The sequence below is a fragment of the Strongylocentrotus purpuratus genome, unplaced genomic scaffold, assembly GCF_000002235.5.
Source record: "Strongylocentrotus purpuratus isolate Spur 01 unplaced genomic scaffold, Spur_5.0 spur5_scaffold_2, whole genome shotgun sequence".
Classification (NCBI taxonomy): domain Eukaryota; kingdom Metazoa; phylum Echinodermata; class Echinoidea; order Camarodonta; family Strongylocentrotidae; genus Strongylocentrotus; species Strongylocentrotus purpuratus.
This window is the reverse complement of record NW_022145605.1, coordinates 21,835,989-21,980,167: the sequence shown is the minus strand read 5'-3', so window position 1 is coordinate 21,980,167 and position 144,179 is coordinate 21,835,989. Positions and strand designations below refer to the sequence as shown.

Genomic DNA, 144,179 nt, shown 5'->3' with positions numbered 1-144,179 from the left:
AAAAAATTACCCCAACCCCTTAAAAATTGCAACAAAGGGTTTTTCATCAGTATTTTACCTGACTGTTAAGAAAGCATAAATGCTTGTTAGGAAGCAACCAGACGGCTGACAGCTTTAGGTCCTCTCCGAGGGACCTGGTAATGAGGATTAATGCCTTACCAAAGGGCACTAGCTCATCGACTTGATGACTCTGGGTATTGGTGCTAATGCATTATTTTGTAAACAAATGTCCTAATTTAATTTTGTTTTAAATTCTCTCCTCTAAATTACGTCTTTCTCTACTGCTACTGTTTTCCATCTATATTACTTATTTTTTTCAGGGACCTATATTATACAAGCACTGCTTTGTGATAGGTTCCTCACTTTCTACTTAATCTATGAAATGAATTGAGAATCATTGATATGTGCTCATTTATACTACAATAATATTGTATATTTTTTTTATTTTATATGTATGTTTATATTATATTATCTGTAAAATGTGGAACAAATAAAACTTAAAACTTGAACTTGAACTCGGGTCACCGGATTACGAGACCATTGCTCTACTAACTGAGCTATCGCGCTACCTCATGGAGGCGCGATCGGGGGATCGGGGGAGGGCCGATAGGCCCTTGCCTCCCCCCCCCCCCTCCCAGCAAACCTGAAAGAGAGAGAAGGAAAGGAAGGGAAAGGGAAAGAGGAGAGAAAGGGAAAGAAAAAAAGAGAAAGAAGAAAGGTAGGGAAGATCAGTTGCGATTTTCCCCGCCAACAAGGTGTAGATCGAGGGGGGCACTGGCGTACTGATGGGGTGGGGGTGGCTTATGGGGGCAGTTTTTCCCCAAATGAAATTCAAACGTGGTTTATTTTTAATACGATACCGGTGATTTACAAATGGAGCTAAAGTTACATAATTTTCCGAGATTTTTCCTCATTTTTAAGTAAATTATACTTTTGTATGCGTTTGTTTGATGACACCACTCTTGTTTGCAGCAGCAGAGAAGAGCTGATTGATTTGTTGAATCGCATCAAACAGGCAAGTGAAGAGAAAGATCTTCTTCTAAACACCGAAAAGACAAAAATAATGGTTGTCGATAGAAATAATGATAACACTGACTTCACCGTAGCTGGAAATAAGATTGAAGTAGTAAATCGGTTTGAGTACTTGCAATGGGTTCAAGTATCACTAACAAAGGAGAGAGCACCACATAGATAAAAAGAAGGATGGCAATGGCGAGATCAACAGTACATAATATTCTCACATCTGGAAGAGCCGAGGCCTATCTCTCAGTTTCAAGGTTCGTCTGCTTCAAGAAACTTCTTTCTCTATTGCGACTTACGGAAGTGAGTCATGGGCCATGACAAAGAATGACAGAAAGAGAATTGATGCCTTTGAAATGTGGTGCTACATGAGTCTGTTGCAGGTGTCATGGAAAGATAAAAAAGACAAATGTGTGGGTCCTGGAAAAGATTGGAACAGACTAGACTATCAGAAGGGGAATCATGGAAAGAAACCTAAACTATTTTGGGCACATTGTTAGGAGATCTGAAGGTGTTGAGAAGCAAATAACTGCAAGGAGCAGTCGAAGGGAAACGGGGTAGAGGTCGTCCACCAATATCTTGAACTGATGATATCAAGAAAGTGTCTGGACAAGGAATGAAAGGTGCAACACAAATGGCAGGTGAATGAGTTGCAGGGCGTGCTCTCGTGAAGACCACAGCAGCGCTTTACAGCGCCACCTAAAGTTCATGATGATGCGTTTGTTGGAAAATGACATATTCCTAAATTTATATTCAGGCAAATAATATAATTATTTAGAGGTCTACATTACAAGGGCCGCGGAACAGTGGGGCTCGGGGCCTCGAGCCCCCCCCCCCTCTACTTTAAAAAACAAAATGTACTCAAGAGAAGTAGAAAGAAGGAGAGAAGAAAGAAGATTGACCTGCCAGTGTCACAAAAATAATAAGATATCAAAAAATGCTCTTCTGACCATAATTAAACGCCTAAAACCCCAGAGCTTCCGGGGGCTCTGCCCCCTGCACCCTAACTTGGGCCCTAATGCGGGCTCCTAGATGCTCATCTGCCGGTAATTTAATGCCTAAACCCCTGAGCTTCTGGGGGCTCTGCTCCCTGGACCCCACGTCAATTAGTGTATGGACAGTGTCACATTTAAGGTATCAAAATATCCTCATCTGACCGTAATACACTTCCCAAACACCCTGAGCTTCCGGGACCTTGCCCCTTGACCCCCGCCCGGGCTTTGCCCCTCGATCCCAGGCCAATCTCGCTGCGCATTACCTGATCGGAAAAAACTTTAGCCTTGCATGTTTGTGAAGATTGTAAAAACGTTCATCGGGGCATGCATGTAAGAGTGGGGTGATGCAGATTTTTTTTTGGTCTGCCCCCCCCTCCCCTAATCTTCATGCACATTACGCCACTGCTGGTCACAATTACGTACTAATATTTGGCTCGAATAACTTTAAATTTGGCCCCCCCCCCCTAAAAATTCCTGGTTCCGCGCCTGCGCCACACCGAATAGCACCTCTCTTTTGTTTATTTTGTAAAGAATTGATTGGCATCGTAGAGACGATGAACAAATAAGAATAATAATACAACGTCATTAAGCGTGAGACCGTTCAATTCTATCTCTAACCGAGTGGAATCAACTGTGAAACGAATTTATCATGAGTCCTCGAAAATTTAATTAACTTTTCTTGCCCAAAATGTCAAAATTGCCATGAGATATCAAACTACATAAATCTATGATCGACAAAAAAAAATATTAGAACTAGAATGAATAAAACATAATGCAAATGAATAATGGTAATGCAAATGATATAATAAAGAATCAATAGGACACAAAATCATTTTTAACATGTTATTCATAGAGTCTTTTGCGGCCCCGGAAATAGGAAAATCGCGTCGACCAATACTTCGCTCAGTGAGGAGGGGGGAGGGGGGGGGGGTTAAGGAACATTCAGTTATTTTTTTTCTACTCAGCACACCCCCCCCCCCTTGAGCAAAAAGAAAGAAATAAGGGGGGTTAACCCCAACCCCAACCCCCCCCCCCCCCTCCCCTGCGTACGCGCCTGCACATGCACATTACTTGTACATATTCCGTGTCAAAAAGGAAATAAGTGAGGGAAAGGGAAGGGCAATGACAAAAAAGAGAGACAGAGAAAGAGAAAGCGGGGGATAGCAATATGGCCCGGATTCAAATCCAGTTCTCTTTAATTCATTAGACCCTGTACTGATGAATAGTTATCTACCATTTGATTGCCATGTGTACGCCACACCGAATAGCACCTCATTACAAAAACTGATATACATGTACCCAGTGGATATCTATCATGACCTTGTGTTTAATCTGGTTATTCAAAACAAGATCAAACACATCATCATAATCTACAGAGTGCAACCCAAAAGTCTTTTTTTCAGGAAGCCTTACAATGAAAGCTGTTTTTGATTCAAAGAGTAAATACAACGTTGTTAAGTGTGAGACCATTTAATTCTATCTCTAACCGAGTGGAATCAACTGTGAAACGAATTTATCATGAGTCCTCGAAAAATTGATTAACTTTTCTTGCACAAAATGTCAAAATTGCCATGAGATATCAAACTACATAGATCTTTAATCGACCAAAAAATATTGTCTTGAAAACAGATAGAAAAGATTAGAACTAGAATGAATAAAACATAATGCAAATGAATAAGACTATTTATAGAATCAATAGGACACAACATCATTGTTAACATGTTATTCATAGAGAGGCCCCCGGAAATGGAAAATCGCGTCGTCCAATATTTCGTTCAGTAAGGAGGGGGGGGGGGGGGGGGTTAAGGAGCATTCAGTTGTTTTTGTTCTACTCAGCACCCCCCCCCCCTTGAGCAAAAAGAAAAAATAAGGGGGTTAACCCCCAAAACACCCCCCCCCCCCCCCCCTGCGTATTGGCCTGCTTAATGACCAACTGTGTATTAGCGTTATAGAAATATAGTCCTTGAATTAAATATGATATTTTCATGTTATGAAATGCCAAAACGACTCCTGATAATTTACAAACATTAACCAATCAATATGACTTTCTATAATGTCATGATGTAATTTATGCTCTGCAGTATAATTAGTTGACGAAACAGCAACGGAGTAGTACTTGTGTGCAATACGCCCTCGTGCCGCATGAGGGGTTCAATGCACGTAATCGTTCATATCAAAATTATTGTGACCGTGGATTTACTGTAATACAGTTTTGAGTATTATCCCCGAAAAAGGTGTTCTGTTACATTAGTACCGCATGTGTATGGAATTTTGAAGGTAGCTCTAAAGGTAAGTGTGATCGCTATTTTCGTTACCTTGTACCTATGTTTTCACTACTATGTAACTGAAATTGCACTGTAGATGACAAATATATGGTTGTAATAATGTATTAATTGCAGTTTAAATAGGTCTGAAATATATCACTACGTACATGTCAATGAACCACGCGGCGACCGCTGAAAATATGGGACGTGTCGGAAGGGGTAGGGCATATCAGAGTGAGTGATTTCAAGTTGGGTGTTTAAGCCTGGTGTTAGTGTTTAATAAACACTAACACCAGGCTAAACACCGAAATGGAAATCAGCTGGTGTTAAGGCTTTGACCTCTGAATATCGTCAACTTCCGGTAGCTAGTGTTATCGACTTTGCAAAATTGTCGTCTGCTGAACCGACCTTTGTGGCTGGTGTTAATAGTTTACATACAAATGTCCTATTCACTAACACTAGCCCCTAGGGATTAAGCAAATGTTGATTTCCAGTTCGGTGTTAGTGTTGTACCCGCGCACATTCAACGCACGAACGACGCCAATTTATTGTCTGACGATCAAATAAAAATATGTGAAACACGTAATTCCTATATTCTTTCGTGTAAAATTAGTTTTTTTCTAAGACCAGAGAAATAGGTGTAAATTTATTCTGTACTTTTCATGATATCTTTAGTTTTGATGTACTATTTTTAAATCATCGTCGTAAAATCAAGTATGTGGTGACGTCACGGCTGGTGTTAAGCTATCGATTTTGATATCGGTATCGGGCTCTTAATTTCATCAGCAGATTCTCCGCTCGATTTTAGAGCTCTTGACTGCTCTAAACACTAACACTAACACTAACACCAAACTTGAAATCACTCATTGTCACCGCCACCACGAATAATGATGAATACAGGATACTCGGGTTGAATATAAAGATAATGACATTACAGACCTATGAGTGAGTTTCTAAATTTTCCAGGGATTGTCATAGTATACCGCAGATATTTCTCATGAGTTATCCTTTATTCCTCATATTTTCTTAATTCAATTCTTTGTCTCCAAACCCCCTGGTTACTAACTATTTGATTCTCCTGCTCTACATAATTTTACATCTCAAGGTGGAATCCACTTTCCATACATTAACTGTTGGCATGTATGACAAGCCTCTGGCAATTTTAGAGTTGGTAAAGGAATCCTATCTCTTAAAAGTGAAATTAATGAACCGGTTTAGAGTTTTTTAATCACGTTTATTTATTTTAAGGTTTTTTTTTTTTTTTTTACTTTTAAACCCAAGATCTGTCATGCAAAATCGATTTGGAAATGACTTGAAGCTGGACGAATTCAACCGAAGCTCTCCTTAAGAATCAGCAAGATTTAATGCCAAGAATTCCCCCGAAAGAAGACACCGGTAATCCAACTGTTTAGCATGGATGGTTTGACTGCATTACGGGTTTTTACTATCCTTGTGCTTGTTCATGGTAATTAGTTTTTAATTTATCTATTTTATCTATTTATTTCTTATATTACGCAAGTAAGGTAAGATGAACAAGTGGGTAGTATAAACTGACATGTGTTGCTGTAAAATACACAATAATACTTAAGAGTTCTCTATTATAGTCATAATAGTTTATTATTACACAAGTAACAACATTAAGCGAGCAATAAAAGGTCATAAACTGAATTAAATTTCCTTAGTGCCGTTAGAAGTAGATCGTACATAAACTGCAGTCTCGACAAGCAGTATATAAATAATCATAACTATGCATTAAGAATATTCTCTACGACTTCAAATGCTCAGTGGTTGCACATAAAGATCGTGCAGCAGTTTAAATTCTAAAAATTTAGCAGTTTAAATTCGAAACGTCGTGATCTTTTAGATTCCTTATTGACCACATTGCGAGACAAACGAATATCACTAGCGATATTGTTTTCGATAGTTTAAATTTACTTGTTATTTATTGATAACTACGACGAGCATGTTCGTTCGATTACTTTTGATTTCGTAATGTTTCAAAACTTCTCGTAGAATACACGAGTTCAAGCGATTTCAAACGGTAAAGAAATATATTATAGACATTTCGGAGGAAAAATAGATTAATTCAACGATATTCCAGTTCCGTCACTTTTTAGATACATATTTATACCATATTAGAAGTGTCCTAAGAAGAATTCCCCTGATATTGCAAAGGGAAAGATGATTTGAATTACTCGTGGTTTCAATATGATTATATGTATTATCATTTTTTAAATGGTATATTTAATGAAAATCTGTTTTCACAGGCGTAACGCTGAATTTAAAAAATATCGTTTTACATAATGAAACACCTGTTTTGTTCCATTGCACGCTTGTACTATTCAATCTTTTTTCTTTACATCGTTTAAAACCTCATAAATGTTATAATATACGTTTTTAAATTCTAATTCAAGTGAATTCAGTTTTACAACATTAATATTTTAAGAGAATATTAGCAGTATTATTTGCTTTGTTCCTACAGTGTATATAATAATCATGTAAAGCGCATTGAGATCATAAAAAAGATACTTAATACGGTGCGCTATATAATAATAATAATAATAATAATAATAATAATAATAATAATCATGGGTTCTTGAATAGCGCTCATGTCTGTCAGACTTGACACTCCTGGCGCTCCCGATTATTACCCGTTTATAAGTCGAATATATATGTTTTTCCTTCCCAGCAACCAGCGGTCAAACGGCAACTGTGTCAGGTCCTTCCAGAGCAGCAGCTGCCACTAATGTCACACTCACATGTACTCTGAAATATGGTATAACATCAACGAACATCGAATGGGTAGAAGTCACCGGAAGTAGCTATGAAGATGTTGCAGTTGGAGACAGAATTGTCAATAATTCCCCCAAATTCTCTAACTTTGAGGTGACGTCGTTATCACCAACTGAATCAGTGTTGACTATTAAGAATGCAGAAGTCGAGGATAGTGGGGTGTACAGATGCTATATTCCATTGGCCTCCCTGAAGAGCAATGACCATGATCTGGAGGTAGAAGGTGAGTACAATCCATGCTATGTAGGTATTGTGTGTACAATGAAAATGTATTTTAGATTTAATGTGAGAAGAGAAATCGACTGGGTGAAGATATAGTAAAGCTCTAGTTACTTGAGGCCTCCATCACATTCAAGCTCTAGCTTAAGAAAGCTGGGCAGTCTCCTTGCATTTTTCAATTTTTCAATGATTTATCAACTGTGTGTTTTTTTAAAGATAGTATTATTTAACTGATTTAAATTTTTGCTCTTTTTAAAAACTAATTTAACCCGTATCAAGACAACTACCCCCTGGGCAATAGCCCCCCGGAAAACAAGCCCTAAGAAAACTACCCCCCCCCCCGCCCCGGACAATAACACCCGGAAAATTCCTTCCCCCTCCCCCGCGAAACCAACCCCCAAAGACTTGAAAGGATATCTTCCATCCTCGTTAAGTACCCAAATGGCGATGATGGGGCTGATATTAATTTTTTTAATATAAGTTCATATCTTGATTTTAAGATTTTGACATCGGTGATCTTGTGCATGCAAGTATGGGGGGGGGGGGGGGGTAAGAGCATATATATATATATATATATTTTGTTAACATTAGGATAAGTGGTCAATATAGAGTAATGATTTAAATGAGAGAAACATGATGGGACCTACATGAAAGCAAGCTTGTAAAGCTGTAGGCCCCAGTGAAATAATTTGTGGTAATGAATGGAGGACGGATATAAATAGTGACCAATCCAAATAAATAAAAAAATAACAAAAGTAAGAAACAAATATGCAGTGGTGCTGTTTATATTGTTCCTCCCTTTCTGACAATGTAAACAAAAGTACACGTAATGATTTTACAATGGGTGCTCAGCTGGTAAACGAACATCACAGATAATAATAAGATGATTACATTTGTATATACACTGTTGGTCATAATGGTGGAATAATTATTTTTACACCGATTTATAGAAAGATTTTGACAATGATTTATTCCTAATAGATCTAGATAATAGTATACATTCTCAGATTGTATTGAATAATAATTTGTGAGTGTTTGTTTTGCGTGACTGCTAAAGCATGTGTGTGCTACAATGCTAATCAACTAGGGGACCTACGTCCTTAAGTCATAACTGACATTAATGAGGATTAATTCCTCACAAAAGGGCACCAATATAGCACATTGACACGGTTTTGATCCTGGGGCCTCACAGTAACGAGGCCATTGCTTAGCCACTGAGTCATGACTGTACGCAGCGGGGGCTAGGGTACGGAGCCGTCCCCACAAATACAAAATAAATGCAATGAATTATCAATAATTCATTGCATTTCGCCGCGATCCCAAACAGAAAAAATCCTCTGTGTGGCCATGCCTTGAACCACAAAGCATGGCCATACAGAGGAATTTTTTCCTGTTGGGGCCTGGGGAAAATGCAATGAAAGTAAGGATGTTATATTGTGTGTTTTTCTTTGACTTATTTCCGAAATCGCGACAGCCAAACCCAAAGCGCTTGCACGCAAAAGTCATGCATGGGCATCAAGATATGCTATAAACAGCAGTTCCTTAAGTTTACGTTTGAAAGTATATAAGGAAGGACTTTAGATTAAGTCTAACGGGAGGGCATTCCAGTAACTGGGTCCTGTAAACATAATCGTTTTGGGTGGCAAAAACAGTTCGGGTACGTGGAAGGAGATATGTGTTGCTCTGACGTGTGGGATAAGCATGAAGGGGTCTATTTTCCGAAGCATTTGTAAAAAATATTTCAGGTAGGTTATTAGCAGATAAATTATACAAGAATATACCAAAATTGTAAGACAATAAGCCTGATACTTTTAGAGTTTTGTTTTCATAGAACAGGCTGTCAGTGTGAGAAAGGTTTCCGACATGATTCGCATTTCTAATAGTGCGTTTTTTAATGCGAAAAAGTATATTTACTAAATTTCCACTAGCGTTACACCAGGCGAGAATTCCATAGGTGAGGTATGGAGTCATTATGGCAGAATAAACTGATAATAAGATTAAAGTGGGCAAGAAGTGTTTTTCTCTTATTACCAGTATTTCTTGAAAGGACCTTGCTCAAATTAGTAATGTGGGATTTCCAAGATAAATCACTATCAATATAAAGTCCCAGAAATTTAGTGCAGTCGACCGGTTCTAGTTCGGTATTTGTAAAATTGACATGATTAGGAAATATTTTCAATGTATTACTAAAAAGCATATAGTGAGTTTTGCCTATTTCTTTCTTTTAAAACTTTTATTTATCAAGTAATTCGTACATACATCATGATACCAATAATCATACAATTCACTGCACAATAATAACAAAGTTTTGCCTATATTTAGTGATAAATTTGTTTGCATAAATCCAGGAATGAACAGATACAAGGTCTTTATTAACAGTGTCAACTAGAGTACGAGGGTCACGATGTGTAAAGAATAAATAAGTATCATGACCGGACACACTGACAAACTGTTTTCTATATGTTAGCTGTTAGAAAGTCTATGAACCAATCTAAAGGAACTCCACGAGCACCATAATGATGTAAATTGTAAAGTAAAATATCGTGGTTAATCGTATCGAATGCTTTTGACAAATCTAGAAAGAACCCAATAGTTTGAGAAACGTTATCGATTGCGTGGGTTATTTTTTTATTAAATGGATGTTAAGAGTGAAATCGGACGGTAATTATTGAGGGATTCTTTTGACCTTTTTTGAAAAATCTTCATATTTTGTGGGACTGTGCCCGTGGTTAAAGACAAATTCAAAATAAATATCAGAGGGGAAATTATTTCATCAATAGTATTTTTTTAAAGGAAATTTGTAACCCATCATATCCTGAACCCTTCTTCGTATTTAGATTGGCCATCATTTTTTTTATTTCACCCTCTAGAATTGGTGTGAAAAAAGAGACTGGGGGTTAGAAGCTTTTAGAAAATTCTGAAACTCTAAATTTGACTTTGGGGTAGTATTGGCAAGACGATGTGAGAACGTTACGGTAACGAACGTATTGAGCCTTATTTCGAGCATTCGGATTTGTTCCGTGTTTATAGAAGAGTGTATTATTTGTATTAATTGACTTAAAGGGACTTTGTAACATTGTTCAGATGACAGATAGTGGTGCTAAGATAGTGACTTCAATGCTAGATGTACAATTAAAGATAATCTGAAAATTTGAGTGAAAACGGATCATTATTCATGGTACAAATTGGGAAAAACTGATCTGATCGATTCCTTAATTCTCCCAACTATATTATTCTACTTCTATTCTGCTACTTGTCAAAGCCTGTTCAGCATCAAGACAAGGTAAATTTAATTACATTTTAGGTGAATGTAAATCGTCACAAAGCAATAAAAATGGCTCTACATTCCATTCCAGACAGTTAAGTGTTGACAGATTTTTATAGCCTGTTTTATGTATTTTTCTCATGGGAAAACGGTTGGGAAAATTCAACAATGGTTGGGAGAATTTACTGTTGATCACTGTTAGAGGGTGCCTCACATCGACGCCTTCAAAGAAAACCATAGATATCTTTGTGGTTTGAGAATTTGTTCAGGATTTTTTGCATGTCAGAGGGTTAGTATAGTAGAAGGAATATAGTAAGTAACATTTTATACAAAAATTAAGCAATTTTTTTTCATCAACCTTCAACAATGTTACCGAGTCACTTTAAAGAGAGATTTCGTGATCCAAGCATTTTTTGAAATCTGTTTACGGTTGGAAAAATTTGATTGCTAAAGAGGTATGGTTGAACGTTAGATGTTAATAAATGAATAAAACTTTCATACGAAATGTTTACATCACTTTGATTGTGAACAGGTGACCAATCAACAGATCTCAATCTCTCCCTAAGTCTATTGAGATTTGTTTCTGACATTACACGAATATTAGAAGTATGCGAACGATCAGAATGCTTTGTCGTGAACGAAGATATGAGAGCATAAATGGGAAAATGGTCAGAATCAACAGAAACAGCAGATACAATTATACCAAAAGTGACTAGGCAAGGTAAATTGTTTACAAAAATATTGTCAATAAGTGTAGAAGTAACATCAAACATACGGGTGGGTTTCCTGATAAGTGGAATATAAGATCTAAGGGGAGCCTTCCAAAGTTGCGACTGTGTCGCGACGCGTCGGGGCGCAGAGCAGGATATGAGAACAAAGGAGGCGCCTTTATGCGCCCATTAGCGCCTTTTTGCGTCGGATAGGAGAGGACTTCAGTTGGTTGCCAGCTTATTAAAATCTGGCTATTGTTTGGAGTCTCATTGTTACGAAATTACCCCGCCGGGGCGCGCCCCGGTGAAGCACTTGACATTTGTGAATGGGAGCTTAAACTTTGAATAGCTTTCGCGCCCTTTCGCGCCCGGTCCGGCGCATTAGTTATTCATGTAGTGCCCGCTTGTGTGTCGCTCTCGTCTTGCGAGATTTGACTCTGAAAAGCATTACTTTGGCTACTGATTTGTTTTAATATTATTTTACGTACATGACATTGGTTACAATGTTTGTTCTGATTGTTTATTTTCCTCTCGAAATCGGAGTTCTGTAGGCGTTAACGTTGGCATGATTGTTCATTTTTTCATCTCCTCCTGTTCTGTTCATGATTGTGTTCAATATACTGTATCAATTTTAATACAAATTGATTTGTTCACGAAAAAAACAAATTTATTTTTATACTTACCCCACTCTCTCTGACATTGTTTTCCTGGTGCATGTTTTGACACTTTAATTGTAATTTTATATTTCATTATAGCGATGTTATCGCATGTTTCGATTTTCTTGTTTTTTTTTAAACAATTTTTGTTGCATCTTGTAAACAGTTCTGTCGTATGATCATTATAAATCATATAATTATATCATCAGTCTGTTATTTCAATACATAGATCCTTTGAATCTTCTTAAAATTAGAGAACGTATTTTAAAATCCGTGATGTTGAAAATGATACTTAATCAAGAATGTCATAGTTTCTCCTTGAATTGGATTTAAAAAGCGTTTTATCTGTATTACGATTTTTTCAATGCAAATGATATCCGTATTGTCGGGAACATCATCAATATGTTTCGTTAGAAGGAAGACGCTCATTTTCAGAATGTTCTTTCTTTGCAGAACACTAATGTTACGAAGAAAATTAAATACACTGTACCCGTATCATCGGGGATATCGCAAAACTCCCAGGGAGATTATCAATTGCAAATCAACATAGTAAATTATGCCTAAATCGTAAGAATAGAGCATGCATTAAAAAAAAAGAGAGTTACCAGGAAATGATGTTTGAAATTTCACCCCAAACATATCTCAAGAAGAAATTAGTTTATCATTCTGTGTCAAAGAATTTTATCGAATATTTCTTTGCGACGAAGGGGGGGGGGGGGGGGGGGGGTTACACCCGCGGCCAGTTTTAGATCTAGGTCATTGTTAAGAATAACTAAAATACGTATATAGTGCTGAATAGGGGCCACGTGTTATCGAAAGAGCGTAGTGCGTTCTAGAACATATACAAGCCATGGCAATTCGTTGAATTGCTTCTTTTAACAGAACTGTCTCACTGTCTAAATAAGGATCCATCCGGGGGATCCATCATGCACGTGTTGGTATCAAGTAGTGAACGGAATTAATAATGATTGCGTTGTTTTGGGACATTTTTTTTCGGGGGGGGGGGCAGGGTAGCCCTTATTCTTCTTCTACTGGGTCATCAAGAAACACAAATAGTGTTGAAATTTTCCGCAATCCCTTTAGCGCCGAGGGTAGAAAAGCCTTTAGAAAAGTCAGCTGGACAATAGCAATTTAATGTTGGTCAAACAATCAGCGAGAAATACTGGGCAAACAGATATTAGCCCACGTCTTCAATATAACCAGGGAATCCCGATATAACTAAGCACATGCTCACAATATGAATATCAAATATGGCTATTGTTTGGAGACTCATTGTTACTGTCTGGTAAAGGGGTACTTTTCACGCACCAAAGTCCGGCTCGTCTAGTACACACAAATCCGGCCCGTATTGACTTTACACACCGGACTTAGGGGACTGTTTTCAAAAGGAGGGAAAATGCATATGCGTACCCTACATAACACTCATTCGGGGTGGGGGGGGGGGGGGGGAGGGGTGCGCTTAAAGGCGAAGCGCTTTTTGTGAATTGTGAATTTGTGAATTTGAAAAGCTTTCGCGCCCGTTCCTACGCATTAGTTATTCATGTAATCCCCGCGTGTGTGTCCGCTCTCGTCTTGAAAGATTTGACTCTAAAATTTTCACTTTGGCTACTGATATGTTTTATTATTATTTTACGTACAAGACATTGATTTAGATTGTTGTTCAGATTGTTATTTTCCTCCCAAATATCGAAGTTGTGTAGGCGTTGACGTTGTTATGATTGTTCATTTCTGTTCATTAATGTGTTCACTACTTGTATTATATTAATTTCTTCACGAACAGAACAAAAACGATATGTATAATTGTATTCCTTCTGTATGTTTTGACACATTATTTGTTTCATATTACATTTATTTTGTTCTGTCATCCGATCAAAATAGGTCATATATCTATATCATCACTCTGTTCTTTCTCATGCAAGATCGATTTAAAGAATAGAAACGTAGGTTCTCTAAATCTTCGCAAAATCAGCTATTGTATTTAAATACCCGTGATTTAAAAATGATACTTATAATCAAAGAGATTGAAAGATTCTGCTTGAAATAAGATTATAGGGCGTTTATAAATATGTCATACAAAACAAACAAACATCTGCAAATTAAAGATATTACACAAATGATAGTCGTATTGTCGGGAGCCTGCATCATCAAAACGTTTCGGTAGATTGAACAATTCGAAATCGCCTATTTGTTCCAAACATGAAATTCGATCGAATATTTCTTCGCGAAGAAACTTTATTGGTGGTGTCATTTGTCTTAACAATTTGTTATCTTCAATGTTCGTGACGTTTTGACGTTTCATATTTGTTAGCTAGCGCTAGTAAAGTCTTTTGTTTTAACGTGCACTGTATATAGTTATAAGGCCTGAACACGTCATGTTCACATTGGGTGTTATATAGCATACGGATATTATAGTACATGTAACTTTTAAAAGCACTTTGTTTTTGCAACGCAATGACAAAAGACAGCTCTTTGAGCAGCTAATAGTTGTTGCGCCCATTGTTCCGCTCATAGGCGGCTATTCCCAATTACCGGGCATTATTTGTTATTGTATCATTAGTTAAGTTTATTAATCTATTCATGTTTTCTATTTATTTATTTAGTTTTGGGGAGGGGGGATGTCGTATTACGAATTCATGACCCTTATACATAATGACCATGTTCTCAAATTACGAATAGCGGTCTTCATGAATAGTTGTCCAATGAATTAGCGGTCCTTATAACTAGCGAGCGGAGCCCTCCTGATTGACCTCTGCCATTTTGGTCCGGCCGTTCACTTCGCCGCCCCCCTCTCTCACACACACACATATGTGTAGCTAAACAAGAATCTATAGCAAGTCGGACAATTATAGCGATCAAACAATAGTCGCGTGAAATCCTGCCACGGCATTCTATGTTTTTACCTTTAGAGCGAACTTTTCTTTTGTATTCGCTCCATACAACTCTACTTTATCTTACAGCGAGGTGAAATGAAAAGAGCGTCATCATGAGTAGATCTATTGTTTGATGTTATCCTTCTTCTCCCTAGTTAAGCCAAACCTTCAATTTAGGCCTATCCATAAAAGGTAGCTTCCTGTACCGTTCGCTTTTTTTTTTCCTGACTGCTATATGAAGCATGTGTATGCTCTGAATTAGGCAAACAGGGGACCGGCGGGTTTAAGATCCTCTCCGAACGAAATGTAATGTTGAGTTATGCCTTACAATAGCATATCGACTTGGTTTCTAACCAGGGAGCTCCCGGTTACGAGCTGCTCTGCTCTACCACTGGGCTATAGCGCCTCCCTCCTTTTAAAAAGATCGTTTAAAATTTGCCGTTTTTTTTTTTTTAGAATAAGAATCAAAACATATTTGGTATGTTTTTTGTATCTGTGCATTAAGATTTCAAAATTTCACTTTCGCCACTTAATTATAAAAATCTACGAATAAATGATTCGAATGTTGTGTCGAATGATTAATTATCATCATGAACTGATTAATGTTTTGTATTGCATTTCCAATTGCTGCTCAACTTTATCACCATCAGGCTACACTTTTTTGTTTACATCTTCATGACACACATGTTTTATAATCTCGATATAGTTCCCGGACTCTTTTTTCTATTTATTCCACTTTTAAAAAGAGCTATGGAATTATTATGATTTAAAACGCCTTTTGGACGGGCAATTTTCGAAGGCATATCTCGGGCGTGAAATCCTGCCACGGCATTTTATGTTTTTTTTTCCCTGAGGCCACTTAACAAAATAAACATGTTTAGCGTCCCCGCCTGCTTCCTTTTTGGGGGCCGCCTCCTATTTTTTATTTTTGGGGAAATAATATGAAAAACAATACTAAAATGGATCTATTACTGATTTTTTTTAAAAGTTAAAAGATGTCGGCGGCCATTTTGAAAAATAGCCCGACTGTCAGGGAAAATGTACCGAGCGGCCATTTTGAGCGGCCATTTTGAAAGAAAAAGAAAAGAAAAGAGAGGGCCTCCTCCTTCCTAGTTTTCGAAAAAACAGGACACTAATAAAAAAACACTTTTATTTGGCCTTAGAGCGAACTTTTCTTTTGTATTCGCTCCGTAAAACTCTACTTTATCAAACAGCGAGGTGAAATGAAAAGAGCGTCATCTTGAGTAAATCGTTTGTTTGATATTATCCTTCTTATCCCTAATAAGCAAACCTTCAATTTATTAGAACCAAGTCATGGGAGGAGAAAAAAAAAGGATTAGACTGACAAAATATAAATTCTTCCAAGCTCAGGCTGTGGCGATGTGCAACGCGTAGCGTGAATATGAATGACGAGAGAGAAAGATAATTCCTTTGTCCATTATACGACGCTAGAATCATATCGCGATGTGGGAATTATACAAATATGTTGATAATCATTCAAATTACAAACATACACAAGCGACCCAAACAGTAATCAATTTGCCGACTATAACCGCATACATGTAGTCATTCACATCATTCGTCTTTTATTTTTTGTTGTTGGGGACAATTAAGCTCGCAATTAAACAACCATTAATCGTACATAGTCATCTTTATTTCACATTTCATACAGTCGTCACAAAAATTAAAATGAGGCGTATTAAACCCAACAAAAATAAATCATAATGTATTCTGATCAAGATGAACGAGTGTGTTGATTGCCCCCCAAAACAAAGACGATCCCACCAGAGAAGTTCATGCTGTGCTGTAGTAATGTACATCGCAAAGCTTCGCCACAATGATTGGAAAGGTAATACACCGCCCGTTACGACGCAAAACGGCGCGAGAAGAATAGATCGCGACGCGAGAAGAATACATCATTTTTTTTTTTACAAACAATGGAAAGTTTATCAGAACGAAAACCGGAGGAGGGGAAGACAGGCTTTGGCCGACAAATACTTTCTGTATATCAAGTTTAAGCTGTACCGCGCATCACGAGCGAGAACAATGACGGGAGAGATAATCTTCCATCGCCTGGTGGGGCGCAAAAGGGCGCAAGAAGAATAGAGCGGGTTTATACTAACAATAGACGGTTTCTTTTCATATGCAAGAATCAGGTGAGGGTGACTATTGCGCCCCTTCGCGCCCCTTTGCGCCTCAATGCGTCTCTTGGGACGCCACTGTTCTATTCATCGCGCCCCGACGCGTCCGGGCACAGTCGCAACTTTGGAAGGCTCCCCTAAACAACATCAAATTGAGAAAATCACGGCAGTTGTGGTTATCTCGATATTTTGAAATATTGAGGTTAACGTCGCACATAATAATACATATCTTGTTTTCAAAATATTTCTCTGATAAAGGGCGTGGAGTGATTCAATAAAAACAATAGGGTTCGAGTTCGGCGGCCTATATACTTCTCCAACAATTAAATTACCTTTGTTTAGAACTTTGATTTCAATAAAAATATTTTCGATGGCTTCTGACATACGAATAACTTCAACTTACACCTCACAATTCAAGGTTTTGGTGACATAAAAACCAACTCCACCTCCCCTTTTATTGTCCTGTTACAGGTTATAAGTCTGTTATATCAAATAGAGAAGAAGGTGACGTTACATTGATCCAGGTTTCACAAACAGCTATGACTCCGTGATTATATTTTGAATCGTTAATGAGTAACTGGAACTCATGACCATCTGTGCTAATACTCCTAATATTAAAATGTGAGGCAAAGAGTTGGTTAGGATTTGAAGGGGGTAATAACATAAGCTCATTTTCTTAAAGGTAACCAGTAAACAAATGCTGAGGAAAAACGTCATTAGAATCGATTTCAAGCTGCAATTCACGAGTTGTTGAATTTAGAAATGTTGCTATGTCCGAGTCGTCACCCTCTTCTCTATTCGTAAAGTTAACATTTGTTGTGGCATCTTGAGTGTTATTCATGTTAATTACATCATTCATCATATAGAACAGGGATATTCCGGCGAAGGGAGTAGTTGTTGAGGAGTTTGTTTACCTCTAGGCAATGAATAAAGAAGAAAAAAAAGCAAGTGACAGGCGAATACATGACAGAAGAATAAGCACAGAAGTAAATCTGGCTTCTCCGAATAAAATGTCGTACATAAGACTACACACATAAAGTTGTCTAGTTCGTATGACAAAAATACCAGCTGAGCTATTATTACTTATCAACCTCAAAAATTTGACATTTAGCACATTAAAATACAAATTGTATACACAACTTCAGGTGTGCGTATAGCATAACTGGTAAAACAAAAAGGGAATCAAAGAACACCTTTATCAATGCTTTTGACCACGGCATACAAAGAAAAAGACTTAAAATAAAACATAAAATGTTCCCATACTTTGCGAACATACTTTGATGAGCAAAAAATATGTTCAAGCTCTTGATTTGCCTTCGGCCACCCCCCCCCCCCCCCCCCTCCCCATTTGCAGACATGGATTTTACATGTGCAATGCGACGTTCAGGTGACAACCATGAAAATGCATGGGTTTAAACAGAGTGTTAAAATCAACAACAACCAAAAAAAATCCTTCCTTTTTTCTTCAAATACTGTCATTTCCCTCCATTTTTAAATACACGATACCGTATGGTTGTGGTAGTACTACTTTAAGGGTAGAATAACTCAATATGCTTCGTTACAACAAGATGTAAAGAATTATTTGGAAACGTTTGCTTGGATTTGTCTCATAAAAGAAGTTGACCACAAACTGGGTTCATTGGGCAGGTAGTTCCATTTTTTATCATGAGAGGGTTTATGTGAAAGGGTAAATTGAGGGGAGAGGCACTTTACATGTACAATAAGGACACAAGTTGTTTTTGTTGTGCAAAACATAGTATTTCTTTGATTTACTTGAATGAAACTATAAAAACAAGATGAAATTGGAGTACATCGACCAATAGAATGTGAATGTATTGCTTTAACACCACAAATACCTGGGAAGGAAGCATCCTTACATTTGAATACATTTAGTAGATAAACGACTCCGCATATGAACGTTTAGTGGAGCAGCGGAAAGCAGTGGATTCTTTAAAAACAACACGAACTCATTTAGCAGAATGTCGGTGAATAAATGAAATTTGGCGCGGTTAGAAAATGCATCTTTCCACTCTGCGACTTTAATGTTACAATCAAGTAAATCAAAACAGTAAAATGGCTGTTATTTAAAAATTACTCATTCAACAAAACTCAAAACTTCAGTGGTATCAGAAAAAATGATATTATATTTTATTAATAATTAAACATTGTGAAAGTGTAGCATTCTACGATACACGACATTATATCCTGTTTATTTGCACGTGCATCCGCGAATACAGACGCTGAAGGTTATTTGTCAAGCTTTTATGTTTCCTTTATTCCGACAAAAATATACAATAAATCAAAACAAGTTTAATACCAGAAGTAATTTTAACGATTAGTATATTTGTCCCGTTGGAAAACGCAAACAGCGGTTTTATCAAAATATCCTTTTTCCTTTATTAACTAGGAACTAAATAAAGCGAATTATAGCGTGTACTTGTGGCACAGAGAGAGAGAGAGAGAGGGAGAGAGAGATAGAGGGAGAGAGAGAGAGCGAGAGAGAGCGAGAGCGAATGTGCCATCGGTGGATGTAATTAGCATTGAATGGGTTGTCACGGGTAACTGTTTGAAAAGGTTGAGGCTACCATTGAAAGGAAACTGGAATGGCAATACACCTGTTATAGACAGGAAGTTCTTTTGTAGATGACTGTATATAATGTACTGGAGTAACAGTGGCTAGGGGCCACACCCAATGAAGTTGTCTTGGTGTACGTAGCAGCTTGCTTAAGCAATATAGCTAGAGGCTTGTCCACACATTGAAGATTACGACCCGAATTCACAAAGGAGGTTTGTCGACAAACCTCCTTTTGTTTCGACAAACCTCCTTTTGTTATTTACAAACCAGGTTTGTAGAAAACGCGTCAAAACGCGTCATATGACGTACATTAACCTCGGTTTGTCGACAAACCTTCTTTGTGAATTCGGGCGATTAGGTTGAGAAAGATTCAACCAGTTCCATGCTATTCAACAGACTAACTTCAAAGATACGCATTTGATTGCAGTCACCGAAACTTGGTTTTCAGATGTGAATCCTGCTTCAGCATGCCAGTTGCCGTTGTATCATCTTTTCCACAAGGACCGTAAAGGGCAGAAGGGAGGGGGTGTTGCACTCTACGTGCGAGATGATATGAACCCTACGGAGGTCTTCAGCGACACGGTCCCCCCCCCCCCCCCCCCCCCCACATATTGAAGCCCTCTGGGTCCGCCTGAAATCCTCTGCTGCAGTGCATCTCCCAAAGGACTCTCCCCCGCGGTCTTCGCATCGAGCTGAAATGATTGAGCACATTATCAATATAGTTGACCGTGCTCGTCTTCATCCCACCAACGCTTCATTAATTATCATGGGAGATTTCAATGACCTAGAAACTGATGAGATTGAAAGACATACCTCGTTGTCTCAGATAGTCAAGGATCCTACTCGTAAGTCGGCTATCCTGGACAAGATTCTGACTGGCCTTAATGAGGACTACAGTGTTCCTCAGATTTCGTCGCCAATTGCTTCTAGCGATCACAATGTTGTTACCGTCCTGCCTTGTCCCCTGCCGCCTCCCAGGAAATCTACCAGAACATCTTATCGCCCCTTTCGTGACACTGCTTTGTCAGCCTGCTTGACACCATCCACAGAGAGCTTGACAAGGGTGGCACTCTCGCTAACCTTTGCGTCGTAGATTTTTCTAAGGCTTTTTACCATGTCAACCACACCATTGTTATGAACAAGTTGATTGAGTTAGGTGTTGGTAACTCTATCATCCCTACTATCTGCAGCTTCCTTTCCAACAGAGCGCAGACTGTCCGCTACCATGGGAAATCATCTCAAGATCAAGCCATCACCTGTCAGGTACTCGCCTCGGACCGGTCCTGTTTCTGGTCCTTATCAACGATGCAGCTGTTGAAAGTGATAACCGATGGAAATATGTGGATGACATGACAATCGTGGAGGTCTTGAAGAAATCGCATCCATCTGAGTTGCAGTCGCATCTAGACTCCTTGACCCAATGGTGCAAAGACAACGACGTTGTCCCAAATGCTGCTAAGTGTAAAGGTATGCAGATTTCATTTCTTCGCCAACCCCCGCCACCGATCGTTCTTGACATCAACTCTAACACACTGGAAACTGTCTCATCCCTTAAGCTCCTAGGGGTCTTCCTTCAGGATGATCTCAAATGAGATGGGCAGGTCAGCCGCTTGATATCTAACGCTTCCAGAAGACTCTATCTCCTGACTAAGCTTCGGAGGAATGGTGTTACCACCAAGGATCTTGCTACCATCTACATGTTGTACATCAGGCCAGTACTAGAATTTGCAGCACCTGTTTGGACATCAGGGATCACAAACAACCACTCTGTTAGCATCGAGCGAGTTCAGAGGAGAGCTCTCATGATCATTACCTACCCTGACTCTAGAACTTATGATGAACTGCAATCTCATCTTGGCGTCTCCTCTCTTAAAGAGAGACGCACATCCCTTTATTTAAGATTTGCAGAATCACTCCTCCATTCTAAGGTTCATCGACATCTCCTGCCTGAGAGCAGAGTCAATGACTCTAGCCGTACTCTGCGAAATGCACTTGATTTGTCCTTGCCTGAGATGAGAACTTAGAGGTACCGAAATTCTCCCATCCCATCTTCTTAAGTAATTATCAGTATGTTATATATCATGTATGTCAGCAATATAATCATGTGCAATATCATCTGTCATGATGATTGGCACACCAGGTTCTCACATTCATTCATATTTTGATATTGCATGTACTTTTATCCTTCCTCTCACTCTCTCTTCCCTTTTTTCTATTTGAACTTGTTACTTTTCATATGTCTTTTTCTCTTCTTCAGTTCTGGTCTTTCCTCTCTATTTCTATTTCACTCCCATCCCCTCTCTCTCATCTGTCTGTCTGTCTCTCTCTCTCTCTCTGCTCTGCTCTCTCTGCCTCTTTGTCTTTCTCCCGTCGTCTCTCCTTCCTCTTCTCTGTTTCTCTCTCTCACTTTCTGTCTCTCCCTCCTCCTCTCCACCTCTTTCTCTTCTGATGATGTTTCACAGTACAACATTCTTTAATTATCTGCCATTGTTACTGTCACCATTAATAATATCTAAGGATTTCCCAAAAAAATTCATGTGCAATATGCTATACTTGTACTTTACTCATGTCACACTTTTAATTACCACACTGCCAGTACTCCATTGTTAATACTTTTTAATACTTTTTAATATTTATTACACCATCTAAATGAAATTTGTATTGCACTTTATCGCAATTTGTCCTACGTTCAAGTTAATTGAATTCCCGTATCTGTACAAACTTTATTTTATTTGTTTTGATTTAAACATTTACACAATTTCGCTAGCAATATTTGATATCGTGTAATTAATTTTTTTTTTATACCGCTTTGATGTTTTGATGTAAACATTTATTCAATTTTATATATATATATTTTTTTTCTTCTCCCATTTGCTATGTTTTCTTTAAATGTATAATTATATGTTGTTGTTGTTTTTTTTAATTTTTTTTTATATGATTGTATGTTTGATGTAAACTTGCATTTTTAGTCGTTGGACTTGTTGACAAGTTGTGAATAAAACCTTATTTGAATCTTGAATCTTGAATCTTGATGTGACTTCTTGCTTTATAAGCTTGTAGCACTTTCGTTAACTGACGTCATTTTTAATGAATATTCATGTTTTGATTAAGAGGTGCTAATATTTGTTTAAGTATAATATTTCTGTTTACAAGTACACATTTTTGATACAGAGTATTATCACCAAAATTATACTCTGAATCATCATTTATTAGAATATACTATGTTACGGTATTATTGAGTATTTGATTAATGTTCTTGTTTATTTTCCAATTAGTATTGATAGTGCGTATAGAATGTAAACAATAACCACGTTTTTAGATTCAATGCGTTTTTGTGCATGTTTTTGACACCGTCCATCTCTCGCCTAAAGTTGAGAGCCCTAATGTTTTGTGCTCTTGGTCATACTTGATTACTTTTGATGACTTTTTCAACTTATCAGTGCCCAAATTTCAGTTTACTACTTCAGTGAGGTGCATAGCAACTCTTGCTTGGGCCTGATACGAGATTTATTCAGTTGGACATTTGATCTTCGTGTTTTTCAACGCAACTTTTCGTCATAACAATTTCAACCAAGATCTGACCTCGCCTTCGCATAGCCTATGGGTTATAGCATCTTTTCAGTTATGTGAGATGGTTCCCGTTCAACAGTCACTTTGTGTGTAGACTGCATTGTAGCTACATACGTGAACTTCATCCTGGGAAGTTTCCCATTCAACAATTAGTTTGTGCAGATTGCAGCTAGATCTACGTGAACTTCATGGAACCTCCACTTTCAACGACCAGAGTAAAGATCAACTAGTGTCTTTCTTCATCGGATTTTCTTCATCGGATTTTCTTCCAGTGTAGCGTTCGCCCAGAGAGCTTGAATAGACTTCACGTTCACTACGCTAGCAGCAACTCGTGGGACTACTCGCGATCGACACGTCTTTACAGTATTTTACTTAGCGAGAACAATCAAGCCAGCCAGGTTTCTTCGTCTTCGACCACAGTTTGCTGGTTAGTATTCAAACACATAACATTGAGTGATTCACAGACTCCTACCAGATCTACAGCTACCTGTTAAGTAGTTACCATGGTTACACAGTGAAGCATTGCAGTTGACAACTGTTAATCTAACCTGGGTCTATTTTGTATAGACTACCATTGATTTTGTTCTTGTGCATGTTTTTATACCAACAATCACATTGAATTCAAGTTTAGAACATCTAGATCATTTTATGTAATAATCACCATCATTCATGTCAAGAAGAACTTATCTCGTACCTTTGTAAATGTACGTTCACTGTGTGAATCTTGGCATGACAACTAGAGGTCTTGATTCTTTCTAGATCTAGATCTAGTATAGTTCACAATTCGTTTGTGTCCATTATTATTTTAAGGCATTAACATTCGGCCATTATTATAGGCTGGTATCAGACTCAACCAAGGTTGATTTTGTTATTTAACGCTTCCAAGTACTAATTTTGTGTTATAGTACATTAGCATTGTCCTAGACAGTATACCTTGTATGTTTGCATCTTTTCTTTTACCAACCTGATACCATTAATATTTTCTAGCATTAAGAAAGTGCAGCATCAAGGTAATAGTAGTCACTGACTATTGTATTTATATACAGCCATATTTTAAAGGACAGTTTTAGCTTTTTACTTTCAGGTAAATAGAATATTTGGTTTTTTTTCCTTTTTAGCGACAAGTTGTTTGATTGTCGTTGATTTTATACCACAGCCCAACAGGAAGTGTGTCCTGTTATTTTCAAGTTGATGTTTTAGTACACAGATTTTGTGTCTATTGATTAAATATCAGTTATAAATTTCAGTGAAACTTTACATTTTTGTATTCTTTTGTAGTTTAATGAAAGACTATCTTGTATGGTTGAATTTGACTTAATTAGTATAACTTGAGATTGAGAGGTGATAAATGCAGCTTTCTAAATTCTAGTGAATGTTCAAAGATTGATTAGAGTGAGAAATTGGTGTATGTTTACCGATATATTAATAATCATTACCCTGAAATTAGATAGATCCCCTCAACGCTCGTTTTACTAAATTGGTGACCCCGATTTAAGGTGAACTGTAGAATTTTTCTCACATGCTCTAAGTTCATGTATCGTTATCGTATTTCTATTTCATATACAGTACATTGTTAGTAGTGTAATATATTGTGTTGCTAAGTTGTACACGACTTGGTTCTCTTGATACTACCTTGCATTGTACAGCCAAGGTGCCTTGTGTAGTTTTTTGTCCAATTTGCTCAGGTTTATTATTTTGTTGGGTGATTTGCATTTCATGTTATATTGCACTTTCCCCTCAGCCTGAAGCTTGCACAAATTTGTTATACCTTGTGACACCATATTTGTAATCATGCCTACAGATACTCCTGTAGAAGGTGCTTCTACCTCATCCACTCCCCCACCCACCCCACTCCCCACCCCTTCTGTTGGGGCAGTCAGCTTGAAGCTTCCTCCATTTTGGAGGAATGACCCAGAAGTGTGGTTTGCCCAGGTGGAGGCCCAATTTTTCACTAAAGGGATATCCTCAGAAAACACCAAGTTTAGTCACACAATTTCCATGCTCCAACCGGAGATAGCGCAAGAGGTTAGAGACATTTTGATCAACCCACCTAAAGCGACTCCATACACAACGTTGAAGGCTGAGTTGGTGAAACGGACGACAGCATCAGAAGAGCGCCGCTTACAGATGCTCCTCACTGAAGAGGAGTTGGGCGATCGAAAACCCACACAACTACTCCGACGCATGCGGGCACTCTTAGGGGAACGTCAGTAAGAAGGAGGCATTTTACGTCAACTGTTCATAAAACGTCTCCCAATAGCAGCACAGACAATCTTGGCTTCGGCTAATCCTCAAACATCATTAGAGGAGTTGGCTGAACTGGCTGACCGCATTTTGGAAGTGCAGCAACCCACGATATCAGCTGTCGCACAACCACCTGCCCTCGACTCAGTTCTGTCGGAGCAGCTTGCTCTTCTGAATACACAGCTCAATGACTTGCGGACAGAATTGAATACATTCAAGAAGCAGGTTCGCGCCCGTTCTGCAAGCAGGACGCACCGGGGACGTTCTAAAGATCGCTCTGGGACATCTCAACATTCCCAATCCCCTGGACCCAATCAGGCTTCTACAGAACTTTGTTGGTATCATGCCAAGTATGGTAGCCAGGCGCACAAGTGTGTATCCCCATGTTCTTTTACAAGTGATTTGGAACAGGGAAATGCTACCCCCAGAGAGTAGGTTCGGCGCTGCTCACTGGGCACCCTTCTAGCCGTTTGTTGTACGTGGAGGATAGACCCACCAAGAGGAGATTCTTGATAGACACTGGCTCAGTTGTTAGCGTGCTCCCACCCACCACCCAGCAGAGACGTAATCCTAAGTCGTTGTATCTACAGGCTGCCAATCGTACTTTGATTGCCACATATGGGCAGTGTTCTGTCACCCTGGATTTGGGGTTGCGACGTACTTTTCGCTGGATCTTTGTTATTGCGGAGGTGGCGTCCCCTATTATTGGGGATGATTTTCTCCGCCAATTTGGACTTTTGGTCGACCTCCGTGGACGCAGACTCATTGATTCCACTACACAGTTGTCCGTCTTTAGCAACATTTCATCGGCCAGCCCTCTCGGGCTTTCTTTCAGCACATCACATGTCAATGGGCCTTATGGGAAGGTTCTCGCTGATTTCCCAGAGCTTATGCGCCCATTGTACAAGGATGCTCCTGTCAAACATGATGTCGTTCATCACATTGTTACAACAGGACCGCCTGTTACAGCCCGCCCTCGACGTCTTGCCAAGGATAAGCTCAAGGTTGCTCAAGATGAGTTTAATCACCTATTGGAACTCGGTATCATCGAGACTTCCAAGAGCTCCTGGTCTTCGCCCTTACATCTTGTACCAAAGAAGTCAGGTGACTGGCGACCCTGTGGAGACTATAGGTCTCTCAACAGAGTGACTGTCCCAGATAGGTATCCTATACCGCACCTGCAGGACTTTGCCATCCATCTAGTTGGTAAGCGGATCTTCTCCAAAGTGGACCTAGTGCGTGCCTATCACCAGATCCCTGTCCATGCTTCTGATGTCGCCAAGACTGCCGTTACCACACCGTTCGGTTTGTTCAATTTTCTGAAGATGCCCTTCGGACTCCGAAATGCGGCTCAAACCTTTCAGAGATTTATGGACCAAGTCACACGTGACCTCCCTTGCATCTATGTGTATATAGATGATGTTCTTGTTGCCAGTGACTCGCCCTCCCAACACGAGGAGGATTTGCGGCTCCTTTTCTCCAGATTCGCTGCATATGGAGTAGTCATTAACCCAGACAAATGCCAGTTTGGTGTGCCAGCTTTAGACTTCTTGGGGCACCACATCAATGAACATGGCATACGTCCTCTTGACGAGAAAGTGTCCGCCATCAGGATTTTTCCGCAACCGACTACCCTCCGTCAACTGCGACGTTTTCTAGGTCTCCTCAATTTCTACAGGAGGTTTATTCCAAAGTGTGCAGAACTCCTCGCACCCCTCACCAATCTCCTGCGAGCACAACCCAAGCGTTCTCGCAAACCCCTTCAATGGTCGGCTGAGTGCGAGACCGCTTTCACCCAAGCGAAGACTGCCTTAGCTGAGGCTGCCTTGTTGGTTCATCCGTCTCCGGATCTTTCTACCAGCCTCATGGTAGATGCATCTGACACAGCAGTCGGGGGTGTACTCCAACAGATGCGTGATGACATTTGGCATCCCATTGCTTTCTTTTCGCAACGACTCAAACCGGCAGAGACACGATACAGTACATTTGGCAGGGAATTGCTTGCCATATACCTAGGTATACGTCACTTCCGGCATTTCCTGGAGGGTCGAGCTTTCTGCATCTTCACTGACCACAAGCCCCTGATTCATGCATTGCATTCTAGGCCAGATAGGCATTCCCCCAGGGAGATCAGGCACTTGGACTATCTGTCACAGTTCACAACAGATATTCGCCATGTCCATGGTGTCGACAATGTGGTAGCTGATGCTTTATCTCGCACTCACATACATGCACTTCACACATCTTCCTCCATCGACCTAGCCCGCATAGCAGCTGATCAGTCGACGGATGGTGAACTACAGGATCTTCTCAAAGATACTTCTTCACTGGTTCTCCACAGAACGTTGCTCACCCCGGGAGACGCGAGTATCTGGTGTGATACCACTACTGGTAAACCCCGTCCCTACGTCCCTCTTCAGCATCGTCTTGGCGTGTTTCATGCACTACACGGCCTTTCGCATCCTGGAATTAATTCCACACTCAAGTTGGTTGCCTCCCGTTTCGTCTGGCCAGGAATGAACAAGGATGTTCGCGACTGGGCAAGGGATTGCATACCTTGTCAAAGGGCCATGATACAGCGACACGTAAAGGCACCTCTAGGAACCTTTGCTTTTCCCGATGCGAGGTTTGCGCACATCCACATAGATCTCGTTGGGCCATTGCCTTCATCTCAGGGTTACTGCTACATGTTGACTTGTGTGGATAGGTTTACCAGGTGGCCCGAAGCGTTTCCCATCATTGATGCAACAGCCGAGACGGTCGCTACTACTCTTGTTAGCCAGTGGATTGCTCGTTTTGGCTCGCCAAGCACCATTACTCACGACCAAGGCCGTCAGTTCGAGTCTCGTCTTTTTGCATCGCTTGCTAACCTACTCGGTACCAAGTCTGTACACACTACAGCGTACCATCCTCAGGCCAATGGTATGGTCGAGAGATTCCATCGTCAACTGAAAGCATCCATCAAGTCCCAACCCGACCCGCAACGCTGGTCTGAGTGCCTTCCACTCGTCCTTCTTGGGATCCGCTCCACTATTAAAGTGGACATCGGTTGTACACCAGCGGAACTGGTGTATGGCACCACCCTTCGCCTGCCTGGTGAGATGGTTTACCCAGATAAGCCCTGCCTCGCTACAGGTATGGTCGACTATGTTTCCCGCCTTAAACAGCATATGGCTAGCCTATCTCCTACTGGCACACGTCCTTCTCGGGGCCGGACCCATGTCCCCGACGATCTCATGCAGTGCAGTCACGTTTTCGTCCGTCAAGATATGGTGCGAAAACCACTCCAACCTCCGTACAGCGGTCCTTTCAAGGTTCTGAGCCGCAACCCGAAGTACTTTGTGCTTGATTCCCATGGGAAGAAGATCTCAGTCAGCATTGACCGTCTCAAGAGGGCCTTCATCGAGGAAAACCACACTAGGGATCCCCTGACCCCCAGGGCCTCCCAAGCTGATCCTCCTGCTCTTAATCCGCAGGTTTCATCTCCCTCCCAACCTGTCCCTCCCACCCCCACCCCCACCCCCACCAGCCCTGACACGGCTACCCCCAAATCACCTATCAGAACCACACGCTCTGGTCGTCATGTACATTGGCCACGACGCTTTATTTCCTTTATGGGTTAATTTTCTTTCAAACATCAATTTATTCGCCCTTCAGGTGCTTTCAGCAGCTTCAGATCTGAGGGGGGACTTATGTATTGTATTTGTATTGCACTTTATCGCAATTTGTCCTACGTTCAAGTTAATTGAATTCCCGTATCTGTACAAACTTTATTTTATTTGTTTTGATTTAAACATTTACACAATTTCGCTAGCAATATTTGATATCGTGTAATTATTTATTTTTTTATACCGCTTTGATGTTTTGATGTAAACATTTATTCAATTTTATATATATGTTTTTTTTTTCTTCTCCCATTTGCTATGTTTTCTTTAAATGTATAATTATATGTTGTTGTTGTTTTTTTTTTTTTTTTTTTATATGATTGTATGTTTGATGTAAACTTGCATTTTTAGTCGTTGGACTTGTTGACAAGTTGTGAATAAAACCTTATTTGAATCTTGAATCTTGAATCTTGATGTGACTTCTTGCTTTATAAGTTTGTAGCACTTTCGTTAACTGACGTCATTTTTAATGAATATTCATGTTTTGATTAAGAGGTGCTAATATTTGTTTAAGTATAATATTTCTGTTTACAAGTACACATTTTTGATACAGAGTATTATCACCAAAATTATACTCTGAATCATCATTTATTAGAATATACTATGTTACGGTATTATTGAGTATTTGATTAATGTTCTTGTTTATTTTCCAATTAGTATTGATAGTGCGTATAGAATGTAAACAATAACCACGTTTTTAGATTCAATGCGTTTTTGTGCATGTTTTTGACACCGTCCATCTCTCGCCTAAAGTTGAGAGCCCTAATGTTTTGTGCTCTTGGTCATACTTGATTACTTTTGATGACTTTTTCAACTTATCAGTGCCCAAATTTCAGTTTACTACTTCAGTGAGGTGCATAGCAACTCTTGCTTGGGCCTGATACGAGATTTATTCAGTTGGACATTTGATCTTCGTGTTTTTCAACGCAACTTTTCGTCATAACAATTTCAACCAAGATCTGACCTCGCCTTCGCATAGCCTATGGGTTATAGCATCTTTTCAGTTATGTGAGATGGTTCCCGTTCAACAGTCACTTTGTGTGTAGACTGCATTGTAGCTACATACGTGAACTTCATCCTGGGAAGTTTCCCATTCAACAATTAGTTTGTGCAGATTGCAGCTAGATCTACGTGAACTTCATGGAACCTCCACTTTCAACGACCAGAGTAAAGATCAACTAGTGTCTTTCTTCATCGGATTTTCTTCATCGGATTTTCTTCCAGTGTAGCGTTCGCCCAGAGAGCTTGAATAGACTTCACTACGCTAGCAGCAACTCGTGGGACTACTCGCGATCGACACGTCTTTACAGTATTTTACTTAGCGAGAACAATCAAGCCAGCCAGGTTTCTCCGTCTTCGACCACAGTTTGCTGGTTAGTATTCAAACACATAACATTGAGTGATTCACAGACTCCTACCAGATCTACAGCTACCTGTTAAGTAGTTACCATGGTTACACAGTGAAGCATTGCAGTTGACAACTGTTAATCTAACCTGGGTCTATTTTGTATAGACTACCATTGATTTTGTTCTTGTGCATGTTTTTATACCAACAATCACATTGAATTCAAGTTTAGAACATCTAGATCATTTTATGTAATAATCACCATCATTCATGTCAAGAAGAACTTATCTCGTACCTTTGTAAATGTACGTTCACTGTGTGAATCTTGGCATGACAACTAGAGGTCTTGATTCTTTCTAGATCTAGATCTAGTATAGTTCACAATTCGTTTGTGTCCATTATTATTTTAAGGCATTAACATTCGGCCATTATTATAGGCTGGTATCAGACTCAACCAAGGTTGATTTTGTTATTTAACGCTTCCAAGTACTAATTTTGTGTTATAGTACATTAGCATTGTCCTAGACAGTATACCTTGTATGTTTGCATCTTTTCTTTTACCAACCTGATACCATTAATATTTTCTAGCATTAAGAAAGTGCAGCATCAAGGTAATAGTAGTCACTGACTATTGTATTTATAATTATACAGCCATATTTTAAAGGACAGTTTTAGCTTTTTACTTTCAGGTAAATAGAATATTTGGGTTTTTTTCCTTTTTAGCGACAAGTTGTTTGATTGTCGTTGATTTTATACCACAGCCCAACAGGAAGTGTGTCCTGTTATTTTCAAGTTGATGTTTTAGTACACAGATTTTGTGTCTATTGATTAAATATCAGTTATAAATTTCAGTGAAACTTTACATTTTTGTATTCTTTTGTAGTTTAATGAAAGACTATCTTGTATGGTTGAATTTGACTTAATTAGTATAACTTGAGATTGAGAGGTGATAAATGCAGCTTTCTAAATTCTAGTGAATGTTCAAAGATTGATTAGAGTGAGAAATTGGTGTATGTTTACCGATATATTAATAATCATTACCCTGAAATTAGATAGATCCCCTCAACGCTCGTTTTACTAAAAGTTTTTCTACATTTTGCAGCTTTTAGTAGAACCGATGCTTTTCCATCGAGGGGCTTGGGAGATAAGCTGAGATTTCTACGAGATTTGATGCGAGACGGGACATTCGGACACGTTGCCGACAGCCGCACCAAGAACACGGCGTCTCCAGAAGAAAACACAAAATGAACATTATGGTGAGCGGTAATGGTGCCGAGAATGTTGACAGACTATTATGGAACTTGTTGAGATAAAAAGTTCGATGAACTTGAAAGTCATATCTGAAGAGAAGTCAAAGGCTTAACAGAGCCATTATGAACTATTTCGAGTTTGAGTGTGTATTGTCGATGCATGCATTGTATAGAAACGGCTTTGAAAGATGTAGTCAAGGGTGAAGTTAGCGGACAATACAGGTCTGGAGTTAACTGTTCACGTGACAAGAAGTCAGTTGTTGATTTTTTTGAGAAGAGAACATGGTTGTTTAAAGGTATAATTTGTAGAGTTGATAACTAAACAAACGACAATACTGGTCTGTTTATTGATATGTTAAGATAATGTTTCTCAAGAACGAGAAGTGTATGAGATAATTGAAGCTACAGATGTGTTATATATTTAGACAAGTCAGGTCTGTTTGTATATAACATTGTTGGTGTAGACTTCATGTATAACAAATTATAGAAAGATTTGATACATGTTACAAAGGTGTTGATCTTTTATATTTGATTGACAAGGTTGGTTTTATTATGCTGGGACCGAGTGTTTTGGAAAGATATTGTAAGGGGATATTTATTTCGTTCGTACCATTCTCTTTTTTGTCGGAGACTGGTACTCTTCTTTGCTTTACAATAAAGCTTGATTATAGATACGAGTATCGTAAATGACATATGTTTAGGTTTCTTTATTTTGAGTATACCATGTGACATTAGCCGCTCACCCCAAAACCGCCTGACCACTGTGGAACGAGTGAGAGCTTGCGAGAGCGGCCAAAGTGTGATTGAAACTAGCTACTTTGCTCTTCTCCAATGCAAAAAGAGATGACATATTGTGCTGGATTTGTATGTTTTTTTCCTACAAAATTACAGAGAAATTGCGTATTATTTTTGTATTTCGTACTTTTTGAAAGGTTGCCCAGGTTCCTCCCGGGTACCCCAATATTGGAAAGAAACGCAATTTTTAGAAAACTTCACTTTTTCATGCAAAAATGCTTATTTGTTCTATGCACCTAAGTCAGATTGAGCGGATGATACAACGTTTCCATATTGTCAGTTCAATGTTTATACTTGAACGAGAATTCTAAATGAAATTGTAAACCACGACTTGGGGTTCGAGATATCTAGGTTTGATATCGTTGAACATCGAAAATAACATGAAATTTAGAAAATGTTTAGAGTTACATTTACTGAAGAATTTTTGTTGCATGTTTATTGATTCACATAAAAAAGCATAAATTTAGGTTCAAAGGTTAGACATTGTCATTTTATACAAAATATGTTAGGTTGAAGTAGTGCCACTTTAAAGGTAGAATAACTTAGATATGCTAGGCTACTGCAAGTTGTAAAGAATTGTCAGTTCAATTAACATAACAATGCATGTGGCAGTTTAAACATGAACAAAAGATCAAAATTAAATTGTAAGCCGCATCTTAGGCTTCGAGATATCTTGTACGTTGTTGTAGGTGACATTGTACTTTGTGCAGAGAATGAAGCAGAGTTACAACAGGCAGGCGCGGATCCAGGATTTCTTAGGGGGGGGGGCCCAAATTTGAAATTATGCGAGCCAAATATTGGTACGTAATGGTGACCAGCAGTGACGTAATGCAGGGGGATGTAGGGAGGGGTGAGTTTCCCCCCTCCCTCCTCTGCAAAGCGCGGAAGCTATATATGACGTTTCATTAAAGTATTAGAGAAAGAAGACAAGTCGTTGTACGGTTCTCGACTCTTAATCCTTCTCTTAATTCACCCCCCCCCCCTCCGCGCAGCGCGGAAGCTTTGACGTTTCATTAAACTATTATTGAAAGAAGACGATTCGTTATAGCGTTCTCGAAAATTATCCTCGTTTGAATGCAATTTTCCCCTCCCGCGTGAAGCGCGGAAACTTTTACGTTTCATTAAATCATTGACGAAAGAAAACGATTCGTTGTACAGTTCTCGACTCTTAATCCTTGTCTTAATTCAGCCTCCCTCCCCCCCCCCCCCCCCCGTCTCGCGCGAAGCGCGGAAGCTTTTACGTTTCATTAAATCATTGGAGAAAGAAAGCGATTCGTTGAATCGTTCTCGACTCTTAATCCTTGTCTTAATTCAACCCCCCCCCTCCGCGAAGCGCGGAAGCTTTGACGTTTCATTAAATTATTAAAGATAGAAGACGATTCGTTGTACCGTTCTCTATACTCTTAATCCTTGTCTTAATTCAGTCCACCCCCCCCCCCCCTCCGCGAAGCGCGGACGCTTTGACGATTCATTAAAGTATTAGAGATAGAAGACGAATCGTTGTACCGTTCTCTATACTCTTAATTCTTGTCTGAATTTCAAAGATGTTTTTTGTCTGCTACTTTTTCTCCCTACGTCCTCTTCCTTTCCTCTCCTCTCTATTTTTTTCTACCCCTCCCCCCCCCCCCCCTGGCTACGCGCCTGCGGTCAGATAAACAAATTTTGATACCTTGTCCGACCCGAGAAGCTCAGGGGTTTTAGGCATTTGATTACGGTCAGATGAACATATTTTTATACCTTATTTGTGACACTGGCAGGACACTAATTGGCGTGAGGTCCAGCGGGCGAAGCCCCCAGAAAACAGGGGTTTTAGGCATTACATTTCCGTCAGATTAGCATCCAGGGGAGTCTAGGGCCCTTGGCGGGGTGCACGGGACGGAACCCCGGAAGCTCAGGTGTTTTTAGGCGTTTAATTTCGGTCAGATGAGCAGCTAGTTAACTATTCTTTCTCTCTTTATTTCTATTTCTCTTTACTATACCTTTTCAAAAAAAAGTGGAGGGGAGGGGGGGGGGGGGGGGAGCTCGAGGCTTGCGATTCCAGCCGATCCCCGGGCCCTAACTTTTCTCAAGAATCATATTTCTTGCCTGGCTGTAAATTTAGGAACTTGTCATTTTCCAACAAACGCATACAAAAGTATAATTTACTAAAAACTGAGGAAAAATCTCGGAAAGAATTCAGCATTATTTGTAAGCCACCGTTATCGAATTAGAAATTAACCACGTTTGAATTTGAATTCCCCCAAGCCCCCCCCCCCCCCTATCAGTACGCCAGTGCCCCCTTTTCTTCTTTCTCTTTTTTATTCTTTCCCTTTCTCTCCTCCTTAAGGTTTGCCGAGGGGGGGGGGGGGGGGGGGGGCAAGGGCCTTTCGGTCCCCACCCCGATCCACACGTTGTTGGCGGGATTAACCGGAACTGATCTCACGTTCTTTTCACCCTTTTCTTTTCTTCTTCCTCTTTTTTGTTCCCTTTTAGCTCTCCTCTTTCCCTTTTTCTTCTTTCTCTCTTTGTTATAGCGGGGGCGGGGGAGGTAAGGGCCTTTTGCCCCTCCTCGATCCACCGGCGGGAAAATTGCAAATGATATCCCCTTTCTTTTCTTTTCTTCTTTTTCCTTCCCTTTATCTCCTCTTACCCTTTCCCTTTCCTTCCTTTTCTCTTTTTTTTTTATTAGAGGGGGGGGGGGGTGCAACAGCCTGGAAGGCAAGGCCCTTTCGCCCCCCCCCCCCCGATCTCCTTCTTCACCCGTTTCTTTTCTTCTTGAGCTCGAGGCTTGCGATTCCAGCCGATCCCCGGGCCCTAACTTTTCTCAAGAATCATATTTCTTGCCTGGCTGTAAATTTAGGAACTTGTCATTTTCCAACAAACGCATACAAAAGTATAATTTACTAAAAACTGAGGAAAAATCTCGGAAAGAATTCAGCATTATTTGTAAGCCACCGTTATCGAATTAGAAATTAACCACGTTTGAATTTGAATTCCCCCAAGCCCCCCCCCCCTATCAGTACGCCAGTGCCCCCTTTTCTTCTTTCTCTTTTTTATTCTTTCCCTTTCTCTCCTCCTTAAGGTTTGCCGAGGGGGGGGGGGGGGTGGGGGGGGGGGCAAGGGCCTTTCGGTCCCCACCCCGATCCACACGTTGTTGGCGGGATTAACCGGAACTGATCTCACGTTCTTTTCACCCTTTTCTTTTCTTCTTCCTCTTTTTTGTTCCCTTTTAGCTCTCCTCTTTCCCTTTTTCTTCTTTCTCTCTTTGTTATAGCGGGGGCGGGGGAGGTAAGGGCCTTTTGCCCCTCCTCGATCCACCGGCGGGAAAATTGCAAATGATATCCCCTTTCTTTTCTTTTCTTCTTTTTCCTTCCCTTTATCTCCTCTTACCCTTTCCCTTTCCTTCCTTTTCTCTTTTTTTTTATTAGAGGGGGGGGGGGGTGCAACAGCCTGGAAGGCAAGGCCCTTTCGCCCCCCCCCCCCGATCTCCTTCTTCACCCGTTTCTTTTCTTCTTCCTCTTCTTTCTTCTGGCGCTACACCTCTTACAAAAACAAAATGCAAAAATATCCAAAAAGAGAGGACTGCAATGGGGAACTTTGATTTAAGCTACGCGACCATTATTCTCTCAATTCCTTTCACATTGTATCTCATAACCATGAGAATTGCCAAGCTATTGTATACGTTATTTCGTTACACGAACACACACAAACACACGCACGCACACACACACACGCACACACACACACACACACAAGATCATAACCTGCACGAGTCTACAAGGTGTGAGAAAACTCTGATTCAGGAAAGAATGCAAGGGTGAAAGAAAAAGCGAAAAAAGTGGACACTCTCACATGGCTTCCATGGATGCCGTCTTTGTTCTCTTTTTGCCTTCTTCTTACTCCTTGACCGTTCGCGCATATTTTTTTTTACAAAACTGTTTAGCCATATATAGTTCATGTGCAAGCACGTATACCCAGGGAAGAGAAGGTAATAGAAAAGGGAAAACAAAAAAATACATAAGGAGAGTGCAGAGGATATGGAGAAAGAAAGACAAAGAAATACATAAGAAATACATAACGGAAGGGCTTTTAGGCACCAAATTACGCATCTAGGGATCCGGACCCGCCTTAGGTCCCTTGGTTGGGTCCAAAGGGCAGAGCCCCCGAAAGCTCAAGGACTTTAGGCATTTAATTACGGCCAGATGAGCAAACAGGGCCCGCCTTAGGGCCCTTGGTGGGTTCCAGGGGTAGAGCCCCGGGAGCTCATGGAAAAATACTGCCATTTTAGCAATACTTGTAAATCACTGGTATCAAATTAAAAATAACCCATGTTTAAATTGTATTGGGGGGGGGGGGGGGTTACTGCCCCCCCCCCCCCCATCAGTACGCCAGTGAAAGAGGCGGAGGTGACGGAAGGGACTACCCCCATAAAGCTGTATGATAAGTCTTATATGTAAACCCCTCACAGGTTTTTGAAGTTTTGTTGTGTTACAAAATTACATTCTTTAGCAAAACTACAGCATAAAAACAAGCAATATACTTTTTTCACGCTTCACTTTTACTTTGCCGATATCTAGTGTGCAGTCCGAAGGGTTGTAAATATTTACTAGGTAAATTTTAGTTTGACTGAGCAGGAAGGGACTTCTTAAAAGAGCAAGCTTAATATTCATTTTTGGAACACTGATCTATTTCTATAACTTTTAATCTTGTTAACATACAGTGTAATTTGTACATACGTGATACCAACAGAATACATATTTTCTTCAATATTTACTTGTATATTTTTAGGATATTATGCGAAGGAGCGTAGCGACCGAGCGAGAAGATTTTAGCATTTCTATTAGTCTAAACGCTGTACTCTTGGGCCCACCAGAGCCTTAAAGCGTGTTGCAGTCTTTAGTCAGTATTTGCTATACATTTTGTTGGTGTGCACTTTTTCAAATTATCCATGGGGGACGATCCCCCTCAGAAAATTGAAGAAAGACGTGTACCCCGTCCTTCCACCTATTTTGTGTTTTGCTCAAAAAACTATCCACAAAAAAGGACTATGTATGCCCCTTTTGTGAAGCGACCTATCAATATTAATGTTCACATATCAGTCCCTTTTTGGATTGCCCTCCTCCCGCCCCCCCCCCCCAGAAAAAAATATTATCACATTGTTACATGTGTGCACAATATATATTGATGTGTCAACCTTACGAAAGTGGTGTTTTCGTAATGATTATTGACCTCCTTTAAATTTATATTTATATGGAAGACTTAAGAAGACAACTGTTTACAGTCCAACTAAGGGTGTAGAGCATATCGTGTAGACTAAAATGTGCAATGTTGTTCAATTTCTGAATTCTTTGTTTAAAAAACTTGCTTGCTGCCAATAGTGTATACATTTTTTATACGTTTCAAATGTCTAGTCTGGTTAAAAATAGCACGTAATGATTTATTATTTGACACGTACTTCACATTGATTTATCTTATCGATAAGCGAAACGATTTGCTTTAGTATCATATAACAAATATAACAGTAATGACAAGTATGGTTTTCCTGAAAATTGCATCATACAATGTATATTCATCGTTATGGAAAATGTTGTATAATATACAACAATGGGCATTAACATTTTCCAGACCATTGATTTAATAACGTTTAATATTGAAGCTGTTGCCCTTTGTATATACATGAACTTGAAATAATAAGTAGCCTTGAAAGTGTCGCAATAAATCATGTGTGAGTGAGCTTGAAGTTTAATGGTGTAGGTTTGTTATGCCTCCGCCACCGAAGGTGGTGCCGGAGGCATCATGTTTTCGGGTTGTCCGTCCGTACGTCCGTCCGTACGTCCGTACGTCCGTCCGTACGTCCGTCCGTCCGTCCGTACGTCCGTCCGTCCGTCCCGTTTGACCGTTATCACAATATCTCAAGAACCATTTAAGATTTAAACTTAAGACTCAGGAATAGTATTTATCACCATAGGAAGACGATCTGATTAGATTTTGGAGTACGTAGGTCAAAGGTCACAGGTCACAGAGGTCAACTTATGAAATTCCTTGTATTGAGTTTGTTAGCGCGATATCTCAAGAACCATTTGAGATTTAAACTTCAAACTTAAGGATAGTATGTATCACCATAGGAAGACGATCTGATTAGATTTTGGAGCACGTATGTCAAAGGTCAAGGGTCACAGAGGTCAACTTATGAAATTCCATACATTGAGATTGTTATCATGATATCTCAAGAACCACTGGAGATTTAAACTTCAAACTTAGTGATAGTGTGTATCACTATAGGAAAACAATCTGATTAGATTTTGGAGCACGTATGTCAAAGGTCAAGGGTCACAGAGGTCAACTTATGAAATTCCATACATTGAGATTGTTATCATGATATCTCAAGAACCACTGGAGATTTAAACTTCAAACTTAGTGATAGTGTGTATCACTATAGGAAAATAATCTGATTAGATTTTGGAGCACGTAGGTCAAAGGTCAAGGGTCACAGAGGTCAACTTATGAAATTCCATACATTGAGATTGTTATCATAATATCTCAAGAACCACTAGAGATTTAAACTTCAAACTTAATGATAGTGTGTATCACCATAGGAAGACAATCTGATTAGATTTTGGAGCACGTAGGTCAAAGGTCAAGGGTCACAGAGGTCAACTTATGAAATTCCATACATTGAGATTGTTATCATGATATCTCAAGAACCACTGGAGATTTAAACTCCAAACTTGTTTAAATTGCTCTATTGCGGAGGCATCATTTTCGACTGCGCGCAGTCAAAATTCCATCTAGTTTGAAACTGTAAAGCCTTTACTCTGTTTTTAATGAGATATATCTCCAATCAAATCAAATCAAACTGAGTGATGTTATCGTACAACTAAACAATATCAATCTTCTGTTCTCCTAAATAGGCCTGGGAAACTTGAAAATTGCATTACAATGTGAATTCATTGTCAGTGAAAATGTAATACAATACACAACAATGGGCAAATAATTGTTTCCAGACCAATGATTTAAGTAAGAAGAACTTACATTTTATATTAAAACTGTTGCCGCTGTATATATACATCAGGCGCGGATCCAGGATTTCTTAGGGGGGGGGGGCAAAATTTGAAATTATGCGAGCCAAATATTGGTTCGTAATGGTGACCAGCAGTGACGTAATTGGGGGTGGGTGGGTGGGTGCAGGGAGGGGCGATTTCCCCTCCCTCCTCCGCGAAACGCGGAAGCTTTGACATTTCAATAAATTATTAGAGAAAGAAGACGATTTGCTGTACCGTTCCCAAAAAATAATCCTCGTCTGAATTGAGTTTTCTTCCTCCCGCGCTAAGCGGAAGCTTACGTTTCATTAAATCATTAGAGAAAGAAGACGATTTGTTGTGTGGTTATCCCCTTTTTTTTCTTTTCTTCTTCCTCTTTTTTCCTTTCTTGTATCTCCTCTTTTCCTTTTTTTCTTTCCCTTTCCTTGCTTCTCTTTTATTTTTTGATTGGGGGGGGGGGGGCAACAGCCTGGGAGGCAAGTCCTTTTGCCCCCCCCCCCCGATCTACTTCTTCCCTCTTTTCTTTTCTTCTTCCTCTTCTTTTTTCCCTTTCTCTCCTCTTTCCCTTTCACTTCTTTCCTTCTCTCTCTCTCTTTTTTTTTTTTTTTTTTTTTTTTGCGGGGGGGGGGGGGGCCAAGGCCCGCTCGGCCCCCCCCCCCTGGATCCGCGCCTGACAACAGGTATTGGATATTGTAAAGGTCAAAGGTGAACAGTTTGGTCTAAGCATGAATGTCAAGAAAACTAAGTCAATGATTTTTAGTAGAACAGAGAATAAGCCTAGAATATGTTTGAAACTCGATCGATGGACGTATCATTGAGCAAGTGATGCGAAGCAGAAATAAAAAGAAGAAACGAAATTGCTCGGAATACATTTCTGGCAACGACAGGATTATTCACAAATAGATCGATGAAATTTGCGCTTAGGTTGAGACTAGTAAACTGTTATGTATGGTCTGTCCTATTGTATGGAGCAGAAACATAGACAATAAACAAGGCCATGGAAAATAGAATAACATCTTTTGAAATGTGGATCTACAGAAGAATGATGAAAATATCCTGGAAACGAATGAAAACCAACAAAGAGATATTGCACATGGCAGGGCGTAAACAAATTGCACTAGTATGATTAGTTAAGGAGAGAAAAAATAAATACTTTGGTCATGTTAAAAGGCACCAAAGCCTCTTAAAGGATGTATTGGAAGGAAGAGTGGAAGGAAGTAGACCTAGAGGGAGACCCAGAATCAACTGGGAAGAGAATGTCAAGAACTGGAGTGGACTAAAACTGCAAGAGTGCACCAGAATGGCAGAAGATGTGAAATGGAGAGATGTTGCAATCAACCTCCGAACCGGGAGAAGATACTCAGATAGATAGATAGATTGTAGGTTATTGGACACAATCAAACCCCCACAAAATTGTATCTGCCCTAAATTAGTGGGTTGTTTCGTGTCTCGTGGACACGTCCGTTAGCTTTAAATGATCTGCCAAATCAGAGACTTCTGTGTTAAATTCATAACCAAACTAAAAATGCCGTAAAGTTTGCCGACCATAACAAGCTATTGTGTATATTCTATAACGAAAATATTTAATTTATACCCTTACTTAACCTCAGGAATTCAATAGCGTAGAATGGGGTCTGCCGGTGTGACGGCAGATCTTGTTACCTTGGCGGATCGTGTTCTCGGAACAAAATCTGCCTAGCAGATATCGTGATCAGCAGCGGATATCGTACCCGCTACAACCAAATCTGCCGTTAATGAACACGGCGGATAATGTGCATTGGCGGATTTTGTTCCTATATAGCTACAGGCAGTGGCGAACCTGGCATACCGCGTCAGGGGGGGGGGGGGGTGGGGGGGGAGGGTGTTTTTTTTTTTGGGGGGGGGAGGGTTTTCCCCCCTCCCACGGTATTTTGATGTTTGCGATCGCGCGATTTCATGCATACCCGTACCTTACTTATGTTTTGTTGATTTGAAAAGTCTTCATAATTCGAAAAAGATTGTTTTATTGGGAGGGGGGGGGGGGGGTAGGGTTAGGGGTGTGACACCCAAATTTGCTGCCAACTTTTAAGGGTTCGACGTCATCCAAATTTGCCGATTAACAAATGCATAGCATCTACCACCCTCCTTCCCTATCCTAAATGTGAATTATTCCATGGTTTAATTAGGCTCTTATCAAATTAAAAAACCTTTTGAAGTAATCATTACCCCCTATAATATTGAAACATGCAACTAATTTGTTTCTACATCGTGATCGACCTGAAAACAAATACAAAAAAGTAATTAGCCGCCTTTTTGTATCTGAATCCACATATCAGTGATAAAAAATAATCATGCGAGCGCGAGGCATTACGAACTGATTTTTCCCTCAACAGTGACAGGAACTGGGCTTATGAAGCCCTTCAAAATTTCTGTCGGCAAATGCGTCACTCTTTTCCTCTTTCCTTCCCTACTTCTTTCATTTTTTTTTTCTCTCTCTCTCTCCTTTTTTCTTTCTCTTTTTCTTTCCTTTCTTTCCCTTTTTTCTTCTTTTCTTTCTTTTTCTTTTTCTTTCCTTTCTTTTCCCTTTTCTCTTTTCTTCTTTTCTTTCTCTTTCTTTTTCGTCGGGGGGGGGGGGAGGGGCAATCCGGCCCCTTCCCCCCCCCCATAGGTACGCTAGTGGCTACAGGACATGGTCTGATAATTCTATCGTGAATAACATGGCGGATTGCTAGACTTAAATTGTCTGATTTGTTCGTATTGGACATCGAATCTGTAGGCTATTCCGAAAAGCATCCCCCTTTATTGCATTGACGCCCACAGGCGACAAAGCCTTGTTGTCTCTCTTTCTTCTTGTCCATTCTTCTTGTCCATCGTTCTAATTTTATGTTAAAACCAGCATAATTGACATTTTGGCATTTTTGTTTTATTTATGCCCGAGTGGGTCTAATGGCCTCTAGAGGCCTATACATAAGACCTCCTCCCCAACTGCTGTTTTAACAGAAATAAATCATAATTTAATTACGTATTTATTTCATTTCATTAAACATTTTTCCTGTGATCCAGTCTCTGTGCTTCTTCATTTTCTTTCTTTTCATTTATAACTAAAATGAAGGCAGATATGGGAAGGGTCATGATTGGTCAGAGCAAATTGACGTGTTTGTTTGGAATCTTTCAAACTTTTGTATTACTGCATTTGTTAGCCAAGAAAACCTTTTAGAATAAAACAACCTGACTCCCATAGTAGCGTTTTAAACATTGGTAAGCCCCCCCCCCCCCCCCCAAAAAAAAAAAAAAACAAAAACAAAACAAAACAAACAGATTCCTTTGATTTTATATGATAAATTGCAAGAAATAGAAATTATCAACGGCTTCGATCATTTCTTTAAAAATAGATTTATAAGCTAATAAAACAATATAGACCTAATAAACTTAAATTTGTTTTACCCCTATTTTCAAACTATTCTCGAATCCTTACAGAGTATAATTCAGGTTATTTTGCCACCTTTAGAAGTTGTCCGCATCCAATAGACGAAAAGGATTATATTGTATTTCTTTATCAATTTAAAATTTGCCATTACTGTGCATCCCTTACAGATTTATAACATTTTTTTTTTATTCGGTTGTACTGATTACGAAACTTGAATTGTGGGGCCGGGGGGGGGGGGGTGATCGAGGCTCTTTGCATCATCCCATATCCTCCCTTCATTTTTTTTTTGGGGGGGGGGGGGAGTGAACTCTAAGGTCACTCTACATGATAGAAAAAAACAGATTTTAAATATCATAAACTATTTTCTTAATTGTAATGGGTTTCATCAGTATAGTTATTGTTCAATACTGTAAAGACAGTGTAGGACACGGGCGAGCTGATGTGGATAGCGAATTTTTGGAATCATTGGAATTTTTATTTCAAAATAATTATAGCGCAAATTCCCTCACAGTCATCGTCCTTTCATTAAAACTAATGGTGTAGCGTTTTGGGAAAATAAACCTTGAATTTCTGGTACACCTGCCCTCGCTTTCTATCAGCACAAATAGTGAAGATATAGCAATTCTGATACAGAAAGAGAAAAAGATTTGCGAGCGAGCGAGCAAGCCAAAATAATGAAGTTTTTTTCACAGAAATGTTTTTTCTTCTTTTTCATCCAGCATAATGTCAAGGAGGGGTGTACAAATTGGCGATTATGGAGGAGGATTATTGTTTACTTTCCTTCATAAGACACAAAGTGTAATATACATGTTGGTCGCCTTTCTATCACAATGGATTACCATCTTTATCAGAAAGGAACTTGGATTATGATAATAATCGAGAACATACTTTGTGAGCAAGCGAGTGATCTGGATTTTTTTTTTAAACTTCGTCATAGAACGCTTGTTTTTATATCCAGAGATATTTTTTATTCATATATAGATTGACTTTTTGAAATAGTGATAAAAAATATCATCATTGTCTGGAATATACTGTTACAATGAAGATCCTGGTGATAAATACAATGAAAATAAATAGTGCTTGAATGAAATAAGTATAACTAGAGATGATATATTCCTTTCCCTTAACTAAGATATTACCTTTAAATAAACTGATTTGAAGTACGGTGTTAAACCTAGTGTTGGTGCTTAATTTCCCGTACAACACCTCTTTCCTAAAACTTGAAGTCACACATTCTTTCACTACACAAGTCCACAACAAACGGGTGCAAACACACTTAAACACATGCCTGTTGTGGAAGGTTATTAATACTACTCGATCAATGGTCGAAGGGGTCCTCCAAGCAATTTTACACAACAATTCCTCTTTTAATTCCTCTTTTAAGAGAAAACTCTTAATAAGAGCGGCCTCTTGCTCGAACTCGTACTCGCACTCAGCATCCATGGTGGTATACAGTATAGTACTACCAGGGACGTGATAGAGAAGGACTGGAATCAAGCCGCTCTCCTTTGACCCCATGCTCCAAGCCGCCGAAAAGCTATGCGCTAATCTGCAACTGTTGAACAGGTGGTGAGATAAAAGAGCGCATGAAATTTCAGGATTTAGAATTCCTACATCAGAAAATGGTATCACAGCAACTGTTCGCTGTCCCTTCCAATGATTTCTCATCCATTGTTGAATGTGTAAAGAGTAGAACAAGCGAACACAAACTTGTGTAATTTCATCCTTTTTTAAACTTGAGAAATACAAAAAACACGCGAAAACACGCATTAGCAAACTTATTGTTATTGAAGATTGTAAATCATGGATCAAATAACGGGACTTTAAAGCATGCACAAATTAGCGCATCATCCTAAAATATTGACTTTTTTAAAGGATGTAATTTTTCTTTTACCAACTCTGGCACACAAATTAAAGGAAGGACGGAGTTCTAAATTTGAAAAAATTGTTTGATGCACTATTCCCTATAAAATCCCCGTTTAAAGTTTTTGATTTACACTGAAATTTTGCCGGTAATTTAATATTTTGTAATAAATGTAAAACTGGTGCCTGGCTTCCGAAAGTCCCCGCAGTGAAAGCGCGGTTCGGAGCATGGAACTTCAAAGCCAAGTGGAATGTTACACATCCCATTGTTACGCTTTAGAACTCAAGAATGCGTTTGAATAAATTACAAGAGTTTCGCCTCCTTTTCTTTCACCTCCCTGAGTACTACGGTACACATGCAATTGCAATCGCACGCAGCCTAGCCAGCATGCATGCATGCAGCAAGCGGAGACCGTATATACCACTCATAAAAACGATACCTTCAGAATGGAACGATAGCTGCAAAACGGAACACTATCTGCCAGCCACTCTGCGTGGTGGGTTACAATATCTGCCGGCAGATTTTGTGACGGGAACAATATCTGCCGGCGGATTTTGTTCCGCGAACACGATCCGCCAGTCACACTAAACGCCGTCACACCGGCTATTCATATATGAATGCTATTCATTTTGACCCGGGTTATGGACAGCGGTCCTTGTGAATAATTCATTGTGCATAGCGGTCCTTATAAATAGCGAACTTGACCCAATTTATCTATCATGCGATTGCTATATAACACTACATCGAAAGCACCTCATTGTTGTAAATAACTTATTGGCTTGCACCCATAGATTATGATCACGTGTCCGATCTTGTTATTGAAAGTCAGACAAAAACCTTGGCGCGGTCTACTGGGTGTTATCAAAACATTTCTTAACACCAATTGAAACTTCTTCCAGGAAGCCTAACCATACAGCTGTTCTTTAATCAAATACGATATAATATAAGCAACGAATTGGGAGTTGTGGTAGACAGCGTATAGATGTATACAGCAACCAATCATGGGCACACGATTGCAATGAGGATCAGAATGATACTTCTCCTACTATAGGCCCTTAGTACATGACTATACTTCACTACTGCCCTTTATGATTATGCTATGATACTGGTGATAACAATGATATAATCATTATACTTATCATTATCATTATTATGTTCCTATAAAAGACCAGTTGGAGAGCTTTGATTGAACTAATAAGTTGTATAGCTTTATTGAGGCTCTATGTCAGTCAGACATCTTTGTAGTCATCTCCTGTACAAGTACTCATTGTTTCATAACATGACCTGGCATGAGTCATGGGTTGCAGGTCATTCTATATTTAGTTATACATGCTAGTCTGTATTTGCAGACTCTGTTAAACTACATGTAGCTATCACTACATCTCCCTTCTTTAAAAGAGGTTTACATATATATAAAAAACTTCTTAAACTGTACAGAGTGACATGGTGGACTATCTGTACACTCTCGACTGTACTAGGGCATTATTCTGGGCTTTCATCGAAAGGGTGCGGTGCGGTGCGGCGCGGTGTGGTGTGCTCAACGCACCCATTCGATAAAAGAGGGGGGGGGGGGCTTTTCTCGAAAGGGTGCGTCGACTAGTCTTTCGCATCAGTCGTTTAAAATGAGGATCTGGGACAGAAGGTAATAGTTGCCAATTTAAGTATATCAAAAATGTATTTAATAAAATGGAATGGTTGTTGTTGTTGTTGTTTTAGTTTTAAGGGCGTGTGTCATTCAATTATGAATATTTACGCCGTCTTGATTACAGAGTGGTCTCTTTCGTTATGACTATGTTGATGGGGGAGACAGAGAAGGAAAAAAGGGAAAGGGAAAGGGAAGATAAAAGGAAAGAAAGAAGAATAAGAAGAAAAGAGGGAAACGGGGGGGGGGCGAAGGGCTCTTGCCTCCTCCTCACCCCCACCCCCCGCCAAAAAAATAGAATAAGAGGGAGAGAGAAGGGAAAGGGAAAGGGAAAGAAAATATAAAAGGAAAGAAAGAAGAGGAAGAAAGAAAGAGGGAAACGGGGGAAAGGCGAAATGCTCTTACCCCCCCCGCCAAAAAAATAAATAAGAGAGAGAGAAGGGAAAGGGAACGAAAGAAGAGGAATAAGATGGAAAGAGGGAAATGGGGGAAGGGCGAAGGGCTCTTGCCTACCCCCCCCCCCCCCCTCCCGCCAAAAAAAAAATAAGAGAGAGAAGGGAGAGGGAAAGAAATCTAAAAGGAAAGAAAGAAGAGGGAAAAGAATAAGAAGAAAAGAGGGAAATGGGGGCGAAGGGCTCTTGCCCTCCCCCCCCCCCTCGTTTCCCTCTTTTCTTCTTATTCTTCTTTCTTTCCTTTTTTCTTCTTTTATACTTAAATTGGCAACTATTACCTTCTGTCCCAGATACTCATTTTAAACGACTGATGCGAAAGACTAGTCGACGCACCCTTTCGAGAAAAGCCCCCCCCCCCCCCGCTTTTATCGAAAGGGTGTGTTAAAACGGTACTCCGCTCTCAATGCACCCTTTCGAGAACAGCCCCCCCCCCCTCTTTTATCGAATGGGTGGTTGAGCACACCACACCGCGCCGCACCGCACCCTTTCGATGAAAGCCTTATTCTGTCCCTTAAAGCTGGAGTCTGTCGCTTTCAAATATATAACTTATTACGCGACAGTCCATATCTTTCAAGGTTGCGATTCGCGAAACTGGAAATCTCCGTTGAGGATGAGTGATATCTGTTGATTTTTGTAATCAAAGTGACTAATTAAATCCGTTTATATTTTTAAACTATAACATGCACATATATATGTCATGCTCATGCAATCCTGCAGTTATGTTTTAAAGTCCAAGTTGAACTCTAGCTGTAACTATATAAAAACGCGAAAGTCTTTCTCTGTAGTTCGATTTCATTTATTTACAAGTTCAAGCGATCTGGCGGTTTAATAACTCGTCCGCTTCTGGTTCTGGTTGATGACGTAGTTAAGCTTTCTTCAGATCATGCTGGTTGCTCGGTAGCTTCTGCAGTGTCATCTAGCTCGAAGTCATCTTGAGTTGGTATAGACTCGGCTTGTTGTTGACGTGGGACTGGCCTGAGGTGACGTCGATCTGTTCCTGCGACGTAGCTCTCCTGTTTCTGTCTCGATCTGGTATGATCTGTTTCGATCCTGGACAGACCTGACAATACCACGTTTCGACCAGGTATCGGTTTTCACGTCTTGGAGTATGACATATTCTCCAGGCTTTAGCTTTGACACGTCTCGAGCATATGTTTGTCGAATCGCTCTTTTTGCTTCACCTTATGATCCTCCTTTCTTTCCCTCACTGATCGAGTATTGACCTGTTGGTTGTCGAGTTATGAACTGCGATAGAGTTGTAGAGCTCTGTGGATATCCTGTCCACTGTGCTGTGACTTCAATATGAGTTTTTTTACAATCTTCACAGCATTCTCTGCGAGGCCATTGGATTGCGGATAATATGGACTCGATGTAGTATGGTGAAAATCCCATTCTTTTGCAAAGCTCTGGAACTCTTGGCTTGCGAGTTGAGGACCATATTATCCGACATCAGTTCACATGGCGTTCCATGGCGAGCAAATACTGCTTTCAAATGGTTGATCACGGCCTTGCTACTAGTAGAAGTCATAGTACATACTTCAATGAATTGTGAATAGTAGTCGACGATGACCATGTACTCTCTATCGTTCAGCGTGAACAAATCAACAGCAACTTTTTCCCACGGGCGGTTCGGCACGTCATGAGGATGTAGACTTTCAGCTTGCTGTTTTGGTCTGTACATTAGGCATGAAGTACAACTTTGGACCATTTCAGTGATGTCTGTGTTGATTCTGGGCCAATAGATGACTTCTCTAGCACGTTTCTTACACTTCTCGATGCCTAAGTGTCCTACATGGATTTTGTTTAGCATGAACCTTCTCATCGTAGTGGGAACCACTATTTTGCTGCCTTTGAAGATGATGCCATCTGCTTCAGAGAGTTCACTCCTGATGTTCTAGTATTCCCTGATTCGAACTGGACATTGCTGCTTCGTTTCCGGCCAACCATCTCTGATGATGCCTAGCAGCTTTTGCAGTTGATCATCTTTCTTTGTCTCTACGACAATCTGATTTCGTTTATTCGATGTAACTGGCATGCTCTTGACAATAGCATCTACGTAGACTCTGATATCTTCCTCAGTTTCAGCATTCAACTCAGCCTTTGGATCTACTGCTCTGGACAATGTATCAGCAGTATACATGTACTTTCCAGGCGTGTACGAGACCTTGAGATCATATCTCTGTACCCTGATTAGTAACCTTTGAATGCGTAGGGGACAGTCACCCAGTGACTTTACAAACAGTGGAATAAGTGGCTTGTGATCAGTCTCCACTTCTACTTGTTGACCATAGATGTTTTGATGGAATCTTTCACATGCGTATGTGATTGCCAGCAATTCTTTCTCGATCTGTGCATATCTAGTCTCTGCATCAGTCATTGATCTAGATGCATATGCGATCGGAACCCAATCTTGATCATATTGCTGTAGTAGCACTGCACCAATATCATCCTTTGATGCGTCTGCTGACAGCTTGGTTGGTTTCTTGTAGTCATAAAAATGTAGGACTGGCTCTTAGCTTGTTTCAGCTGATTCCATGCATCCTCTTGTGCATGATCCCATGTCCATACATTCTTTTTGTCTAGTGGATGTCTCAGCGCTGCTGACTTGGTCGACAGATCTGGAATGAACTTCCCTTGGTAATTGATCATACCTAAGAACCGTTGGACATCTATCCGACATTTCGGTCTCTCAATGTTAGCAGACACTTTCTTTGGATCAGGTTGAACTCCTTGATCACTGATCAAGTCACCAATGAATGTGAGCTTCTTGACATTGAACTCGCATTTGTCTTTGTTCAACTTGAGATTCATTTTTCTCCCAATGCTGAAAACCTCTCTTAACCTGTCACCATGCTCCTGTTGGGTAGTTCCCCATACAATCACATCATCCATCATTGTGTTAACTCCCGGAATGTGTGCAAACAGTTGGTGCTCTATCTTGTGATAGACTTCCAGAGCACTACAAATACCAAAAGGTAGTCTCAAGAACTTGTACCTTCCGTATGGCGTGATAAACGTACAAAGTTTGGAGCTTTCGTCATCTAGTTGGATCTGCCAAAAACCACTAGATGCATCTAACTTGCTGAAGTATCTGGCTCCTGCAAAATGTGCAGTTATTTCAGCTCTTTATAGCAATTGATAGTGTTCTCTTTTAATTGCTCGGTTCAGGTCTCTTGGATCTAGACAGACCCTGAGTTTACCATTCTTTTTCATCACCACCACGAGAGAAGAAAGCCAATCAGTTGGCTCATCAACTCGTGTCAGGATTACGTCCATTCGTTCCATCTTATCTAACTCGTCTTCGAGTTTATCTTGAAGTGGAAATGGAACTTTGCGACATGCATGCTGAACAGGATGTGCGTCCTTTCTCAATGTGATGCCCAGGAAGACAACCTAGACCTACAAAAACATCTCGATAGTCTTGAACTACACTTTTACCCGTTACGTGTTCTGTTTGTTTCTCTACATGATACACCCGTTTCACCAGATACAAGTCTTCACTTGTCCGTAATCCTAACAAAGGCTGACGATTTTCAGGAATGACTAGACACGGCACATTTTTTTTTGGTCACGTAATTTGTAAATCTGACATTTTGATCCGTTGGGGGAGGGGAGGGGGGAGGGGTAAGGTCATCTTTTTAGGTCAGCCATTTGTATATTTTTTTTTTAACGAAAATAATTATTAACAAAAATTGCCGGGGGGGGGGCTACTTCCCCATTTTTCAGCACATTTTGGCGAATTTAGGGCTGATTTTAACATATTTTGGGCGGCCGGGAGGGCACGTGCCCCCTATACCCCCGCCCCTCCTGGATCCGTCCCTGTCCACTGTAAGATTTTAAGATAATAAATTAGGAATTTATGAATTCCTACTACCTGCTCAGACTCAGTTAAATGCCAAGATTATACACTTAGCTGGTTCTGCAGAGATTATTTTACATAAGCATCCTTAGCAGAATCAGATTTCCACCTGCCATGTTTCTTGAAAAGACGATCAGATATACCTATAGCAGCTGCCGCAGAGGCACCGCCTACTTTAAGGCTATGTAGGCCAAAGTATGATAAATCTAACCCTATTGAAGATAAGGCAGCCTTAACAAGATCACGGCATGTTGTATACGACAATTTGCCCCCTCTCAAACATATTTCTTCAAGGATTTCTTGAGCGTCAATGGGCGGAAAAGGTATTCCTCTGAAGAACCTGGAATGATATCACCTAGTAGCATATATTTATTCAACATGTCAACTTGACAGGTAGGTCTGCCTGTTGCAGCAATAATGACCCTTGCACCTTCTTTATATTGGTCAGTTTTACTATGCTGAATGAAACATTCGACATGTAGAGTATGTACAGAAATATCACACTCTCTGAGCTCCACTAGCTCAGCGTCCCTAAAAAAGCCTGCGTAATATTAAGGTAACAGTGTCATATAGAACACAATCTGGCTTCCTTGAAACAATTAGAATAACCATACTTATTAACAAGTTTAATCAGAATTCTGGAGTTATAGGTTCCTTCTTACATTTAGGATGAGCTAGAATTCTTTTCAACCAAGCAAGAAGTAGATGAAAAAATCTTGAATTACAGGGATTTATCTCGGTTACTGGCGAGCAGTCAGGAAACCATTTAATGCCAAAGAGTGCTTCTCAATCCTCGAATAAGTTGCGTCATTATTATACATGCTCATATAATACCTTACGATATCCGCCTTTTGTGCCGGTAACTCACACACACAGTTTGCAGCACACCAGGACTTCCAATCTTCAAAAGCTTTCCTGTATTTCGGTACAGTGCTAGTAGCTCTAGATGCCATCAACACTTCCTGCAATGATTTATGGTCACTTGTTATCCTGCAATTCAATATACAGAGAAGAATTGAAAAATTTGTTCTCATGCGAGAAATTGACTTCATTAAACCTAACGGTTAAATGTATTTGAAAACACTCAAAAATAGTCATCCACATGACCAATCTACTATACAACATGTATAAACGGAGAGAAGACCATCCGGGCTTATTATAACTCTCCTAAATGCAATGCGCTGCACAATCAATCTTGTTATCTCATAACAATACACATTCGTGTATATACCATATAAAGGGGCGGCCGAGCGACTTCCAAAGTGGGGGGCACCAACAAAAAAGGGCACCTACAGTGGGAAATCTCAAAGCGAAAATATACAATTTGTTAGACATTGGTATATATCACTACATTGTGATTACATTATCAGGGATGATTTCAATATTTGTTTCTCTTCATACATCATACAAGATATCGCTTAGGCATCATACTTTACAGTTTGGGTGTGATGTCTGAATATGCATTTACGAGCGAGCGAAGCGAGCGAGAAAAATTTTAAAGATCTGTGAGGTCGCAGTGCGAAAAATTACATCTTATAAAGAGGAAAAAAGCCAATCGTGATGGGGTTATAAGCACATTCTCATAACGGAAGACTGAAAACAACTTTGATAAGTAACATAATTATATCATCTTTAAACGCGAGCGAGCGCAGTGAGCGAACTTTGGGGGAAATTGCTCTTAGTCGCTTTAAATAAGGGGCACGTTTAATGATTACATGAAAAGGGTAACAGCGACGAATTATCGAAAGGGATAAGACACTTATTAGAAAAGAAAAGGAGCACGTGTCAAAGTACAAAGGATAATTATAAGAGGCGAAAATGAGGTATTTTTTCACCTGAAAAGAGGCACTCACCGGTGATGAAAAAGAGGCGTTAACGAAAATGGGAAATAGGCATTTGTTGACAGAAAAGGGGCACCCCTCATATTTTGATAGGGGCATTTATAAGAGGTGAAAAGGGGATAGGTCCCTTACATGTATTAGAAAGGAAAAGGGGCACGTATCATTATTAAAAGGGGAATTTGTTGAATGAAAAGGGAGCACCGTTCAGATGTTTAAAAGGGGCAGTTATGAGAAGGGGAAGGAGCTCTTTCTTTTTAATGGGGGCACTTATCATAAGGAAAAGGGGCACCTATTAGAAAATAAGAGGGGCACATGTTAAAATGAAAGGTGTGCTCATCCGAGTTTAAGAAAGGGGTAGTTATTAAAAGGAGAAGGGGCACTTCTTACAAAGGAAAAAAGGGGAAGTTGTCAAAGTAAAAGGAGCACCTCTCAGTTTTGAATAGGGCAATTATCAGAGGTGAAGGGGGGGGGGGGCACTTATTAAAAGTGAAAAAGGGCACTTCTCGTACCTGAAAGGAGGCACTTACTAGAGATTAAAAAGGGCACTTATTCAAGATAATTTCAAGATTTATGGGAATGGAAAATGGACACTTATTGCAAAGGAAAATGGAAACATGTCGAAGGAAAAGGGGCACGTGTCAACAATAAAAAGGGCATTCGTCAGAGGTGAAAAGGGGGAAAGGGCACTTTTATAAAGTAATAGGGGCACTTGTCAAAGTAAAAGGGGCACCTTTCCTATGTAAAAGGGGCACTTCTTACAAAATAAAAGGGGCACTTTTCCTATGTAAAAAGGGGCACTTTTGGGGTATCTGAAAAAGTGGGGGCACTGTTCCCCCCCCCCCCTGTCCCCCAGGAGGGCCGCCTCTGACAATATATCTCTGTTTCCAGTCTCAAATCACTTTTACCTGCTGAGATTAACTTCAAATATCTGGAACCCTAGTATATTTCTTCCATCCAACCTCAGGCACAAGACCTCACTTGTCATCTTGGAAGTCCCAAAAACAGAATCAGGGTTGCGACCTTGGACAAAGACACGCTTTGGATCAGAAAATCTCATGACATCAACCACCAGGTTTACTGCACTTTTTGATGAAAACAAAAGAGGCCAAAATGGGGCAGACGGCCATGAAGGCCCGACAATATTTAACATGTTTGATCGCCCTTCCCACTAGGGAGATAAGGGGATCAACCCATTCATCTCCTTACTCCAATCACAAGAAAACGCATAGGAGAAGGACACCAGAATTTAGAATTAAATGTAAAGACCAGTATTGGAAACGCCCCAATTTCAAAAAATGAAATGGAAGCTCTTAATTACCAATGTGAAAGAATATGTTTTGACTAATACATGATGATAACAATTTTGCCGAGGAACCGCCTACTAATTGATATATTTGGTAAATTAATTTATCGATTTGTTTATGTGAGAGATAAACGCACGTGTCGCGCACGTGTGCGTATAGTCCCATATACATATTTCTGTGTACAGTGCTTGTAACTTTACGAAGACTGGGTCAAATTTCTTATCATTTTGATGATTCCAGAACCTTGCAGTAAACATCAATAATTGATGATCAACCTTTTCCGATCGATTCCACAATGTTTCTTTCACAATGCAATCGCATATAGCTGGTCTTTATCTTTAAACACCGGTAATTTATGATTGAACTCATCAGCAAATCTATCTACTGTGTGCGGGCCCAATTTAGTATCAATGAACTATAAAAACTCTGCAGTAACACCCCAGTCATCGAAATCTTCTTGTCTACTCAGGATATCTGCCTCTACATTCTCGTCTCTCGGGACCCATTGCACAGAATGACAGAAACTTCTAAGGGAAGACTGTTACAAAACTCAGCGATACGCAATGCTAAATCATGCAGATCGACTTTCATACTGCCTTTTCTCATGTTGACCTCTACACTTGTGTTATCAGTAAACACCTAATTGACTTAATTTCCTTTCAAACTTGGCGAGAATGCTTCTATTGCCAATGAAACTCCTTTGAGTTCTCTTCATGTTGAACTTTTACCAATTTCATCACACTTCCAATTCTGGAAAAATTTCAGTTCTCCACACTGAGCCGTCCAGGCGCAACATCCAATGTTGAGGTGTCGAATACTCAAACAAATGTCTGTTATTTAATCTATTTGGATTTTCTTTCCAAAATAAAACCTTTTTGAACACAAGACTGTCAACGGCTAACTTATAAATCTTGTCCCAATGTAGACGTTTTGTTACCTTCATGGACAGAAATCTAGTTCTCAGTTGCGACACGTTCCCTACAATTGGATATAATGACATATCTTTGCCTGCAAAAAAGTCTAATTCTCTGGCTGAAACCAAGGAAATTTCAAAGACAGCCTATCAATACATTCAAACATATCAGAGATTCGGCTTTCAATCACTCTTATAGCTCCTGCCTCGGAATCCGAAGTCATACCCAACCAATTCAACTTGGTTATGGGGGTCCAGACAGACTTCTCAATATTAGGCACAAATCTTGCGGCTAACAAATCATCTTTGAAGCTATTTGATACTAACTCGCATGAACGTAAATAATCACATCTACACCAACCGTCATCAAGGATAACAATAATAACATATCCTTTCTTCCTCCAATGTCTAACAAGATGTCGGATATATACGGAGCTGTCGATAGACCAAACGGCAAAACTTGGAAAGAAAAGTATTTAACTGCCTTTCCGATCTCCCAACTAAAGCTTAGATATTTGCAATGTTACTTAAAAATATCAAAATTATGGTTACCAGACTTTAGGTCAAAAATGAACATAAAGTCACCTTGTGGAAAAATTCAAGAGCAATATTCCAATCTTCAAACTTAACCTTCTATTTCCACAAGAATTGGTTGACATACCTTAGATCCAAACTAAGTCTTAGCTAACCAGAACTCTGAAATGAAACTGATAAGGGATTCACTACGCAAGGTTTAGTTAGACATTCTACAATAAGGTTCTTAGACAGAAGATCATTCACAGCTTCCAAAACATAATCATTACAGTTAATTGCAGATTTATTGTTCTTGAAACAAGTTGAAGGAAGTGTGTTCACAAAAGGTAATTTGTACCTTTCACTAACGATATTAAAAATCTCTGGTTCCGCACCAATAGCGCACCAAAATTCAACAGATGCTTTGAGCCTTCCTCTTACTAATGGCTCTGAAATTCCTTGTTCATATTTATGACAATTATTATTAAGAAAAAACTCAGGATCGTACCTAACTGGTTGGTTTGTGTCCTTTTTTTAGGCAACGCATTCAATTTGCTTAAATCCGGGGCTACTACTAGTTCCATCATCATCGCGTCTGCATCCGTACTAATTGGATTTGTGGTAGGATAAATGGGAATACCCGAGGCTGATGCACAAGGGCAAGCATGGCTCATCTTACGAAAATCTTGGGGTAATTAGTGAAACCACAACTTTAAATCACCATAATATCGAAAAATCTGTATTAGGTACGAAACGATGAACTCTCAGTCACCATTTTCATCCGACAACGTGAAATTTGCAAAATTCACAATCCTATCTTATAGTGGCTCAGTCTTTCATAAACTACGTACCTATGTATTACATTATATCATCCTAGCTTTTACTCAATTACTAAACGTATGCAATTTTGGTACAATTTTAACTAATTCGTATTACAAGTGAATGTTATACAACCTATTACTTTATTCTGTACCAAATTTATGGTACTAAGAACAATTATGCAAGTCTTTTATTTTATAAAAGAGGTATTATAATACTGCAAATATAGCCAATACTCGGAACCGATAATATTTACCTTTATTCTGCTCTGCAACGTCGGTTACTGGCTATCTTTCGATAGTTTGGGGCTGTAGCTAGGGCAATTCCTTCGCTAATGGCCATTCTCCAACAGGCGAAACAGAAATCGGTTGCCTTGTGTCCTGATTGGTAACTAGGATGGAATGGTCTAGTATATGAGGCATTATGACGGATTGGGCCACGGAAATTATTATTAGGATAGCCATTTATGCTGGATTGGCGGGAGAAGCCACCGGTGTTCTCGCTTGATATGGCTTGGGTTTTTTAACAGATTTGACACCAGACTTTTTCTTTCTGGCTGCCGCTCTGGGTTCGACAGAACGAATTTTCTTATCATCCTCACTATCCTCGGCCAAATCATCAGCCAGATATTCATCAACAGCCATCCAACCCGCTTCAGACTTGTCTGCAAGCTTGACCAACTTGTTCCTTTGCCTTAAATCTTGTTCGGCTTTCTGAAGGATTGGAGTTGCACTACTGCCCAAGGGAAAAGATTTCTTGGCTTCTTGTAATTGATCTAATATGCAACAATTAAAGTTTACTTGCTCCTTGTTCCATTTGAACCTGAACTGTATTTTCTTTGCTTTGAGCTTTTATACGTCTTAAGAAGCGTTTTCGTTGGCTATCTTTTGATATTCAAGTTGATTGTCAACATAACTATGAATTCCCACAATCGCTCAAGTTAAGCTCCTGGTACGGCCACATTAATTGCATTAGTTAAAGCAATCTAATGATACAGGCTCCCCTTTTTGTCCTCTGATAACTGGCTGTTCGATATTGCCTGAAACACCTTCCATTTCAATCCGACTCAAAACCACACAAGGAAACAACTATCTATCACAATTCCTTGCTGGAGCAAACATTGGGTGGTTCGCACTGCCTCGTTATAGATAGCGGTCAATGACCGACGCCCTAACTCTCATATAACTTTCGCGTCACGCGACTCTTGCATACATTATGCAAAGTGGGGTCAAAGCTCCGATGGAAAATGTCAAAGCCGTGCAGCAGAATTTTGGATTCTTTGGATTCGATTCAGTTGATTTTCAGATAGATTGTAGAGAAGAGCATTACAATTATCGATATGACACATTACGACTATGAACTAGTCGTTCTGTAAGTTGTTCATCTAAGTAACACCTAATTTGTCCTATTTTATATAAGAAGGAGGCTGCACGGCGAACTTTACTTACTTGATCAGTCAGTAATAAATGTTTGTCACATATGACACCTAAATTTCGAAGGCTGCAAAACATGGCCTTCAAGCAACACTGCAATTAAGGCACTCAGCTTGGTGAAACCGTGATGAAATATGCACCACTTGTTTTTTTCTCTTCATTATTAAAAGAACAAGGAATTATTGTAAAACCCTGTTTTACATCATTAAGACACTTGTTCAAAGCTGATAGAGAAGATTCAATACATGAATGTTTGAAAAAGCAATAGATCTGCATATCATCGGCATTGATCATTGTTGATGAGCCTTGAGAATTGATTACTTTTTCTAGTGGTTGAGTGTACATTGAAAATGCCAGCGGCCCGAACACGGAACCTTGAGGAACATCTTCACTCAAAAAGGTGGCTGTTGACTCTTGAGAATCTATAATGACGGACTGCGATCTGCGGTGAAATATGAATGCACCCACTTAAAAAGAAGGTTGAGTTCTGGGAAGAGGTAACAAATTATTTGTGAGCGTTATTATTGTTATTATGCAAGGTGGAAGAACAACAGATTAATCATGTTCCCTGAAAAGCATGGCTCTTCAAATGTCTTCATATTCTAAATATGACATGAAACATCGTAAAAATCCGGGGTAGGTTTTTTTCGCCATGTGCTCGTGTAGTCCCATATACATCATTCTGTGTACAGTGCTCGTAACTTTGCCAAGATTTGGCAAAATTTCTTATCATTTTGATGATTCCAGAACCTTGCAATACACACAAATACTTATATACTAGATGATCAACCTTTTCTGATAGATTCCACACCGTTTCTTTCACAATGCAATCACATGACAGGAACTCAACTTTATCTTTAAGTGCACTATTTTCAATGCCATACAGTGCTTGGAAACGCCGAATCAAAAGTGCATGATTGATGGTAACAAATGCAGAAGAATAGTCTAATAACATTAAAATGGCTTCTTCACCTTTGTCTGCAGTTAGAAGCAAATCATTAAAAACACAAACAATTAAGGGCTGTTTCACAATTATGATCAGTGTGATATGCAGATTGAGTCTTTGCATACAGAGAATCGCTAGTTAAGTGATCATCTAGTCGCATTACCATGGCTCTCTCAATCAACTTTCACTAAAACAAAAGGTTTGCTACGGGACGATAGATTTTCAAATCATTGCAATCAAATTTCATGTCTTTAATCTTTGGTGCAATGTATGGATGTTTAAGCTGGACTGAAAAGCAACTCGTTAAATTCAGGATGGCTTTTTTTTTGTTGCAATCATGAGATAAAGATACTGCAAGAAATGGACACGAAACCTAATTGGTATGAGAAAGTTATGGCAATTCTAGATTTTTAGAGGTTCATTTTTGAAGAATTTTAGAGATTTTTGACGGAGTCGGTTTCGGATTTGAATTTCGAGTACGAAGATGGCACATTGAAAACCCAGTTATTCACCGCAGATGAAAGAACATGTCTTAGACTATCTACAGGAATTCGTTAGAAGTCTGTAGGATCTAGGATAGTGGAGATAGGAAGGAACATTTATTGGGCAGAATGTAAACGCGGAAAACAAGGGAATGACGATATCGTCATTGCAGTTAAGTCAGCTTGAAGGCTTGAACAGGATAAACCACGAAAGCTCGGAAGCTTACTTCAAGAGAGGGGTCCCCGAAAAAGTCGTCATCTTCAGCGCTTTTTACGGGCGGAATAACAGCACCATATATGTGCAAGTAGCAACACCGATACCTCCATGCAGCATGTGTTTCGAACATTATGTAACGGACCTCCTGCAAGACCAATGGTGCGACAACAAGCATAGCTGCTGTATATGCTCATGCGCGAAGTTCTTATTATAACGGCCGATGCGATTCGAACCCTGGGGCCTACTTGCAAGTCACGTGGTGCTGGGCAATGTAGTAAGATACTTATGGACCGATTCAGTTTTCCTAGTTTCTGGGAGCACTGTAGTATTTTATCATATAGCTGGGGGCCATCCAAGAGCTTAACAAAATAGGATTCAATGTCTTATGTAATCAGACAGGTGCATGGCCGTCCCTAAACAAAAGCTGGCACACGTACACATATTATTCAGTGTATTTGATGGACCCTAGTAATGATGGTTAACACGAAACACGTGCATGTTTATCTCTCCAAACCGAACGTTAACATTCTCTTTTTAATACCATTATGTACACGACAGAAATTCCTCTATTACGAAATATGGGTCATTTGTAAGGACAGTTTTGTAGACTGAGGTAGCCTATAGTTTCACATTTCACATAATTGACAAAATTAGAACATAATATAAAATATACTAGAAGTGTCACATTATATAATTAATTCCTTGAAAAGACGTCGAAATTAATTGTAATGAATACACTGTCGCTCATAAAGGTGGAATATATTTTTTTTACCCCAATTTATGGAATTGTTTTAAAATTAATTAAAAAATAATAGATCTAAATAATAGTATACATTCTCAGATTTTATTGAATAACAATTTGCCAATCAGCGTTTTGCGTGACAGCTAAAGCATGTGTATGCTACTATGCTTATCAACTAGGGACATATTCCCTTAAGTCATAAATGACAGTAATGAGGATTAATGCCCCACAAAAGGGCACTTATATAACACATCGACACGGTTTTGATCCTGGGGCCTCACAGTTACGAGGCCATTGCTTTGTCACTGAACCATGACTGTACGCAGCGGGGGCTAGGGTAGGGGGCAGTTTCCATAAATAAAAAAAAAACACAGAAAATGCAATAAATTTGCAATAATTTAGTGCATTTTACCCCGGTCTCCATCATCAAAAAAATCCTCTGGACGGCCACGCATTATGGCTCAAGGCACGGGCACACAGAAGATTTGTTCATGTTGGGAACCGGGGTAAAAGCAATAAATTATTGTGAATTTGTTTCATTTTCTGTTGTTTAATTACACGTCTTATGACAATGATCTATGACTGTACCAAAATTAAAAAAAATTGACCTAAGTAACTGATGTTGAGTTATCCTGTGCACAAAAAGTGGAGAAATAAAAATAAATAATAAATAGTGATTTAAATCGTCATGAGGACGAATTAGGTGGTCTGTCTTCAATTCTTATGATCACGCTCATCTTCAATTCAATGATCCAATATAATGATGTTAATGTAGTATTATGTATTAAGATATGGACTGATGAATGAAGTACTGATGAACTGATAGATTGAACTGATTGGACCTGAACTGAAGTGATAACTTAACTGATGAACAAAATATCAAGAAATAATTATGATCAAAATCATGACCATAATGAAATTAACTCCTTGATGATCATGATGATGAATAGATGATGATCATGATAATGATTATAAAGATAATGATCATGATCATGATAATTTTTGTGATGATGATCATGATGATGATGGTCGTGATGGTGATCAATTTTGCCGGAATTATGAACATGTCACGTATGTCCTATCTGCGAAATTTAAACGTATAAGCAGTGTCCGTGTATTGAAATTATGCAAGGGAACCCGTTTACTTTCGAGACCTCGCTTTCAGAATATTGAGTGACGGACTGACTGTTTTTTTCTTTCGGAATAGCATACATGAAATGATTTATTTTCTAATAATTATAATTTCTAAGTTCAGTGTCATATGTAGCTCTAGAATTTATGTAGCAAAGTCATACTAATGTGGTTGTGTCTCTGTTTAACTGGATTGATTATCCTTTGCAATATCTTTCAGCTGACACCACCCCTCTAGATTTTACTTGTCCTTCAAACTTGAATGAGACTGTGCCTCGTGGACAAACACAGGTATTCATTTCATGGCAAATTCCAACAGCAACAGATGAATCCGGCACGACATATCAAATCACTTCTTCTCGCGGACCGGGTGTGTTCTCTCCAGGAACATATGATATTACGTATGTGGCCAAGGATCCAAGTGAAAATGAATGGTCTTGCACGTTCACAATTACTGTATTCGAACGTGAGTATCTTAAAACACCTTACGCACTTAGTGGCATTCCATTCATTCATGGAAATCTTCAATTTTTTTTTTCAATATAGGATTTCCCGGCCAAATTCGCGTGTTTGTCATTCGAATTCATTTACTTTGCATTTAAGTTAGCGCAGATCGGCTTTGCCATGCCAATTATCATTCGATTTTCCAGTTTTTGTATTTAATTTAGGATTTTGGTCGAAGGGTTTCATAGATCTGTCATTCAATTTAGAAACTGCTCAACTAGCATTCAAATTAATATTCACTTGTCGAAGCTTAATTTTTATCATTCAAATTAACACCTGTCATTCATATTCGTAATATTTGTATTCAAGTTAGGAATGTTATGGGGAAGAATTGCAACAAACTTTTACAGTTTTTAAATAATGCAGTTAAAATGCATGATTTGTCATTGGGGTCTAAGCTGTTATTCCATTTATTTATTTTGGATGGATGTAGTCAGACATAAAGTAAAGAAGGGACGAAATCAAGGGATATGGCATTTCTGCACGGACATGTTCATATACACGGGAAAGGTGGGGGTACCCTCAATCGCCCCTTTTTAGTATACTACAGACTCGGAATTTTACAAAAGTAATTCACATCGTCTCTTATACCCAGCACACCCCTCTGTTTTTCTTAAAGATTTTCATAGTTTACTTGCCCGCCAGCAGATCGATGGCTAAAGACATGGCTAAATAATGAATCATGTTCAAATTGTTGACTCTAGATCCTACCCCAGTCACAATATTGTACCCCTCTTCCATAATGAAATTATGATGAAATTATGATAAATTTATGATGAAACATAAGACAAACAACTTCCTTACATGCACATTTACAAATATACTGAGACCATCAGGTCCGTAGATGCAAGTCGTTTTTTTCTTCTTAACAATCAAACTTAAATGCTGATGAATATCAGATAAATCTAATAAGTATAAGTGTATAAATGCAAGAAAATGAAATATGATGAAATACACATGAAAAAACAATCTTGAAAGAAAAAGAATGAGCTATAAAAAGTGTGTAATAAACGAGAAATGTATATTGACCATCAATTAAAGTGCACAAAGTGCTAATTTGAATGCTACAAATGAATTAGAATGCTAGAAGTACACCGTCGCGTTGTCAGAAAATTGTGTTGCGCCAAATCGAATGACCAAATAGCGAAAGAAGCACATTGTTCAATAATTTGAATGAAACATACGTAGATTCTAACGAAAATTCCATAGATTTGAAAACTAGAAAAGGGAATATAAACCCGAGGTATACCTGTCTGCACTAAAACCGTCGAATTTGAACGTAAGACAAATTAATTTGAATGACAAAATCGCGAATTTGGCCGGGAAATCCTATATTATTTGTTTCACATTTCACATATTTGACAAAATTAGAACATAATATAAAATATACTGGAAGTGTCACATGATATAATTAATTCTTTGAAAAGACGTCGAAATTAATTGTAATGAATACACTGTCGCTCATAAAGGTGGAATATTTTTGTTTTACCCCAATTTATGGAATTGTTTTAAAATTAATTAAAAAATAATAGATCTAAATAATAGTATACATTCTCAGATTTTATTGAATAACAATTTACCAATCTGTGTTTTGCGTGACAGCTAAAGCATGTGTATGCTACTATGCTTATCAACTAGGGGACCTATTCCCTTAAGTCATTAATGACAGTAATGAGGATTAATGCCCCACAAAAGGGCACTTATATAGCACATCGACACGGTTTTGATCCTGGGGCCTCACAGTTACGAGGCCATTGCTTTGTCACTGAACCATGACTGTACGCAGCGGGGGCTAGGGTAGGGGGCAGTTTCCAACAATAAAAAAACACAGAAAATGCAATAAATTTGCAATAATTTAGTGCATTTTACCCCGGTCTCCAACATCAAAAAAATCCTCTGGACGGCCATGCATTATGGCTCAAGGCATGGGCACACAGAAGATTTGTTTATGTTGGGAACCGGGGTAAAAGCAATAAATTATTGAAAATTTATTTTATTTTCTGTTGTTTTATGACACGTCTTATGACAATGATCTATGACTGTACCAAAATTAAAATAAATTGACCTAAGTAACTGATGTTGAGTTATCCTGTGCACAAAAAGTGGAGAAATAAAAATAAATAATAACTAGAAATTTAAATCGTCATGAGGACGAATTAGGTGGTCTGTCTTCAATTCTTATGATCATGCTCATCTTCAATTCAATGATCCAATATAATGATGTTAATGTAATATTATATATTAAGATATGGACTGATGAATAAAGTACTGATGAACTGATAGATTGAACTGATTGGACCTGAACTGAAATGATAACTTAACTGATGAACAAAATATCAAGAAATAATTATGATCAAAATCATGACCATAATGAAATTAACTCCTTGATGATCATGATGATGAATAAATGATGATCATGATAATGATTATAAAGATAATGATCATGATCATGATAATTTTGGTGATGATGATGATGATGATGGTCGTGATGGTGATCATGATGATGATGATAATGGTGCTGATGCAAACCATGCTAAAAAAACGGCGTGTTTACTTTTTGTAGGCGCTGCGGGTGGAGATTTTTGAAATGCTTAAAATGATCTGATTCGTACTCTCGTATAATAGTTTTGTGATTTTGAGCATTTTTGAATTTTGACGAGCGCATCGTGACCTTTATGTAACTTTTGATGACATGACCTGTTGACCCTTGACCTAAAGTATATGTGATATGAATATGAATGACCTTTGATGACTCTTCATGAAGATATGATTGATAATGTGATTTCACAAAATGGCGCCTGCATGACATCACGAAAAGAAAAAAAAGGAGGGGCTTGAAAATGTTTAAACTTTTTTCAGGATTGTTTGCACGTTAAATGGTTGGTACAGTAGAAGGAAGATTATAAGTATCATTTCATACAAAAATTACGAAATATTTTAATCAACCTTCAACGATGTTACCGAGTCACTTAAAGGTACTGTGTCCCATTTGCAGCCAACATCAAATTCTGTGTAGAATTTTGCCGGAATTATGAACATGTCACGTATGTCCTATCTGCGAAATTTAAACGTATAAGCAGTGTCCGTGTATTGAAATTATGCAAGGGAACCCGTTTACTTTCTAGACCTCGCTTTCAGAATATTGAGTGACGGACTGACTGTTTTTTCTTTCGGAATAACAAACATGAAATGATTTATTTTCTAATAATTATAATTTCTAAGTTCAGTGTCATATGTAGCTCTAGAATTTATGTAGCAAAGTCATACTAATGTGGTTGTGTCTCTGTTTAACTGGATTGATTATCCTTTGCAATATCTTTCAGCTGACACCACCCCTCTAGATTTTACTTGTCCTTCAAACTTGAATGAGACTGTGCCTCGTGGACAAACACAGGTATTCATTTCATGGCAAATTCCAACAGCAACAGATGAATCCGGCACGACATATCAAATCACTTCTTCTCGCGGACCAGGTGTGTTCTCTCCAGGAACATATGATATTACGTATGTGGCCAAGGATCCAAGTGAAAATGAATGGTCTTGCACGTTCACAATTACTGTATTCGAACGTGAGTATCTTAAAACACCTTTACGCACTTGGTGGCATTCCATTCATTCATGGGAATCTTCAAGTTTTTTTTTTTCAAGTTTTATTTGTATCACATTTCACATAATTGACAAAATTAGAACATAATATAAAATATACTAAAAGTGTCACATGATATAATTAATTCATTGAAAAGACGTCGAAATTAATTGTAATGAATACACTGTCGCTCATAAAGGTGGAATATTTTTTTTTTACCCCAATTTATAAAATTGTTTTAAAATTAATTAAAAAATAATAGGTCTAAATAATAGTATAAATTCTCAGATTTTATTGAATAACAATTTGCCAATCTATGTTTTGCGTGACAGCTAAAGCATGTGTATGCTACTATGCTTATCAACTAGGGGACCTATTCCCTTAAGTCATAAATGACAGTAATGAGGATTAATGCCCCACAAAAGGGCACTTATATAGCACATCGACACGGTTTTGATCCTGGGGCCTCACAGTTACGAGGCCATTGCTTTGTCACTGAACCATGACTGTACGCAGCGGGGGCTAGGGTAGGGGGCAGTTTCCAACAATAAAAAAAAAACAGAAAATGCAATAAATTTGCAATAATTTAGTGCATTTTACCCCGGTCTCCAACATCAAAAAAAATCCTCTGGACGGCCATGCATTATGGCTCAAGGAATGGGCACACAGAAGATTTGTTTATGTTGGGAACCGGGGTAAAAGCAATAAATTATTGAAAATTTATTTTATTTTCTGTTGTTTTATGACACGTCTTATGACAATGATCTATGACTGTACCAAAATTAAAATAAATTGACCTAAGTAACTGATGTTGAGTTATCCTGTGCACAAAAAGTGGAGAAATAAAAATAAATAATAACTAGAAATTTAAATCGTCATGAGGACGAATTAGGTGGTCTGTCTTCAATTCTTATGATCATGCTCATCTTCAATTCAATGATCCAATATAATGATGTTAATGTAATATTATATATTAAGATATGGACTGATGAATGAAGTACTGATGAACTGATAGATTGAACTGATTGGACCTGAACTGAAATGATAACTTAACTGATGAACAAAATATCAAGAAATAATTATGATCAAAATCATGACCATAATGAAATTAACTCCTTGATGATCATGATGATGAATAAATGATGATCATGATAATGATTATAAAGATAATGATCATGATCATGATAATTTTGGTGATGATGATGATGATGATGGTCGTGATGGTGATCATGATGATGATGATAATGGTGCTGATGCAAACCATGCTAAAAAAACGGCGTGTTTACTTTTTGTAGGCGCTGCGGGTGGAGATTTTTGAAATGCTTAAAATGATCTGATTCGTACTCTCGTATAATAGTTTTGTGATTTTGAGCATTTTTGAATTTTGACGAGCGCATCGTGACCTTTATGTAACTTTTGATGACATGACCTGTTGACCCTTGACCTAAAGTATATGTGATATGAATATGAATGACCTTTGATGACTCTTCATGAAGATATGATTGATAATGTGATTTCACAAAATGGCGCCTGCATGACATCACGAAAAGAAAAAAAAGGAGGGGCTTGAAAATGTTTAAACTTTTTTCAGGATTGTTTGCACGTTAAATGGTTGGTACAGTAGAAGGAAGATTATAAGTATCATTTCATACAAAAATTACGAAATATTTTAATCAACCTTCAACGATGTTACCGAGTCACTTAAAGGTACTGTGTCCCATTTGCAGCCAACATCAAATTCTGTGTAGAATTTTGCCGGAATTATGAACATGTCACGTATGTCCTATCTGCGAAATTTAAACGTATAAGCAGTGTCCGTGTATTGAAATTATGCAAGGGAACCCGTTTACTTTCTAGACCTCGCTTTCAGAATATTGAGTGACGGACTGACTGTTTTTTCTTTCGGAATAACAAACATGAAATGATTTATTTTCTAATAATTATAATTTCTAAGTTCAGTGTCATATGTAGCTCTAGAATTTATGTAGCAAAGTCATACTAATGTGGTTGTGTCTCTGTTTAACTGGATTGATTATCCTTTGCAATATCTTTCAGCTGACACCACCCCTCTAGATTTTACTTGTCCTTCAAACTTGAATGAGACTGTGCCTCGTGGACAAACACAGGTATTCATTTCATGGCAAATTCCAACAGCAACAGATGAATCCGGCACGACATATCAAATCACTTCTTCTCGCGGACCAGGTGTGTTCTCTCCAGGAACATATGATGTTACGTATGTGGCCAAGGATCCAAGTGAAAATGAATGGTCTTGCACGTTCACAATTACTGTATTCGAACGTGAGTATCTTAAAACACCTTTACGCACTTGGTGGCATCTATTCATTCATGGGAATCTTCAAGTTTTTTTTTTTCAAGTTTTATTTGTTTCACATTTCACATAATTGACAAAATTAGAACATAATATAAAATATACTAAAAGTGTCACATGATATAATTAATTCATTGAAAAGACGTCGAAATTAATTGTAATGAATACACTGTCGCTCATAAAGGTGGAATATTTTTTTTTTACCCCAATTTATAAAATTGTTTTAAAATTAATTAAAAAATAATAGGTCTAAATAATAGTATAAATTCTCAGATTTTATTGAATAACAATTTGCCAATCTATGTTTTGCGTGACAGCTAAAGCATGTGTATGCTACTATGCTTATCAACTAGGGGACCTATTCCCTTAAGTCATAAATGACAGTAATGAGGATTAATGCCCCACAAAAGGGCACTTATATAGCACATCGACACGGTTTTGATCCTGGGGCCTCACAGTTACGAGGCCATTGCTTTGTCACTGAACCATGACTGTACGCAGCGGGGGCTAGGGTAGGGGGCAGTTTCCAACAATAAAAAAAAAAACAGAAAATGCAATAAATTTGCAATAATTTAGTGCATTTTACCCCGGTCTCCAACATCAAAAAAAATCCTCTGGACGGCCATGCATTATGGCTCAAGGAATGGGCACACAGAAGATTTGTTTATGTTGGGAACCGGGGTAAAAGCAATAAATTATTGACAATTTATTTCATTTTCTGTTGTTTTATGACACGTCTTATGACAATGATCTATGACTGTACCAAAATTAAAATAAATTGACCTAAGTAACTGATGTTGAGTTATCCTGTGCACAAAAAGTGGAGAAATAAAAATAAATAATAACTAGAAATTTAAATCGTCATGAGGACGAATTAGGTGGTCTGTCTTCAATTCTTATGATCATGCTCATCTTCAATTCAATGATCCAATATAATGATGTTAATGTAATATTATATATTAAGATATGGACTGATGAATGAAGTACTGATGAACTGATAGATTGAACTGATTGGACCTGAACTGAAATGATAACTTAACTGATGAACAAAATATCAAGAAATAATTATGATCAAAATCATGACCATAATGAAATTAACTCCTTGATGATCATGATGATGAATAAATGATGATCATGATAATGATTATAAAGATAATGATCATGATCATGATAATTTTGGTGATGATGATGATGATGATGGTCGTGATGGTGATCATGATGATGATGATAATGGTGCTGATGCAAACCATGCTAAAAAACGGCGTGTTTACTTTTTGTAGGCGCTGCGGGTGGAGATTTTTGAAATGCTTAAAATGATCTGATTCGTACTCTCGTATAATAGTTTTGTGATTTTGAGCATTTTTGAATTTTGACGAGCGCATCGTGACCTTTATGTAACTTTTGATGACATGACCTGTTGACCCTTGACCTAAAGTATATGTGATATGAATATGAATGACCTTTGATGACTCTTCATGAAGATATGATTGATAATGTGATTTCACAAAATGGCGCCTGCATGACATCACGAAAAGAAAAAAAAGGAGGGGCTTGAAAATGTTTAAACTTTTTTCAGGATTGTTTGCACGTTAAATGGTTGGTACAGTAGAAGGAAGATTATAAGTATCATTTCATACAAAAATTACGAAATATTTTAATCAACCTTCAACGATGTTACCGAGTCACTTAAAGGTACTGTGTCCCATTTGCAGCCAACATCAAATTCTGTGTAGAATTTTGCCGGAATTATGAACATGTCACGTATGTCCTATCTGCGAAATTTAAACGTATAAGCAGTGTCCGTGTATTGAAATTATGCAAGGGAACCCGTTTACTTTCTAGACCTCGCTTTCAGAATATTGAGTGACGGACTGACTGTTTTTTCTTTCGGAATAACAAACATGAAATGATTTATTTTCTAATAATTATAATTTCTAAGTTCAGTGTCATATGTAGCTCTAGAATTTATGTAGCAAAGTCATACTAATGTGGTTGTGTCTCTGTTTAACTGGATTGATTATCCTTTGCAATATCTTTCAGCTGACACCACCCCTCTAGATTTTACTTGTCCTTCAAACTTGAATGAGACTGTGCCTCGTGGACAAACACAGGTATTCATTTCATGGCAAATTCCAACAGCAACAGATGAATCCGGCACGACATATCAAATCACTTCTTCTCGCGGACCAGGTGTGTTCTCTCCAGGAACATATGATATTACGTATGTGGCCAAGGATCCAAGTGAAAATGAATGGTCTTGCACGTTCACAATTACTGTATTCGAACGTGAGTATCTTAAAACACCTTTACGCACTTGGTGGCATTCCATTCATTCATGGGAATCTTCAAGTTTTTTTTTTCAAGTTTTATTTGTTTCACATTTCACATAATTGACAAAATTAGAACATAATATAAAATATACTAAAAGTGTCACATGATATAATTAATTCATTGAAAAGACGTCGAAATTAATTGTAATGAATACACTGTCGCTCATAAAGGTGGAATATTTTTTTTTTACCCCAATTTATAAAATTGTTTTAAAATTAATTAAAAAATAATAGGTCTAAATAATAGTATAAATTCTCAGATTTTATTGAATAACAATTTGCCAATCTATGTTTTGCGTGACAGCTAAAGCATGTGTATGCTACTATGCTTATCAACTAGGGGACCTATTCCCTTAAGTCATAAATGACAGTAATGAGGATTAATGCCCCACAAAAGGGCACTTATATAGCACATCGACACGGTTTTGATCCTGGGGCCTCACAGTTACGAGGCCATTGCTTTGTCACTGAACCATGACTGTACGCAGCGGGGGCTAGGGTAGGGGGCAGTTTCCAACAATAAAAAAAAAAACAGAAAATGCAATAAATTTGCAATAATTTAGTGCATTTTACCCCGGTCTCCAACATCAAAAAAAATCCTCTGGACGGCCATGCATTATGGCTCAAGGAATGGGCACACAGAAGATTTGTTTATGTTGGGAACCGGGGTAAAAGCAATAAATTATTGACAATTTATTTCATTTTCTGTTGTTTTATGACACGTCTTATGACAATGATCTATGACTGTACCAAAATTAAAATAAATTGACCTAAGTAACTGATGTTGAGTTATCCTGTGCACAAAAAGTGGAGAAATAAAAATAAATAATAACTAGAAATTTAAATCGTCATGAGGACGAATTAGGTGGTCTGTCTTCAATTCTTATGATCATGCTCATCTTCAATTCAATGATCCAATATAATGATGTTAATGTAATATTATATATTAAGATATGGACTGATGAATGAAGTACTGATGAACTGATAGATTGAACTGATTGGACCTGAACTGAAATGATAACTTAACTGATGAACAAAATATCAAGAAATAATTATGATCAAAATCATGACCATAATGAAATTAACTCCTTGATGATCATGATGATGAATAAATGATGATCATGATAATGATTATAAAGATAATGATCATGATCATGATAATTTTGGTGATGATGATGATGATGATGGTCATGATGGTGATCATGATGATGATGATAATGGTGCTGATGCAAACCATGCTAAAAAAACGGCGTGTTTACTTTTTGTAGGCGCTGCGGGTGGAGATTTTTGAAATGCTTAAAATGATCTGATTCGTACTCTCGTATAATAGTTTTGTGATTTTGAGCATTTTTGAATTTTGACGAGCGCATCGTGACCTTTATGTAACTTTTGATGACATGACCTGTTGACCCTTGACCTAAAGTATATGTGATATGAATATGAATGACCTTTGATGACTCTTCATGAAGATATGATTGATAATGTGATTTCACAAAATGGCGCCTGCATGACATCACGAAAAGAAAAAAAAGGAGGGGCTTGAAAATGTTTAAACTTTTTTCAGGATTGTTTGCACGTTAAATGGTTGGTACAGTAGAAGGAAGATTATAAGTATCATTTCATACAAAAATTACGAAATATTTTAATCAACCTTCAACGATGTTACCGAGTCACTTAAAGGTACTGTGTCCCATTTGCAGCCAACATCAAATTCTGTGTAGAATTTTGCCGGAATTATGAACATGTCACGTATGTCCTATCTGCGAAATTTAAACGTATAAGCAGTGTCCGTGTATTGAAATTATGCAAGGGAACCCGTTTACTTTCTAGACCTCGCTTTCAGAATATTGAGTGACGGACTGACTGTTTTTTCTTTCGGAATAACAAACATGAAATGATTTATTTTCTAATAATTATAATTTCTAAGTTCAGTGTCATATGTAGCTCTAGAATTTATGTAGCAAAGTCATACTAATGTGGTTGTGTCTCTGTTTAACTGGATTGATTATCCTTTGCAATATCTTTCAGCTGACACCACCCCTCTAGATTTTACTTGTCCTTCAAACTTGAATGAGACTGTGCCTCGTGGACAAACACAGGTATTCATTTCATGGCAAATTCCAACAGCAACAGATGAATCCGGCACGACATATCAAATCACTTCTTCTCGCGGACCAGGTGTGTTCTCTCCAGGAACATATGATATTACGTATGTGGCCAAGGATCCAAGTGAAAATGAATGGTCTTGCACGTTCACAATTACTGTATTCGAACGTGAGTATCTTAAAACACCTTTACGCACTTGGTGGCATTCCATTCATTCATGGGAATCTTCAAGTTTTTTTTTTTCAAGTTTTATTTGTTTCACATTTCACATAATTGACAAAATTAGAACATAATATAAAATATACTAAAAGTGTCACATGATATAATTAATTCTTTGAAAAGACGTCGAAATTAATTGTAATGAATACACTGTCGCTCATAAAGGTGGAATATTTTTTTTTTACCCCAATTTATAAAATTGTTTTAAAATTAATTAAAAAATAATAGGTCTAAATAATAGTATAAATTCTCAGATTTTATTGAATAACAATTTGCCAATCTATGTTTTGCGTGACAGCTAAAGCATGTGTATGCTACTATGCTTATCAACTAGGGGACCTATTCCCTTAAGTCATAAATGACAGTAATGAGGATTAATGCCCCACAAAAGGGCACTTATATAGCACATCGACACGGTTTTGATCCTGGGGCCTCACAGTTACGAGGCCATTGCTTTGTCACTGAACCATGACTGTACGCAGCGGGGGCTAGGGTAGGGGGCAGTTTCCAACAATAAAAAAAAAACAGAAAATGCAATAAATTTGCAATAATTTAGTGCATTTTACCCCGGTCTCCAACATCAAAAAAAATCCTCTGGACGGCCATGCATTATGGCTCAAGGCATGGGCACACAGAAGATTTGTTTATGTTGGGAACCGGGGTAAAAGCAATAAATTATTGACAATTTATTTCATTTTCTGTTGTTTTATGACACGTCTTATGACAATGATCTATGACTGTACCAAAATTAAAATAAATTGACCTAAGTAACTGATGTTGAGTTATCCTGTGCACAAAAAGTGGAGAAATAAAAATAAATAATAACTAGTGATTTAAATCGTCATGAGGACGAATTAGGTGGTCTGTCTTCAATTCTTATGATCATGCTCATCTTCAATTCAATGATCCAATATAATGATGTTAATGTAATATTATGTATTAAGATATGGACTGATGAATGAAGTACTGATAAACTGATAGATTGAACTGATTGACCTGAACTGAAGTGATAACTTAACTGATGAACAAAATATCAAGAAATAATTATGATCAAAATCATGACCATAATGAAATTAACTCCTTGATGATCATGATGATGAATAGATGATGATCATGATAATGATTATAAAGATAATGATCATGATCATGATAATTTTGGTGATGATGATCATGATGATGATGGTCGTGATGGTGATCATGATGATGATGATAATGGTGCTGATGCAAACCATGCTAAAAACGGCGTGTTTACGTTTTGTAGGCGCTGCGGGCGGAGATTTTTGAAATGCTTAAAATGACCTGATTCGTACTCTCGTTTAATAGTTTTGTGATTTTGAGCATTTTTGAATTTTGACGAGCGCATCGTGACCTTTATGTAACTTTTGATGACATGACCTGTTGACCCTTGACCTAAAGTATATGTGATATGAATATGAATGACCTTTGATGACTCATCATGAAGATATGATTGATAATGTGATTTCACAAAATGGCGCCTGCATGACATCACGAAAAGAAAAAAAGGAGGGGCTTGAAAATGTTTAAACTTTTCTCAGGATTGTTTGCACGTTAAATGGTTGGTACAGTAGAAGGAAGATTATAAGTATCATTTCATACAAAAATTACGAAATATTTTAATCAACCTTCAACGATGTTACCGAGTCACTTAAAGGTACTGTGTCCCATTTGCAGCCAACATCAAATTCTGTGTAGAATTTTGCCGGAATTATGAACATGTCACGTATGTCCTATCTGCGAAATTTAAACGTATAAGCAGTGTCCGTGTATTGAAATTATGCAAGGGAACCCGTTTACTTTCGAGACCTCGCTTTCAGAATATTGAGTGACGGACTGACTGTTTTTTTCTTTCGGAATAGCATACATGAAATGATTTATTTTCTAATAATTATAATTTCTAAGTTCAGTGTCATATGTAGCTCTAGAATTTATGTAGCAAAGTCATACTAATGTGGTTGTGTCTCTGTTTAACTGGATTGATTATCCTTTGCAATATCTTTCAGCTGACACCACCCCTCTAGATTTTACTTGTCCTTCAAACTTGAATGAGACTGTGCCTCGTGGACAAACACAGGTATTCATTTCATGGCAAATTCCAACAGCAACAGATGAATCCGGCACGACATATCAAATCACTTCTTCTCGCGGACCGGGTGTGTTCTCTCCAGGAACATATGATATTACGTATGTGGCCAAGGATCCAAGTGAAAATGAATGGTCTTGCACGTTCACAATTACTGTATTCGAACGTGAGTATCTTAAAACACCTTACGCACTTAGTGGCATTCCATTCATTCATGGAAATCTTCAATTTTTTTTTTTTTCAATATAGGATTTCCCGGCCAAATTCGCGTGTTTGTCATTCGAATTCATTTACTTTGCATTTAAGTTAGCGCAGATCGGCTTTGCCATGCCAATTATCATTCGATTTTCCAGTTTTTGTATTTAATTTAGGATTTTGGTCGAAGGGTTTCATAGATCTGTCATTCAATTTAGAAACTGCTCAACTAGCATTCAAATTAATATTCACTTGTCGAAGCTTAATTTTTATCATTCAAATTAACACCTGTCATTCATATTCGTAATATTTGTATTCAAGTTAGGAATGTTATGGGGAAGAATTGCAACAAACTTTTACAGTTTTTAAATAATGCAGTTAAAATGCATGATTTGTCATTGGGGTCTAAGCTGTTATTCCATTTATTTATTTTGGATGGATGTAGTCAGACATAAAGTAAAGAAGGGACGAAATCAAGGGATATGGCATTTCTGCACGGACATGTTCATATACACGGGAAAGGTGGGGGTACCCTCAATCGCCCCTTTTTAGTATACTACAGACTCGGAATTTTACAAAAGTAATTCACATCGTCTCTTATACCCAGCACACCCCTCTGTTTTTCTTAAAGATTTTCATAGTTTACTTGCCCGCCAGCAGATCGATGGCTAAAGACATGGCTAAATAATGAATCATGTTCAAATTGTTGACTCTAGATCCTACCCCAGTCACAATATTGTACCCCTCTTCCATAATGAAATTATGATGAAATTATGATAAATTTATGATGAAACATAAGACAAACAACTTCCTTACATGCACATTTACAAATATACTGAGACCATCAGGTCCGTAGATGCAAGTCGTTTTTTTCTTCTTAACAATCAAACTTAAATGCTGATGAATATCAGATAAATCTAATAAGTATAAGTGTATAAATGCAAGAAAATGAAATATGATGAAATACACATGAAAAAACAATCTTGAAAGAAAAAGAATGAGCTATAAAAAGTGTGTAATAAACGAGAAATGTATATTGACCATCAATTAAAGTGCACAAAGTGCTAATTTGAATGCTACAAATGAATTAGAATGCTAGAAGTACACCGTCGCGTTGTCAGAAAATTGTGTTGCGCCAAATCGAATGACCAAATAGCGAAAGAAGCACATTGTTCAATAATTTGAATGAAACATACGTAGATTCTAACGAAAATTCCATAGATTTGAAAACTAGAAAAGGGAATATAAACCCGAGGTATACCTGTCTGCACTAAAACCGTCGAATTTGAACGTAAGACAAATTAATTTGAATGACAAAATCGCGAATTTGGCCGGGAAATCCTATATTATTTGTTTCACATTTCACATATTTGACAAAATTAGAACATAATATAAAATATACTGGAAGTGTCACATGATATAATTAATTCTTTGAAAAGACGTCGAAATTAATTGTAATGAATACACTGTCGCTCATAAAGGTGGAATATTTTTGTTTTACCCCAATTTATGGAATTGTTTTAAAATTAATTAAAAAATAATAGATCTAAATAATAGTATACATTCTCAGATTTTATTGAATAACAATTTACCAATCTGTGTTTTGCGTGACAGCTAAAGCATGTGTATGCTACTATGCTTATCAACTAGGGGACCTATTCCCTTAAGTCATTAATGACAGTAATGAGGATTAATGCCCCACAAAAGGGCACTTATATAGCACATCGACACGGTTTTGATCCTGGGGCCTCACAGTTACGAGGCCATTGCTTTGTCACTGAACCATGACTGTACGCAGCGGGGGCTAGGGTAGGGGGCAGTTTCCATAAATAAAAAAAACACAGAAAATGCAATAAATTTGCAATAATTTAGTGCATTTTACCCCGGTCTCCAACATCAAAAAAAATCCTCTGGGAACCGGGGTAAAAGCAATAAATTATTGACAATTTATTTCATTTTCTGTTGTTTTATGACACGTCTTATGACAATGATCTATGACTGTACCAAAATTAAAATAAATTGACCTAAGAACTGATGTTGAGTTATCCTGTCACAAAAAGTGGAGAAATAAAAATAAATAATAAATAGTGATTTAAATCGTCATGAGGACGAATTAGGTGGTCTGTCTTCAATTCTTATGATCATGCTCATCTTCAATTCAATGATCCAATATAATGATGTTAATGTAGTATTATGTATTAAGATATGGACTGATGAATGAAGTACTGATGAACTGATAGATTGAACTGATTGGACCTGAACTGAAGTGATAACTTAACTGATGAACAAAATATCAAGAAATAATTATGATCAAAATCATGACCATAATGAAATTAACTCCTTGATGATCATGATGATGAATAGATGATGATCATGATAATGATTATAAAGATAATGATCATGATCATGATAATTTTTGTGATGATGATCATGATGATGATGGTCGTGATGGTGATCATGATGATGATGATAATGGTGCTGATGCAAACCATGCTAAAAAACGGCGTGTTTACGTTTTGTAGGCGCTGCGGGCGGAGATTTTTGAAATGCTTAAAATGACCTGATTCGTACTCTCGTTTAATAGTTTTGTGATTTTGAGCATTTTTGAATTTTGACGAGCGCATCGTGACCTTTATGTAACTTTTGATGACATGACCTGTTGACCCTTGACCTAAAGTATATGTGATATGAATATGAATGACCTTTGGTGACTCATGATGAAGATATGATTGATAATGTGATTTCACAAAATGGCGCCTGCATGACATCACGCAAAGAAAAAAAGGAGGGGCTTGAAAATGTTTTAACTTTTTTTCAGGATTGTTTGCACGTTAAATGGTTGGTACAGTAGAAGGAAGATTATAAGTATCATTTCATACAAAAAATCCGAAATTTTTTAATCAACCTTCAACGATGTTACCGAGTCACTTAAAGGTACTGTGTCCCATTTGCAGCCAACATCAAATTCTGTGTAGAATTTTGCCGGAATTATGAACATGTCACGTATGTCCTATCTGCGAAATTTAAACGTATAAGCAGTGTCTGTGTATTGAAATTATGCAAGGGAACCCGTTTACTTTCGAGACCTCGCTTTCAGAATATTGAGTGACGGACTGACTGTTTTTTCTTTCAGAATAGCATACATGAAATGATTTATTTTCTAATAATTATAATTTCTAAGTTCAGTGTCATATGTAGCTCTAGAATTTATGTAGCAAAGTCATACTAATGTGGTTGTGTCTCTGTTTAACTGGATTGATTATCCTTTGCAATATCTTTCAGCTGACACCACCCCTCTAGATTTTACTTGTCCTTCAAACTTGAATGAGACTGTGCCTCGTGGACAAACACAGGTATTCATTTCATGGCAAATTCCAACAGCAACAGATGAATCCGGCACGACATATCAAATCACTTCTTCTCGCGGACCGGGTGTGTTCTCTCCAGGAACATATGATATTACGTATGTGGCCAAGGATCCAAGTGAAAATGAATGGTCTTGCACGTTCACAATTACTGTATTCGAACGTGAGTATCTTAAAACACCTTTACGCACTTGGTGGCATTCCATTCATTCATGGAAATCTTCAATTTTTTTTTTTCAAGTTCTATTTGTTTCACATTTCACATATTTGACAAAATTAGAACATAATATAAAATATACTGGAAGTGTCACATGATATAATTAATTCTTTGAAAAGACGTCGAAATTAATTGTAATGAATACACTGTCGCTCATGAAGGTGGAATATTTTTGTTTTACCCCAATTCATGGAATTGTTTTCAAATTAATTAAAAAATAATAGATCTAAATAATAGTATACATTCTCAGATTTTATTGAATAACAATTTGCCAATCTGTGTTTTGCGTGACAGCTAAAGCATGTGTATGCTACTATGCTTATCAACTAGGGGACCTATTCCCTTAAGTCATAAATGACAGTAATGAGGATTAATGCCCCACAAAAGGGCACTTATATCGCACATCGACACGGTTTTGATCCTGGGGCCTCACAGTTACGAGGCCATTGCTTTGTCACTGAACCATGACTGTACGCAGCGGGGGCTAGGGTAGGGGGCAGTTTCCAACAATAAAAAAACACAGAAAATGCAATAAATTTGCAATAATTTAGTGCATTTTACCCCGGTCTCCAACATCAAAAAAAATCCTCTGGACGGCCATGCATTATGGCTCAAGGCATGGGCACACAGAAGATTTGTTTATGTTGGGAACCGGGGTAAAAGCAATAAATTATTGAAAATTTATTTATTTTCTGTTGTTTTATGACACGTCTTATGACAATGATCTATGACTGTACCAAAATTAAAATAAATTGACCTATAGTAAGTAACTGATGTTGAGTTATCCTGTGCACAAAAAGTGGAGAAATAAAAATAAATAATAACTAGAAATTTAAATCGTCATGAGGACGAATTAGGTGGTCTGTCTTCAATTCTTATGATCATGCTCATCTTCAATTCAATGATCCAATATAATGATGTTAATGTAATATTATATATTAAGATATGGACTGATGAATGAAGTACTGATGAACTGATAGATTGAACTGATTGGACCTGAACTGAAATGATAACTTAACTGATGAACAAAATATCAAGAAATAATTATGATCAAAATCATGACCATAATGAAATTAACTCCTTGATGATCATGATGATGAATAAATGATGATCATGATAATGATTATAAAGATAATGATCATGATCATGATAATTTTGGTGATGATGATGATGATGATGGTCGTGATGGTGATCATGATGATGATGATAATGGTGCTGATGCAAACCATGCTAAAAAAACGGCGTGTTTACTTTTTGTAGGCGCTGCGGGTGGAGATTTTTGAAATGCTTAAAATGATCTGATTCGTACTCTCGTATAATAGTTTTGTGATTTTGAGCATTTTTGAATTTTGACGAGCGCATCGTGACCTTTATGTAACTTTTGATGACATGACCTGTTGACCCTTGACCTAAAGTATATGTGATATGAATATGAATGACCTTTGATGACTCTTCATGAAGATATGATTGATAATGTGATTTCACAAAATGGCGCCTGCATGACATCACGAAAAGAAAAAAAAGGAGGGGCTTGAAAATGTTTAAACTTTTTTCAGGATTGTTTGCACGTTAAATGGTTGGTACAGTAGAAGGAAGATTATAAGTATCATTTCATACAAAAATTACGAAATATTTTAATCAACCTTCAACGATGTTACCGAGTCACTTAAAGGTACTGTGTCCCATTTGCAGCCAACATCAAATTCTGTGTAGAATTTTGCCGGAATTATGAACATGTCACGTATGTCCTATCTGCGAAATTTAAACGTATAAGCAGTGTCCGTGTATTGAAATTATGCAAGGGAACCCGTTTACTTTCTAGACCTCGCTTTCAGAATATTGAGTGACGGACTGACTGTTTTTTCTTTCGGAATAACAAACATGAAATGATTTATTTTCTAATAATTATAATTTCTAAGTTCAGTGTCATATGTAGCTCTAGAATTTATGTAGCAAAGTCATACTAATGTGGTTGTGTCTCTGTTTAACTGGATTGATTATCCTTTGCAATATCTTTCAGCTGACACCACCCCTCTAGATTTTACTTGTCCTTCAAACTTGAATGAGACTGTGCCTCGTGGACAAACACAGGTATTCATTTCATGGCAAATTCCAACAGCAACAGATGAATCCGGCACGACATATCAAATCACTTCTTCTCGCGGACCAGGTGTGTTCTCTCCAGGAACATATGATATTACGTATGTGGCCAAGGATCCAAGTGAAAATGAATGGTCTTGCACGTTCACAATTACTGTATTCGAACGTGAGTATCTTAAAACACCTTTACGCACTTGGTGGCATTCCATTCATTCATGGGAATCTTCAAGTTTTTTTTTTTCAAGTTTTATTTGTTTCACATTTCACATAATTGACAAAATTAGAACATAATATAAAATATACTAAAAGTGTCACATGATATAATTAATTCATTGAAAAGACGTCGAAATTAATTGTAATGAATACACTGTCGCTCATAAAGGTGGAATATTTTTTTTTTACCCCAATTTATAAAATTGTTTTAAAATTAATTAAAAAATAATAGGTCTAAATAATAGTATAAATTCTCAGATTTTATTGAATAACAATTTGCCAATCTATGTTTTGCGTGACAGCTAAAGCATGTGTATGCTACTATGCTTATCAACTAGGGGACCTATTTCCTTAAGTCATAAATGACAGTAATGAGGATTAATGCCCCACAAAAGGGCACTTATATAGCACATCGACACGGTTTTGATCCTGGGGCCTCACAGTTACGAGGCCATTGCTTTGTCACTGAACCATGACTGTACGCAGCGGGGGCTAGGGTAGGGGGCAGTTTCCAACAATAAAAAAAAAAACAGAAAATGCAATAAATTTGCAATAATTTAGTGCATTTTACCCCGGTCTCCAACATCAAAAAAAATCCTCTGGACGGCCATGCATTATGGCTCAAGGAATGGGCACACAGAAGATTTGTTTATGTTGGGAACCGGGGTAAAAGCAATAAATTATTGACAATTTATTTCATTTTCTGTTGTTTTATGACACGTCTTATGACAATGATCTATGACTGTACCAAAATTAAAATAAATTGACCTAAGTAACTGATGTTGAGTTATCCTGTGCACAAAAAGTGGAGAAATAAAAATAAATAATAACTAGAAATTTAAATCGTCATGAGGACGAATTAGGTGGTCTGTCTTCAATTCTTATGATCATGCTCATCTTCAATTCAATGATCCAATATAATGATGTTAATGTAATATTATATATTAAGATATGGACTGATGAATGAAGTACTGATGAACTGATAGATTGAACTGATTGGACCTGAACTGAAATGATAACTTAACTGATGAACAAAATATCAAGAAATAATTATGATCAAAATCATGACCATAATGAAATTAACTCCTTGATGATCATGATGATGAATAGATGATGATCATGATAATGATTATAAAGATAATGATCATGATCATGATAATTTTGGTGATGATGATGATGATGATGGTCGTGATGGTGATCATGATGATGATGAAAATGATCTTAGGATGGATGATTATATAAAAAATATTTGTCGCTCAGCTTCATATGCCTTGTACAAGATAGGTCGTATTAGAAATTTTCTTGATAAAAAATCTACCGAAACGCTTATACATGCATTTATTACATGCCGTCTTGATCAATGCAACAGCCTTCTTTATGGCCTTCCGGAGTCGCACATTGCAAAACTCCAGAGAATCCAAAACTCTGCTGCCAGGCTTGTAACACGCACGCGTTCTTGTGAACACATCACCCCAGTACTTCGCGAATTGCATTGGTTGCCGGTGACATACCGCATTATGTACAAAATCTTAGTTTTAACTTATAAATGCATTCATGAATTGGCACCAATTTATCTGCAAGAATTAATCGAGGAATACAAACCCTCACGCAATTTACGGTCTTCTTCACAATTAAACCTCGTATCTACTTCTGTGTCAACTCTCTCTTATGGTAATCGCTCCTTTCGCAAAGCTTCTGCTGAACTTTGGAACAGATTACCTTTAAATGTAAAAAACTGTCAAACCGTTAACCTATTCAAAACTAGTCTCAAGACACATTTATTTAAAATTGCGTTCGATGATTAATTAACTCTGTTCACTTTGATGTGTATTCCATATGTATTGTAATTTGTAGGTTTATTTGCATTTTAGTTTTGTATAAGATGTAATTGTATATCAGTCTATTTTGTGTGTATAGCGCTTAGAGACTTCGGTGGTAAGCGCTTTATAAGTAACGTTTTTATTATTATTATTATTATGATAATGGTGCTGATGCAAACCATGCTAAAAAACGGCGTGTTTACTTTTTGTAGGCGCTGCGGGTGGAGATTTTTGAAATGCTTAAAATGATCTGATTCGTACTCTCGTATAATAGTTTTGTGATTTTGAGCATTTTTGAATTTTGACGAGCGCATCGTGACCTTTATGTAACTTTTGATGACATGACCTGTTGACCCTTGACCTAAAGTATATGTGATATGAATATGAATGACCTTTGATGACTCTTCATGAAGATATGATTGATAATGTGATTTCACAAAATGGCGCCTGCATGACATCACGAAAAGAAAAAAAAGGAGGGGCTTGAAAATGTTTAAACTTTTTTCAGGATTGTTTGCACGTTAAATGGTTGGTACAGTAGAAGGAAGATTATAAGTATCATTTCATACAAAAATTACGAAATATTTTAATCAACCTTCAACGATGTTACCGAGTCACTTAAAGGTACTGTGTCCCATTTGCAGCCAACATCAAATTCTGTGTAGAATTTTGCCGGAATTATGAACATGTCACGTATGTCCTATCTGCGAAATTTAAACGTATAAGCAGTGTCCGTGTATTGAAATTATGCAAGGGAACCCGTTTACTTTCTAGACCTCGCTTTCAGAATATTGAGTGACGGACTGACTGTTTTTTCTTTCGGAATAACAAACATGAAATGATTTATTTTCTAATAATTATAATTTCTAAGTTCAGTGTCATATGTAGCTCTAGAATTTATGTAGCAAAGTCATACTAATGTGGTTGTGTCTCTGTTTAACTGGATTGATTATCCTTTGCAATATCTTTCAGCTGACACCACCCCTCTAGATTTTACTTGTCCTTCAAACTTGAATGAGACTGTGCCTCGTGGACAAACACAGGTATTCATTTCATGGCAAATTCCAACAGCAACAGATGAATCCGGCACGACATATCAAATCACTTCTTCTCGCGGACCAGGTGTGTTCTCTCCAGGAACATATGATATTACGTATGTGGCCAAGGATCCAAGTGAAAATGAATGGTCTTGCACGTTCACAATTACTGTATTCGAACGTGAGTATCTTAAAACACCTTTACGCACTTGGTGGCATTCCATTCATTCATGGGAATCTTCAAGTTGTTTTTTTTCAAGTTTTATTTGTTTCACATTTCACATAATTGACAAAATTAGAACATAATATAAAATATACTAAAAGTGTCACATGATATAATTAATTCTTTGAAAAGACGTCGAAATTAATTGTAATGAATACACTGTCGCTCATAAAGGTGGAATATTTTTTTTTTACCCCAATTTATAAAATTGTTTTAAAATTAATTAAAAAATAATAGGTCTAAATAATAGTATAAATTCTCAGATTTTATTGAATAACAATTTGCCAATCTATGTTTTGCGTGACAGCTAAAGCATGTGTATGCTACTATGCTTATCAACTAGGGGACCTATTCCCTTAAGTCATAAATGACAGTAATGAGGATTAATGCCCCACAAAAGGGCACTTATATAGCACATCGACACGGTTTTGATCCTGGGGCCTCACAGTTACGAGGCCATTGCTTTGTCACTGAACCATGACTGTACGCAGCGGGGGCTAGGGTAGGGGGCAGTTTCCAACAATAAAAAAAAAACAGAAAATGCAATAAATTTGCAATAATTTAGTGCATTTTACCCCGGTCTCCAACATCAAAAAAAATCCTCTGGACGGCCATGCATTATGGCTCAAGGCATGGGCACACAGAAGATTTGTTTATGTTGGGAACCGGGGTAAAAGCAATAAATTATTGACAATTTATTTCATTTTCTGTTGTTTTATGACACGTCTTATGACAATGATCTATGACTGTACCAAAATTAAAATAAATTGACCTAAGTAACTGATGTTGAGTTATCCTGTGCACAAAAAGTGGAGAAATAAAAATAAATAATAACTAGTGATTTAAATCGTCATGAGGACGAATTAGGTGGTCTGTCTTCAATTCTTATGATCATGCTCATCTTCAATTCAATGATCCAATATAATGATGTTAATGTAATATTATGTATTAAGATATGGACTGATGAATGAAGTACTGATAAACTGATAGATTGAACTGATTGACCTGAACTGAAGTGATAACTTAACTGATGAACAAAATATCAAGAAATAATTATGATCAAAATCATGACCATAATGAAATTAACTCCTTGATGATCATGATGATGAATAGATGATGATCATGATAATGATTATAAAGATAATGATCATGATCATGATAATTTTGGTGATGATGATCATGATGATGATGGTCGTGATGGTGATCATGATGATGATGATAATGGTGCTGATGCAAACCATGCTAAAAACGGCGTGTTTACGTTTTGTAGGCGCTGCGGGCGGAGATTTTTGAAATGCTTAAAATGACCTGATTCGTACTCTCGTTTAATAGTTTTGTGATTTTGAGCATTTTTGAATTTTGACGAGCGCATCGTGACCTTTATGTAACTTTTGATGACATGACCTGTTGACCCTTGACCTAAAGTATATGTGATATGAATATGAATGACCTTTGATGACTCATCATGAAGATATGATTGATAATGTGATTTCACAAAATGGCGCCTGCATGACATCACGAAAAGAAAAAAAGGAGGGGCTTGAAAATGTTTAAACTTTTCTCAGGATTGTTTGCACGTTAAATGGTTGGTACAGTAGAAGGAAGATTATAAGTATCATTTCATACAAAAATTACGAAATATTTTAATCAACCTTCAACGATGTTACCGAGTCACTTAAAGGTACTGTGTCCCATTTGCAGCCAACATCAAATTCTGTGTAGAATTTTGCCGGAATTATGAACATGTCACGTATGTCCTATCTGCGAAATTTAAACGTATAAGCAGTGTCCGTGTATTGAAATTATGCAAGGGAACCCGTTTACTTTCGAGACCTCGCTTTCAGAATATTGAGTGACGGACTGACTGTTTTTTTCTTTCGGAATAGCATACATGAAATGATTTATTTTCTAATAATTATAATTTCTAAGTTCAGTGTCATATGTAGCTCTAGAATTTATGTAGCAAAGTCATACTAATGTGGTTGTGTCTCTGTTTAACTGGATTGATTATCCTTTGCAATATCTTTCAGCTGACACCACCCCTCTAGATTTTACTTGTCCTTCAAACTTGAATGAGACTGTGCCTCGTGGACAAACACAGGTATTCATTTCATGGCAAATTCCAACAGCAACAGATGAATCCGGCACGACATATCAAATCACTTCTTCTCGCGGACCGGGTGTGTTCTCTCCAGGAACATATGATATTACGTATGTGGCCAAGGATCCAAGTGAAAATGAATGGTCTTGCACGTTCACAATTACTGTATTCGAACGTGAGTATCTTAAAACACCTTACGCACTTAGTGGCATTCCATTCATTCATGGAAATCTTCAATTTTTTTTTTTTTCAATATAGGATTTCCCGGCCAAATTCGCGTGTTTGTCATTCGAATTCATTTACTTTGCATTTAAGTTAGCGCAGATCGGCTTTGCCATGCCAATTATCATTCGATTTTCCAGTTTTTGTATTTAATTTAGGATTTTGGTCGAAGGGTTTCATAGATCTGTCATTCAATTTAGAAACTGCTCAACTAGCATTCAAATTAATATTCACTTGTCGAAGCTTAATTTTTATCATTCAAATTAACACCTGTCATTCATATTCGTAATATTTGTATTCAAGTTAGGAATGTTATGGGGAAGAATTGCAACAAACTTTTACAGTTTTTAAATAATGCAGTTAAAATGCATGATTTGTCATTGGGGTCTAAGCTGTTATTCCATTTATTTATTTTGGATGGATGTAGTCAGACATAAAGTAAAGAAGGGACGAAATCAAGGGATATGGCATTTCTGCACGGACATGTTCATATACACGGGAAAGGTGGGGGTACCCTCAATCGCCCCTTTTTAGTATACTACAGACTCGGAATTTTACAAAAGTAATTCACATCGTCTCTTATACCCAGCACACCCCTCTGTTTTTCTTAAAGATTTTCATAGTTTACTTGCCCGCCAGCAGATCGATGGCTAAAGACATGGCTAAATAATGAATCATGTTCAAATTGTTGACTCTAGATCCTACCCCAGTCACAATATTGTACCCCTCTTCCATAATGAAATTATGATGAAATTATGATAAATTTATGATGAAACATAAGACAAACAACTTCCTTACATGCACATTTACAAATATACTGAGACCATCAGGTCCGTAGATGCAAGTCGTTTTTTTCTTCTTAACAATCAAACTTAAATGCTGATGAATATCAGATAAATCTAATAAGTATAAGTGTATAAATGCAAGAAAATGAAATATGATGAAATACACATGAAAAAACAATCTTGAAAGAAAAAGAATGAGCTATAAAAAGTGTGTAATAAACGAGAAATGTATATTGACCATCAATTAAAGTGCACAAAGTGCTAATTTGAATGCTACAAATGAATTAGAATGCTAGAAGTACACCGTCGCGTTGTCAGAAAATTGTGTTGCGCCAAATCGAATGACCAAATAGCGAAAGAAGCACATTGTTCAATAATTTGAATGAAACATACGTAGATTCTAACGAAAATTCCATAGATTTGAAAACTAGAAAAGGGAATATAAACCCGAGGTATACCTGTCTGCACTAAAACCGTCGAATTTGAACGTAAGACAAATTAATTTGAATGACAAAATCGCGAATTTGGCCGGGAAATCCTATATTATTTGTTTCACATTTCACATATTTGACAAAATTAGAACATAATATAAAATATACTGGAAGTGTCACATGATATAATTAATTCTTTGAAAAGACGTCGAAATTAATTGTAATGAATACACTGTCGCTCATAAAGGTGGAATATTTTTGTTTTACCCCAATTCATGGAATTGTTTTAAAATTAATTAAAAAATAATAGATCTAAATAATAGTATACATTCTCAGATTTTATTGAATAACAATTTACCAATCTGTGTTTTGCGTGACAGCTAAAGCATGTGTATGCTACTATGCTTATCAACTAGGGGACCTATTCCCTTAAGTCATTAATGACAGTAATGAGGATTAATGCCCCACAAAAGGGCACTTATATAGCACATCGACACGGTTTTGATCCTGGGGCCTCACAGTTACGAGGCCATTGCTTTGTCACTGAACCATGACTGTACGCAGCGGGGGCTAGGGTAGGGGGCAGTTTCCATAAATAAAAAAAACACAGAAAATGCAATAAATTTGCAATAATTTAGTGCATTTTACCCCGGTCTCCAACATCAAAAAAAATCCTCTGGACGGCCATGCATTATGGCTCAAGGAATGGGCACACAGAAGATTTGTTTATGTTGGGAACCGGGGTAAAAGCAATAAATTATTGACAATTTATTTCATTTTCTGTTGTTTTATGACACGTCTTATGACAATGATCTATGACTGTACCAAAATTAAAATAAATTGACCTAAGTAACTGATGTTGAGTTATCCTGTGCACAAAAAGTGGAGAAATAAAAATAAATAATAACTAGAAATTTAAATCGTCATGAGGACGAATTAGGTGGTCTGTCTTCAATTCTTATGATCATGCTCATCTTCAATTCAATGATCCAATATAATGATGTTAATGTAATATTATATATTAAGATATGGACTGATGAATGAAGTACTGATGAACTGATAGATTGAACTGATTGGACCTGAACTGAAATGATAACTTAACTGATGAACAAAATATCAAGAAATAATTATGATCAAAATCATGACCATAATGAAATTAACTCCTTGATGATCATGATGATGAATAGATGATGATCATGATAATGATTATAAAGATAATGATCATGATCATGATAATTTTGGTGATGATGATGATGATGATGGTCGTGATGGTGATCATGATGATGATGATAATGGTGCTGATGCAAACCATGCTAAAAAAACGGCGTGTTTACTTTTTGTAGGCGCTGCGGGTGGAGATTTTTGAAATGCTTAAAATGATCTGATTCGTACTCTCGTATAATAGTTTTGTGATTTTGAGCATTTTTGAATTTTGACGAGCGCATCGTGACCTTTATGTAACTTTTGATGACATGACCTGTTGACCCTTGACCTAAAGTATATGTGATATGAATATGAATGACCTTTGATGACTCTTCATGAAGATATGATTGATAATGTGATTTCACAAAATGGCGCCTGCATGACATCACGAAAAGAAAAAAAAGGAGGGGCTTGAAAATGTTTAAACTTTTTTCAGGATTGTTTGCACGTTAAATGGTTGGTACAGTAGAAGGAAGATTATAAGTATCATTTCATACAAAAATTACGAAATATTTTAATCAACCTTCAACGATGTTACCGAGTCACTTAAAGGTACTGTGTCCCATTTGCAGCCAACATCAAATTCTGTGTAGAATTTTGCCGGAATTATGAACATGTCACGTATGTCCTATCTGCGAAATTTAAACGTATAAGCAGTGTCCGTGTATTGAAATTATGCAAGGGAACCCGTTTACTTTCTAGACCTCGCTTTCAGAATATTGAGTGACGGACTGACTGTTTTTTCTTTCGGAATAACAAACATGAAATGATTTATTTTCTAATAATTATAATTTCTAAGTTCAGTGTCATATGTAGCTCTAGAATTTATGTAGCAAAGTCATACTAATGTGGTTGTGTCTCTGTTTAACTGGATTGATTATCCTTTGCAATATCTTTCAGCTGACACCACCCCTCTAGATTTTACTTGTCCTTCAAACTTGAATGAGACTGTGCCTCGTGGACAAACACAGGTATTCATTTCATGGCAAATTCCAACAGCAACAGATGAATCCGGCACGACATATCAAATCACTTCTTCTCGCGGACCAGGTGTGTTCTCTCCAGGAACATATGATATTACGTATGTGGCCAAGGATCCAAGTGAAAATGAATGGTCTTGCACGTTCACAATTACTGTATTCGAACGTGAGTATCTTAAAACACCTTTACGCACTTGGTGGCATTCCATTCATTCATGGGAATCTTCAAGTTGTTTTTTTTCAAGTTTTATTTGTTTCACATTTCACATAATTGACAAAATTAGAACATAATATAAAATATACTAAAAGTGTCACATGATATAATTAATTCTTTGAAAAGACGTCGAAATTAATTGTAATGAATACACTGTCGCTCATAAAGGTGGAATATTTTTTTTTTACCCCAATTTATAAAATTGTTTTAAAATTAATTAAAAAATAATAGGTCTAAATAATAGTATAAATTCTCAGATTTTATTGAATAACAATTTGCCAATCTATGTTTTGCGTGACAGCTAAAGCATGTGTATGCTACTATGCTTATCAACTAGGGGACCTATTCCCTTAAGTCATAAATGACAGTAATGAGGATTAATGCCCCACAAAAGGGCACTTATATAGCACATCGACACGGTTTTGATCCTGGGGCCTCACAGTTACGAGGCCATTGCTTTGTCACTGAACCATGACTGTACGCAGCGGGGGCTAGGGTAGGGGGCAGTTTCCAAAATAAAAAAAACACAGAAAATGCAATAAATTTGCAATAATTTAGTGCATTTTACCCCGGTCTCCAACATCAAAAAAAATCCTCTGGACGGCCATGCATTATGGCTCAAGGCATGGGCACACAGAAGATTTGTTTATGTTGGGAACCGGGGTAAAAGCAATAAATTATTGACAATTTATTTCATTTTCTGTTGTTTTATGACACGTCTTATGACAATGATCTATGACTGTACCAAAATTAAAATAAATTGACCTAAGTAACTGATGTTGAGTTATCCTGTGCACAAAAAGTGGAGAAATAAAAATAAATAATAACTAGTGATTTAAATCGTCATGAGGACGAATTAGGTGGTCTGTCTTCAATTCTTATGATCATGCTCATCTTCAATTCAATGATCCAATATAATGATGTTAATGTAATATTATGTATTAAGATATGGACTGATGAATGAAGTACTGATAAACTGATAGATTGAACTGATTGACCTGAACTGAAGTGATAACTTAACTGATGAACAAAATATCAAGAAATAATTATGATCAAAATCATGACCATAATGAAATTAACTCCTTGATGATCATGATGATGAATAGATGATGATCATGATAATGATTATAAAGATAATGATCATGATCATGATAATTTTGGTGATGATGATCATGATGATGATGGTCGTGATGGTGATCATGATGATGATGATAATGGTGCTGATGCAAACCATGCTAAAAACGGCGTGTTTACGTTTTGTAGGCGCTGCGGGCGGAGATTTTTGAAATGCTTAAAATGACCTGATTCGTACTCTCGTTTAATAGTTTTGTGATTTTGAGCATTTTTGAATTTTGACGAGCGCATCGTGACCTTTATGTAACTTTTGATGACATGACCTGTTGACCCTTGACCTAAAGTATATGTGATATGAATATGAATGACCTTTGATGACTCATCATGAAGATATGATTGATAATGTGATTTCACAAAATGGCGCCTGCATGACATCACGAAAAGAAAAAAAGGAGGGGCTTGAAAATGTTTAAACTTTTCTCAGGATTGTTTGCACGTTAAATGGTTGGTACAGTAGAAGGAAGATTATAAGTATCATTTCATACAAAAATTACGAAATATTTTAATCAACCTTCAACGATGTTACCGAGTCACTTAAAGGTACTGTGTCCCATTTGCAGCCAACATCAAATTCTGTGTAGAATTTTGCCGGAATTATGAACATGTCACGTATGTCCTATCTGCGAAATTTAAACGTATAAGCAGTGTCCGTGTATTGAAATTATGCAAGGGAACCCGTTTACTTTCGAGACCTCGCTTTCAGAATATTGAGTGACGGACTGACTGTTTTTTTCTTTCGGAATAGCATACATGAAATGATTTATTTTCTAATAATTATAATTTCTAAGTTCAGTGTCATATGTAGCTCTAGAATTTATGTAGCAAAGTCATACTAATGTGGTTGTGTCTCTGTTTAACTGGATTGATTATCCTTTGCAATATCTTTCAGCTGACACCACCCCTCTAGATTTTACTTGTCCTTCAAACTTGAATGAGACTGTGCCTCGTGGACAAACACAGGTATTCATTTCATGGCAAATTCCAACAGCAACAGATGAATCCGGCACGACATATCAAATCACTTCTTCTCGCGGACCGGGTGTGTTCTCTCCAGGAACATATGATATTACGTATGTGGCCAAGGATCCAAGTGAAAATGAATGGTCTTGCACGTTCACAATTACTGTATTCGAACGTGAGTATCTTAAAACACCTTACGCACTTAGTGGCATTCCATTCATTCATGGAAATCTTCAATTTTTTTTTTTTTTCAATATAGGATTTCCCGGCCAAATTCGCGTGTTTGTCATTCGAATTCATTTACTTTGCATTTAAGTTAGCGCAGATCGGCTTTGCCATGCCAATTATCATTCGATTTTCCAGTTTTTGTATTTAATTTAGGATTTTGGTCGAAGGGTTTCATAGATCTGTCATTCAATTTAGAAACTGCTCAACTAGCATTCAAATTAATATTCACTTGTCGAAGCTTAATTTTTATCATTCAAATTAACACCTGTCATTCATATTCGTAATATTTGTATTCAAGTTAGGAATGTTATGGGGAAGAATTGCAACAAACTTTTACAGTTTTTAAATAATGCAGTTAAAATGCATGATTTGTCATTGGGGTCTAAGCTGTTATTCCATTTATTTATTTTGGATGGATGTAGTCAGACATAAAGTAAAGAAGGGACGAAATCAAGGGATATGGCATTTCTGCACGGACATGTTCATATACACGGGAAAGGTGGGGGTACCCTCAATCGCCCCTTTTTAGTATACTACAGACTCGGAATTTTACAAAAGTAATTCACATCGTCTCTTATACCCAGCACACCCCTCTGTTTTTCTTAAAGATTTTCATAGTTTACTTGCCCGCCAGCAGATCGATGGCTAAAGACATGGCTAAATAATGAATCATGTTCAAATTGTTGACTCTAGATCCTACCCCAGTCACAATATTGTACCCCTCTTCCATAATGAAATTATGATGAAATTATGATAAATTTATGATGAAACATAAGACAAACAACTTCCTTACATGCACATTTACAAATATACTGAGACCATCAGGTCCGTAGATGCAAGTCGTTTTTTTCTTCTTAACAATCAAACTTAAATGCTGATGAATATCAGATAAATCTAATAAGTATAAGTGTATAAATGCAAGAAAATGAAATATGATGAAATACACATGAAAAAACAATCTTGAAAGAAAAAGAATGAGCTATAAAAAGTGTGTAATAAACGAGAAATGTATATTGACCATCAATTAAAGTGCACAAAGTGCTAATTTGAATGCTACAAATGAATTAGAATGCTAGAAGTACACCGTCGCGTTGTCAGAAAATTGTGTTGCGCCAAATCGAATGACCAAATAGCGAAAGAAGCACATTGTTCAATAATTTGAATGAAACATACGTAGATTCTAACGAAAATTCCATAGATTTGAAAACTAGAAAAGGGAATATAAACCCGAGGTATACCTGTCTGCACTAAAACCGTCGAATTTGAACGTAAGACAAATTAATTTGAATGACAAAATCGCGAATTTGGCCGGGAAATCCTATATTATTTGTTTCACATTTCACATATTTGACAAAATTAGAACATAATATAAAATATACTGGAAGTGTCACATGATATAATTAATTCTTTGAAAAGACGTCGAAATTAATTGTAATGAATACACTGTCGCTCATAAAGGTGGAATATTTTTGTTTTACCCCAATTCATGGAATTGTTTTAAAATTAATTAAAAAATAATAGATCTAAATAATAGTATACATTCTCAGATTTTATTGAATAACAATTTACCAATCTGTGTTTTGCGTGACAGCTAAAGCATGTGTATGCTACTATGCTTATCAACTAGGGGACCTATTCCCTTAAGTCATTAATGACAGTAATGAGGATTAATGCCCCACAAAAGGGCACTTATATAGCACATCGACACGGTTTTGATCCTGGGGCCTCACAGTTACGAGGCCATTGCTTTGTCACTGAACCATGACTGTACGCAGCGGGGGCTAGGGTAGGGGGCAGTTTCCATAAATAAAAAAAACACAGAAAATGCAATAAATTTGCAATAATTTAGTGCATTTTACCCCGGTCTCCAACATCAAAAAAAATCCTCTGGACGGCCATGCATTATGGCTCAAGGAATGGGCACACAGAAGATTTGTTTATGTTGGGAACCGGGGTAAAAGCAATAAATTATTGACAATTTATTTCATTTTCTGTTGTTTTATGACACGTCTTATGACAATGATCTATGACTGTACCAAAATTAAAATAAATTGACCTAAGTAACTGATGTTGAGTTATCCTGTGCACAAAAAGTGGAGAAATAAAAATAAATAATAACTAGAAATTTAAATCGTCATGAGGACGAATTAGGTGGTCTGTCTTCAATTCTTATGATCATGCTCATCTTCAATTCAATGATCCAATATAATGATGTTAATGTAATATTATATATTAAGATATGGACTGATGAATGAAGTACTGATGAACTGATAGATTGAACTGATTGGACCTGAACTGAAATGATAACTTAACTGATGAACAAAATATCAAGAAATAATTATGATCAAAATCATGACCATAATGAAATTAACTCCTTGATGATCATGATGATGAATAGATGATGATCATGATAATGATTATAAAGATAATGATCATGATCATGATAATTTTGGTGATGATGATGATGATGATGGTCGTGATGGTGATCATGATGATGATGATAATGGTGCTGATGCAAACCATGCTAAAAAAACGGCGTGTTTACTTTTTGTAGGCGCTGCGGGTGGAGATTTTTGAAATGCTTAAAATGATCTGATTCGTACTCTCGTATAATAGTTTTGTGATTTTGAGCATTTTTGAATTTTGACGAGCGCATCGTGACCTTTATGTAACTTTTGATGACATGACCTGTTGACCCTTGACCTAAAGTATATGTGATATGAATATGAATGACCTTTGATGACTCTTCATGAAGATATGATTGATAATGTGATTTCACAAAATGGCGCCTGCATGACATCACGAAAAGAAAAAAAAGGAGGGGCTTGAAAATGTTTAAACTTTTTTCAGGATTGTTTGCACGTTAAATGGTTGGTACAGTAGAAGGAAGATTATAAGTATCATTTCATACAAAAATTACGAAATATTTTAATCAACCTTCAACGATGTTACCGAGTCACTTAAAGGTACTGTGTCCCATTTGCAGCCAACATCAAATTCTGTGTAGAATTTTGCCGGAATTATGAACATGTCACGTATGTCCTATCTGCGAAATTTAAACGTATAAGCAGTGTCCGTGTATTGAAATTATGCAAGGGAACCCGTTTACTTTCTAGACCTCGCTTTCAGAATATTGAGTGACGGACTGACTGTTTTTTCTTTCGGAATAACAAACATGAAATGATTTATTTTCTAATAATTATAATTTCTAAGTTCAGTGTCATATGTAGCTCTAGAATTTATGTAGCAAAGTCATACTAATGTGGTTGTGTCTCTGTTTAACTGGATTGATTATCCTTTGCAATATCTTTCAGCTGACACCACCCCTCTAGATTTTACTTGTCCTTCAAACTTGAATGAGACTGTGCCTCGTGGACAAACACAGGTATTCATTTCATGGCAAATTCCAACAGCAACAGATGAATCCGGCACGACATATCAAATCACTTCTTCTCGCGGACCAGGTGTGTTCTCTCCAGGAACATATGATATTACGTATGTGGCCAAGGATCCAAGTGAAAATGAATGGTCTTGCACGTTCACAATTACTGTATTCGAACGTGAGTATCTTAAAACACCTTTACGCACTTGGTGGCATTCCATTCATTCATGGGAATCTTCAAGTTTTTTTTTTTCAAGTTTTATTTGTTTCACATTTCACATAATTGACAAAATTAGAACATAATATAAAATATACTAAAAGTGTCACATGATATAATTAATTCTTTGAAAAGACGTCGAAATTAATTGTAATGAATACACTGTCGCTCATAAAGGTGGAATATTTTTTTTTACCCCAATTTATAAAATTGTTTTAAAATTAATTAAAAAATAATAGGTCTAAATAATAGTATAAATTCTCAGATTTTATTGAATAACAATTTGCCAATCTATGTTTTGCGTGACAGCTAAAGCATGTGTATGCTACTATGCTTATCAACTAGGGGACCTATTCCCTTAAGTCATAAATGACAGTAATGAGGATTAATGCCCCACAAAAGGGCACTTATATAGCACATCGACACGGTTTTGATCCTGGGGCCTCACAGTTACGAGGCCATTGCTTTGTCACTGAACCATGACTGTACGCAGCGGGGGCTAGGGTAGGGGGCAGTTTCCAAAATAAAAAAAACACAGAAAATGCAATAAATTTGCAATAATTTAGTGCATTTTACCCCGGTCTCCAACATCAAAAAAAATCCTCTGGACGGCCATGCATTATGGCTCAAGGCATGGGCACACAGAAGATTTGTTTATGTTGGGAACCGGGGTAAAAGCAATAAATTATTGACAATTTATTTCATTTTCTGTTGTTTTATGACACGTCTTATGACAATGATCTATGACTGTACCAAAATTAAAATAAATTGACCTAAGTAACTGATGTTGAGTTATCCTGTGCACAAAAAGTGGAGAAATAAAAATAAATAATAACTAGTGATTTAAATCGTCATGAGGACGAATTAGGTGGTCTGTCTTCAATTCTTATGATCATGCTCATCTTCAATTCAATGATCCAATATAATGATGTTAATGTAATATTATGTATTAAGATATGGACTGATGAATGAAGTACTGATAAACTGATAGATTGAACTGATTGACCTGAACTGAAGTGATAACTTAACTGATGAACAAAATATCAAGAAATAATTATGATCAAAATCATGACCATAATGAAATTAACTCCTTGATGATCATGATGATGAATAGATGATGATCATGATAATGATTATAAAGATAATGATCATGATCATGATAATTTTGGTGATGATGATCATGATGATGATGGTCGTGATGGTGATCATGATGATGATGATAATGGTGCTGATGCAAACCATGCTAAAAACGGCGTGTTTACGTTTTGTAGGCGCTGCGGGCGGAGATTTTTGAAATGCTTAAAATGACCTGATTCGTACTCTCGTTTAATAGTTTTGTGATTTTGAGCATTTTTGAATTTTGACGAGCGCATCGTGACCTTTATGTAACTTTTGATGACATGACCTGTTGACCCTTGACCTAAAGTATATGTGATATGAATATGAATGACCTTTGATGACTCATCATGAAGATATGATTGATAATGTGATTTCACAAAATGGCGCCTGCATGACATCACGAAAAGAAAAAAAGGAGGGGCTTGAAAATGTTTAAACTTTTCTCAGGATTGTTTGCACGTTAAATGGTTGGTACAGTAGAAGGAAGATTATAAGTATCATTTCATACAAAAATTACGAAATATTTTAATCAACCTTCAACGATGTTACCGAGTCACTTAAAGGTACTGTGTCCCATTTGCAGCCAACATCAAATTCTGTGTAGAATTTTGCCGGAATTATGAACATGTCACGTATGTCCTATCTGCGAAATTTAAACGTATAAGCAGTGTCCGTGTATTGAAATTATGCAAGGGAACCCGTTTACTTTCGAGACCTCGCTTTCAGAATATTGAGTGACGGACTGACTGTTTTTTTCTTTCGGAATAGCATACATGAAATGATTTATTTTCTAATAATTATAATTTCTAAGTTCAGTGTCATATGTAGCTCTAGAATTTATGTAGCAAAGTCATACTAATGTGGTTGTGTCTCTGTTTAACTGGATTGATTATCCTTTGCAATATCTTTCAGCTGACACCACCCCTCTAGATTTTACTTGTCCTTCAAACTTGAATGAGACTGTGCCTCGTGGACAAACACAGGTATTCATTTCATGGCAAATTCCAACAGCAACAGATGAATCCGGCACGACATATCAAATCACTTCTTCTCGCGGACCGGGTGTGTTCTCTCCAGGAACATATGATATTACGTATGTGGCCAAGGATCCAAGTGAAAATGAATGGTCTTGCACGTTCACAATTACTGTATTCGAACGTGAGTATCTTAAAACACCTTACGCACTTAGTGGCATTCCATTCATTCATGGAAATCTTCAATTTTTTTTTTTTTTCAATATAGGATTTCCCGGCCAAATTCGCGTGTTTGTCATTCGAATTCATTTACTTTGCATTTAAGTTAGCGCAGATCGGCTTTGCCATGCCAATTATCATTCGATTTTCCAGTTTTTGTATTTAATTTAGGATTTTGGTCGAAGGGTTTCATAGATCTGTCATTCAATTTAGAAACTGCTCAACTAGCATTCAAATTAATATTCACTTGTCGAAGCTTAATTTTTATCATTCAAATTAACACCTGTCATTCATATTCGTAATATTTGTATTCAAGTTAGGAATGTTATGGGGAAGAATTGCAACAAACTTTTACAGTTTTTAAATAATGCAGTTAAAATGCATGATTTGTCATTGGGGTCTAAGCTGTTATTCCATTTATTTATTTTGGATGGATGTAGTCAGACATAAAGTAAAGAAGGGACGAAATCAAGGGATATGGCATTTCTGCACGGACATGTTCATATACACGGGAAAGGTGGGGGTACCCTCAATCGCCCCTTTTTAGTATACTACAGACTCGGAATTTTACAAAAGTAATTCACATCGTCTCTTATACCCAGCACACCCCTCTGTTTTTCTTAAAGATTTTCATAGTTTACTTGCCCGCCAGCAGATCGATGGCTAAAGACATGGCTAAATAATGAATCATGTTCAAATTGTTGACTCTAGATCCTACCCCAGTCACAATATTGTACCCCTCTTCCATAATGAAATTATGATGAAATTATGATAAATTTATGATGAAACATAAGACAAACAACTTCCTTACATGCACATTTACAAATATACTGAGACCATCAGGTCCGTAGATGCAAGTCGTTTTTTTCTTCTTAACAATCAAACTTAAATGCTGATGAATATCAGATAAATCTAATAAGTATAAGTGTATAAATGCAAGAAAATGAAATATGATGAAATACACATGAAAAAACAATCTTGAAAGAAAAAGAATGAGCTATAAAAAGTGTGTAATAAACGAGAAATGTATATTGACCATCAATTAAAGTGCACAAAGTGCTAATTTGAATGCTACAAATGAATTAGAATGCTAGAAGTACACCGTCGCGTTGTCAGAAAATTGTGTTGCGCCAAATCGAATGACCAAATAGCGAAAGAAGCACATTGTTCAATAATTTGAATGAAACATACGTAGATTCTAACGAAAATTCCATAGATTTGAAAACTAGAAAAGGGAATATAAACCCGAGGTATACCTGTCTGCACTAAAACCGTCGAATTTGAACGTAAGACAAATTAATTTGAATGACAAAATCGCGAATTTGGCCGGGAAATCCTATATTATTTGTTTCACATTTCACATATTTGACAAAATTAGAACATAATATAAAATATACTGGAAGTGTCACATGATATAATTAATTCTTTGAAAAGACGTCGAAATTAATTGTAATGAATACACTGTCGCTCATAAAGGTGGAATATTTTTGTTTTACCCCAATTCATGGAATTGTTTTAAAATTAATTAAAAAATAATAGATCTAAATAATAGTATACATTCTCAGATTTTATTGAATAACAATTTACCAATCTGTGTTTTGCGTGACAGCTAAAGCATGTGTATGCTACTATGCTTATCAACTAGGGGACCTATTCCCTTAAGTCATTAATGACAGTAATGAGGATTAATGCCCCACAAAAGGGCACTTATATAGCACATCGACACGGTTTTGATCCTGGGGCCTCACAGTTACGAGGCCATTGCTTTGTCACTGAACCATGACTGTACGCAGCGGGGGCTAGGGTAGGGGGCAGTTTCCATAAATAAAAAAAACACAGAAAATGCAATAAATTTGCAATAATTTAGTGCATTTTACCCCGGTCTCCAACATCAAAAAAAATCCTCTGGGAACCGGGGTAAAAGCAATAAATTATTGACAATTTATTTCATTTTCTGTTGTTTTATGACACGTCTTATGACAATGATCTATGACTGTACCAAAATTAAAATAAATTGACCTAAGTAACTGATGTTGAGTTATCCTGTCACAAAAAGTGGAGAAATAAAAATAAATAATAAATAGTGATTTAAATCGTCATGAGGACGAATTAGGTGGTCTGTCTTCAATTCTTATGATCATGCTCATCTTCAATTCAATGATCCAATATAATGATGTTAATGTAGTATTATGTATTAAGATATGGACTGATGAATGAAGTACTGATGAACTGATAGATTGAACTGATTGGACCTGAACTGAAGTGATAACTTAACTGATGAACAAAATATCAAGAAATAATTATGATCAAAATCATGACCATAATGAAATTAACTCCTTGATGATCATGATGATGAATAGATGATGATCATGATAATGATTATAAAGATAATGATCATGATCATGATAATTTTTGTGATGATGATCATGATGATGATGGTCGTGATGGTGATCATGATGATGATGATAATGGTGCTGATGCAAACCATGCTAAAAAACGGCGTGTTTACGTTTTGTAGGCGCTGCGGGCGGAGATTTTTGAAATGCTTAAAATGACCTGATTCGTACTCTCGTTTAATAGTTTTGTGATTTTGAGCATTTTTGAATTTTGACGAGCGCATCGTGACCTTTATGTAACTTTTGATGACATGACCTGTTGACCCTTGACCTAAAGTATATGTGATATGAATATGAATGACCTTTGGTGACTCATCATGAAGATATGATTGATAATGTGATTTCACAAAATGGCGCCTGCATGACATCACGCAAAGAAAAAAAGGAGGGGCTTGAAAATGTTTTAACTTTTTTTCAGGATTGTTTGCACGTTAAATGGTTGGTACAGTAGAAGGAAGATTATAAGTATCATTTCATACAAAAAATCCGAAATTTTTTAATCAACCTTCAACGATGTTACCGAGTCACTTAAAGGTACTGTGTCCCATTTGCAGCCAACATCAAATTCTGTGTAGAATTTTGCCGGAATTATGAACATGTCACGTATGTCCTATCTGCGAAATTTAAACGTATAAGCAGTGTCTGTGTATTGAAATTATGCAAGGGAACCCGTTTACTTTCGAGACCTCGCTTTCAGAATATTGAGTGACGGACTGACTGTTTTTTCTTTCAGAATAGCATACATGAAATGATTTATTTTCTAATAATTATAATTTCTAAGTTCAGTGTCATATGTAGCTCTAGAATTTATGTAGCAAAGTCATACTAATGTGGTTGTGTCTCTGTTTAACTGGATTGATTATCCTTTGCAATATCTTTCAGCTGACACCACCCCTCTAGATTTTACTTGTCCTTCAAACTTGAATGAGACTGTGCCTCGTGGACAAACACAGGTATTCATTTCATGGCAAATTCCAACAGCAACAGATGAATCCGGCACGACATATCAAATCACTTCTTCTCGCGGACCGGGTGTGTTCTCTCCAGGAACATATGATATTACGTATGTGGCCAAGGATCCAAGTGAAAATGAATGGTCTTGCACGTTCACAATTACTGTATTCGAACGTGAGTATCTTAAAACACCTTTACGCACTTGGTGGCATTCCATTCATTCATGGAAATCTTCAAGTTTTTTTTTTCAAGTTCTATTTGTTTCACATTTCACATATTTGACAAAATTAGAACATAATATAAAATATACTGGAAGTGTCACATGATATAATTAATTCTTTGAAAAGACGTCGAAATTAATTGTAATGAATACACTGTCGCTCATGAAGGTGGAATATTTTTTTTTTACCCCAATTCATGGAATTGTTTTCAAATTAATTAAAAAATAATAGATCTAAATAATAGTATACATTCTCAGATTTTATTGAATAACAATTTGCCAATCTGTGTTTTGCGTGACAGCTAAAGCATGTGTATGCTACTATGCTTATCAACTAGGGGACCTATTCCCTTAAGTCATAAATGACAGTAATGAGGATTAATGCCCCACAAAAGGGCACTTATATCGCACATCGACACGGTTTTGATCCTGGGGCCTCACAGTTACGAGGCCATTGCTTTGTCACTGAACCATGACTGTACGCAGCGGGGGCTAGGGTAGGGGGCAGTTTCCAACAATAAAAAAACACAGAAAATGCAATAAATTTGCAATAATTTAGTGCATTTTACCCCGGTCTCCAACATCAAAAAAAATCCTCTGGACGGCCATGCATTATGGCTCAAGGCATGGGCACACAGAAGATTTGTTTATGTTGGGAACCGGGGTAAAAGCAATAAATTATTGAAAATTTATTTTATTTTCTGTTGTTTTATGACACGTCTTATGACAATGATCTATGACTGTACCAAAATTAAAATAAATTGACCTAAGTAACTGATGTTGAGTTATCCTGTGCACAAAAAGTGGAGAAATAAAAATAAATAATAACTAGAAATTTAAATCGTCATGAGGACGAATTAGGTGGTCTGTCTTCAATTCTTATGATCATGCTCATCTTCAATTCAATGATCCAATATAATGATGTTAATGTAATATTATATATTAAGATATGGACTGATGAATGAAGTACTGATGAACTGATAGATTGAACTGATTGGACCTGAACTGAAATGATAACTTAACTGATGAACAAAATATCAAGAAATAATTATGATCAAAATCATGACCATAATGAAATTAACTCCTTGATGATCATGATGATGAATAAATGATGATCATGATAATGATTATAAAGATAATGATCATGATCATGATAATTTTGGTGATGATGATGATGATGATGGTCGTGATGGTGATCATGATGATGATGATAATGGTGCTGATGCAAACCATGCTAAAAAAACGGCGTGTTTACTTTTTGTAGGCGCTGCGGGTGGAGATTTTTGAAATGCTTAAAATGATCTGATTCGTACTCTCGTATAATAGTTTTGTGATTTTGAGCATTTTTGAATTTTGACGAGCGCATCGTGACCTTTATGTAACTTTTGATGACATGACCTGTTGACCCTTGACCTAAAGTATATGTGATATGAATATGAATGACCTTTGATGACTCTTCATGAAGATATGATTGATAATGTGATTTCACAAAATGGCGCCTGCATGACATCACGAAAAGAAAAAAAAGGAGGGGCTTGAAAATGTTTAAACTTTTTTCAGGATTGTTTGCACGTTAAATGGTTGGTACAGTAGAAGGAAGATTATAAGTATCATTTCATACAAAAATTACGAAATATTTTAATCAACCTTCAACGATGTTACCGAGTCACTTAAAGGTACTGTGTCCCATTTGCAGCCAACATCAAATTCTGTGTAGAATTTTGCCGGAATTATGAACATGTCACGTATGTCCTATCTGCGAAATTTAAACGTATAAGCAGTGTCCGTGTATTGAAATTATGCAAGGGAACCCGTTTACTTTCTAGACCTCGCTTTCAGAATATTGAGTGACGGACTGACTGTTTTTTCTTTCGGAATAACAAACATGAAATGATTTATTTTCTAATAATTATAATTTCTAAGTTCAGTGTCATATGTAGCTCTAGAATTTATGTAGCAAAGTCATACTAATGTGGTTGTGTCTCTGTTTAACTGGATTGATTATCCTTTGCAATATCTTTCAGCTGACACCACCCCTCTAGATTTTACTTGTCCTTCAAACTTGAATGAGACTGTGCCTCGTGGACAAACACAGGTATTCATTTCATGGCAAATTCCAACAGCAACAGATGAATCCGGCACGACATATCAAATCACTTCTTCTCGCGGACCAGGTGTGTTCTCTCCAGGAACATATGATATTACGTATGTGGCCAAGGATCCAAGTGAAAATGAATGGTCTTGCACGTTCACAATTACTGTATTCGAACGTGAGTATCTTAAAACACCTTTACGCACTTGGTGGCATTCCATTCATTCATGGGAATCTTCAAGTTTTTTTTTTTCAAGTTTTATTTGTTTCACATTTCACATAATTGACAAAATTAGAACATAATATAAAATATACTAAAAGTGTCACATGATATAATTAATTCTTTGAAAAGACGTCGAAATTAATTGTAATGAATACACTGTCGCTCATAAAGGTGGAATATTTTTTTTTTACCCCAATTTATAAAATTGTTTTAAAATTAATTAAAAAATAATAGGTCTAAATAATAGTATAAATTCTCAGATTTTATTGAATAACAATTTGCCAATCTATGTTTTGCGTGACAGCTAAAGCATGTGTATGCTACTATGCTTATCAACTAGGGGACCTATTCCCTTAAGTCATAAATGACAGTAATGAGGATTAATGCCCCACAAAAGGGCACTTATATAGCACATCGACACGGTTTTGATCCTGGGGCCTCACAGTTACGAGGCCATTGCTTTGTCACTGAACCATGACTGTACGCAGCGGGGGCTAGGGTAGGGGGCAGTTTCCAACAATAAAAAAAAAACAGAAAATGCAATAAATTTGCAATAATTTAGTGCATTTTACCCCGGTCTCCAACATAAAAAAAAATCCTCTGGACGGCCATGCATTATGGCTCAAGGCATGGGCACACAGAAGATTTGTTTATGTTGGGAACCGGGGTAAAAGCAATAAATTATTGACAATTTATTTCATTTTCTGTTGTTTTATGACACGTCTTATGACAATGATCTATGACTGTACCAAAATTAAAATAAATTGACCTAAGTAACTGATGTTGAGTTATCCTGTGCACAAAAAGTGGAGAAATAAAAATAAATAATAACTAGTGATTTAAATCGTCATGAGGACGAATTAGGTGGTCTGTCTTCAATTCTTATGATCATGCTCATCTTCAATTCAATGATCCAATATAATGATGTTAATGTAATATTATGTATTAAGATATGGACTGATGAATGAAGTACTGATAAACTGATAGATTGAACTGATTGACCTGAACTGAAGTGATAACTTAACTGATGAACAAAATATCAAGAAATAATTATGATCAAAATCATGACCATAATGAAATTAACTCCTTGATGATCATGATGATGAATAGATGATGATCATGATAATGATTATAAAGATAATGATCATGATCATGATAATTTTGGTGATGATGATCATGATGATGATGGTCGTGATGGTGATCATGATGATGATGATAATGGTGCTGATGCAAACCATGCTAAAAACGGCGTGTTTACGTTTTGTAGGCGCTGCGGGCGGAGATTTTTGAAATGCTTAAAATGACCTGATTCGTACTCTCGTTTAATAGTTTTGTGATTTTGAGCATTTTTGAATTTTGACGAGCGCATCGTGACCTTTATGTAACTTTTGATGACATGACCTGTTGACCCTTGACCTAAAGTATATGTGATATGAATATGAATGACCTTTGATGACTCATCATGAAGATATGATTGATAATGTGATTTCACAAAATGGCGCCTGCATGACATCACGAAAAGAAAAAAAGGAGGGGCTTGAAAATGTTTAAACTTTTCTCAGGATTGTTTGCACGTTAAATGGTTGGTACAGTAGAAGGAAGATTATAAGTATCATTTCATACAAAAATTACGAAATATTTTAATCAACCTTCAACGATGTTACCGAGTCACTTAAAGGTACTGTGTCCCATTTGCAGCCAACATCAAATTCTGTGTAGAATTTTGCCGGAATTATGAACATGTCACGTATGTCCTATCTGCGAAATTTAAACGTATAAGCAGTGTCCGTGTATTGAAATTATGCAAGGGAACCCGTTTACTTTCGAGACCTCGCTTTCAGAATATTGAGTGACGGACTGACTGTTTTTTTCTTTCGGAATAGCATACATGAAATGATTTATTTTCTAATAATTATAATTTCTAAGTTCAGTGTCATATGTAGCTCTAGAATTTATGTAGCAAAGTCATACTAATGTGGTTGTGTCTCTGTTTAACTGGATTGATTATCCTTTGCAATATCTTTCAGCTGACACCACCCCTCTAGATTTTACTTGTCCTTCAAACTTGAATGAGACTGTGCCTCGTGGACAAACACAGGTATTCATTTCATGGCAAATTCCAACAGCAACAGATGAATCCGGCACGACATATCAAATCACTTCTTCTCGCGGACCGGGTGTGTTCTCTCCAGGAACATATGATATTACGTATGTGGCCAAGGATCCAAGTGAAAATGAATGGTCTTGCACGTTCACAATTACTGTATTCGAACGTGAGTATCTTAAAACACCTTACGCACTTAGTGGCATTCCATTCATTCATGGAAATCTTCAATTTTTTTTTTTTTTCAATATAGGATTTCCCGGCCAAATTCGCGTGTTTGTCATTCGAATTCATTTACTTTGCATTTAAGTTAGCGCAGATCGGCTTTGCCATGCCAATTATCATTCGATTTTCCAGTTTTTGTATTTAATTTAGGATTTTGGTCGAAGGGTTTCATAGATCTGTCATTCAATTTAGAAACTGCTCAACTAGCATTCAAATTAATATTCACTTGTCGAAGCTTAATTTTTATCATTCAAATTAACACCTGTCATTCATATTCGTAATATTTGTATTCAAGTTAGGAATGTTATGGGGAAGAATTGCAACAAACTTTTACAGTTTTTAAATAATGCAGTTAAAATGCATGATTTGTCATTGGGGTCTAAGCTGTTATTCCATTTATTTATTTTGGATGGATGTAGTCAGACATAAAGTAAAGAAGGGACGAAATCAAGGGATATGGCATTTCTGCACGGACATGTTCATATACACGGGAAAGGTGGGGGTACCCTCAATCGCCCCTTTTTAGTATACTACAGACTCGGAATTTTACAAAAGTAATTCACATCGTCTCTTATACCCAGCACACCCCTCTGTTTTTCTTAAAGATTTTCATAGTTTACTTGCCCGCCAGCAGATCGATGGCTAAAGACATGGCTAAATAATGAATCATGTTCAAATTGTTGACTCTAGATCCTACCCCAGTCACAATATTGTACCCCTCTTCCATAATGAAATTATGATGAAATTATGATAAATTTATGATGAAACATAAGACAAACAACTTCCTTACATGCACATTTACAAATATACTGAGACCATCAGGTCCGTAGATGCAAGTCGTTTTTTTCTTCTTAACAATCAAACTTAAATGCTGATGAATATCAGATAAATCTAATAAGTATAAGTGTATAAATGCAAGAAAATGAAATATGATGAAATACACATGAAAAAACAATCTTGAAAGAAAAAGAATGAGCTATAAAAAGTGTGTAATAAACGAGAAATGTATATTGACCATCAATTAAAGTGCACAAAGTGCTAATTTGAATGCTACAAATGAATTAGAATGCTAGAAGTACACCGTCGCGTTGTCAGAAAATTGTGTTGCGCCAAATCGAATGACCAAATAGCGAAAGAAGCACATTGTTCAATAATTTGAATGAAACATACGTAGATTCTAACGAAAATTCCATAGATTTGAAAACTAGAAAAGGGAATATAAACCCGAGGTATACCTGTCTGCACTAAAACCGTCGAATTTGAACGTAAGACAAATTAATTTGAATGACAAAATCGCGAATTTGGCCGGGAAATCCTATATTATTTGTTTCACATTTCACATATTTGACAAAATTAGAACATAATATAAAATATACTGGAAGTGTCACATGATATAATTAATTCTTTGAAAAGACGTCGAAATTAATTGTAATGAATACACTGTCGCTCATAAAGGTGGAATATTTTTGTTTTACCCCAATTCATGGAATTGTTTTAAAATTAATTAAAAAATAATAGATCTAAATAATAGTATACATTCTCAGATTTTATTGAATAACAATTTACCAATCTGTGTTTTGCGTGACAGCTAAAGCATGTGTATGCTACTATGCTTATCAACTAGGGGACCTATTCCCTTAAGTCATTAATGACAGTAATGAGGATTAATGCCCCACAAAAGGGCACTTATATAGCACATCGACACGGTTTTGATCCTGGGGCCTCACAGTTACGAGGCCATTGCTTTGTCACTGAACCATGACTGTACGCAGCGGGGGCTAGGGTAGGGGGCAGTTTCCATAAATAAAAAAAACACAGAAAATGCAATAAATTTGCAATAATTTAGTGCATTTTACCCCGGTCTCCAACATAAAAAAAAATCCTCTGGGAACCGGGGTAAAAGCAATAAATTATTGACAATTTATTTCATTTTCTGTTGTTTTATGACACGTCTTATGACAATGATCTATGACTGTACCAAAATTAAAATAAATTGACCTAAGTAACTGATGTTGAGTTATCCTGTCACAAAAAGTGGAGAAATAAAAATAAATAATAAATAGTGATTTAAATCGTCATGAGGACGAATTAGGTGGTCTGTCTTCAATTCTTATGATCATGCTCATCTTCAATTCAATGATCCAATATAATGATGTTAATGTAGTATTATGTATTAAGATATGGACTGATGAATGAAGTACTGATGAACTGATAGATTGAACTGATTGGACCTGAACTGAAGTGATAACTTAACTGATGAACAAAATATCAAGAAATAATTATGATCAAAATCATGACCATAATGAAATTAACTCCTTGATGATCATGATGATGAATAGATGATGATCATGATAATGATTATAAAGATAATGATCATGATCATGATAATTTTTGTGATGATGATCATGATGATGATGGTCGTGATGGTGATCATGATGATGATGATAATGGTGCTGATGCAAACCATGCTAAAAAACGGCGTGTTTACGTTTTGTAGGCGCTGCGGGCGGAGATTTTTGAAATGCTTAAAATGACCTGATTCGTACTCTCGTTTAATAGTTTTGTGATTTTGAGCATTTTTGAATTTTGACGAGCGCATCGTGACCTTTATGTAACTTTTGATGACATGACCTGTTGACCCTTGACCTAAAGTATATGTGATATGAATATGAATGACCTTTGGTGACTCATCATGAAGATATGATTGATAATGTGATTTCACAAAATGGCGCCTGCATGACATCACGCAAAGAAAAAAAGGAGGGGCTTGAAAATGTTTTAACTTTTTTTCAGGATTGTTTGCACGTTAAATGGTTGGTACAGTAGAAGGAAGATTATAAGTATCATTTCATACAAAAAATCCGAAATTTTTTAATCAACCTTCAACGATGTTACCGAGTCACTTAAAGGTACTGTGTCCCATTTGCAGCCAACATCAAATTCTGTGTAGAATTTTGCCGGAATTATGAACATGTCACGTATGTCCTATCTGCGAAATTTAAACGTATAAGCAGTGTCCGTGTATTGAAATTATGCAAGGGAACCCGTTTACTTTCGAGACCTCGCTTTCAGAATATTGAGTGACGGACTGACTGTTTTTTCTTTCGGAATAGCATACATGAAATGATTTATTTTCTAATAATTATAATTTCTAAGTTCAGTGTCATATGTAGCTCTAGAATTTATGTAGCAAAGTCATACTAATGTGGTTGTGTCTCTGTTTAACTGGATTGATTATCCTTTGCAATATCTTTCAGCTGACACCACCCCTCTAGATTTTACTTGTCCTTCAAACTTGAATGAGACTGTGCCTCGTGGACAAACACAGGTATTCATTTCATGGCAAATTCCAACAGCAACAGATGAATCCGGCACGACATATCAAATCACTTCTTCTCGCGGACCGGGTGTGTTCTCTCCAGGAACATATGATATTACGTATGTGGCCAAGGATCCAAGTGAAAATGAATGGTCTTGCACGTTCACAATTACTGTATTCGAACGTGAGTATCTTAAAACACCTTTACGCACTTGGTGGCATTCCATTCATTCATGGAAATCTTCAATTTTTTTTTTTCAAGTTTTATTTGTTTCACATTTCACATATTTGACAAAATTAGAACATAATATAAAATATACTAAAGTGTCACATGATATAATTAATTCTTTGAAAAGACGTCGAAATTAATTGTAATGAATACACTGTCGCTCATAAAGGTGGAATATTTTTTTTTACCCCAATTCATAAATTGTTTTAAAATTAATTAAAAAATAATAGGTCTAAATAATAGTATAAATTCTCAGATTTTATTGAATAACAATTTGCCAATCTATGTTTTGCGTGACAGCTAAAGCATGTGTATGCTACTATGCTTATCAACTAGGGGACCTATTCCCTTAAGTCATAAATGACAGTAATGAGGATTAATGCCCCACAAAAGGGCACTTATATAGCACATCGACACGGTTTTGATCCTGGGGCCTCACAGTTACGAGGCCATTGCTTTGTCACTGAACCATGACTGTACGCAGCGGGGGCTAGGGTAGGGGGCAGTTTCCAACAATAAAAAAAACAGAAAATGCAATAAATTTGCAATAATTTAGTGCATTTTACCCCGGTCTCCAACATCAAAAAAAATCCTCTGGACGGCCATGCATTATGGCTCAAGGCATGGGCACACAGAAGATTTGTTTATGTTGGGAACCGGGGTAAAAGCAATAAATTATTGAAAATTTATTTCATTTTCTGTTGTTTTATGACACGTCTTATGACAATGATCTATGACTGTACCAAAATTAAAATAAATTGACCTAAGTAACTGATGTTGAGTTATCCTGTGCACAAAAAGTGGAGAAATAAAAATAAATAATAACTAGAAATTTAAATCGTCATGAGGACGAATTAGGTGGTCTGTCTTCAATTCTTATGATCATGCTCATCTTCAATTCAATGATCCAATATAATGATGTTAATGTAATATTATGTATTAAGATATGGACTGATGAATGAAGTACTGATGAACTGATAGATTGAACTGATTGACCTGAACTGAAATGATAACTTAACTGATGAACAAAATATCAAGAAATAATTATGATCAAAATCATGACCATAATGAAATTAACTCCTTGATGATCATGATGATGAATAGATGATGATCATGATAATGATTATAAAGATAATGATCATGATCATGATAATTTTGGTGATGATGATGATGATGATGGTCGTGATGGTGATCATGATGATGATGATAATGGTGCTGATGCAAACCATGCTAAAAAACGGCGTGTTTACGTTTTGTAGGCGCTGCGGGCGGAGATTTTTGAAATGCTTAAAATGACCTGATTCGTACTCTCGTATAATAGTTTTGTGATTTTGAGCATTTTTGAATTTTGACGAGCGCATCGTGACCTTTATGTAACTTTTGATGACATGACCTGTTGACCCTTGACCTAAAGTATATGTGATATGAATATGAATGACCTTTGATGACTCATCATGAAGATATGATTGATAATGTGATTTCACAAAATGGCGCCTGCATGACATCACGAAAAGAAAAAAAGGAGGGGCTTGAAAATGTTTAAACTTTTCTCAGGATTGTTTGCACGTTAAATGGTTGGTACAGTAGAAGGAAGATTATAAGTATCATTTCATACAAAAATTACGAAATATTTTAATCAACCTTCAACGATGTTACCGAGTCACTTAAAGGTACTGTGTCCCATTTGCAGCCAACATCAAATTCTGTGTAGAATTTTGCCGGAATTATGAACATGTCACGTATGTCCTATCTGCGAAATTTAAACGTATAAGCAGTGTCCGTGTATTGAAATTATGCAAGGGAACCCGTTTACTTTCGAGACCTCGCTTTCAGAATATTGAGTGACGGACTGACTGTTTTTTTCTTTCGGAATAGCATACATGAAATGATTTATTTTCTAATAATTATAATTTCTAAGTTCAGTGTCATATGTAGCTCTAGAATTTATGTAGCAAAGTCATACTAATGTGGTTGTGTCTCTGTTTAACTGGATTGATTATCCTTTGCAATATCTTTCAGCTGACACCACCCCTCTAGATTTTACTTGTCCTTCAAACTTGAATGAGACTGTGCCTCGTGGACAAACACAGGTATTCATTTCATGGCAAATTCCAACAGCAACAGATGAATCCGGCACGACATATCAAATCACTTCTTCTCGCGGACCGGGTGTGTTCTCTCCAGGAACATATGATATTACGTATGTGGCCAAGGATCCAAGTGAAAATGAATGGTCTTGCACGTTCACAATTACTGTATTCGAACGTGAGTATCTTAAAACACCTTACGCACTTAGTGGCATTCCATTCATTCATGGAAATCTTCAATTTTTTTTTTTTTCAATATAGGATTTCCCGGCCAAATTCGCGTGTTTGTCATTCGAATTCATTTACTTTGCATTTAAGTTAGCGCAGATCGGCTTTGCCATGCCAATTATCATTCGATTTTCCAGTTTTTGTATTTAATTTAGGATTTTGGTCGAAGGGTTTCATAGATCTGTCATTCAATTTAGAAACTGCTCAACTAGCATTCAAATTAATATTCACTTGTCGAAGCTTAATTTTTATCATTCAAATTAACACCTGTCATTCATATTCGTAATATTTGTATTCAAGTTAGGAATGTTATGGGGAAGAATTGCAACAAACTTTTACAGTTTTTAAATAATGCAGTTAAAATGCATGATTTGTCATTGGGGTCTAAGCTGTTATTCCATTTATTTATTTTGGATGGATGTAGTCAGACATAAAGTAAAGAAGGGACGAAATCAAGGGATATGGCATTTCTGCACGGACATGTTCATATACACGGGAAAGGTGGGGGTACCCTCAATCGCCCCTTTTTAGTATACTACAGACTCGGAATTTTACAAAAGTAATTCACATCGTCTCTTATACCCAGCACACCCCTCTGTTTTTCTTAAAGATTTTCATAGTTTACTTGCCCGCCAGCAGATCGATGGCTAAAGACATGGCTAAATAATGAATCATGTTCAAATTGTTGACTCTAGATCCTACCCCAGTCACAATATTGTACCCCTCTTCCATAATGAAATTATGATGAAATTATGATAAATTTATGATGAAACATAAGACAAACAACTTCCTTACATGCACATTTACAAATATACTGAGACCATCAGGTCCGTAGATGCAAGTCGTTTTTTTCTTCTTAACAATCAAACTTAAATGCTGATGAATATCAGATAAATCTAATAAGTATAAGTGTATAAATGCAAGAAAATGAAATATGATGAAATACACATGAAAAAACAATCTTGAAAGAAAAAGAATGAGCTATAAAAAGTGTGTAATAAACGAGAAATGTATATTGACCATCAATTAAAGTGCACAAAGTGCTAATTTGAATGCTACAAATGAATTAGAATGCTAGAAGTACACCGTCGCGTTGTCAGAAAATTGTGTTGCGCCAAATCGAATGACCAAATAGCGAAAGAAGCACATTGTTCAATAATTTGAATGAAACATACGTAGATTCTAACGAAAATTCCATAGATTTGAAAACTAGAAAAGGGAATATAAACCCGAGGTATACCTGTCTGCACTAAAACCGTCGAATTTGAACGTAAGACAAATTAATTTGAATGACAAAATCGCGAATTTGGCCGGGAAATCCTATATTATTTGTTTCACATTTCACATATTTGACAAAATTAGAACATAATATAAAATATACTGGAAGTGTCACATGATATAATTAATTCTTTGAAAAGACGTCGAAATTAATTGTAATGAATACACTGTCGCTCATAAAGGTGGAATATTTTTGTTTTACCCCAATTCATGGAATTGTTTTAAAATTAATTAAAAAATAATAGATCTAAATAATAGTATACATTCTCAGATTTTATTGAATAACAATTTACCAATCTGTGTTTTGCGTGACAGCTAAAGCATGTGTATGCTACTATGCTTATCAACTAGGGGACCTATTCCCTTAAGTCATTAATGACAGTAATGAGGATTAATGCCCCACAAAAGGGCACTTATATAGCACATCGACACGGTTTTGATCCTGGGGCCTCACAGTTACGAGGCCATTGCTTTGTCACTGAACCATGACTGTACGCAGCGGGGGCTAGGGTAGGGGGCAGTTTCCATAAATAAAAAAAACACAGAAAATGCAATAAATTTGCAATAATTTAGTGCATTTTACCCCGGTCTCCAACATAAAAAAAAATCCTCTGGGAACCGGGGTAAAAGCAATAAATTATTGACAATTTATTTCATTTTCTGTTGTTTTATGACACGTCTTATGACAATGATCTATGACTGTACCAAAATTAAAATAAATTGACCTAAGTAACTGATGTTGAGTTATCCTGTCACAAAAAGTGGAGAAATAAAAATAAATAATAAATAGTGATTTAAATCGTCATGAGGACGAATTAGGTGGTCTGTCTTCAATTCTTATGATCATGCTCATCTTCAATTCAATGATCCAATATAATGATGTTAATGTAGTATTATGTATTAAGATATGGACTGATGAATGAAGTACTGATGAACTGATAGATTGAACTGATTGGACCTGAACTGAAGTGATAACTTAACTGATGAACAAAATATCAAGAAATAATTATGATCAAAATCATGACCATAATGAAATTAACTCCTTGATGATCATGATGATGAATAGATGATGATCATGATAATGATTATAAAGATAATGATCATGATCATGATAATTTTTGTGATGATGATCATGATGATGATGGTCGTGATGGTGATCATGATGATGATGATAATGGTGCTGATGCAAACCATGCTAAAAAACGGCGTGTTTACGTTTTGTAGGCGCTGCGGGCGGAGATTTTTGAAATGCTTAAAATGACCTGATTCGTACTCTCGTTTAATAGTTTTGTGATTTTGAGCATTTTTGAATTTTGACGAGCGCATCGTGACCTTTATGTAACTTTTGATGACATGACCTGTTGACCCTTGACCTAAAGTATATGTGATATGAATATGAATGACCTTTGGTGACTCATCATGAAGATATGATTGATAATGTGATTTCACAAAATGGCGCCTGCATGACATCACGCAAAGAAAAAAAGGAGGGGCTTGAAAATGTTTTAACTTTTTTTCAGGATTGTTTGCACGTTAAATGGTTGGTACAGTAGAAGGAAGATTATAAGTATCATTTCATACAAAAAATCCGAAATTTTTTAATCAACCTTCAACGATGTTACCGAGTCACTTAAAGGTACTGTGTCCCATTTGCAGCCAACATCAAATTCTGTGTAGAATTTTGCCGGAATTATGAACATGTCACGTATGTCCTATCTGCGAAATTTAAACGTATAAGCAGTGTCTGTGTATTGAAATTATGCAAGGGAACCCGTTTACTTTCGAGACCTCGCTTTCAGAATATTGAGTGACGGACTGACTGTTTTTTCTTTCAGAATAGCATACATGAAATGATTTATTTTCTAATAATTATAATTTCTAAGTTCAGTGTCATATGTAGCTCTAGAATTTATGTAGCAAAGTCATACTAATGTGGTTGTGTCTCTGTTTAACTGGATTGATTATCCTTTGCAATATCTTTCAGCTGACACCACCCCTCTAGATTTTACTTGTCCTTCAAACTTGAATGAGACTGTGCCTCGTGGACAAACACAGGTATTCATTTCATGGCAAATTCCAACAGCAACAGATGAATCCGGCACGACATATCAAATCACTTCTTCTCGCGGACCGGGTGTGTTCTCTCCAGGAACATATGATATTACGTATGTGGCCAAGGATCCAAGTGAAAATGAATGGTCTTGCACGTTCACAATTACTGTATTCGAACGTGAGTATCTTAAAACACCTTTACGCACTTGGTGGCATTCCATTCATTCATGGAAATCTTCAATTTTTTTTTCAAGTTCTATTTGTTTCACATTTCACATATTTGACAAAATTAGAACATAATATAAAATATACTGGAAGTGTCACATGATATAATTAATTCTTTGAAAAGACGTCGAAATTAATTGTAATGAATACACTGTCGCTCATGAAGGTGGAATATTTTTGTTTTACCCCAATTCATGGAATTGTTTTCAAATTAATTAAAAAATAATAGATCTAAATAATAGTATACATTCTCAGATTTTATTGAATAACAATTTGCCAATCTGTGTTTTGCGTGACAGCTAAAGCATGTGTATGCTACTATGCTTATCAACTAGGGGACCTATTCCCTTAAGTCATAAATGACAGTAATGAGGATTAATGCCCCACAAAAGGGCACTTATATCGCACATCGACACGGTTTTGATCCTGGGGCCTCACAGTTACGAGGCCATTGCTTTGTCACTGAACCATGACTGTACGCAGCGGGGGCTAGGGTAGGGGGCAGTTTCCAACAATAAAAAAACACAGAAAATGCAATAAATTTGCAATAATTTAGTGCATTTTACCCCGGTCTCCAACATCAAAAAAAATCCTCTGGACGGCCATGCATTATGGCTCAAGGCATGGGCACACAGAAGATTTGTTTATGTTGGGAACCGGGGTAAAAGCAATAAATTATTGAAAATTTATTTTATTTTCTGTTGTTTTATGACACGTCTTATGACAATGATCTATGACTGTACCAAAATTAAAATAAATTGACCTAAGTAACTGATGTTGAGTTATCCTGTGCACAAAAAGTGGAGAAATAAAAATAAATAATAACTAGAAATTTAAATCGTCATGAGGACGAATTAGGTGGTCTGTCTTCAATTCTTATGATCATGCTCATCTTCAATTCAATGATCCAATATAATGATGTTAATGTAATATTATATATTAAGATATGGACTGATGAATGAAGTACTGATGAACTGATAGATTGAACTGATTGGACCTGAACTGAAATGATAACTTAACTGATGAACAAAATATCAAGAAATAATTATGATCAAAATCATGACCATAATGAAATTAACTCCTTGATGATCATGATGATGAATAAATGATGATCATGATAATGATTATAAAGATAATGATCATGATCATGATAATTTTGGTGATGATGATGATGATGATGGTCGTGATGGTGATCATGATGATGATGATAATGGTGCTGATGCAAACCATGCTAAAAAAACGGCGTGTTTACGTTTTGTAGGCGCTGCGGGCGGAGATTTTTGAAATGCTTAAAATGACCTGATTCGTACTCTCGTTTAATAGTTTTGTGATTTTGAGCATTTTTGAATTTTGACGAGCGCATCGTGACCTTTATGTAACTTTTGATGACATGACCTGTTGACCCTTGACCTAAAGTATATGTGATATGAATATGAATGACCTTTGATGACTCATCATGAAGATATGATTGATAATGTGATTTCACAAAATGGCGCCTGCATGACATCACGAAAAGAAAAAAAAGGAGGGGCTTGAAAATGTTTAAACTTTTTTCAGGATTGTTTGCACGTTAAATGGTTGGTACAGTAGAAGGAAGATTATAAGTATCATTTCATACAAAAATTACGAAATATTTTAATCAACCTTCAACGATGTTACCGAGTCACTTAAAGGTACTGTGTCCCATTTGCAGCCAACATCAAATTCTGTGTAGAATTTTGCCGGAATTATGAACATGTCACGTATGTCCTATCTGCGAAATTTAAACGTATAAGCAGTGTCCGTGTATTGAAATTATGCAAGGGAACCCGTTTACTTTCTAGACCTCGCTTTCAGAATATTGAGTGACGGACTGACTGTTTTTTCTTTCGGAATAACAAACATGAAATGATTTATTTTCTAATAATTATAATTTCTAAGTTCAGTGTCATATGTAGCTCTAGAATTTATGTAGCAAAGTCATACTAATGTGGTTGTGTCTCTGTTTAACTGGATTGATTATCCTTTGCAATATCTTTCAGCTGACACCACCCCTCTAGATTTTACTTGTCCTTCAAACTTGAATGAGACTGTGCCTCGTGGACAAACACAGGTATTCATTTCATGGCAAATTCCAACAGCAACAGATGAATCCGGCACGACATATCAAATCACTTCTTCTCGCGGACCAGGTGTGTTCTCTCCAGGAACATATGATATTACGTATGTGGCCAAGGATCCAAGTGAAAATGAATGGTCTTGCACGTTCACAATTACTGTATTCGAACGTGAGTATCTTAAAACACCTTTACGCACTTGGTGGCATTCCATTCATTCATGGGAATCTTCAAGTTTTTTTTTTCAAGTTTTATTTGTTTCACATTTCACATAATTGACAAAATTAGAACATAATATAAAATATACTAAAAGTGTCACATGATATAATTAATTCTTTGAAAAGACGTCGAAATTAATTGTAATGAATACACTGTCGCTCATAAAGGTGGAATATTTTTTTTTACCCCAATTTATAAAATTGTTTTAAAATTAATTAAAAAATAATAGGTCTAAATAATAGTATAAATTCTCAGATTTTATTGAATAACAATTTGCCAATCTATGTTTTGCGTGACAGCTAAAGCATGTGTATGCTACTATGCTTATCAACTAGGGGACCTATTCCCTTAAGTCATAAATGACAGTAATGAGGATTAATGCCCCACAAAAGGGCACTTATATAGCACATCGACACGGTTTTGATCCTGGGGCCTCACAGTTACGAGGCCATTGCTTTGTCACTGAACCATGACTGTACGCAGCGGGGGCTAGGGTAGGGGGCAGTTTCCAACAATAAAAAAAAAACAGAAAATGCAATAAATTTGCAATAATTTAGTGCATTTTACCCCGGTCTCCAACATCAAAAAAAATCCTCTGGACGGCCATGCATTATGGCTCAAGGAATGGGCACACAGAAGATTTGTTTATGTTGGGAACCGGGGTAAAAGCAATAAATTATTGAAATTTATTTTATTTTCTGTTGTTTTATGACACGTCTTATGACAATGATCTATGACTGTACCAAAATTAAAATAAATTGACCTAAGTAACTGATGTTGAGTTATCCTGTGCACAAAAAGTGGAGAAATAAAAATAAATAATAACTAGAAATTTAAATCGTCATGAGGACGAATTAGGTGGTCTGTCTTCAATTCTTATGATCATGCTCATCTTCAATTCAATGATCCAATATAATGATGTTAATGTAATATTATATATTAAGATATGGACTGATGAATGAAGTACTGATGAACTGATAGATTGAACTGATTGGACCTGAACTGAAATGATAACTTAACTGATGAACAAAATATCAAGAAATAATTATGATCAAAATCATGACCATAATGAAATTAACTCCTTGATGATCATGATGATGAATAAATGATGATCATGATAATGATTATAAAGATAATGATCATGATCATGATAATTTTGGTGATGATGATGATGATGATGGTCGTGATGGTGATCATGATGATGATGATAATGGTGCTGATGCAAACCATGCTAAAAAAACGGCGTGTTTACTTTTTGTAGGCGCTGCGGGTGGAGATTTTTGAAATGCTTAAAATGATCTGATTCGTACTCTCGTATAATAGTTTTGTGATTTTGAGCATTTTTGAATTTTGACGAGCGCATCGTGACCTTTATGTAACTTTTGATGACATGACCTGTTGACCCTTGACCTAAAGTATATGTGATATGAATATGAATGACCTTTGATGACTCTTCATGAAGATATGATTGATAATGTGATTTCACAAAATGGCGCCTGCATGACATCACGAAAAGAAAAAAAAGGAGGGGCTTGAAAATGTTTAAACTTTTTTCAGGATTGTTTGCACGTTAAATGGTTGGTACAGTAGAAGGAAGATTATAAGTATCATTTCATACAAAAATTACGAAATATTTTAATCAACCTTCAACGATGTTACCGAGTCACTTAAAGGTACTGTGTCCCATTTGCAGCCAACATCAAATTCTGTGTAGAATTTTGCCGGAATTATGAACATGTCACGTATGTCCTATCTGCGAAATTTAAACGTATAAGCAGTGTCCGTGTATTGAAATTATGCAAGGGAACCCGTTTACTTTCTAGACCTCGCTTTCAGAATATTGAGTGACGGACTGACTGTTTTTTCTTTCGGAATAACAAACATGAAATGATTTATTTTCTAATAATTATAATTTCTAAGTTCAGTGTCATATGTAGCTCTAGAATTTATGTAGCAAAGTCATACTAATGTGGTTGTGTCTCTGTTTAACTGGATTGATTATCCTTTGCAATATCTTTCAGCTGACACCACCCCTCTAGATTTTACTTGTCCTTCAAACTTGAATGAGACTGTGCCTCGTGGACAAACACAGGTATTCATTTCATGGCAAATTCCAACAGCAACAGATGAATCCGGCACGACATATCAAATCACTTCTTCTCGCGGACCAGGTGTGTTCTCTCCAGGAACATATGATATTACGTATGTGGCCAAGGATCCAAGTGAAAATGAATGGTCTTGCACGTTCACAATTACTGTATTCGAACGTGAGTATCTTAAAACACCTTTACGCACTTGGTGGCATTCCATTCATTCATGGGAATCTTCAAGTTTTTTTTTTCAAGTTTTATTTGTTTCACATTTCACATAATTGACAAAATTAGAACATAATATAAAATATACTAAAAGTGTCACATGATATAATTAATTCTTTGAAAAGACGTCGAAATTAATTGTAATGAATACACTGTCGCTCATAAAGGTGGAATATTTTTTTTTTACCCCAATTTATAAAATTGTTTTAAAATTAATTAAAAAATAATAGGTCTAAATAATAGTATAAATTCTCAGATTTTATTGAATAACAATTTGCCAATCTATGTTTTGCGTGACAGCTAAAGCATGTGTATGCTACTATGCTTATCAACTAGGGGACCTATTCCCTTAAGTCATAAATGACAGTAATGAGGATTAATGCCCCACAAAAGGGCACTTATATAGCACATCGACACGGTTTTGATCCTGGGGCCTCACAGTTACGAGGCCATTGCTTTGTCACTGAACCATGACTGTACGCAGCGGGGGCTAGGGTAGGGGGCAGTTTCCAACAATAAAAAAAAAAACAGAAAATGCAATAAATTTGCAATAATTTAGTGCATTTTACCCCGGTCTCCAACATCAAAAAAAATCCTCTGGACGGCCATGCATTATGGCTCAAGGAATGGGCACACAGAAGATTTGTTTATGTTGGGAACCGGGGTAAAAGCAATAAATTATTGACAATTTATTTCATTTTCTGTTGTTTTATGACACGTCTTATGACAATGATCTATGACTGTACCAAAATTAAAATAAATTGACCTAAGTAACTGATGTTGAGTTATCCTGTGCACAAAAAGTGGAGAAATAAAAATAAATAATAACTAGAAATTTAAATCGTCATGAGGACGAATTAGGTGGTCTGTCTTCAATTCTTATGATCATGCTCATCTTCAATTCAATGATCCAATATAATGATGTTAATGTAATATTATATATTAAGATATGGACTGATGAATGAAGTACTGATGAACTGATAGATTGAACTGATTGGACCTGAACTGAAATGATAACTTAACTGATGAACAAAATATCAAGAAATAATTATGATCAAAATCATGACCATAATGAAATTAACTCCTTGATGATCATGATGATGAATAGATGATGATCATGATAATGATTATAAAGATAATGATCATGATCATGATAATTTTGGTGATGATGATGATGATGATGGTCGTGATGGTGATCATGATGATGATGATAATGGTGCTGATGCAAACCATGCTAAAAAAACGGCGTGTTTACTTTTTGTAGGCGCTGCGGGTGGAGATTTTTGAAATGCTTAAAATGATCTGATTCGTACTCTCGTATAATAGTTTTGTGATTTTGAGCATTTTTGAATTTTGACGAGCGCATCGTGACCTTTATGTAACTTTTGATGACATGACCTGTTGACCCTTGACCTAAAGTATATGTGATATGAATATGAATGACCTTTGATGACTCTTCATGAAGATATGATTGATAATGTGATTTCACAAAATGGCGCCTGCATGACATCACGAAAAGAAAAAAAAGGAGGGGCTTGAAAATGTTTAAACTTTTTTCAGGATTGTTTGCACGTTAAATGGTTGGTACAGTAGAAGGAAGATTATAAGTATCATTTCATACAAAAATTACGAAATATTTTAATCAACCTTCAACGATGTTACCGAGTCACTTAAAGGTACTGTGTCCCATTTGCAGCCAACATCAAATTCTGTGTAGAATTTTGCCGGAATTATGAACATGTCACGTATGTCCTATCTGCGAAATTTAAACGTATAAGCAGTGTCCGTGTATTGAAATTATGCAAGGGAACCCGTTTACTTTCTAGACCTCGCTTTCAGAATATTGAGTGACGGACTGACTGTTTTTTCTTTCGGAATAACAAACATGAAATGATTTATTTTCTAATAATTATAATTTCTAAGTTCAGTGTCATATGTAGCTCTAGAATTTATGTAGCAAAGTCATACTAATGTGGTTGTGTCTCTGTTTAACTGGATTGATTATCCTTTGCAATATCTTTCAGCTGACACCACCCCTCTAGATTTTACTTGTCCTTCAAACTTGAATGAGACTGTGCCTCGTGGACAAACACAGGTATTCATTTCATGGCAAATTCCAACAGCAACAGATGAATCCGGCACGACATATCAAATCACTTCTTCTCGCGGACCAGGTGTGTTCTCTCCAGGAACATATGATATTACGTATGTGGCCAAGGATCCAAGTGAAAATGAATGGTCTTGCACGTTCACAATTACTGTATTCGAACGTGAGTATCTTAAAACACCTTTACGCACTTGGTGGCATTCCATTCATTCATGGGAATCTTCAAGTTTTTTTTTTTCAAGTTTTATTTGTTTCACATTTCACATAATTGACAAAATTAGAACATAATATAAAATATACTAAAAGTGTCACATGATATAATTAATTCTTTGAAAAGACGTCGAAATTAATTGTAATGAATACACTGTCGCTCATAAAGGTGGAATATTTTTTTTTTACCCCAATTTATAAAATTGTTTTAAAATTAATTAAAAAATAATAGGTCTAAATAATAGTATAAATTCTCAGATTTTATTGAATAACAATTTGCCAATCTATGTTTTGCGTGACAGCTAAAGCATGTGTATGCTACTATGCTTATCAACTAGGGGACCTATTCCCTTAAGTCATAAATGACAGTAATGAGGATTAATGCCCCACAAAAGGGCACTTATATAGCACATCGACACGGTTTTGATCCTGGGGCCTCACAGTTACGAGGCCATTGCTTTGTCACTGAACCATGACTGTACGCAGCGGGGGCTAGGGTAGGGGGCAGTTTCCAACAATAAAAAAAAAACAGAAAATGCAATAAATTTGCAATAATTTAGTGCATTTTACCCCGGTCTCCAACATCAAAAAAAATCCTCTGGACGGCCATGCATTATGGCTCAAGGAATGGGCACACAGAAGATTTGTTTATGTTGGGAACCGGGGTAAAAGCAATAAATTATTGACAATTTATTTTATTTTCTGTTGTTTTATGACACGTCTTATGACAATGATCTATGACTGTACCAAAATTAAAATAAATTGACCTAAGTAACTGATGTTGAGTTATCCTGTGCACAAAAAGTGGAGAAATAAAAATAAATAATAACTAGAAATTTAAATCGTCATGAGGACGAATTAGGTGGTCTGTCTTCAATTCTTATGATCATGCTCATCTTCAATTCAATGATCCAATATAATGATGTTAATGTAATATTATATATTAAGATATGGACTGATGAATGAAGTACTGATGAACTGATAGATTGAACTGATTGGACCTGAACTGAAATGATAACTTAACTGATGAACAAAATATCAAGAAATAATTATGATCAAAATCATGACCATAATGAAATTAACTCCTTGATGATCATGATGATGAATAAATGATGATCATGATAATGATTATAAAGATAATGATCATGATCATGATAATTTTGGTGATGATGATGATGATGATGGTCGTGATGGTGATCATGATGATGATGATAATGGTGCTGATGCAAACCATGCTAAAAAAACGGCGTGTTTACTTTTTGTAGGCGCTGCGGGTGGAGATTTTTGAAATGCTTAAAATGATCTGATTCGTACTCTCGTATAATAGTTTTGTGATTTTGAGCATTTTTGAATTTTGACGAGCGCATCGTGACCTTTATGTAACTTTTGATGACATGACCTGTTGACCCTTGACCTAAAGTATATGTGATATGAATATGAATGACCTTTGATGACTCTTCATGAAGATATGATTGATAATGTGATTTCACAAAATGGCGCCTGCATGACATCACGAAAAGAAAAAAAAGGAGGGGCTTGAAAATGTTTAAACTTTTTTCAGGATTGTTTGCACGTTAAATGGTTGGTACAGTAGAAGGAAGATTATAAGTATCATTTCATACAAAAATTACGAAATATTTTAATCAACCTTCAACGATGTTACCGAGTCACTTAAAGGTACTGTGTCCCATTTGCAGCCAACATCAAATTCTGTGTAGAATTTTGCCGGAATTATGAACATGTCACGTATGTCCTATCTGCGAAATTTAAACGTATAAGCAGTGTCCGTGTATTGAAATTATGCAAGGGAACCCGTTTACTTTCTAGACCTCGCTTTCAGAATATTGAGTGACGGACTGACTGTTTTTTCTTTCGGAATAACAAACATGAAATGATTTATTTTCTAATAATTATAATTTCTAAGTTCAGTGTCATATGTAGCTCTAGAATTTATGTAGCAAAGTCATACTAATGTGGTTGTGTCTCTGTTTAACTGGATTGATTATCCTTTGCAATATCTTTCAGCTGACACCACCCCTCTAGATTTTACTTGTCCTTCAAACTTGAATGAGACTGTGCCTCGTGGACAAACACAGGTATTCATTTCATGGCAAATTCCAACAGCAACAGATGAATCCGGCACGACATATCAAATCACTTCTTCTCGCGGACCAGGTGTGTTCTCTCCAGGAACATATGATATTACGTATGTGGCCAAGGATCCAAGTGAAAATGAATGGTCTTGCACGTTCACAATTACTGTATTCGAACGTGAGTATCTTAAAACACCTTTACGCACTTGGTGGCATTCCATTCATTCATGGGAATCTTCAAGTTTTTTTTTTTCAAGTTTTATTTGTTTCACATTTCACATAATTGACAAAATTAGAACATAATATAAAATATACTAAAAGTGTCACATGATATAATTAATTCATTGAAAAGACGTCGAAATTAATTGTAATGAATACACTGTCGCTCATAAAGGTGGAATATTTTTTTTTTACCCCAATTTATAAAATTGTTTTAAAATTAATTAAAAAATAATAGGTCTAAATAATAGTATAAATTCTCAGATTTTATTGAATAACAATTTGCCAATCTATGTTTTGCGTGACAGCTAAAGCATGTGTATGCTACTATGCTTATCAACTAGGGGACCTATTCCCTTAAGTCATAAATGACAGTAATGAGGATTAATGCCCCACAAAAGGGCACTTATATAGCACATCGACACGGTTTTGATCCTGGGGCCTCACAGTTACGAGGCCATTGCTTTGTCACTGAACCATGACTGTACGCAGCGGGGGCTAGGGTAGGGGGCAGTTTCCAACAATAAAAAAAAAAACAGAAAATGCAATAAATTTGCAATAATTTAGTGCATTTTACCCCGGTCTCCAACATCAAAAAAAATCCTCTGGACGGCCATGCATTATGGCTCAAGGAATGGGCACACAGAAGATTTGTTTATGTTGGGAACCGGGGTAAAAGCAATAAATTATTGACAATTTATTTCATTTTCTGTTGTTTTATGACACGTCTTATGACAATGATCTATGACTGTACCAAAATTAAAATAAATTGACCTAAGTAACTGATGTTGAGTTATCCTGTGCACAAAAAGTGGAGAAATAAAAATAAATAATAACTAGAAATTTAAATCGTCATGAGGACGAATTAGGTGGTCTGTCTTCAATTCTTATGATCATGCTCATCTTCAATTCAATGATCCAATATAATGATGTTAATGTAATATTATATATTAAGATATGGACTGATGAATGAAGTACTGATGAACTGATAGATTGAACTGATTGGACCTGAACTGAAATGATAACTTAACTGATGAACAAAATATCAAGAAATAATTATGATCAAAATCATGACCATAATGAAATTAACTCCTTGATGATCATGATGATGAATAGATGATGATCATGATAATGATTATAAAGATAATGATCATGATCATGATAATTTTGGTGATGATGATGATGATGATGGTCGTGATGGTGATCATGATGATGATGATAATGGTGCTGATGCAAACCATGCTAAAAAACGGCGTGTTTACTTTTTGTAGGCGCTGCGGGTGGAGATTTTTGAAATGCTTAAAATGATCTGATTCGTACTCTCGTATAATAGTTTTGTGATTTTGAGCATTTTTGAATTTTGACGAGCGCATCGTGACCTTTATGTAACTTTTGATGACATGACCTGTTGACCCTTGACCTAAAGTATATGTGATATGAATATGAATGACCTTTGATGACTCTTCATGAAGATATGATTGATAATGTGATTTCACAAAATGGCGCCTGCATGACATCACGAAAAGAAAAAAAAGGAGGGGCTTGAAAATGTTTAAACTTTTTTCAGGATTGTTTGCACGTTAAATGGTTGGTACAGTAGAAGGAAGATTATAAGTATCATTTCATACAAAAATTACGAAATATTTTAATCAACCTTCAACGATGTTACCGAGTCACTTAAAGGTACTGTGTCCCATTTGCAGCCAACATCAAATTCTGTGTAGAATTTTGCCGGAATTATGAACATGTCACGTATGTCCTATCTGCGAAATTTAAACGTATAAGCAGTGTCCGTGTATTGAAATTATGCAAGGGAACCCGTTTACTTTCTAGACCTCGCTTTCAGAATATTGAGTGACGGACTGACTGTTTTTTCTTTCGGAATAACAAACATGAAATGATTTATTTTCTAATAATTATAATTTCTAAGTTCAGTGTCATATGTAGCTCTAGAATTTATGTAGCAAAGTCATACTAATGTGGTTGTGTCTCTGTTTAACTGGATTGATTATCCTTTGCAATATCTTTCAGCTGACACCACCCCTCTAGATTTTACTTGTCCTTCAAACTTGAATGAGACTGTGCCTCGTGGACAAACACAGGTATTCATTTCATGGCAAATTCCAACAGCAACAGATGAATCCGGCACGACATATCAAATCACTTCTTCTCGCGGACCAGGTGTGTTCTCTCCAGGAACATATGATATTACGTATGTGGCCAAGGATCCAAGTGAAAATGAATGGTCTTGCACGTTCACAATTACTGTATTCGAACGTGAGTATCTTAAAACACCTTTACGCACTTGGTGGCATTCCATTCATTCATGGGAATCTTCAAGTTTTTTTTTTTCAAGTTTTATTTGTTTCACATTTCACATAATTGACAAAATTAGAACATAATATAAAATATACTAAAAGTGTCACATGATATAATTAATTCTTTGAAAAGACGTCGAAATTAATTGTAATGAATACACTGTCGCTCATAAAGGTGGAATATTTTTTTTTTTCCCCAATTTATAAAATTGTTTTAAAATTAATTAAAAAATAATAGGTCTAAATAATAGTATAAATTCTCAGATTTTATTGAATAACAATTTGCCAATCTATGTTTTGCGTGACAGCTAAAGCATGTGTATGCTACTATGCTTATCAACTAGGGGACCTATTCCCTTAAGTCATAAATGACAGTAATGAGGATTAATGCCCCACAAAAGGGCACTTATATAGCACATCGACACGGTTTTGATCCTGGGGCCTCACAGTTACGAGGCCATTGCTTTGTCACTGAACCATGACTGTACGCAGCGGGGGCTAGGGTAGGGGGCAGTTTCCAACAATAAAAAAAAAACAGAAAATGCAATAAATTTGCAATAATTTAGTGCATTTTACCCCGGTCTCCAACATCAAAAAAAATCCTCTGGACGGCCATGCATTATGGCTCAAGGAATGGGCACACAGAAGATTTGTTTATGTTGGGAACCGGGGTAAAAGCAATAAATTATTGACAATTTATTTCATTTTCTGTTGTTTTATGACACGTCTTATGACAATGATCTATGACTGTACCAAAATTAAAATAAATTGACCTAAGTAACTGATGTTGAGTTATCCTGTGCACAAAAAGTGGAGAAATAAAAATAAATAATAACTAGAAATTTAAATCGTCATGAGGACGAATTAGGTGGTCTGTCTTCAATTCTTATGATCATGCTCATCTTCAATTCAATGATCCAATATAATGATGTTAATGTAATATTATATATTAAGATATGGACTGATGAATGAAGTACTGATGAACTGATAGATTGAACTGATTGGACCTGAACTGAAATGATAACTTAACTGATGAACAAAATATCAAGAAATAATTATGATCAAAATCATGACCATAATGAAATTAACTCCTTGATGATCATGATGATGAATAGATGATGATCATGATAATGATTATAAAGATAATGATCATGATCATGATAATTTTGGTGATGATGATGATGATGATGGTCGTGATGGTGATCATGATGATGATGATAATGGTGCTGATGCAAACCATGCTAAAAAAGCGGCGTGTTTACTTTTTGTAGGCGCTGCGGGTGGAGATTTTTGAAATGCTTAAAATGATCTGATTCGTACTCTCGTATAATAGTTTTGTGATTTTGAGCATTTTTGAATTTTGACGAGCGCATCGTGACCTTTATGTAACTTTTGATGACATGACCTGTTGACCCTTGACCTAAAGTATATGTGATATGAATATGAATGACCTTTGATGACTCTTCATGAAGATATGATTGATAATGTGATTTCACAAAATGGCGCCTGCATGACATCACGAAAAGAAAAAAAAGGAGGGGCTTGAAAATGTTTAAACTTTTTTCAGGATTGTTTGCACGTTAAATGGTTGGTACAGTAGAAGGAAGATTATAAGTATCATTTCATACAAAAATTACGAAATATTTTAATCAACCTTCAACGATGTTACCGAGTCACTTAAAGGTACTGTGTCCCATTTGCAGCCAACATCAAATTCTGTGTAGAATTTTGCCGGAATTATGAACATGTCACGTATGTCCTATCTGCGAAATTTAAACGTATAAGCAGTGTCCGTGTATTGAAATTATGCAAGGGAACCCGTTTACTTTCTAGACCTCGCTTTCAGAATATTGAGTGACGGACTGACTGTTTTTTCTTTCGGAATAACAAACATGAAATGATTTATTTTCTAATAATTATAATTTCTAAGTTCAGTGTCATATGTAGCTCTAGAATTTATGTAGCAAAGTCATACTAATGTGGTTGTGTCTCTGTTTAACTGGATTGATTATCCTTTGCAATATCTTTCAGCTGACACCACCCCTCTAGATTTTACTTGTCCTTCAAACTTGAATGAGACTGTGCCTCGTGGACAAACACAGGTATTCATTTCATGGCAAATTCCAACAGCAACAGATGAATCCGGCACGACATATCAAATCACTTCTTCTCGCGGACCAGGTGTGTTCTCTCCAGGAACATATGATATTACGTATGTGGCCAAGGATCCAAGTGAAAATGAATGGTCTTGCACGTTCACAATTACTGTATTCGAACGTGAGTATCTTAAAACACCTTTACGCACTTGGTGGCATTCCATTCATTCATGGGAATCTTCAAGTTTTTTTTTTTCAAGTTTTATTTGTTTCACATTTCACATAATTGACAAAATTAGAACATAATATAAAATATACTAAAAGTGTCACATGATATAATTAATTCTTTGAAAAGACGTCGAAATTAATTGTAATGAATACACTGTCGCTCATAAAGGTGGAATATTTTTTTTTACCCCAATTTATAAAATTGTTTTAAAATTAATTAAAAAATAATAGGTCTAAATAATAGTATAAATTCTCAGATTTTATTGAATAACAATTTGCCAATCTATGTTTTGCGTGACAGCTAAAGCATGTGTATGCTACTATGCTTATCAACTAGGGGACCTATTCCCTTAAGTCATAAATGACAGTAATGAGGATTAATGCCCCACAAAAGGGCACTTATATAGCACATCGACACGGTTTTGATCCTGGGGCCTCACAGTTACGAGGCCATTGCTTTGTCACTGAACCATGACTGTACGCAGCGGGGGCTAGGGTAGGGGGCAGTTTCCAACAATAAAAAAAAAACAGAAAATGCAATAAATTTGCAATAATTTAGTGCATTTTACCCCGGTCTCCAACATCAAAAAAAATCCTCTGGACGGCCATGCATTATGGCTCAAGGCATGGGCACACAGAAGATTTGTTTATGTTGGGAACCGGGGTAAAAGCAATAAATTATTGACAATTTATTTCATTTTCTGTTGTTTTATGACACGTCTTATGACAATGATCTATGACTGTACCAAAATTAAAATAAATTGACCTAAGTAACTGATGTTGAGTTATCCTGTGCACAAAAAGTGGAGAAATAAAAATAAATAATAACTAGTGATTTAAATCGTCATGAGGACGAATTAGGTGGTCTGTCTTCAATTCTTATGATCATGCTCATCTTCAATTCAATGATCCAATATAATGATGTTAATGTAATATTATGTATTAAGATATGGACTGATGAATGAAGTACTGATAAACTGATAGATTGAACTGATTGACCTGAACTGAAGTGATAACTTAACTGATGAACAAAATATCAAGAAATAATTATGATCAAAATCATGACCATAATGAAATTAACTCCTTGATGATCATGATGATGAATAGATGATGATCATGATAATGATTATAAAGATAATGATCATGATCATGATAATTTTGGTGATGATGATCATGATGATGATGGTCGTGATGGTGATCATGATGATGATGATAATGGTGCTGATGCAAACCATGCTAAAAACGGCGTGTTTACGTTTTGTAGGCGCTGCGGGCGGAGATTTTTGAAATGCTTAAAATGACCTGATTCGTACTCTCGTTTAATAGTTTTGTGATTTTGAGCATTTTTGAATTTTGACGAGCGCATCGTGACCTTTATGTAACTTTTGATGACATGACCTGTTGACCCTTGACCTAAAGTATATGTGATATGAATATGAATGACCTTTGATGACTCATCATGAAGATATGATTGATAATGTGATTTCACAAAATGGCGCCTGCATGACATCACGAAAAGAAAAAAAGGAGGGGCTTGAAAATGTTTAAACTTTTCTCAGGATTGTTTGCACGTTAAATGGTTGGTACAGTAGAAGGAAGATTATAAGTATCATTTCATACAAAAATTACGAAATATTTTAATCAACCTTCAACGATGTTACCGAGTCACTTAAAGGTACTGTGTCCCATTTGCAGCCAACATCAAATTCTGTGTAGAATTTTGCCGGAATTATGAACATGTCACGTATGTCCTATCTGCGAAATTTAAACGTATAAGCAGTGTCCGTGTATTGAAATTATGCAAGGGAACCCGTTTACTTTCGAGACCTCGCTTTCAGAATATTGAGTGACGGACTGACTGTTTTTTTCTTTCGGAATAGCATACATGAAATGATTTATTTTCTAATAATTATAATTTCTAAGTTCAGTGTCATATGTAGCTCTAGAATTTATGTAGCAAAGTCATACTAATGTGGTTGTGTCTCTGTTTAACTGGATTGATTATCCTTTGCAATATCTTTCAGCTGACACCACCCCTCTAGATTTTACTTGTCCTTCAAACTTGAATGAGACTGTGCCTCGTGGACAAACACAGGTATTCATTTCATGGCAAATTCCAACAGCAACAGATGAATCCGGCACGACATATCAAATCACTTCTTCTCGCGGACCGGGTGTGTTCTCTCCAGGAACATATGATATTACGTATGTGGCCAAGGATCCAAGTGAAAATGAATGGTCTTGCACGTTCACAATTACTGTATTCGAACGTGAGTATCTTAAAACACCTTACGCACTTAGTGGCATTCCATTCATTCATGGAAATCTTCAATTTTTTTTTTTTTTCAATATAGGATTTCCCGGCCAAATTCGCGTGTTTGTCATTCGAATTCATTTACTTTGCATTTAAGTTAGCGCAGATCGGCTTTGCCATGCCAATTATCATTCGATTTTCCAGTTTTTGTATTTAATTTAGGATTTTGGTCGAAGGGTTTCATAGATCTGTCATTCAATTTAGAAACTGCTCAACTAGCATTCAAATTAATATTCACTTGTCGAAGCTTAATTTTTATCATTCAAATTAACACCTGTCATTCATATTCGTAATATTTGTATTCAAGTTAGGAATGTTATGGGGAAGAATTGCAACAAACTTTTACAGTTTTTAAATAATGCAGTTAAAATGCATGATTTGTCATTGGGGTCTAAGCTGTTATTCCATTTATTTATTTTGGATGGATGTAGTCAGACATAAAGTAAAGAAGGGACGAAATCAAGGGATATGGCATTTCTGCACGGACATGTTCATATACACGGGAAAGGTGGGGGTACCCTCAATCGCCCCTTTTTAGTATACTACAGACTCGGAATTTTACAAAAGTAATTCACATCGTCTCTTATACCCAGCACACCCCTCTGTTTTTCTTAAAGATTTTCATAGTTTACTTGCCCGCCAGCAGATCGATGGCTAAAGACATGGCTAAATAATGAATCATGTTCAAATTGTTGACTCTAGATCCTACCCCAGTCACAATATTGTACCCCTCTTCCATAATGAAATTATGATGAAATTATGATAAATTTATGATGAAACATAAGACAAACAACTTCCTTACATGCACATTTACAAATATACTGAGACCATCAGGTCCGTAGATGCAAGTCGTTTTTTTCTTCTTAACAATCAAACTTAAATGCTGATGAATATCAGATAAATCTAATAAGTATAAGTGTATAAATGCAAGAAAATGAAATATGATGAAATACACATGAAAAAACAATCTTGAAAGAAAAAGAATGAGCTATAAAAAGTGTGTAATAAACGAGAAATGTATATTGACCATCAATTAAAGTGCACAAAGTGCTAATTTGAATGCTACAAATGAATTAGAATGCTAGAAGTACACCGTCGCGTTGTCAGAAAATTGTGTTGCGCCAAATCGAATGACCAAATAGCGAAAGAAGCACATTGTTCAATAATTTGAATGAAACATACGTAGATTCTAACGAAAATTCCATAGATTTGAAAACTAGAAAAGGGAATATAAACCCGAGGTATACCTGTCTGCACTAAAACCGTCAAATTTGAACGTAAGACAAATTAATTTGAATGACAAAATCGCGAATTTGGCCGGGAAATCCTATATTATTTGTTTCACATTTCACATATTTGACAAAATTAGAACATAATATAAAATATACTGGAAGTGTCACATGATATAATTAATTCTTTGAAAAGACGTCGAAATTAATTGTAATGAATACACTGTCGCTCATAAAGGTGGAATATTTTTGTTTTACCCCAATTCATGGAATTGTTTTAAAATTAATTAAAAAATAATAGATCTAAATAATAGTATACATTCTCAGATTTTATTGAATAACAATTTACCAATCTGTGTTTTGCGTGACAGCTAAAGCATGTGTATGCTACTATGCTTATCAACTAGGGGACCTATTCCCTTAAGTCATTAATGACAGTAATGAGGATTAATGCCCCACAAAAGGGCACTTATATAGCACATCGACACGGTTTTGATCCTGGGGCCTCACAGTTACGAGGCCATTGCTTTGTCACTGAACCATGACTGTACGCAGCGGGGGCTAGGGTAGGGGGCAGTTTCCATAAATAAAAAAAACACAGAAAATGCAATAAATTTGCAATAATTTAGTGCATTTTACCCCGGTCTCCAACATCAAAAAAAATCCTCTGGGAACCGGGGTAAAAGCAATAAATTATTGACAATTTATTTCATTTTCTGTTGTTTTATGACACGTCTAATATGACAATGATCTATGACTGTACCAAAATTAAAATAAATTGACCTAAGTAACTGATGTTGAGTTATCCTGTCACAAAAAGTGGAGAAATAAAAATAAATAATAAATAGTGATTTAAATCGTCATGAGGACGAATTAGGTGGTCTGTCTTCAATTCTTATGATCATGCTCATCTTCAATTCAATGATCCAATATAATGATGTTAATGTAGTATTATGTATTAAGATATGGACTGATGAATGAAGTACTGATGAACTGATAGATTGAACTGATTGGACCTGAACTGAAGTGATAACTTAACTGATGAACAAAATATCAAGAAATAATTATGATCAAAATCATGACCATAATGAAATTAACTCCTTGATGATCATGATGATGAATAGATGATGATCATGATAATGATTATAAAGATAATGATCATGATCATGATAATTTTTGTGATGATGATCATGATGATGATGGTCGTGATGGTGATCATGATGATGATGATAATGGTGCTGATGCAAACCATGCTAAAAAACGGCGTGTTTACGTTTTGTAGGCGCTGCGGGCGGAGATTTTTGAAATGCTTAAAATGACCTGATTCGTACTCTCGTTTAATAGCTTTGTGATTTTGAGCATTTTTGAATTTTGACGAGCGCATCGTGACCTTTATGTAACTTTTGATGACATGACCTGTTGACCCTTGACCTAAAGTATATGTGATATGAATATGAATGACCTTTGGTGACTCATCATGAAGATATGATTGATAATGTGATTTCACAAAATGGCGCCTGCATGACATCACGCAAAGAAAAAAAAGGAGGGGCTTGAAAATGTTTAAACTTTTTTTCAGGATTGTTTGCACGTTAAATGGTTGGTACAGTAGAAGGAAGATTATAAGTATCATTTCATACAAAAAATCCGAAATTTTTTAATCAACCTTCAACGATGTTACCGAGTCACTTAAAGGTACTGTGTCCCATTTGCAGCCAACATCAAATTCTGTGTAGAATTTTGCCGGAATTATGAACATGTCACGTATGTCCTATCTGCGAAATTTAAACGTATAAGCAGTGTCTGTGTATTGAAATTATGCAAGGGAACCCGTTTACTTTCTAGACCTCGCTTTCAGAATATTGAGTGACGGACTGACTGTTTTTTCTTTCAGAATAGCATACATGAAATGATTTATTTTCTAATAATTATAATTTCTAAGTTCAGTGTCATATGTAGCTCTAGAATTTATGTAGCAAAGTCATACTAATGTGGTTGTGTCTCTGTTTAACTGGATTGATTATCCTTTGCAATATCTTTCAGCTGACACCACCCCTCTAGATTTTACTTGTCCTTCAAACTTGAATGAGACTGTGCCTCGTGGACAAACACAGGTATTCATTTCATGGCAAATTCCAACAGCAACAGATGAATCCGGCACGACATATCAAATCACTTCTTCTCGCGGACCGGGTGTGTTCTCTCCAGGAACATATGATATTACGTATGTGGCCAAGGATCCAAGTGAAAATGAATGGTCTTGCACGTTCACAATTACTGTATTCGAACGTGAGTATCTTAAAACACCTTTACGCACTTGGTGGCATTCCATTCATTCATGGAAATCTTCAATTTTTTTTTTTCAAGTTCTATTTGTTTCAAATTTCACATATTTGACAAAATTAGAACATAATATAAAATATACTGGAAGTGTCACATGATATAATTAATTCTTTGAAAAGACGTCGAAATTAATTGTAATGAATACACTGTCGCTCATGAAGGTGGAATATTTTTGTTTTACCCCAATTCATGGAATTGTTTTCAAATTAATTAAAAGATAATAGATCTAAATAATAGTATACATTCTCAGATTTTATTGAATAACAATTTGCCAATCTGTGTTTTGCGTGACAGCTAAAGCATGTGTATGCTACTATGCTTATCAACTAGGGGACCTATTCCCTTAAGTCATAAATGACAGTAATGAGGATTAATGCCCCACAAAAGGGCACTTATATCGCACATCGACACGGTTTTGATCCTGGGGCCTCACAGTTACGAGGCCATTGCTTTGTCACTGAACCATGACTGTACGCAGCGGGGGCTAGGGTAGGGGGCAGTTTCCAACAATAAAAAAACACAGAAAATGCAATAAATTTGCAATAATTTAGTGCATTTTACCCCGGTCTCCAACATCAAAAAAAATCCTCTGGACGGCCATGCATTATGGCTCAAGGCATGGGCACACAGAAGATTTGTTTATGTTGGGAACCGGGGTAAAAGCAATAAATTATTGAAAATTTATTTTATTTTCTGTTGTTTTATGACACGTCTTATGACAATGATCTATGACTGTACCAAAATTAAAATAAATTGACCTAAGTAACTGATGTTGAGTTATCCTGTGCACAAAAAGTGGAGAAATAAAAATAAATAATAACTAGAAATTTAAATCGTCATGAGGACGAATTAGGTGGTCTGTCTTCAATTCTTATGATCATGCTCATCTTCAATTCAATGATCCAATATAATGATGTTAATGTAATATTATATATTAAGATATGGACTGATGAATGAAGTACTGATGAACTGATAGATTGAACTGATTGGACCTGAACTGAAATGATAACTTAACTGATGAACAAAATATCAAGAAATAATTATGATCAAAATCATGACCATAATGAAATTAACTCCTTGATGATCATGATGATGAATAAATGATGATCATGATAATGATTATAAAGATAATGATCATGATCATGATAATTTTGGTGATGATGATGATGATGATGGTCGTGATGGTGATCATGATGATGATGATAATGGTGCTGATGCAAACCATGCTAAAAAAACGGCGTGTTTACTTTTTGTAGGCGCTGCGGGTGGAGATTTTTGAAATGCTTAAAATGATCTGATTCGTACTCTCGTATAATAGTTTTGTGATTTTGAGCATTTTTGAATTTTGACGAGCGCATCGTGACCTTTATGTAACTTTTGATGACATGACCTGTTGACCCTTGACCTAAAGTATATGTGATATGAATATGAATGACCTTTGATGACTCTTCATGAAGATATGATTGATAATGTGATTTCACAAAATGGCGCCTGCATGACATCACGAAAAGAAAAAAAAGGAGGGGCTTGAAAATGTTTAAACTTTTTTCAGGATTGTTTGCACGTTAAATGGTTGGTACAGTAGAAGGAAGATTATAAGTATCATTTCATACAAAAATTACGAAATATTTTAATCAACCTTCAACGATGTTACCGAGTCACTTAAAGGTACTGTGTCCCATTTGCAGCCAACATCAAATTCTGTGTAGAATTTTGCCGGAATTATGAACATGTCACGTATGTCCTATCTGCGAAATTTAAACGTATAAGCAGTGTCCGTGTATTGAAATTATGCAAGGGAACCCGTTTACTTTCTAGACCTCGCTTTCAGAATATTGAGTGACGGACTGACTGTTTTTTCTTTCGGAATAACAAACATGAAATGATTTATTTTCTAATAATTATAATTTCTAAGTTCAGTGTCATATGTAGCTCTAGAATTTATGTAGCAAAGTCATACTAATGTGGTTGTGTCTCTGTTTAACTGGATTGATTATCCTTTGCAATATCTTTCAGCTGACACCACCCCTCTAGATTTTACTTGTCCTTCAAACTTGAATGAGACTGTGCCTCGTGGACAAACACAGGTATTCATTTCATGGCAAATTCCAACAGCAACAGATGAATCCGGCACGACATATCAAATCACTTCTTCTCGCGGACCAGGTGTGTTCTCTCCAGGAACATATGATATTACGTATGTGGCCAAGGATCCAAGTGAAAATGAATGGTCTTGCACGTTCACAATTACTGTATTCGAACGTGAGTATCTTAAAACACCTTTACGCACTTGGTGGCATTCCATTCATTCATGGGAATCTTCAAGTTTTTTTTTTTCAAGTTTTATTTGTTTCACATTTCACATAATTGACAAAATTAGAACATAATATAAAATATACTAAAAGTGTCACATGATATAATTAATTCTTTGAAAAGACGTCGAAATTAATTGTAATGAATACACTGTCGCTCATAAAGGTGGAATATTTTTTTTTTACCCCAATTTATAAAATTGTTTTAAAATTAATTAAAAAATAATAGGTCTAAATAATAGTATAAATTCTCAGATTTTATTGAATAATAATTTGCCAATCTATGTTTTGCGTGACAGCTAAAGCATGTGTATGCTACTATGCTTATCAACTAGGGGACCTATTCCCTTAAGTCATAAATGACAGTAATGAGGATTAATGCCCCACAAAAGGGCACTTATATAGCACATCGACACGGTTTTGATCCTGGGGCCTCACAGTTACGAGGCCATTGCTTTGTCACTGAACCATGACTGTACGCAGCGGGGGCTAGGGTAGGGGGCAGTTTCCAACAATAAAAAAAAAACAGAAAATGCAATAAATTTGCAATAATTTAGTGCATTTTACCCCGGTCTCCAACATAAAAAAAAATCCTCTGGACGGCCATGCATTATGGCTCAAGGCATGGGCACACAGAAGATTTGTTTATGTTGGGAACCGGGGTAAAAGCAATAAATTATTGACAATTTATTTCATTTTCTGTTGTTTTATGACACGTCTTATGACAATGATCTATGACTGTACCAAAATTAAAATAAATTGACCTAAGTAACTGATGTTGAGTTATCCTGTGCACAAAAAGTGGAGAAATAAAAATAAATAATAACTAGTGATTTAAATCGTCATGAGGACGAATTAGGTGGTCTGTCTTCAATTCTTATGATCATGCTCATCTTCAATTCAATGATCCAATATAATGATGTTAATGTAATATTATGTATTAAGATATGGACTGATGAATGAAGTACTGATAAACTGATAGATTGAACTGATTGACCTGAACTGAAGTGATAACTTAACTGATGAACAAAATATCAAGAAATAATTATGATCAAAATCATGACCATAATGAAATTAACTCCTTGATGATCATGATGATGAATAGATGATGATCATGATAATGATTATAAAGATAATGATCATGATCATGATAATTTTGGTGATGATGATCATGATGATGATGGTCGTGATGGTGATCATGATGATGATGATAATGGTGCTGATGCAAACCATGCTAAAAAACGGCGTGTTTACGTTTTGTAGGCGCTGCGGGCGGAGATTTTTGAAATGCTTAAAATGACCTGATTCGTACTCTCGTTTAATAGTTTTGTGATTTTGAGCATTTTTGAATTTTGACGAGCGCATCGTGACCTTTATGTAACTTTTGATGACATGACCTGTTGACCCTTGACCTAAAGTATATGTGATATGAATATGAATGACCTTTGATGACTCATCATGAAGATATGATTGATAATGTGATTTCACAAAATGGCGCCTGCATGACATCACGAAAAGAAAAAAAGGAGGGGCTTGAAAATGTTTAAACTTTTTTCAGGATTGTTTGCACGTTAAATGTTTGGTACAGTAGAAGGAAGATTATAAGTATCATTTCATACAAAAATTACGAAATATTTTAATCAACCTTCAACGATGTTACCGAGTCACTTAAAGGTACTGTGTCCCATTTGCAGCCAACATCAAATTCTGTGTAGAATTTTGCCGGAATTATGAACATGTCACGTATGTCCTATCTGCGAAATTTAAACGTATAAGCAGTGTCCGTGTATTGAAATTATGCAAGGGAACCCGTTTACTTTCTAGACCTCGCTTTCAGAATATTGAGTGACGGACTGACTGTTTTTTCTTTCGGAATAACAAACATGAAATGATTTATTTTCTAATAATTATAATTTCTAAGTTCAGTGTCATATGTAGCTCTAGAATTTATGTAGCAAAGTCATACTAATGTGGTTGTGTCTCTGTTTAACTGGATTGATTATCCTTTGCAATATCTTTCAGCTGACACCACCCCTCTAGATTTTACTTGTCCTTCAAACTTGAATGAGACTGTGCCTCGTGGACAAACAAAGGTATTCATTTCATGGCAAATTCCAACAGCAACAGATGAATCCGGCACGACATATCAAATCACTTCTTCTCGCGGACCAGGTGTGTTCTCTCCAGGAACATATGATATTACGTATGTGGCCAAGGATCCAAGTGAAAATGAATGGTCTTGCACGTTCACAATTACTGTATTCGAACGTGAGTATCTTAAAACACCTTACGCACTTGGTGGCATTCTATTCATTCTTGGAAATCTTCACCAAAAAAAATTCAAGTTTATTTGTTTCTCATTTTACATATTTGACAAAATTAGAACATAATATAAAATATACTGGAAGTGTCACATGATATAATAAATTCTTTGAAAAGACGTCGAAATTAATTGTAATGAATACACTGTCGCTCATAAAGGTGGAATATTTTTTTTTTACCCCAATTTATGGAATTGTTTTAAAATTAATTAAAAAATAATAGATCTAAATAATAGTATACATTCTCAGATTTTATTGAATAACAATTTGCCAATCTGTGTTTTGCGTGACAGCTAAAGCATGTGTATGCTACTATGCTTATCAACTAGGGGACCTATTCCCTTAAGTCATAAATGAAAGTAATGAGGATTGATGCCCCACAAAAGGGCACTTATATATCACATCGACACGGTTTTGATCCTGGGGCCTCACAGTTACGAGGCCATTGCTTTGTCACTGAACCATGACTGTACGCAGCGGGGGCTAGGGTAGGGGGCAGTTTCCATAAATTAAAAAAAACACAGAAAATGCAATAAATTTGCAATAATTTAGTGCATTTTACCCCGGTCTCCAACATCAAAAAAAATCCTCTGGACGGCCATGCATTATGGCTCAAGGTATGGGCACACAGAAGATTTGTTTATGTTGGGAACCGGGGTAAAAGCAATAAATTATTGACAATTTATTTCATTTTCTGTTGTTTTATGACACGTCTTATGACGATGATCTATGACTGTACCAAAATTAAAATAAATTGACCTAAGTAACTGATGTTGAATTATCCTGTGCACAAAAAGTGGAGAAATAAAAATAAATAATAACTAGAAATTTAAATCGTCATGAGGACGAATTAGGTGGTCTGTCTTCAATTCTTATGATCATGCTCATCTTCAATTCAATGATCCAATATAATGATGTTAATGTAATACTATGTATTAAGATATGGACTGATGAATGAAGTACTGATAAACTGATAGATTGAACTGATTGACCTGAACTGAAGTGATAACTTAACTGATGAACAAAATATCAAGAAATAATTATGATCAAAATCATGACCATAATGAAATTAACTCCTTGATGATCATGATGATGAATAGATGATGATCATGATAATGATTATAAAGATAATGATCATGATCATGATAATTTGGGTGATGATGATCATGATGATGATGGTCGTGATGGTGATCATGATGATGATGATAATGGTGCTGATGCAAACCATGCTAAAAAACGGCGTGTTTACGTTTTGTAGGCGCTGCGGGCGGAGATTTTTGAAATGCTTAAAATGACCTGATTCGTACTCTCGTTTAATAGTTTTGTGATTTTGAGCATTTTTGAATTTTGACGAGCGCATCGTGACCTTTATGTAACTTTTGATGACATGACCTGTTGACCCTTGACCTAAAGTATATGTGATATGAATATGAATGACCTTTGATGACTCTTCATGAAGATATGATTGATAATGTGATTTCACAAAATGGCGCCTGCATGACATCACGAAAAGAAAAAAAGGAGGGGCTTGAAAATGTTTAAACTTTTTTCAGGATTGTTTGCACGTTAAATGGTTGGTACAGTAGAAGGAAGATTATAAGTATCATTTCATACAAAAATTACGAAATATTTTAATCAACCTTCAACGATGTTACCGAGTCACTTAAAGGTACTGTGTCCCATTTGCAGCCAACATCAAATTCTGTGTAGAATTTTGCCGGAATTATGAACATGTCACGTATGTCCTATCTGCGAAATTTAAACGTATAAGCAGTGTCCGTGTATTGAAATTATGCAAGGGAACCCGTTTACTTTCTAGACCTCGCTTTCAGAATATTGAGTGACGGACTGACTGTTTTTTCTTTCGGAATAGCAAACATGAAATGATTTATTTTCTAATAATTATAATTTCTAAGTTCAGTGTCATATGTAGCTCTTGAATTTATGTAGCAAAGTCATACTAATGTGGTCGTGTCTCTGTTTAACTGGATTGATTATCCTTTGCAATATCTTTCAGCTGACACCACCCCTCTAGATTTTACTTGTCCTTCAAACTTGAATGAGACTGTGCCTCGTGGACAAACACAGGTATTCATTTCATGGCAAATTCCAACAGCAACAGATGAACGGGTGTGTTCTCTCCAGGAACATATGATATTACGTATGTGGCCAAGGATCCAAGTGAAAATGAATGGTCTTGCAAGTTCACAATTACTGTATTCGAACGTGAATATCTTAAAACACCTTTACGCACTTGGTGGCATTCCATTCATTCATGGGAATCTTCAAGTTTGTTTTTTTGTTCAAGTTTTATTTGTTTCACATTTCACATTATTGACAAAATTAGAACAGTTTTGGGGTTACAGCTTTTACACTTTAGCAATCACTAAAATCGGTTGGCAAGAATGCCGAAAGTATTCTCTACCACTCTCCTTGCACGGGAGAGCCGGTATAGTTGTAAATTCTCTCTTGTCTAGCCATAGCCGTTCTTGCATACGGCTTCATTAGCCATGTCCTCAGGGCGAAGGCCTCGTTTGACACAAAGAAGTAGGGGATGTCTTCATCATCGTTACCCGAAGGAAAGTGGAAAGTATGCCGCAGACCTGCCGCAGACCTGCCGCAGATCTTCGGCAGACTTTTAGTCTGCGGCAAAGAGTATGCCGAAGTGTGCGGCAGAAAGAAATTGTACTGCAGACTTGCCGCATACCAGTATGCCACAGGAACAGTCTGCGGCAGATCTGCGGCAGGATGAAACTTTGCTCCAGACTTGCCGCATACTAGTATGCCACAGGAACAGTCTGCGGCAGATCTGCGGCAGGATGAAACTTTGCTCAAGACTTGCTGCATATCAGTATGCCGCAGGAACAGTCTGCGGCAGATCTGCGGCAGGATGAAACTTTGCTCCAAACTTGCCGCATACCAGTATGCCACAGGAACAGTATGCGGCAGGTCTGCCATAGAAAAGTGGAAAATTATACACTCTGCAGCAAGGCTATAGGCGGCCATTTTGGAGGACCATGCAGGGCCATGGGTTGCAGGCTGAGCCCATGATCTTGTAAATTCCTGTGTTAGCACTGTTAATTGTCTTTTTAGCTTCTGTCAAACCAAACAATTTGCTTCAAGTTCTTAGTGGTACCATAAGAGAATTTGTTACATAAGAGGAGACTGAGGAATTAACGGACTGTTTCAAACTTTTTTGTTGTGCCATATGTGATCTTATCTGCAGCCCCACTAACTTACTTTGTTGTTGTAATTAGCACATTGATCTGTGACTCTACTCTGGACTATGTGTATGCAGTTATTGTATTCCCATTCCTCTACCTCTACTTCTACATTGTGTTAAACCCATATTTCGTCGGCCAGGTGGCAGAAGGGCGTTAATGACTCGAAAACTACTTTTCGATTTATTTGCATTTAAAGATTTGTTTTATATTTAAACTGCTTTCCGTCCCGAAAATCGGTTTAAAACATAAAAGACTAATAAAGATGTTGTAGTAGAACACGGCCATAATGTTGTTCTCAGAAATAAGTCAGTTTTATAAAAGTTTGAGGCGATTTAGTGCTGACGCCCTTCTACTTAAAGTTTCATTATTGATCTGAAATTGACGATTTGTAGAATTTTTGAAGCAATTCCGCCGGTTTTAGCTGTTTCTACTAATTCAAGGTGCTAGAATGTAATGATGCAATGCATGCTTTCCAGCAAGAGTGCATACTTAATTGCCACGTACTGGATATCAAAGAGTATGCGGCAGGTCTGCAGCAGGTCTATATGAGATATGAATATTCATAATGAAGAGTCTGCGGCAGGTCTGCAGCAGACTCTTTGTTATAGCTTTTTCTATGAATATTCATAATAAAGGAGTCTGCAGCAGATCTGCCGCAGACTCTTTGTTATAGCCCTTTCTATGATTATCCATGATAAAGAGTCTGCGGCAGACCTGCTGCAGACTATTCATCAGACTGAAAGAGTATGCGGCAAGTCTGCGGCAAGTCTGCGGCAAAACTAATTTGCATGTGAAAAAGATGACTGTCTGCGGCGGTTCTGCTGCAGATCTGCGGCAAGTCTGCCGCATGAGTATGCGGCAGGCTCATTTCTTTCCTATGGGTAGGCATGGGCTTTGGTAGAGGCACGTACTCCAAAGGTGTCAGATTCAAGGCGTTGTTCTAATTCACACGAGTTGAGGAGATGTGCATCAGAGGGAGTTAGAGCCTTTGTATCCGACATCTACCCAAACAAAAATCGTACTTGGCACCGACCAGGGCCATAAGTACAATAAAGTAGAAACCCTTGTACATGTACTTGTAAAATATTGACCCACTATCCTCGGGGCACTTGATTGCAACATGCTTGTCGTCCAAAGCACAAATGGCATGGGGAGAATTCCAGCGGTCTTCGAAGCCCTGTGCGCCTGCTTTCCATTCCTGTGGGCTGGTAGGGCACCTCACCACCTCATCGCCGTATTCCTCAACGATGGCAGTGGATACCTCACGTACTATGAGTGCTTTAGAAGCTAAGATGTTTATGCCCAGTCCCGCAAAATAACTAGTATTTATACATATGCCGCAGCCCGAGCGAGTTGGTACGCTGTAGCGCGAGCTGGCACGCATCAGTACGAACAACATAAGAGCTAAAGCGAGCGAACACGCAAC

The 144,179-nt window shown here is 36.7% G+C and overlaps 1 protein-coding gene across 1 annotated transcript; it reads left to right on the top strand.

Moving 5' to 3' along the window:
• Positions 1-53,570: 53,570 nt before the first annotated feature.
• LOC105442731 lies at positions 53,571-142,910 on the top strand. Its single transcript, XM_030991118.1, has 33 exons — positions 53,571-53,591; positions 61,114-61,426; positions 64,788-65,033; positions 67,106-67,351; positions 69,423-69,668; positions 71,741-71,986; positions 74,059-74,304; positions 77,616-77,861; positions 79,936-80,181; positions 83,021-83,266; positions 85,339-85,584; positions 88,951-89,196; positions 91,268-91,513; positions 94,881-95,126; positions 97,197-97,442; positions 100,756-101,001; positions 103,072-103,317; positions 105,390-105,635; positions 108,949-109,194; positions 111,259-111,504; positions 114,817-115,062; positions 117,131-117,376; positions 119,446-119,691; positions 121,764-122,009; positions 124,082-124,327; positions 126,400-126,645; positions 128,718-128,963; positions 131,035-131,280; positions 134,597-134,842; positions 136,913-137,158; positions 139,231-139,476; positions 141,547-141,690; positions 142,828-142,910. The coding sequence occupies exons 1-33, from the start codon at positions 53,571-53,573 to the stop codon at positions 142,908-142,910; spliced, it is 7,695 nt and encodes a 2,564-aa protein (XP_030846978.1).
• Positions 142,911-144,179: the final 1,269 nt, after the last annotated feature.

Bases quoted from the DNA above. Each gene is read 5' to 3' on its own strand.
- LOC105442731 (XM_030991118.1), top strand. From the start codon at position 53,571: ATGGGGCAGACGGCCATGAAG. The intron at 67,352-69,422 runs GTGAGTATCTTA...AATATCTTTCAG, and splicing joins CACAATTACTGTATTCGAAC to CTGACACCACCCCTCTAGAT. The intron at 101,002-103,071 runs GTGAGTATCTTA...AATATCTTTCAG, and splicing joins CACAATTACTGTATTCGAAC to CTGACACCACCCCTCTAGAT.